Raw genomic sequence first — 139,295 nt, 5'->3', positions numbered from 1 at the left:
AAAGAGATCCCGCAGGTCACCTGGACCCAAACCATGTAGGGCTTTGAAGGTGATAACCAACACTTTATACTTTCTACTTTGCCCGGAAAATAATTGGCAGCCGGTGCAGAGATTTTAAAACTGTTTATTCACTTTTTATAAAAATAAATAAATAGCAGTGGTGTCATTGGTGTGATTCCCCCCTGCTCTGAGTTAGGCCACAACCCAGTTGTGGGTCACAGCCGCCAAGGCAAGGTCCACCCTGGTCCACTCCACAGCCGAGGGATCGTGGTGTGACTTTTCAACTGATCTTTGTCACCTTGGTCTCTCTCTCTCTCTCTTTTAGGGAGAGCTTCAAGAAGCTGGTGTCCCTCAGAAGGAAAAGCCTATGCTCTCGTGCTACTTGTACAGTTGGGGATGTCGCCTCTACCTCTGGGGATCCAAACAATAGAAAACGACGTTTACGGAGGTATGAAAGAAGCTTGATCTCTGCTATGCTGGCTTCTGAAGTAAACCAACGACATTTAAAGATGCAGCTCCCACTGTAGTGGTTCAGCTTGAAGCATCTGCAAATCTCCTCTGTTGTAGCCGTGATGCTAGCAATGCTGTGCCAAGTTCCATGTTGTGTGTGTGGAGCTTGCGCTGCAGGAAGAAATACGAGAGCCACATGTGTCGTAATGGTAACACTTACGCTGGAAAGCCGTCTGTCTCGCCTTCATGTCACTGATACCATCCTGAGGGCTGCTGCTTGGGAGCCTCCTCAAAGCGTTGCAGAGTGAGATGTGAAGGGCAAGGCCTGTTGGGTGCCTTGGAGTGTTCCAGCTCCTTAGCAGCACGTTGATCCGAGGCTGTGCTTTCGTGGGAGTCCAGTGAATATGTACATCCATATGTACACTCATTCCCTAGAACCTCCCCGAAAATTCCCCACCGTCAGTGGGCTGAATCCTCTCAGTAAATGAAAGCTGTTACCAAGCACAATTACAGGGTTTTCCATACTTAACGGGAAAACAGTCCAAAAAACAGCTGTCGTTACCTGAGTTCTGCAACCTTTCTAGACTGGATGGGGAAAGAAGATGCTGCGCTATTTGAAATGCCTGAAATAGCAGTACTGTACTTGAATTCCGCAAGCCTTCTTGTTATGGAGAGGGGCAAAGAACCCACTATCACTGAAAATCCTGCACAGGCCCTGCTCTGGCTTCTGAGATCTTGCCGGGCACAGCCCAGAGACTTCCAAGTCTACCCTTAGCCAGCTTAAGGACTAGAAACTTTCTTTTGAAAATGAGGTTCTCAGAATGCTGAGCGCTGTACTTCTGGAGTGTGTAGAGGTGGGGACAAATAGGGTTGGGTGTGCTCAAATTTCTCCCAACTCTCCGATACAAAATGAGGACGAGGAAATAAAAACTACCTGCTTACCTTCATGGTAGAGTCAGCACTGTCCTGTTATTTAAAATGGTCTGCGAGAAACTCTCCAATTTCCCTGGTGCTCCCAGGGAAATAGACTACTTGCTAAACCATTCTAAAAGCTTTTATTTTCATGAGTTTTGTCTTAGAAGAATGGAAATGGAACATCCCCTTGGAGGACAGACGGGCCCCCACAAAATTTCATTTTTGTATTGGAGCTGTCGTGTTTTTAGGGAATGCAGTTCACCTTAGGTCCTTCAGTTGGCCTCCCCACAGTGTGCATGTTTAAATTCAGCAGTGACTTGAGGCTTCTACACATGACCTGACCCACGGGTCAGTGCTAAGAAGACAGCATTAGAATGCTGGAATGGATTTGGCCTGGATCTCTTTCCTAAACAGGTAAAGGCCAAATGTTTTCAGGCTCTGACCCTTCTGCCTACTCCAGGCTCCGATTCTGCCTCAACTTTCTAACATCTGATTTGGTTGTTTGCTTTGTTTTCCTATTCAATGTAGTTGACCAATGCCTAATCCGTACAGCAACCCATGTGTATAAATTCATTAAAGGCTCGGGTAAACAGTAGTAGAATTACCCTTGGCTCTCTTCTCTGTAGGCTCTCTGTTGTAGCTGTGTTGTTCCTTGTGTCGTTTCTGAACATTTTTGACTGGGCTTCTTGCAGGCATTGCCATGCATCCCGGAAGGATGGCTTCTTGAGTGCCTCTTCTTGGCCATGCCACTGTAAATAGCTTGTTCCAAAATTCCCCATATCGGCCTTGCCCAACTTGGTGCCCTCCAGATGTTTTGGACCACACCCTCAGCATTCCTGACCATTGGCTATGTGGGCTACAGCTGATGGCAGCTGAAGTCCAAAACATCTGGAGGGCACCAAGTTGGGCAAGGCCTTTCTGTTTCACAGAGGTACTTAGAGGTATGAGAGCCAGTGTGGTGTAGTGGCTAAGGTGGTGGACTGGGAGTCGGGAGATCCGAGTTCTAGTCCCCACTCGGCCATGGAAACCCACTGGGTGACTTTGGGCCAGTCACAGACTCTCAGCCCAATCTACCTCACAGGGTTGTTGTTGTGAGGATAGAAATGGAGAGGAGGAGGATTATGTATGCCACCTTGGGTTTCTTGGAGGAAAAAAGGTGGGAAATAAAATAAATAAATAAATAAATAAATAAATAAATAAATAATAATAATGATAATGATGATCCAGAAGCCACAGGCTATGGAAATCCATTGTCCTGGTTCAGGTGACTGCTCTTCCATGAATGGCACCACGCAAATAGTGTGTCTTCCTTTGTCAGCGTCAACTTGCACGCCATGGCCCTTGGCAAGCGCCCCAGGCAGGATGGAGAGAAGGAGGAGGAAGAGAGCCCCCTTTGCAAAGTGTTACAGCTCTGCGCCGACCGCATTGCCAACCGCCCTCCCCAGACGCAATGGAACACGAACAGCAACAACCACAACATTGTGGAAAGCACCATTATGGGGGAGCGTGATGAGACGACAGAGGACAAACATCATGGACATGCAGCAGGTGGTGTTCCTATTCCCGGTGGTCCAGCTCTTTTCTCTCGGGTCCAGCCGGGAAAAGCTAGCCATGGTGGAGAGCAGGGGAGGGCTGTTTTCCATGCATGCTGCCCTTTACACTGACAGTCCTGATTCCAGTGGCCTTTCCCTAAAGAGAGCAGCCTCATGAGGGTTCCAGTGAATTTTCCAACTCGGAGATGGTCTTTTTAAGACTCAACCAGGTTGTATTGACTCATGAGCCAAGCTGCACAGGTCTCGGCACATTCACAGGTCTCTTTCAAAAGGCCAAGTGGGCTCTGCAAGAGGTCACATTGGACTGGCGGCCATCACGGAACGTGCTTTAGGCCACCTGTGACTGGCATGTGCTCCGTGGCTTGTGAACCACCTGGCAATCGGGCAAACGGCCCCTCTGTCATGTTGACTCTGCAGCTACTTCAAATACTTTGGGTTGCTGACACTGTTGGTGTGCCGCTGGAGTGTGTGTGCCTCGTCTTGTGGAGCGATTCAGAGAGCTCAGTTGGAATGGCACGGGCTTGGGAAGCCTATCTGAGTGGGAGAGCCACCCACACAGATTTGCCCACCGGGCCCCACGGAAGCAGCCTGGAAGCCCTTCCAGCCCCTGCACAGCTAACGGGGAAGGGGCACAGCACTTGGGCAAGGGAAGCTGTTGCCCCCTGGGCTTACCTGCAGGACAACAGACCCCAGTTCTTCTTTCAGCAGCTTCTTGAATCATTCTGTGCAGGGCTGGATACCGCGTAGCCCTCCAGAAACTTGGGCCAACAACTCCCATCAGCCCAAGCCAGCATAGCCGATGGTGAGGGATCATGGGAGTTGTAGGCCAAAATATCTGGAGGGCCACAAGTTGGCCGCCTCTGGATTTCCCTGTGGGTTATTGGACTGACTTTTGTCCTTCATTTCCGTCCAAATGCTTCAGGAGACCCGCAAGCAGTTCTTCAGCAGCTCCACAACACCTCGATTGACTCGCCCCTTGGGGATCGTCCCCTCTTCAGAAGCCCAAAGCCTGACCCAAAGGAGCAGGAGGTAGGTGGGGATCACCCAATGAAGTGGATTGCCAAGAGATCCGGAACAGAGACGGGGAAGTGTTTCTTCACACAAGGCATAACTCACGGATGGAGTTGGGTGCCAAAGAATGGGGTGAGAAGCACAAGCCTAGATGGCTTCAACAGGAGATTAGACCCATGAATGGAGGAAGGGGTCTATCAGTGGTTCTTAATCCTGGAAGCTGAATATGGAACCTCCACATTCAGAGGCAGTATACTGCTAAATACCAGCTGCTGGGTAGCAAGACTAGGGGGAGGGTATTGCTCTTGCCACCAGGCCCTGCTTGTAGGCATCATTGAAGCATCTGGTGTGATCACAGCGGAAGGTAGGATGCTGGGTGGGTGGACCGTTGCTCTGATCCAGCGGAGCTGCTCTTAAGCTCTTATCACAAAACACTGTAACGTAAAACAGTGCAAAATGATTGCTTGTCACAAGCAAAATATCGTTAGTGACAATATTTTAGGGCCCCACCCACACAACTGATTTAGTGCAGAGGGGCAGCACACCAGGTTTGTTTGTGACTGATGACACTGTTGCCAATCCGCAGTGACCCTGCAGTTTTGGAAAGTCCTTTTAGTGCATCTTTTTCCCCTTAAAGGCTGCTACCCTGCAGTTCCACTACAGTGTGCCCCAGCCCCCGGGCATTACATCTTGGGCATGCCTATTTCTCTGACCTGGCTGGGACCTGGTCAAGGGGTGGGGCTACTCCCTTCCTTCCCCCTTTTCCTTTCCCCCCCCTGTTGCGATAAGACTGCTTTTCCATTCACAATACCTAGCCTCATTTTTCCATCCACAGTATCACAGTGGTGCCGTTTCAAGCATTCACATTAGTGCAGTAGTGCTGTTTCAGGCATTCACAATAGCATTGTACCTCTTTTCCTATATTTCAGGCATTCACAATAGTGTAATAGCTCCTTTCCCCATTTACTAGCATTTACTGTTTCAAGCATTCACAATAGCGCAGTAGCTCCTTTCCCCTTTCACAGGCTGTAGCCTGTTTTTACCATTCGTGAAGTAAAGGCGATACGGCCGCTCTGCATGTCTGTCATTTAGAAAGACAAACCTATTTGCCATGGAGCAGCGCAAAGGCTGGGAAGAGAATAATCCGTGAGAACTGGATGGTAGCCTCATCTGTTCCCGGACAGCAACCAGTTAGCACACTTTGTTCACTCACATGGCCAAGATGGCTTCCTGCGCTATAAGAGTACCAGCTAAAAGGAATCCCCTTGAAAGCGCTCAGCGGGCAACGAATACACTTATCTCGGACATGGGGCAAGCATTAATGGCTAGTCCTGAATCTGCCAGGGCAGTCGCCTCAAGTTTGCATCGCATGTGTCTTTTTTCAGAGATCGAATTCAGCCGCCGTGAAGGCATTGAGTAAGGCATTGACTATGGCTAGTAACAACAAGATGACCCTTGGTACTGCAATTAAGCTTCGTCCGAAACCTTTGCAGAGAAGGCATCCTTCTAAATCCTACGGCAAAGATGACCTACAGGATGATGTGCAAGCCCGGTCAAACCAGGATTTCGTGCCCACGTAAGTGCTATGTCTCTATTTTTTCTGTGTGATGGGTATTGGGAGAATATGCAAACCTGGTGAGATTCATGGTGGTCTTAAACCATCTCCCGTTCTGGGTTTAATCTAGAACAGCGTGGCTCTTCTTTGATTCCGTTAGTGCTCACTACTCCATTCAAGATCACGTTTGGTGCCCGCATACTTGAGTCAGCTCTGCGACTCCTTCATGTTTCTAACTGAAGATAATAATGTTGTCTGTACTACTATGTTTAACACACTAAAATAAAACCACTTTCAGAGCAATTAGCTAAACCTATCCCCAAATTCACAGGTAAGTTCCTTTTTCAGTGTAATCTCAAACACTTTGCTTATTTCAGGTTTATGGAGATTTGCATCACCTGGTTCTCTGCCATTAATCTAACAGGAAAGGAAAGGAACCTCTCGTGCAAGCACTGAGTCATTACTGACTCTTGGAGGGACGCCCGCTTTCGCTGACGTTTTCTTGGCAGGCCTTATAGCGGGGTGGTTTGCCGTTGCCTTCCCTGGCCGTTATTACCTTTCCCCCAGCTAGCTGGGTACTCATTTTACCGACCTCGGGAGGATGGAAGGCTGATTCGACCCGAGCCGGCTGCCTGAAACCAGCTTCCGCTGGGATCGAACTCAGGCCACGGGGAGAGTTTCAGCTGCAGAAACTGCTGCTTTACCACTCTGTGCCACGCGAGGCTCTATCTAACAGAAGAACCGCTATATTGAAGAGGCTTCTGGCTCAGCTGGCATCCCAGCTCACTCACCACAAGACTGCCACAACACAGTGCAGCGTGAGGATAGGGATTGGAAGCATGTTTTTCCCCCCCAGAAGCAGCTTCGATTCAAGACTCGAGGGCATTTATATGACATCTGTATCACGTGCGAGTGAGATGACCCAAAGTCATTCCCTTGCCTGAAAACCTCTGTAGGAACACTGAGTAGCTGTAAAAGAGGCAGGGGCAGAGGCTGTGCATCAAAACGTCCCCCGTCGCCCCACGACAACTTAGATTTACGGAGGGAATGTGTTTTGATTGGGAAATTGTTTTGGAAATAGCTCCTTGTTGTTGTTGTTTTGTTTTTTCAAAAAAATCCTTTGTATGAAAGTTTTACCACTTTTGAAAGATGACCACAAAGAGGGAGAGAGAGGGAGAATATATCCGTCTATGACCAAAGGTGGAGAAAGGGGTAACATTTTCTTTTGGGGGAAAGAACATCTGTGGGTGAGGCTCAAAGGAGAGCCCAGGAACTCATCAGCCCAGCCCCAGGGCTGACTCGCCACAAGGCCCCTGAGCAGGTCTGCAGCTCTATTAGAGGGGAAAGAAGGAAAGAAGGAAAGAACGCGGTGGTTTTGTGTTCCACAGGAGGTGGGATTTGGGGGTTTGCTTTTTTATGGTCGTTAAAACGAAATTCTAGTCACAAGAGGCCTGAAGCCAAGGATTTGGTGGTTCACTTACTCTGAATCAGCGTGCAGGATTCATCCCTTGAGACCGACCCCACACAGGCCAGGCCACCTCCTCTTCCTGAGCGGGCGCTGCGTGAGGTGTCCGTTCGCTCTGTCCCTGACGTGCAGACACAAGTGCCCTCCTCCCCGTGCACCTCTCCTGCCCCTGGGCTGTGTGAAGTCGCCCCTCATCTCCTTCCTGCCACCCCCTGGCCCTTTGGGTATCTGGACCTCAGCGCCCTCGCAAGAACCCTGTATCCCCAAGCACACGCCTCTTCTGTTCTTCTGAGGCCCCTGTGAGGTCATTCCGTTGGATAAAGGTTCTTCACCCAGGGACGAAGATGCTTCATCTCCCCTTTGTGCAGACTCTCTATCCCCTCAGCTATTCAGCCCCCCAAGCTCCACCAGTGCACATAACTTTGGAATCCTCAACTGCTTTCCTAGCTCCCTAGAAAGAGAATTCACCACTTCCAAAGCAAACCTTTAAAAGAAAGAAAGAAAGAAAATCAGCCCAAACCCCACAGACAGAGTTCTTTTAAATGAATAATAATAATAATAATAATAATAATAATAATAATAATAATAATAATGAGGTTTAACTAGAACTTAAAATCCCTCCCACTAGTCCGTAGAGATGCAAGAACCTCACTTCGGCTCCAACCTCCAAATGACAAAATTAAGTAGCCTACAAAACATGAAGTCAAGAGACGCCTCTCTTCTCTCCCTGCTAGTCTGCCCAAAGGTGGCAGAACCATGGCTTGCTAAAGGAGAACCACGTTACTAAACATACCGCAAGGGAGGATTTTTTCTACTAAATTGAAGAGCGCCACCCGCACTCGCTGCCAACGCCGACTTGCCTCGCTAGTCGCCAGGACCGCTGCCATCTCGCCCTGTGCTGCTGCTCCTACTGCTGCCGCCACCGCTGCAGACTCATCCGTGCTGATGCGGTTGCCGCCGCCACCTTGCCCCACGTTGCTTCTGCAGCAGCTGTGGCCACCGCCACAGCTGCGGCTGCAACTCCCACTGCCACTGCCTTAGCCCACAAGGCTGCTGCTACTGCTGCCATGGCCGCCCACCTGGCCGGCCGGCCAGTGAACCGGTGTTCTCTTGGCACGCGTACACGCGCCCCACCTCCTCCAAAAGTCTGAACTCAGCTAGCTCATCCCGGAAGTCTCCCAAGACTTGAGACTTCTGGGAGAGCGGCAGGGAAGATGACTGCTCCCCCCACCCGTGCCAATCGGGACATATGAAATGGCCTCTTAAGAGCCCCTTTCAGAGGTCCCGATTGGCACAGGTGGGGTGGGGTGGGAGGGTCTTCTTGGCCTCCAGAAAGGGTGTCTAGTCAGACTCACCACTAGTATAGGTGGGAGGCAATCTGGGGGTGCACTGGAAATTGGCTCGCCCTGGCGATGGTTTATGAGTTAAGAGCAGATACTGACAAGGACAGGCTTTGCCACACCTTTATTGTCTTAGCTAACTATACAAAACCAATTGCTTGGACAATGCTGCTATTTCAATGGCTGACAAGGACTTGTTCTGAATTATTTTCATTTCTTTTCTTTCTACCTGTCTCTGTCTTTTAGGTCCCTGTGTAGGATTTGGCAAATTGCTCAGAATAGCAAGTATCAGCGATGGACGTGGCCGGCCTGGTTCTGGTAAGTTATGACCCCCCTCCTGTTTTTATTATTATTTATGAGAAGCCTTTAAAACCTTTTTGCTTTAAACTTATTTAGGCTTAAATAATTCCCTCCCTCTACTCCAGGGACATTTTTAGTATTACTCCATCTTTTAAGTTTCATCCAACACAAAGTGGCACAAGCAATATTCTCCGTCATTCCAATCCTGATCCCACAAAAAAGGACCTTTGCGTGCAGAAGGATCATTAAAAACTGTCAGGGACAAACTTGTTGTGAAAACAGGAGGCAAAGGACACTTAAGCGCCATTTTGTTGACAGCCTCCATCTTTGTCTCTGACCTACTTTGAAACTCTGGCATCGATTGGTCTATATCATTCTCCAGGTTATCTTTTCCTTGGAAAATGTCATTTCTTTCCCCTCTGGAAAGCCTCTTCTTTTTGGCCATTCTTTATTTACGACAAAAAGAGTATTGGTTCTTTATCTGTGCATCCAACAGCTCTTCTTCATCTTTCTGTTTTGTAACCGTTGGATATTTATAAAGAATAACCCTGTCTTTATTACAACGTTCTACCAGTCAGTCCATTCTTTATATGGCAGCTGGAACAAGTTGGGGCATGTCGCAAGACAGTTAGATCTGATACAGAAACTCCTAGTAAATCTTATTTCATCAGGCCTTATTTATACTCAAAACCTTCAAGCATAGAGCCCCTGATACACTGGAGCCTTGTTTGATTTGTACCCTTAGTTACCCCGTTATTCAGCATCGCAAACAAATCAAGCCCTTTTACAGTTGCCACAGTTAGGGCATGACCCAGTTGTGGGTCACAGCCGCCAAGGCAAGATGACTGGTCCACCCTGGTCCGCTCCACGGCCGTGGGATCGTGGTGTGACTTTTCAACTGATCTTTGTCACCTTGGTCTCTCTCTCTCTCTCTCTCTTAGGGAGACATTTAAAAAGCTGGTGTCAAAGAACTTGAACAGCAACAATCCGTGCTCTACTTCATGCTCTAATCCGTGCACAGTTGGTGACGTGGCCTCTACATCTGGGGATCCAAACAATGGAGAAACCCATTTACAGAGGTATGGAAGAAGCATGGTCTCTGCTCTGCTGGCTTCTGAAGTAAACAAGCGACTTTTAAAGATGCAGCTCCAGCTGTAGTGGTTCAGCTTGAAGCATCTGCAAATCTCCTCTGTTGTAGCCGTGGTGCTAGCAATGCTGTGCCAAGTTCCATGTTGTGTGTGTGGAGCTTGCACAGCAGAAAGAAATACGAGAGCCACGTGTGTCGTAATGGTAACGCTTCCACTGGAAAGCCGTCTGTCTTGCCTTCTGTCACTGATACCATCCTGAGGGCTGCTGCTTGGGAGCCTCCTCAAAGCGTTGCAGAGTAAGATGTGAAGGGCAAGGCCTGTTGGGTGCCTTGGAGTGTTCCAGCTCCTTAGCAGCACATTGATCCGAGGCTGTGCTTTCGTGGGAGCCCAGTGAATATGTACAACCACAAGTACACCCATTCCCTAGAATCTCCCCCCAAATTCCCCATTGTGAGTGGGCTGAATCCTCTCAGGGAATGATAGCTGTTACCAAGCATAATTACAGGGTTTTGCATAAGTCATGGGAAAGCAGTCCAAAAGTCAGCTGTGGTTACTTGAATTCTGCAACCTTTCTAGAGTGCAGATGGGGAAAGAAGATACGGCGCTATTTGGAATGCCTGAAATAGCAGTACTGTACTTGAATTCCGCAAGCCTTCTCGTTACGCAGAGGGGCAAAGAATCCACTATCACTAGAAATCCTGCACAGGCCCTGCTCTGGCTTCTGAGATCTTGCCGGGCACGGCCCAGAGACTATCAAGTCTACCCTTAGCCAGCTTAAGGACTAGAAACTTTTTCTTTTGAAAGCAGAGATTCTCCGAGTGCTGAGCGCTGTGCTTCGGAAGCTTGTAGAGTTGGGGGCAGTGAGGAGGCCTTCTGTGATGAGGAGTCCCTACAGCATGACAGTGAGGAGGATGGAGAAGATGTATATCATGTGCATCCAGCAGGTGAAGTTGCGTTCCTATTGCTGGTGATCCAGCTCTTTTCTCTCGTGTCCAGACTGGAAAACCTGGCCATGGTGGAGAGCCGGGGAGGGCTGTTTTCTCTGCATGCTCCTTTTATTATTATTATTATTATTATTATTATTATATTTATTTGTATCCCGCCTTTTGCCCAATGCTGGGCCTCAAGGCGGCCTTACAAAGTTTAAAATATACATGGGGGGGGGGGAGGGAAACAAAACCATAAACAATTAAAAAAAATACACAACAAAATTATAAAACATTAACATAGATGGAGGGCTGGATTACTCTCCAAAGGCCTGCTTGAACAAGAAAGTTTTAGCCTGCTTCCGAAAGCCCATCAAGGAGGAGGCCAGCCTAGCTTCCCCAGGAAGAGAGTTCCAGAGCACCGGAGCAGCCACCGAGAAGGCCCTCTCCCATGTTCCCACCAAGCGTGCCTGTGAAGAAGGTGGGACTAAAAGAAGGGCCTCTCCAGAAGATCTCAAAGTACGGGCAGGCTCATAGGGGAGCCTATCTTTTACACGGAGAGTCCTGATTCAAGTGGCCTTCCCCTAAATAGATAAACCTCATGAGGGTTTCACTGAATTTTACAGCCTTGACCTGCTTTTCTTAATACTCAATTGTGGCGACTCATGATCCAAACAGTGTAGATCTCAGCGCTTCGCAGGTCTTTTTCAAAAGGCCCAGAGGGCTCTGGAAAAGGGCCCCTTGGATTGACGGCCATCATGGAACGTGCTTGTCTGAATCATCCCATCCTGCTTGCCAGTAGAGTATAGTGGGGACCTGCTTTTTGCTGCATCAGGCTTTCTCGGTCTTTGTTGTTCTGGGCAGATTTCTTCTCTCGCAGATTAACGGGGAGAGGGGGAAGGAAGGGCAGAGGGAAATGCATGTAATGGGCCAATCAATCCAGCAAAGAATCCGGAAGCAGAAGGCCCAGTAGAAATCGCAGGATGAAAAGCCTCTGTGTGGAGAAGCCCTAAGGTGCCCCCACTTGCTTCATAAGCTCTTCCTCAAGCCATGTTCACGCTCTTTAGTGTGAAAATGTTGAAGTTCTCTGTGGTTGACTGTTTTGTTAATTTGCGCTATCACTGAATCACTGCATGTGTTTTTGAAGTTCCTGAAAAGAGTGGCCTTCAACCAGGTTTTGGGTCTTTCAGGAATCATTTTAACACGAATTGGATACTATACCATTCCATCCATGGAAGAGCTGGCCCAAATGACAAGCGACCAAGGAGAGTGCATTGTGACCAATTTCACCATTGGCCGGAAAGGTGAGGATGGACCCTGGGTCTGATCCAGCCTGGCAATTCTTATGTTCTTATGTTCTCGTGTATGCTTTAAAGTGGGCTCCTGCATTGAGTAGGGGGTTGGACTCCATGGCTTTATAGGACCCTTCCACTCTACTATTCTATGATTCTAGTTTTGCCTAGTGGTTGCAAAAGATTTACCCCACAGCACCTTAATTTACCTTCACCTTCATTAATTTAAAATTAATGTCTAAAATTACCTAGCTGCACCAGTGCTTATTGAGGTGTAAAAGGCCCTCTGCATGTTCTCAGAAGCACTCTCCTCTTTCATCACTTTGCTTGCTCCAAGGCTGACCTCTGGCACATGCTTACACTACATTTCTAAGACACATGTAGCTGTGTGCGCAGGATGATTTTGGTGTATCGTCGCAGCCATCCAGTTTGGGCTGACCCCGTGCTAATCATCGTCTTCTCTCTAGGCTATGGCTCAATTTACTTCGAAGGCGAAGTCAACCTGACCAACTTGAACCTAGATGAGATTGTGGGCATCTGCAGGAAATACGTTGTCATCTACCCAGATGCCAGATTGGCTCCACCCTTCGGGCAAGGTTTAAATCGGTAATGCAGAGCTCCTGTTGCCGGAAAGTTGGCTTGCGTTCTCCATGACTAAATGTGCGGCCTTCGTGAAGTTTAATTGCAGGTGTATTTGCGTTCCAGGTCTCCAACCCTCTGTTTTTTTAACAGGCGAGCCGAAATTACATTGGATGAATATTGGCCCACTGACAAAACCTCAGGTGGCTTGATAAAGAGCCCAAACCAGCTTGCAAAAATGAAATATGAAAATACCTTAGAGGCCGACTGTCGGAAATGTGGTGTCCAGTTCCTGGAGTACCGGCCCGAAACTGGTTCGTTGGTATTCAAGGTAACCCCCGTTGCTTGTGAATAGATCAAAGGAGCTCCCATGCTGAAGCCCTAGCATCTACTCCTTTTCCTTATGGCCTATAAGATTTTAAAGCAGACTCCAAAAGTGCGGAGGGAGGATCGCTTCCACAGGCTGGTTGCCGTTTTAGTGGATTTGGGCTGATGTCCACAGTAATTCTGGGCTTACAAGCAGTGCCCCTAGCGTCGTGACACCCCACCCCCCGGCTTTGCCTCTTTGGGTGTGCTTCAGCTGGTGAGTTCTCTGCTTCCGTATCCCCACTGTGTGAAGTGCTGGCAGACTGCAGGGCCAGTTTTGAAAACCAGGTTTGCCATTGCCCTGTAGTACCCAGACGGAAGCAGGAGAATGAACAGACGCTCCTGAATGTTTGTGAAGTAAAAATGACACGGCAGCTCTGCATATCTGTCATTTAGAAAGACAACTGTATTGGCCATAGAGCAGCGTGAAGGCTGGGAAGAGAATAATCCCTGAGAAGTTAATAGTAGCCTCATCTGTTCCCTGACAGCAACCAGTTAGCACACTTTGTTCACTCACATGGCCAAGATGGCTTCCTACACTATAAGATTACCAGCTAAAAGGAATCCCCTTGAAAGCGCTCAGCCGGCACCGAACACGCTTATCTCGGACATGGGGCAAGCATTAATGGCTAGTCCTGAATCTGCCAGGGCAGTCGCCTCAAGTTTGCATCGCATGTGTCTTTTTTCAGAGAACGAATTCAGCTGCCGTGAAGGCATTGACTACGGCCACTCACCACAAGATGACCCTTTGCCCTGCAGTCAGACTTCGTCCAAAACCTTTGCAAAGAATGCACCCTTCTAAATCCCGCGACAAAGATGGCCTACAGGAAGTTGTGCAAGCCCGGTCAAACCAGGATTTCGTGCCCAAGTAAGTGCTATGTCTCTATTTTTTCTGTGTGATGGATATTGGGAGAATATGCAAACCTGGTGAGATTCATGGTGGTCTTAAACCATCTCCCGTTCTGGGTTTAATCTAGAACAGCGTGGCTCTTCTTTGATTCCGTTAGTGCTCACTACTCCATTCAAGATCACGTTTGGTGCCCGCATACTTGAGTCAGCTCTGCGACTCCTTGTTCTAAAGGCTTCCCTCAAACTTTGTGAAGGCTGTTTCCATTTTCATCTTTCTAACTGGAGATAATTATGTTGTGTGCAGATGTTGAACAGTTCCATATGGAGCTCTAGTTCTCAACCTCGTACTACCTGAGGCACGCCTTTTGACACCATCTCAAAATGTAAAACACATTGTGTGTGGTTTTTTTTTTTTTACAGATTTTAAAATACCGTCTCTCTCTTTCACTCCTAGAAAAGATCTGATTCCTAGTTGGCTGAACTCTAGGTCCTGCAGTATTGCATTCTGCACTTCTGGCTATTACAGAAATAGGTCAGATCACCAGTCCAGTTGCTAGTCCTCACATGAGCAGACTCAGTGAAGCAATGGAACGAAGATAAGTATGGACTTGCCAAGTTCCCATTGATTCACTGTGTCGACTCCAGTTGGGAGTAGCAATTGGATTTAGGTCATTATCTCCCTTTCAAAAGAGAAACCAATAACAGAATAAGGATGTTTCTCTAATGTACCAGAGTTTGCTACATCCCATACACTAATGTACCCAGGGCCAGGGCCAATCTATTTTGCGCCCTAGGCAGGCACGCTGTTCTGAAGCCGCCCCCCAACCCCAGCGTCCTGGATTCGAAGATGACTGCTCCCCCCACCCGTGCCAATCGGGACATATGAAATGGCCTCTTAAGAGGCCCTTTCAGAGGTCCCGATTGGCACAGGTGGGGTGGGGTGGGAGGGTCTTCTTGGCCTCCATAAAGGGTGTCTATTCAGACTCACCACTAGTATAGGTGGGAGGCAATCTGGGGGTGCACTGGAAATTGGCTAGCCCTGGCGATGGTTTATGAGTTAAGAGCAGATACTGACAAGGACAGGCTTTGCCACACCTTTATTGTCTTAGCTAACTTGAAAAACAAACAGAACTTTTAAGGTTCACAATGGAGGATGAAGGCAACGGCTGGGGGAAGAGCCCTCCCAGTCTGCTTTTAGCACAATGGACGTATTCCTTCAGTTGTCAGGATGTCTTTAGGATGTCTTTAAGCACCACTGTTCTCTCTCCTATCAATTACAGCTGGACTAGATAGGATGGAAGTGGTGAGTCTACTGCATGGGGACATCCAGAGTATTGCATAGTGATATTGGACGCAGTGGTTTCCAATCTTAAGCCTGAGTGGTGGCACCAAACATAAAAGTTTCATTATGCGAATCATCGTATTAGGTGATTTGTGAGAGACTTTCCACCTCCCCACTAAAGGTGAAGATTCAGGAACTCCAGTAACAACTTAGTGTGGAATTCAGGGCTTCTTTAGGGCTTCTCGACATGACCATTTCTTCCCAGAACTGTTCTGCTGTTTCTGCTCCCTCTTTCAGGGAGGGGCCTCTACACTGGCTGGTTTTATCCTGGGTCTTTCCATTTCTTTTCTTTACATGGAGAGGCAGGGCCGGTGCCAGACTATTTTGCGCCCTAGGCAAGGTGAGCTACTTTCACACACACAAACACACACACACACACACACACACACACAATGCCAACTTTGATTTTTAAGAATATATGTTTCCTGGAAAAAATAAGAAGCACAAAACTTGAAACTGCTACATTGATTTTAAAGTGCAAGAAATACGTCATGCCAATTATAGCAAACAAATTGGAAAGGAACGTCTATGGGTCTAAAATGCATTATTTAATAGGAATATCATCTCCAAATCATCCCCCCCAACTCACACGCACACGCACACACGCACTCAGCATCACTCACTCCAAACAAATACACGCATGAACACACACATTCACTCAAAGACCCCATGCACCCCATTCACCCATACATTCTCTCTCTCTCTCTCTCTCTCTCTCTCTCTCTCTCTCTTCCGGGCGCGTTCTGGAAGTCTGAACGTGGAGCCACTCCACCTCCACCTCCACCCCAGTGTCCCTGGCTTTGCTTCAGCTGGGCGGGCGCAGGGCGCCATCTCGCCCGCCCAGGCCCAACTGAATCCTCAGGCCAGGCCGGCTCACAGCCAACACGCGTGAGTGCTGCGCTGGGCCCGGCGCCCCTCTTAGCTTGGCGCTCTAGGTGGCCACCTGAGTGGCCTCTATGGTAGCACCGGCCCTGTGGAGAGGCAGCACCTCTCCTGAGCAGAAATGGTCCTGTGGAGGAGCCAGTCAAAATCAGCCTCTATCAAGTACTGTGATGGTTTCAGGTTGTATCTAGGACTCTCTCGATGGTTGCTAGGATAAAGAAACAAATGCTTGATACACCATTTTTTTAAAAATATTAAATTCAGCTGATACTCAGAACTAAATGCAGACAGATTGCATAGCTTGAACACCAGCTGCACCCCTGCACCCCCATTTCTAAAGCAAAGTGTTCTCCCGTATGTACCTACTCAGACCCTTCAGTCCTCTTCGGAGGCATTTCTAAAAATGCCCCTGACAAAGGAGGCGGGACGGGAGGCTACAAGTGAGGCAGAGGCCTTCCGATTTGGGGAATGGGTTCGCCTGGGACCTACATTGTTATCTTTTTGGCACCAGGCAAAGACATTTCTTTTCTCACAGCCATTTTAGAGTTTAGTTTTTAGATTTTATGGCTAGATTTTAGTTTTATATATTTTAAAAAGATTGATTCCTACACCCTTTGTTTTCTGCATTATATTTTATTCTGTTTGTAATCTGCCCAAAGAACACCTGTTATTGGTCAAATTAAAAATAGAATACATAGGGAGGGCTGGGGGGGGCGGTGGCTCTGGGGGCCCTCCACTGAGGCCCAACACTGCCACGCCCTAGTTCATTCCCCAGGCTGCATCATAGAACTGGAAGGGGCTTTCTAGGCCAGGGCGTTCGACCCACTCCTCAGCGCCAGTGCAGGAATCCCTCTTAGAGCATCGCTGCCAGATGGTGGTCCAGTCTCTGGTTGACTACTCCAGTGATAGGGAGCCCATTGCCTCCCAAGACAGTTGGTTCCCTTCTCTGACTGCTCTAACCAGTAGAGAAATTTCCCTGTTATTCAGCCAGAATCCTTTTTATACTGTATTTCGTAATTGTGTTTTAACCTGTTGGGTGTTTTACTGTGGTTTTAATTTTTGTGAACCGCCCAGAGAGCTTCGGCTATTGGGCGGTATAAAAATATAATAAATAAAATAAATAATAAATAGAATCCGCACTTGGATGACAGAGAACATGTTTTGGCCTCCTTTGTGTGACAATGCTTTAGGTACTTGAAAAGTGCTATCTAACCCTCCTCATCTTTCTCTTCTCAAGGCCAACATACCCAGTTCTTTGAATATTGCCATTCCAATTATGAGCCATCTCACTGGAGGCAGCCCTCACGGGATGACACATGCACAGGTCCCAGCACCAACTGAAGAGGTGGACTCATTCCGTGGCCCACCCCACTCCACCCCCCGAAGCAAGCAGACAGCTCAGAAACGTCTCCAAAGACTTCATTCCCAGCCCTTGGCGACTCACGACATGACTGGAACTCCACCATTGTGGGCCAATCCCTGGAAGTGCCGCTCTCCACGCTCTTGCTGGTTGTGGTGCTAGTAGTGGTAGGAGGCTTCCGGCTCCCAACAGATTCTGGCTCAAACTCAGAGGACAGGATGGGGGTGGGATCATGTGCAGAGTAAATATCACATCCGCACCAGAGGCAAGCCTGCCTTGGAGAGGCATTTTTGGCAGGTCCTAGAGTGATCTGCTGTGAAAGCCTTGCATGAAACAGCTGAACTATGCAGGGGAGGAAGATGGAGCTCAGAGGCGATGTAGCGATGCCAGGGGCAGCTGGGCTCCCACTTACGCACATTTTCTGTGGATTGTAGCTGTGCTGAGATAAGCCAACCACAGATATGTAAAAGCAGAACGAGAACAGCAACAAGAAAGGCCACACCTCTGACTTTGTTATAGCAATTTAATTTAACACGCTTGAGAGCTACAGCCGTTAAATAAAACAAAATTACATGATATCTTTCTGTTGTATCTCCTTGGAAAAAGTGTTATTTCAATTCCCTTGTATCTGAGATGAATTGCTGGGGGAATTTCACGGTTGGCAAATAAGGGCTGAAGGGTGCGCATGTGTAAATGTTGCATGCGCACTGGACTTCAATACTGCGCTGGCCAGAGACAACCTTAATCTGGCGTTGACATTTGGCCAGTGTGTTACTTGCTCTTGGCTTAACAGTAGTTTTAACCACCATACAGTAAAAGGAATTTAAAATGATTTGGGAGAAATGTAACTTTGAGACAGAGGAGTCACGAAGCAATACGATCAGTAAAATTTAACGGAGTTCTACAACAGGATTGTAGTCTCTGTCTTTTAAGACTCCGCTGTTCCGTTCATAACCCGAATAATAAATTTAGTAATAAAGTTTAATGACACAAAAGTTAGACCTAAAAGCAGTGCAAAGTCCTAAGATCACCTTTGCACCTTTGAGACATTCCTCCACTATCAATGTAGGTCAGAAAGCAAAGAACCATTTTATTATTTCACGTGTGTTCTTGCCAATGTGGAAATCCTTCAGAAGCATGTTCACTACGTCGTAGAACTGGTTGTCATAAGCTAGTTTGTAATACACATCGATATCATCACAATAGGTCAACAGCTTCTTCAGGTTTTTTAGAGCCGGTTCATTGCCTGCACGCTGCTTGAACCTGAAAGAGATGGTCATACTGTTAACAGATGTCCTCACCCCCTCTGCTTTCATCCTACGGCCAGCCTCTCCATTAGTTCAACCTAGTGCCGAAAGAATGAGATCTACCCCCTTTCAGTACGTACTCTGAAGGACTTGAAGACATGAAGCCAGTATCCCAATGATACAGAAAACCTGATTTGGGAGAAGTCTCCCCACTGGAGAATTGGGCTTCAAATGGTTCACTTGGTTGCAGAGGACTTACTCCTGGGCCATTTCCTCAAAGGTGCTCGCCTTGAGCAGGCCACGCTGCTTGCACTCCTCCAGGTAGCTGAAGTCCTCCTTTACAATCACTTGCTGATACAGGACTTCAGCCCAGTCCGGAACGAAGTCATAGGCCTCAGCCACGACTGCTGCCTAGCGAGAGATTGGGAGTGGAGAGGGAAGAGATCCCAGTTGGAGCAGGAGCAGGAGCATGCTAGGAGCTGCACGCTGCCCCCTGCCAACAAAAGGACTCTGCCCCCTAAGGCTCTCTGTCCATCGTACTGAGATCCTGACTGCATGTCACATTCACAGCATGAAAAGTAGCCAGGCTCTCAGAAAGAACAAGGGAAGTGTCTGGGCCCACAACAGGACCGAGCTCCAATCAAGCTCTTGCAAGGAAAAATACTCAAGATCCAACAATAGCTGTAAGCTGTTCCCGATGGTGAAAGCTCTCCTGTCCTCTTCGTCACCGGGTAGAACCTGGGCAGGGACATGGCACATTCCAGCAGGCTCTTCTGGCTCAGGTTGATCAGCTTGGTTTTGGGGTTGGTGTTCAGGAAGTGGAGCTGCAGCGTAATGAGCTTTGTCAGCCTCTTGCAGCGCAAGGACTGACGCACACAGAAGTCCTCAAAGAGGAAGGATGAAGAGAAGGAGTCAGGTAAGCAAGGAGGAAGCAGCTGCAGTCACTGCACCTAGCTGCAACAGGACAGCCTTGGTTTGGGTCCAGGCTACCTGCGGGGTCACCTTCACCTGTACAATCCACCTCGCACACTCAGGTTCTCTGGGAAGAATTTCCATCAGCGAGCCAAAATTAGGCTGACATGTATTACCCAGAGGACCTCTTCTGCTTCTCCCAGACTGTGGCATGGCCTGCCGGAGGAGATTCGTCAACTTAACAGTCTTTTAGCATTTAAGAAAGCTATAAAGACGGATCTCAGGCATATCCAGTGGAGTCTTAGGATGTTTTTAGGATGTTTTAACAGTGTATACTATGTTTTTAATCAGTATTTTATACTTACTGTCGTTCCCCACCTTGATCCAAACGGAGAGGCAGGTAAGAGATAAAATTATCATTATTCCCAACCTGTTGCGCTCCAGATCTTTGGACTAACTGTCACCAGCCCCAGCCAGCATGGGCAATGGTCAGAAATGGTCAGTGGGAGCTGTAGTCCAAACCATCTGGACAGCACCAGGTTGGGAAGGCTGCAACAGGGCAACTGGATACATACCGGACACCAGGTTTGGATTTGCATGGGCAGAGCAGACTGTGATTTGGAGCTGCAAATAGGAGGGTTTTTCCCCACCACCAAAGGTGCAGCATGCGAAGCTGAAAGTAACAACGAGGGCCTGAGCTAGTTCTCCCCTTCAGACACAATGGGAGTTCTTCTGCAAATCCTGGATGGAGGGTCACTGACCTTCACTAATGCTAATGCTTTACCGATAGGAATAGTTCTCTGGCGTAGTGGTTTACCATTGCTTGGCTCCGACGGGCCAATTCTACTGTTACTTTCTACTGTTAGTTTTACCCTACCCTGTACCTGTTTGCATTCTCTTCCCCTCCTTATTGTTTTACTATGATTTTATTAGATTGTAAGCCTATGCGGCAGGGTCTTGCTATTTACTGTTTTACTCTGTACAGCACCATGTACATTGATGGTGCTATATAAATAAATAAATAAATAAATAATAATAATAATAATGGGTGAGCCCAGGGTGGCTGTGTGCAAAAGGACTAGGCAGAGCGTAAAGCATGAGCGTATGCCCAGAGGTTCTCGCACCTCTTCGCATCCTGTGTGGGTAGAAAGGCAGCCACAAGAGTCAGTGTTTATGCTCCAGGTCTCCACGCCTTTGCTTGATGCACCTACTCAGGCACACTGGATTTTCTAGAGTCTAAGTGCTAAGCATATACTTAAAGTGGCAGCAAGGCGGAGCTCCTTCGTAACAGAACGTGCCACACCTGAAGAAGCTCTTGATGAAAGCCCTAACCCTCTTTATCGACGCTGCTGAGAGCTATTCCAAGGTAAAATGGAACACTGAATGGGGCTGGATGAAGGTTTAAAATAGTGATGGGAGCCTGTAGCCCTCAGCTCCCATCAGCCCCAGCCAGCATGGGAATAGATGCTGGGAGTGGTAGTCCAACAGGTTTCAATTTAAAGGTGAGCTGTGAAGTGTTTGCTCCATGTGTTCTGTGGTGTGATAGTTCTTGCATCAGATAGGTGAAAAGGGCTGTGTTCTGAAGGCACTCCTCTGGAAAGGAGAGAGCAGGGTGATTGTATGACCACGGTGGGCAGCGATGCCGCCTGCTCTGTGTCAGGGGACCTACTCTGTGTCAGGGGACACACGCTCCCCCACCCCCACCCCCACCCCCTCAAACCCACCCCCACGGCACCTCCTCCTCCTCCACCTGAGATCGAACACCTCAGACATCCCACCGTTTCCAGGTCCGGGTGGCTCCCGCCCGGGGCTCCCCGGGACGAGCGGCAATTTACCCCAAGGCTGGGATTCAATGAGCTTCAGCTGGACATTGGCTGCCGCCTCGTGGTTCTCCGCAATCTCCCGGCACATGCTGAAGCAGAGGGCGATCATGTTGTGCTTCTCGCTGTCTCCTGGGCGGCAGCGCTTGATGTAGTCCAGCAGCGCTGTCTTGAGGGTCCCGCTCTGCCAAAGAGGGAGGGGCGGAGAGTGAAGGCAGCGCGTGGCTTGGGACCTGGCCAGCGCCAATCCTCAGGGCAAGTGAGCTCTGGCGCTGAGCAGAGCCCTCCAACAGCAACGCCAGGCCTCACAGTCGCTTGTGAAGGAGCGTAAAGGTGGCAAGAAAAACCTGCCCTTAAGACGGGGGTGGGGCAACTTGTGGTCCTCCAGCAGATATCCAGGTCTCCAAGTCCTGCCGTCCCTCATCACTGGCTCTGCTGGCTAAGGCGGAGGGAGGGGAACTGTAGGCCAAATACACCTGGAGGGCCAGAGGTTGCCCACCCCTGCCTTCAAGGGTGAGGGCATGGGCAAGTGATGGAGAGTTCGGTAGCACGGGGCAACATGTCGTGGGAATGCAGGGACTGGGGCGGTTATTTTGGAAGAGGGAAACAAGCAGAACAAAGGCACTGGAGGTTCTACAATTTGGAACTCTTGGACTGGGAAGGGTGGATTCTGTTGTTTGTACCCACCGGGTCCAACTTCTTTCTCATTAGCACCTCAAAGTGGTGCTTCTCATGCAGCAAGTCAAAGATGTAGGTCATCTCGTTGTACCTGCCGATGCCAGTGAGAAGTCGAACCTTTGGGGAGAGAAAAGAGCTTGAGCTTCAGAACCCACAAAACGTCACCCCACACGTTGCCGTTGGAGCAGTGCTGTGTCATGACAGCCCCACTCTTCCACTTGGGACAGAGTCCCTGCCTGTGGAATGCCACTGACCAGCCACTTCCCCCATTTCAGTGGGGTTCCAGACACTATGGACACCTCCCAGCTGCAGGCAAGAACTCCCCAGCTGAGAGACTGAGCAACGGAAGAAACGAACGCAAGGCCAGGAGGAAGCAATGGCTGCTCTCTCACCAGACCAGTGGAGAGCCACTCGCTTCCACACACAAGGCCCGACTCCTGGCACTGCTTCTCACGAGAGACACTGCAGGACGCTTGCTGGCGTAAGTCAACGTGCAGCACAACAGAACAAGACCTGTGTCGGAGCACAGGCCACCCTGCACAGGCGCGGGCAGGCGAGCGTCTGCCTTGCCACGGCCTTCCCTGCTCAGTGAGGGAGACAGCGGAGCTCCGGGAATCAGTGGGAGCCACAACAGCCTGCCGCTCTAAAACCCCAAAGACCAGGGGGAGGAAGGGGCACCGCAGCCGCTCAACATCCTCCACGGGGTGCTTTTGGGGCTGCCGCCACCGCCGCCGTCTCTACCTCCCACAAGGCCGTATTCTTCGCTGGGTGCTAAGTGTTCGTCCGTGAGCGTTCGGGCAGCTTGGAGAACGCGAATAATCCCTTCCAGATGACACGTGAGGCTGAAGCAATTATGGGCGAGGATCAGGAGCTCTGTAGCTAAGGGAGGGAGGAATGGGGGCTCCCATCAGTAAGCATTTTGCTTAAAACAGAGTTCTTGTGGCCCAAAAGCCAAAGAGCGGGATTTAAGTCCCTGCCTTGTTACTGTCTGCTGAATGGGACCCCCAGCAGCCAACCTCTCAGCTGTGGGAGACCCAGAGACTCAGTTCCCAGGCTTGAGTCATGAAGGTCAGAGATGGAGACCACCGCTTTCCCCTTCTGGGAATGTTCGCACATTCTCAAAGGGCTCAAGCGGTAAACCTGCACTGCTCCCTAGACACACGTGCAGCCTGGGGAACTGCAGCAGCATGTGAACCGAGGCCTCCACGAATGCAGCTCCTGGCATCGCATTTCCCAGATGTCCACCATGCCAAGAGAGCAAAAGGACAGGACACGAGGTCGCCCCTACAGCACAGTCGTATCTATGTGTACTCGGACATGACGTCCCAGGGACTGCGACGAGATCTGTGGCCAAGTGCGCATGTTTGGGGTAGCCGTCTTAGTCACAAGACCCAAGTCCTCGTAAGCGTGACATTACTGGACGTCCAGAGATAAACACTTACTGCAGGCAAGCTCCTGAAATTTTATCCAATAGCTTCACGCCAACCAGGGTGGGGTCCTGGCACAGTTTGGCCAACTGCAGGAACGCCTCGCTCTCCTCTGCTGGATTTAAGACTTGCTTTTCCCCTGTACAGACAGCAGGCCCAGAATGACATAGCGGCCACAGCACATTCCTCTGCTGAGCACCTGGGCCACGAAGGCAGCCTCTCCTCTCGCAAGTTTAGGAGTTCTTCCCCCATAAGTTGCACGAGCTCTGCCCTTGGCCCAAGAAAGCCATTTAAATGCCACGGCCATGGCAGAAGCAGTGACTTATTATTTTAATTTTTAAAAGTATTTTCATTCTTGTTGTAAGATGCTTTGGGTCTGAGAAAGATGTCCAGTAATAAATAATTGGATGATGGTGGTGGTGATGATGATGTAAAGAGGGTGGGATGGGGTGCAGGCAGTCACAGATCCCTCCTCCTCCTCCCTCCCAATCCCCTTTCCTTTTGTGTCATGTCTTTTAGATTGTAAGCCTGTGGGCAGGGACTGTCAGGAAATACTTTTGTAAGCCGCCATGAGAGCCTTTTTTGGCTGAATGGCGGCATAAAAATGCTTAAATAAATAAATAAACGTGAGCTGACAACGTAACGCAGCATCGAGAAAGGGCCACTACAATGTTTTGGTTGGTATCAAGAGGCACAATGTCAGCCAAACTCCCAGAGTTTGGAGATCAACTGTGTGGAACGGAGCAAACAGACCAACAGCAGTGAGAACCCTCTGCCAGAGATGCTTTAAGGTGGGCTCCTGCATTGAGCAGGGGGTTGGACTTGATGACCTTACAGGCCCCTTCCAACTCGACTATTCTATGGGCCTATGAACTGGAGCCCCCACTCGCCCGTACACACCTTTTCCTTGCAAAGGCGCCAGCACTTCTCGGGTGACTTCCTCAGCCACGAGCTCCGCCACCATCTCTGGCTCCAGCCCCTGGGTGGTGAGGAAGGCCTGGGCCTTCTTGCCCCTGTCTGGCTGCTGGGAGGACAGGATCACCCGAAGCAGCTTCTCAGAATCATGGGCGGAGAGCTCACCGAAGGAACAGCCCAGCTCCTGCAGAGCACCACGGAGAAGGACGGGGGGAGGCCAATCCTGAAGCACCTGCCGCCTGGGAGAACCCCCACCCCACCCTGACCCCATGCCAAACGGACAGGCAAGATGCTCGGGGAAATTCCTATGCTTTCTGGAGAGCCCGCCCCAGGCGGCTCCAAACATGTGTCCAGACATTCCTTGGACCCACACGGACTACAGCACACCTCTTGGATAACAACGTTGTCCACAGGCAACTCTGCAAGTTCTGCCACTCCCCGTGCCACAGAAAAAGCGCGTCTCTCCTGCAGCTGTTCCAGAATTCTTCTGCGCTCATTCTGGAAATTCTCAACAGTGTAACTGCTTAAAATGGCACCATCAATTAAGACAGAAGAATCCTTCAAGGCAGAGCTGAGGGCACTTAGCTTCTTCAAATCTGGCCCAATGTACAAAAGGAGCACAAAAAACAGTAACGAAAAAAGACAGGGCCGTTGCTGAAGACGTGGCGCCATCAGCCCTTCAGAGGCGAGAGCCTTGGGGAAGGAGCAAACGGGGACTCAGAGGTCAGCCGCATCGACCTGCCACCCAGGCCCCTCCTCCTCCTCCTCCTCCTCCTCCTCCTGCTCCTCCTCTGAGCGCCACCCTGGCCAGAAGCACATTGGGCAGCGAGGACAGAGACGGCCACTTCAGTGGCTGTGCCCAAGCAGTGTGGCAACGAGGGACAGGGCCTTTTCGGTGGTGGCCCCCAGACTGTGGAATGATCTCCCTGAGGAGGCTCGCCTGGCACCAACGCTGCTATCTTTCCAGCGCCAGGTTAAGACTTTCCTCTTTGCCCAGGCATATGGCGGCACATCCTAATGACCCACATGTTTAGTTTTAATCGGTTTTTAATGCTTTATGCGTGTATGTACTGTGCTTTAGAGTTTTAAATTTTGTATACTTGTTTTTACCTCAATTTTAGAATTTCTATAAACCGCCCAGAGTGCCCTGGCTATGGGAGCGGTATATAAGTGTAATAAATAAATAAATAAATAAATAAATAAATAAAATGTACCACTGGCATCCATGCTGCTTTCCTTTCAGATGCCAGGTGTAAACCTCTTCACGTACCCAAGAGCTAACTTGCCCAAGTGTGCTCCTTTTCATGTGCCAGTTTATTTAAGCACTTCACTGTTTTAATGCATTCCTAATTTCTAAAAATTTGTAAACCATCTTGGAATCAGTCTAGAGCAAATGTTTTAAACAAATAAACCACGTCAGGCTGATCAGCAACTGGTGGCCCCAGTCCCTTCCCTTCCCCAAGTGATGAACACAGAGGACAGGGACTGCAGAGGTAGAAGGCTTGGCCTTCTGTCGAAAGGCACGGGCCTTTCAATGCACTTGCAAACTACTTACTGCTCTGCCAAATTTCTGTTGGTTTCCTATCCCATTTCTGTGCCACAGATTATTATTATTATTATTATTATTATTATTATTATTATTATTATTATTATTATGTTCTATTACACTTAAAAGGAGCCCAAATTTGGCAGCTAAAGACTTCTTTAACCCTAGCTTGCCTTTAAGGGCCGCCTGAGGCCAGGCACTGAAAACGACACCCTGGCTGAAGTTAAGCTCCAGTTAAAATCCACAAATGTCAATCCAGCGACTAGGCTACGTGGGCAACACCCACCCACAGGAAACACACACACAAAATGGTCCTTGCCGTGAGGAAGAGCAATGTTGGGAGCTGCAAAAAGCTGAAGGCGTTTTCCTAACTCCTCCTGGGTCCTGCATCACTTCCAGGAGACATGAAGCCTGTGACTCCACCCAGGGCCTGGGGAGGATGGGAGGCGGCACATCACGTGTGGCTGGAAGCTGTGGAAAGGCCACCTGGAGTAAGCGAGGCGGGCTGCAGAACACTCCTGCCCACCACCCGGACTTCAGGCCAGGGACATATTGAGGCAACTTGCGCGAACAGCCACCCTCCGCAACAGAGGTTTAGGAAATGAGGAGTTGTACACACCAGGAAAGGTGTGGTGTGTGGGTGTTAACTGTTCTTCATCTGGTGAAATTAAACTCACGATCAAAAGAACACAACTAAGGAAACAGGCTCAGTAGACTTCGGGCCTGTTCAGAGGACATGCGAAGCCACGGTTAGGCTGTCGACCCTCTTGCAGCAAGTGGTGAGTGTGTGTTTAAACCGTGGTTCCATAGCCACCATGGTTAGGAATGGTTCACACAACATGCTAAGCCATGATGTTTACCTCAAAATGCTTAACCACCGTGGTTTAGCATGCCGGCGAAACAGGGTCAATGCCTCTCCCTTTAGGAATCCCTCCGCTGGATCCCAAAGAATAGGATCGTGGCCCATGTTTTACCCCATGTAATGTATGCAGGACCTCCTCCTGGTGGATGTATCTGTCAGGAACAAAGATTGCGCCAATGCACGCCTCTTGTCCTGCCTGCCTCATTCCTCTCCCTAAGCGCAGGACAAACATGCGACTCAGCAGCAGCAGCAGCAGCTTCGCCTAACTGGTTGATTCCCCCCCCCCCCCCATCCCAGACAGGGCTGGAATTGGAGTAACGAAAGGCCTAAGAGGCTAAGAAGAGGAACGGGCCTGTTGCAAAAAATAAATATGATAAAATCAAACCAATTATCTAACATTAACAAATGTATCTGAATCAAACACAAAAATCTTCACCATAAATCATTTACTACACATTTCTTCAAACAAACTTCTATATATGCTTTCTTCTTTCTCCCACTTCCTCATCTTAAACCTTAATAAACCTTTTATAAATTGGACTCATAGTTTGATCACTCAAGGAATATTCTGCCATGTGCCAGATCGCTTGGTTTCTCCTACAGGCTTTCATTCATTGAAGAAGAAAGGGGAAACGGGTGAGGTTCACTCTGGGGTGTCTCTTCTCCCACTGAGAGGCAGCATAGTGTAGTGGTTACAGTGTTAGACTGGGACTAGGGAGAATCAGGTTCAAGTCCGCATTTGGCCATGAAGCTTACAGGGTGGCGCTGGGCCTGGCGCGGACTCTCAGCCTAACCTGCCTCATGGGTGGGATCGGGAGGGGCACCGACAGCGGGGTATCAATGCGACCAATAATTATTTAAAAAGCAACCATCTGTAGTTTCGAGGATCCTCTCACCACAGAAGCCAAATTGTCTTAGAGCGCTGGTAGAATTTAAGAGAGAAGCAGCATGGCACTCAGCCCATCGAACACCTGCAGCTTTCACAACAATATACAAAGCAGAGGCACCAGAATCTGCCTCAGCTGTTAAAGACTTGGGTATTTTTAAAAGCTTCATCAAGTGAATTAAGCTTCTGCTTACTTCTGAAATGCTGGCTTAGAATGCAAGGAGCATGGCTTGGGCTTCGTGGTAGATTTTGTAGTCCATGCACAATTTGTACACCTCCAGCAGCAGCAGCAGAGGGGAATCCTTCATACAGTAAACATACATACCTTCAAGGAAGTTGCTGGTCTGGAGGTCAATTATGACAAATCTGATTTGCTCTGTGTTTAATATCCCTTTGGCTGAACAGAAAAATATTCATAACTTTATTGCTTGTTAGCCAATCAGGCCATTCGCAATATTCAACGAATTTCCAAAGTCACTTTAAGATTTGGCAGTTTAAAATACTTAGGCATTCAGATCACTAAGGAAATCAAACAACTGCGTATGCGCAATTTTGATCCTTTATGGAATGCTCTAAGAAAAGATATGACACTGTGGAAGAAACTTAAATTATCTTGGGTAGGGAGGAATTCAGCCCTGAAAATGACTTTGTTGCCTAAACTGTCTTTTTTATTTCATACCCTGCCAGTAGAGATTCCTGGAAATGAATTCAAACGTTGGCAACAAGCTCTATCCACAGTCAGTGGAGGGGGCAAACGCATCCGGGTCAATCAAGCGACACTATTCCGACCAACTAAACTAGGGGGGGTTGGTGTCCCAAATCTTAGGCTGTACCATGATGCTTTTCAATTGAGGCAACTACTCAAAATAATTAGAAATGAGACAGAAATCCCGTGGGTGTCAATTGAAAGCGCCCCCTGCATCCCTACGATCAGGGCGATCCCATTCCTTCCAACATTGAAAAAACATATTCAAATAATTAATAACCCATTTTTGAAAGCAAATTTAAAGGTATGGGCAAAGTGGGCAAAATGGTTTGCACCATCCCCTTCTCCCCTAACCCCGATTTTAGACCACCCCCGATTCAGAGATCAATTTAAGTACAGACAATTTGCAGGTTGGGAAGAAAAAGGTTTTTTCCATATTCGTGATCTCTTTATACAAGGAAAAATCATATCAATGCAACAATTAGAGGCAAACCTGAGCCCACTCCCTTGTCCCTGGCTCCAAAAACTACAAATAGTCTCTTTTGCAAATGCTCTATATCAATTCCATAACATTCCACGCTCGCTTACTATATTTGAGAAAGCTTGCCTGACTTATTCTAGAAAGGTTAAAGGGGGAGCTTCTGATATATATCACATGATATTGAATTGTTAATTCCCAGATAAGGGAGGGTTAAAAATGATTTGGAAACATGACCTGTGCACCAGTTTCACTGAAGGTGAATGGAAAAGCTTGTGGCAATCAGCACCCTATAAAACAATATCAGCAAAAGTTAAAGAGCTCACTCTGAAAATCACTCACAGGTGGTATATCACCCCTGTTAGACTGCACCATATTAGTGGTAATATATCCCCACTCTGTTGGCGTGGTTGCTCCGTTCCTGGCACTTATATTCATCTTTGGTGGGAATGTCAACAGGTCAAAACTTTTTGGTCGAGGGTTTTCCAAACCATTACAAACATTATTCATGTTGAAGTAGAAACTGACCCAGCACTGGCTCTACTTTCTATTTTTAGGAATGCCAATAGAAAAAGTATTCCCAAAGCCTTGGTCACCCATTTGCTGGTTGCAGCCAGGTGGGAAATTGCCCAATTCTGGAAAAGCGACAGACCTTTTGACCATCAACGCTGGTTTGATAAGATTTGGAAACTAGCTTTAAATGATAAATTGACACAACATAGCAGGTTAGCAAGAGGAGAAATAACATCAGACACATTTGTGGAAAACTGGCTGGACTTTTTCACATTTATTAATATGAATCCTGGCGAACCTAGACCCCCAATGACTCAGGAATCCTTTTGGTCAGAGGTTCTAACTTAACCTGCATCTTTTTCTGTACCAAGTGCTTATTGAAGGAATGAACACCCGTGCTTTTTTATAGTGGTGCTGTGGGAACATTTATATTGTTGTTGAGTGTTTTCTTTTATTATTTATTTATTTATTTATTACATTTCTATACCGCCCAATAGCCGGAGCTCTCTGGGCGGTTCACAAAAATTAAAAACATTCAAAGTATAAAACAACAGTATAAAACCATAATATAAAATACAATATAAAAACTCAACCAGATAAAAACAGCAGCAATGCAAAATTACAAATTTAAAACCATGTTATTTAAAATTTATAGATTGTTAAAATGTTGAGAGAATAAAAAGGTCTTCACCTGGCGTCTAAAACCATAAAATGTAGGTGCCAAGCGAACCTCCTTAGGGAGCTCATTCCACAGCCGGGGTGCCACAGCAGAGAAGGCCCTCCTCCTGGTAGCCACCTGCCTCACTTCCTTTGGCAGAGGCTCACGGAGAAGGACCCCTGAGGATGACCTTAGGGTCCGGGCAAGTACATATGGGAGGAGGCATTCCTTCAGATAACCTGGCCCCAAGCCGTTTAGGGCTTTAAATGTTAATACCAGCACTTTGAATCGGGCCCGGACCTGGACTGGCAGCCAATGAAGCTGGAAAAGGACTGGCGTAATATGGTCTCGTCGGCCAGTCCCTGTTAGTAAGCGTGCTGCCCTGTTTTGCACCAGTTGAAGTTTCCGGACCGTTTTCAAAGGCAGCCCCACGTATAACGCATTGCAGTAATCCAAACGAGAGGTTATCAGAGCATGGATAACCGTAGCTAAGCTATCTCTGTCCAGATAAGGGCGCAGCTATATCAGCCTAAGCTGGTAAAAGGTGCTCTTTGCCACTGAGTTCACCTGTGCCTCAAGTGACAGTTCTGGATCCAAGAGCACCCCCAAACTACGGACCCGATCCTTTAGGGGGAGTGCAACCCCGTCCAGGACAGGGCAAACATCACCTCGCTGGACAGAAGAACCACCCGCTAACAGTACCTCCGTCTTGTCTGGATTGAGTTTCAGTTTATTAGCCCTCATCCAGTCCATTACCATGCCCAGGCACTGGTTCAGAACAGCCACTGCCTCACCTGGGTTTGATGAAAAGGAAATGTAGAGCTGGGTATCATCCGCATATTGATGACACCTCAGTCCACATCTCCGGATAACCTCCCCCAGCGGCTTCATGTATATGTTAAACAGCATAGGGGATAAGATAGAGCCCTGTGGAACCCCGTGGCTTAGGTGCCACGGCACAGAGCAATAATCCCCCAGCACCACCTTCTGGAATCGGCCATCCAAGTAGCAGTGGAACCACTGCAACGCAGTACCTCCAACTCCCAGCTCAGACAACCTATGTGTGTTTATTGTATTTGTCCTTACTTGAAAATCAATAAAAATAGTATTAAAAAAAAGGGAATATAAAATCAATACAATATTAAAATAACCATCGCTGCATCTTAAAATACTCAGCCAGCCACCATTTTCAGTTAACCAGTTATCCAGGCCCCTCCTAGATATGATAAAGCCAGTGACACATGTAGAAAAATGTTCCATGTCCTCTCTTTTCAGGGGAATATCTTGTGTTTGTAGACTCTCGGTCAGCATTTTTACAGGGAAAAAAAATAGAAAAGATTCTGCCAAAATTTATAATCCCATCGGAAAATTCTTCATTCATAACCATTGTAAAAGTTTGGATAGCCTCAGTCAAAGAACGGATTTGTAATGCGTTGATTAGTGGTGTAATTTTATTTTTCATAGGTTCTTGAATTTTAGAGGTTGCTTTCTGTGTAATCGCGAGGGTCTGAACCAATCAGATGCACCTTTGGGTATGACTCAGCCAATTAGGGCCCAGGGATGATATAACAAACACTCTGTACCCTCATTGGCCAAGTCTGCCCTAAAGGCAGTGTCTGATTGGTTCAGATCAGTGCTATTCAAAATGTCTTACAATCCTTTGAAATGTGGTACCGTGGGGCCTGCAGGTTGAGCCACATGGGACTCCCTAGGGCTGCCCAGGTGGGTGCAGAGGAGGAGAAGGAAGATGGCAGCAGCTGCGACAGCAGGCTTAGGGTCAAGGACTGGCCCCTCTGAGCCTCTGGGCACTCAGCAGCAGCTGCCTGCCTAGACCAGGCCTGCTTAAGGCATATAGTAAAATGATTTTAAGTTTTCTACCCAATAATAATAATGATAATTTCAGACACACACACACACAAACACACACACACACACACACACACACACACACACACACACCTATTTAATAAACATTAGCATAGCCGGGAGAATCTGTGCCATCTCAGGAAGCAGGGGAACTGCATTTTCCCACGCCTCTCCTTCCTCTCTCGCCCATTGGGGCTGAAAGGGCCTCTTCTTAACCTCAGGCTTTGCCCTCAAACTCCTTATTGGGGCTGTCCTCACAGGGTTTTATCTGCAGCTTGGCTAATAAATATGAACTCACTTAAATCGAAGGTTGTGTCTGCTGCCCGGAGGGCTTTGGCCACAAGTTCCAGGCCGAGCTGCACGGCTCCCAACACGTGAGTCCCGGTTCACACCTCAACTTCCTCCTTGGGACCAGATATGCCCCCTATGTGCCCAGGGATGCACTGGTCTGACGGGTCATGTCATTTCAATGGGCAGAGGGCACTGAGATCAATTTGAGAGAGGAAGGAGCCGTAGTGTGTGGGTTGAGAGCGGGACTAATAAAGAGGGAGTGAGAGCAGCAATAAGAGCAGAGGAGGGGCATTAAAGAGGGGCTGTGGCTCAGTGGTGGAGCACCTGCTTCCCGTGCAGAAGGAGCCAGGTTGAATTCCTGTCATTTCCAGGAAGGGCAGGAGAAATTCATGCCTTAAACCCTGGAGAGATGCTGCCAGCCAGTGTCAACCATGCTGGGCCAGATGGTCGGATCCAGTATAAGGCAAGTTCTTATGAAAAACAGGGGGAGGCTCTGGAGACAAGATGAGGGAAGGGAAGCCTTCCGACCAGTGGCTCACCCCTATTTGCCCTCTTGTTGCTGTACCCCTCTGGTTACTTGAAGGAGAAGCACTTTTCACATGCTCTGATGGCCTATCTATCCACCCATCCCTCCCTCCCTCCCTCCCAATAGAAGGGAGAGCAGCATGCCAGGGAATCCTGGCTGTTATCTCTGATCTCAGACTGGAGATAACAGGGGGAACCCTCCAGGGGGCTCAATGGGCCAGGGGTTCTGCACTCCTGTGGCTGGAGTGACACCGTGTGTCAAATCTTTTTGAATGTGGAATGAAAAGCAGGAAATAACACTATGAAAGCGGTCTATGGAATGTGGATTTTGCCCCAACAGTTATCAGTCCACTTCAATACTCCTATAAAGCAGTAGTGTAGATCTAGGGTTTTAGAGCCATTACTTATTACTGCTTCTCAGTTACTGTTTGTTCCATTATATAAACCAACACCTGTTCATTCTTTTAAACACCAATGTTCTGGTCCAGCTGGATTAGAAGGTTGGCAACTCTGGCCTGCTTCTAAAATGCAAATGTTGAATCATGGCAATTTCAAATTTGGGGAGGCTGAAAGAGGCATCACTGTGTACTGGATTGCTACCAGTCTGTAAGCCTCCATGGTTCCTATCTTTTAAAACTGTAAGCTGAAAAACTAATGTTGCTAAATATGTTTTTACGGAGGTTTCACATCAAGAAATATTTGCATATGTATAAATTCTCTATGTATAAATATGTATAAATTCCAGGCAGGCGGCTACTAGGAAGAGGGCTTTCTCTGCTGTGGCCCCCCGGTTGTGGAATGAACTCCCCAGAGAGGTTCGCTTGGCACCTACATTGTTTTCCTTCCGTCGCCAACTGAAGACCTTTTTATTTTCTCAGCATTTTAACACCTAATTTAACTTAAATTTAAACTTTGCTGTTTTAATCTGATATTTTAACCTATATTAATTTTGCTGTGTGGTTTTATTCTGGTTGTGCTTTTTATACTGTATTTTGTATTTGTGTTTTAAATTTGTTGATTGTTTTTATGCTCTTCATGGTTTTAATTTTTGTGAACCTCCCAGAGAGCTTAGTCTTTTGGGCGGTATAAAAATGAAATCAATCAATCAATCAATAAATCAATAAATCCTAAACTCCAAACAGAGAGGTGCCAAGGCTCAAGGTTATCTGAAAGTCATTATTATTTCTTCTGCAAGCCCTAATGACTCTTTCCAGACGTTTAGAGTTGCTTGATGGTTGTGGAAATGCAGACGCTTAAAGGAATTCTTCACATGCTCCATTGCATGGGCCTGGAAGCTGAGCCATGACTCAGATGTGTTCTATCCCATCAGGAGCTTTGTGTAAAATATTTAACTTCAGGCTACCACCTCCATATTGCACAGCTGGCGGTTATGTTCACGAATGCTTTCAGAGCACCCAAGAGATATGGTCCTACAGAACATGGATGGAATAGCTAAGTCCTACTGAAGTCAATGGAACCAACTGACAACTAAAATTGCACAGGTTTGCATGTTTATGGAGAAAGATCATACAGCTTGAGATATTCATAATTTAACCCAATGCTGAGTGTGTACCTGGTGTGCTGCCCCTCTGCACTAAATCAGTCGTGTGGGTGGGGCCCTAAAATATTGTCATTAACGATATTTTGCTTGTGACAAGCAATCATTTTGCACTGTTTTACGTTACCGTGTTTTGTGATAAGAGCTTAAGAGCAGCTCCGCTGGATCAGAGTAAAGGTCCATCCACCCAGCATCCTACCTTCTGCTATGATCGCACCAGATGCTTCAATGATGCCTACAAGCAGGGCCTGGTGGCAAGAGCAATACCCTCCCCCTAGTCTTGCTACCCAGCAGCTGGTATTTAGCAGTATACTGCCTCTGAATGTGGAGGTTCCATATTCAGCTTCCAGGATTAAGAACCACTGATAGACCCCCTCCATCCTATCATGGGTCTAATCTCCTGTTGAAGCCATCTAGGCTTGTGCTTCTCACCCCATTCTTTGGCACCCAACTCCATCCGTGAGTTATGCCTTGTGTGAAGAAACACTTCCCCGCCTCTGTTCCAGACCTCTTGGCAATCCTCCAACGGCAAGAAGAGTCTACCTCAAACCTGAATTAAATTTAAAAATTAACCTAGTTTTCTCTCTAATCTATTAAGAGAGGCATTCAAGAGGCAGCTGGACAACCATCTGTCAGGGATGCTTTAGGTTGGATTCCTGCATTGAGCAGGGGGTTGGACTAGATGGCCTTGTAGGCCCCTTCCAACTCTGCTATTCTATGATTCTAAATAGTCTCAAAGTGCAGCCACCAGAGAGTAGACAAAAATTACACACATTGGGTAGTCCCTTGTAAGGCACAAGGAGAGCCCCTTCAAGACACCAAGGCCTTGTAAAACAATTCTAGCAATTCTAATTTTTGCAGTTCTAAAAAGCAGTTTCTAAAATCACAGTTCTAGCAAACATTTAGGCTAAGCAAAACATTTTGCATGCAATATTACTTCAAACACATTGGTGTTACCCAGCACTGGAAACAGAAAACAAGAAAGCATTCATACAGTGAACCGCTATGCTGTACATTGATGGTGCTATATAAATAAATAAATAAATAAATAATGTGTGTATGAACAGACACGTGTCTGCCCACATTCTACACCAGATCAGTTACGTGATGTGCTCTCATTAGACCCGTGTACAAACTCGCACACATTCTAATGAGACTTACACCCACTTCTAAGGAATCTTTTGACATTGTTATTATTATTATTATTATTATTATTATTTATATAGCACCATCAATGTACATGGTGCTGTACAGAGTAAAACAATAAATAGCAAGACCATGCGGCATAGGCTTACATTCTAATAAAATCATAATAAAACAATAAGGAGAGGAAGAGAATGCACCAAACAGGCAGTATAAAAGTCAGAACAAGATCAAGTTTTAAAAGCTTTAGGAAAAAGAAAAGTTTTTAGCTGAGCTTTAAAAGCTGCCATTGTACTTGTAGTTCTCAAATGCTCTGGAAGAGCGTTCCAGGCATAAGGGGCAGCAGAAGAAAATGGACGAAGCCGAGCAAGGGAAGTAGAGACCCTTGGGCAGGTGAGAAACATGGCATCAGAGGAGCGAAGAGCAAGAGCGGGGCAATAGTGCGAAATGAGAGAGAAGAGATAGGAAGGAGCTAGACAGTGAAAAGCTTTGTAGGTCAACAGGAGAAGTTTATATTGGATTCTGAAATGAATTGGAAGCCAATGAAGAGATTTCAGAAGTGGAGTAACATGGTCAGAGCAGCGAGCCAAGAAGATGGCAGCAGAGTGGTGAACAGAAACCAATGGACTGATGTGAGAAGAAGGAAGGCCAGTGAGAAGAAGGTTGCAGTAGTCCAACCGAGAAATAACCAATGCATGAACAAGAGTCTTGGCAGAAGAGACAGACAAAAATGATCTAATCCTGGCAATATTATACAGGAAAAATCGACAGGATTTAGCTACTGCCTCAATAAGAGGAATAAAGGAGAGCGAGGAATCAAATATAAAGCCAAGACTACGAGCTTCCTTGACTGGAGTAAGTGTAACATCATTGACAGTAAGAGAGAATGAGAGATGAGAAGGTTTAGGAGGAAAAACAAGCAATTCAGTCTTTGCCATATTAAGTTTCAAACGATGATGAAGCAACCAAGCTGAGATATCTGAAAGACATGCCGAGACATTGGCCATAGAGCGTCTGTGGCGAAGTAAGGCAATTCTAACTCAAGAAACTTACAGCACTGAAGGGGATAACGCCACAGTGGCACATTTATTGAGGTTGAAACAAATACAAAGGCACAAGCTAGTTTTGGGGAAATTAGCTGAGCATGTAAAGGCTTAGAAGCAGTTTCAAGATTGAAAAATAGACCTTTTGAGACTTAAGAGCATACACAGAGACAGCAGGGGAAAGAGTAGAGGGAATCTAATAATAATACCTCTCCTTGGGCTGCAGCCCTTTCTTGTAGAGCAGAACTGTGGAGCATTGCAACTCTCGGTCTTAGGTGAAGAGGAAAGGAAAGCAGCGAGGCAAAGCATGGCAGCGCTCAAAAAGAAGCAGCTAGCCTCTCCTTCCCCTCCCCCTTTAGGGTGTCTTGGTATGATCTTGTTTAAAGGTCTACTTGCTATGGGAACAAAAGAGGGTGATTTGCGGATGATGGCTGTACTTGATGCAGCTTGGAGTTCAGCAACAGGGCAACATTAGCATGTGTATGACCAGGTAAAATTCTTGCCATCCAGCAGTCATATTCTGCTTGGTTTTACCCCTACCTTTGTCTCTGGGGAAGGCATTTGAAGACGTCTATCAGGAAATGGTTACTCGAGCTAGGCCTTCTGTGAATGCTCGCAGTCTATAGGTGGGGTTATGGGTGACTTCAAAATGGAGTCAGTACTGCTCACAGAAGCTACCTTGTAACAAGGCTAATAGTTTATGCTCTGGTTGTTGTATAATTGTCAACTGCTTCATTTGTTCAGTGGTAGCAGTATGCAGTAAGGTGATGGGGAAACAGTGTTAAATGTTAGGAAAGGTTAGACTATGGTCATCCAGTGAAGGATTTGCAGTCAGAAAAGATATTTGAGGGAAGGGGAGACTGTATCACACATAGGGCTCATCTACACCAAGCAGGATATTCCGCTCTGAAAAAGCGGTATAGAAAATCCAGGCGCCACACTACTGCTTTATAGCAGTATTGAAGTGTACTGACAACTGTTGGGGCCCATGACACATACCATATACCGCTTTCATAACACTTTCATAGTGTTATATCCTGCTTGGTGTAGATGTGTCATGGGCCCCAACAGTTGTCAGTGCTCTTCAGTACCACTATAAAGCAGTAGTGTAGCTCGTGCAGTGCAGTTGAATACCTCTATAAAGTAATAGTGTGGCTCCTGACTTTTATATACCGCTTTCATAGTGGAATACCCTTCTTGGTGTAGCTGAGCACACAGTATAGCAAAAGCTTCAACGTACAGCAAAAGCTACAGAAGTAGGAATGAGTGAACTTAATTTCAGATACATTGAATGTTTCACTTATACTTTATTCCAGTGATTTATTCCAGGCACAGTTACAAAATGGGGGATACTTGGCTCAGCAATACTACAAACGAGAAGGATCTTGAAATTGTTGTAGATCGCAAGCTGAATATGAGCCAACAGTGCGATATGGCTGCAAGAAAGGCAAATACTATTTTGGGCTGCATTAATAGAAGTATAGCTTCCAAATCACGTGAGGTACTGGTTCCTCTCCATTCAGCCCTGGTTAGGCCTCATCTAGAGTATTGTGTCCAGTTCTGGGCTCCACAATTCAAGAAGGATGCAGACAAGCTGGAGCGTGTTCAGAGGAGGGCAACTAGGATGATCAGAGGTCTGGAAACAAAGCCCTATGAAGAGAGACTGAAAGAACCGGGCATGTTTAACCTGGAGAAGAGAAGATTGAGGGGAGACATGATAGCACTCTTCAAATACTTAAAAGGTTGTGACACAGAGGAAGGCCAGGATCTCTTCTCGATCCTCCCAGAGTGCAGGACACAGAATAACGGGCTCAAGTTAAAGGAAGCTAGATTCCATCTGGACATCAGGAGAAACTTCCTGACTGTTAGAGCAGTACGACAATGGAATCAGTTGCCTGGTGAGGTTGTGGGCTCTCTCACACTAGAGGCCTTCAAGAGGCAGCTGCACAACCATCTGTCAAGGATGCTTTAGGGTGGATTCCTGCACTTAGCAGGGGGTTGGATTCGATGGCCTTGTAGGCCCCTTCCAACTCTGCTATTCTATGATTTTAACATTAAGATGTAATGTAGAACAGGTCTGTCTTAATTGTGTGCTGTGAAATTAGACCTGTGACCAAGGCCATATTTGGGTGGGCACGCCCCCTTGGGGGCTGGGCATGCTGGTGAGCACACCCCCTTGGGGGCTGGACATGTTGGTGGGCACGCCCCCTTGGGGGCTGGACATGTTGGTGGGCGCACCCCCATGGGGCGGCCATGTTGTCCTCCTTTTTGGTTTCCAAAATATGGTCACCCTACTTAAGCCAAAAGGGGGCAATACGTGATCTATTGTTTCTCCATGTTGCTGACCTCCGGGTGTGTCCTCCCCCGCTCTCGATGGCCAAAAGGGAAGGGAAAAAGTCCCCCTTTACAGCTCCCAAATGGGACAGCCACTGCCTGGTGCAGATTCAACTCCCACCTTTACTTCCCAGTGATCCAAGTTCTTTATCCCTTACTACAGGGTAGGAGTGTGCTAGCATCAGTGGTCTTGCAGTCCTTGCAGGAAGAACGAAAGAAAGTAAATCATCTCCACATGGCAGAGGGCCTTCTCTGGGGTGGCCCCAAACCTCTGGAACAAACTTGCATCAGGGGTCCACCATGCACCATCCTTGCAGGCTTTCAAGGAGGCCTGAAAACATTTTATTTCACCACAGCCTTCCCATGATGAATACTGTTATTGTTGGTTTTGTTGTTCCTGCTGGTTGTATTGTTGGTTTTGTTGGGTTTTGTTTTTGCTATTTTATTATGATCATATTCTTCTTGATTTTAATATTGTATGTATTTTGTTGTTGTAAGCCACCTTGTGAAGGCCTTTGCCCTGAAAGGCAGCCAAGAAATGTTTTAAATAAAGAAAATCAAGAATTGATTCGCTGAGATCTTTTCTTCTGAAGAGTGGTATAAAAGTGCTGCGAATGAAAAAATGACGCATATTTCAAAGTTCTCAATATGGATCTGACTTTTTTTTAAAAAGAAAATGGAAGATTGAGATTCCCTCTAGAACCAAAAATGCTTAGAACCAGAGTCAAACTCCTTTTAAGTTCCTGGGATGAACACGGTCAGAAGCTGTGCTTCTACGGGACAAGGTTCAAAGTACTGAAAAGTAGGAAGTGTCTCAGCTGATCTCCAGAGGCAGGCAGGACCACCTGGGGGGAAACAGCGTTTCAAGTACCTCCAGCCATTGAATTGCCTCCTTGCCACTGCAGTTGGTATAAAAACCTGGTCCCATGATGTGAACCCCATCAAAATGTTCGGCACCAGCTGATTTATTTATTTATTTATTACATTTTTATACCGCCCAATAGCCGAAGCTCTCTGGGCGGTTCACAAAAATTAAAACCATAATAAAACAACCAACAGGTTAAAAGCACAAATACAAAATACAGTCTAAGCACAACCGGGATAAAACCACGCTGCAAAATTGATATAAGATTAAAATACAGAGTTAGAACAGAAAAAATTAAATTTAAGTTAAAATTAAGTGTTAAAATACTGAGAGAATAAAAAGGCCTTCAGCTGGCGACGAAAAGAGTACAGTGTAGGTGCCAGGCGGACCTCTCTGGGGAGCTCATTCCACAACCGGAGTGCCACAGCGGAGAAAGCCCTCCTCCATGAAATCCTGAGCCAAGTGCTTTCCAAGGCCCACATAGAACATGTTAGAGTAGTCCAGTCATGATGTTCACCATGCACGAAGCATTACGGTGAGGTCCAACTGAACCAGGGATGGGTGCACCATTCCATTCCAGGGGAAAGCACACCTGGCCACAACTATTACCTGACCAGGTATGGTCCAGGAGTATCCCCAAGCTGCTGTCCTGATCTTTCAAGGGTGCACCATTCTATGCTGAGTGCACCGTTCTATGGGTGCAGTACTCCATGCTGAGGAAAAGCACACCTGGCCAACCATCACCTGAGCAGGTATGGTCCAGGAGTATCCACAAGCTGCTGTCCTGATCTTTCAAGGGTGCACCATTCTATGCTGAGTGCACCGTTCTATGGGTGCAGTACTCCATGCTGAGGAAAAGCACACCTGGCCAACCATCACCTGAGCAGGTATGGTCCAGGAGTATCCCCAAGCTGCTGTCCTGATCTTTCAAGGGTGCACCATTCTATGCTGAGTGCACCGTTCTATGGGTGCAGTACTCCATGCTGAGGAAAAGCACACCTGGCCAACCATCACTTGAGCAGGTATGGTCCAGGAGTATCCACAAACTGCTGTCCTGATCTTTCAAGGGGAGGGGAACCTCATCCAGAAGGGGATGACATCCAATCCCTGAACAAATACCAAGTATTTCTTGTCCTTAATTTCCTCTCATTTACCTTCATCCAACCAGGTTGTGATCTGTCAGTGATGCAGTAGTACCCTTAATCTCCTCCACCCACTTGCCCTGAAGTCCAATATGGGCCCCACCTGCTGTGTGAGAACAAACATCTACTGGCCCATGATTGCCATGACGTCCATGAAATCCTGAGCCACACCTAACCCCAGGGCATCGGACTGAACCACCGGAGCCTATAATATTTCCTCAGGCTCTTACTTCTCTCTCTCAGCCGCCCCACCCCATTTGGGTCTCTCTTTCGGGGATGGGTGCTGATCGCCACTGCTGCAAGGTGCTCAGAGAAGTGGACTTCGGAGTTCTGTGTCTCTCAGGGACCCTTTGAGCTGATCTAGAAGTTGATGTGCTCCGGGAGGCAACAAATCCCAGCCATTCCCAGAGCCATGCTACGCCAGGAAACTGCCGAAATGCTTGTCTGTGCAGAGTTTGTAGCTCCGAGGGAGGAAGGGAGCACTTCTGAGGGCACTTCTCAGATCTTATTTTGAATGGCCGTGACTACAGCGAAAGGTCATGAATAGGCAAAGAGGAGGTCCCATTCCCAGCCCCTGTCAGACTCTGGTTGGGTGGGCCCTACTCTGGCAATCTTATAGAACAGCTGAGTACAGGAGCTGCATCACCTCTGGAGAGAACCCCTGTTCTGAGGCTGAAAGCCTCATCCCACGTACACTTTTGTTCTGGTTTACCCTCGAATTAGCTCATTTTGCTTACATAGCATATGAAAACTTGTAAACTTACACCTCTGCTGTAGCGCATTTGGGGAGATCCTTGAGGTTCACTCACACGTGTTCTTATCCCCACCTCACCCCAGATCTTCTTTGTACCTCCTCCTCCTCCTCCTCCTCCTCCCCCTCCCGTTTATTGGTTGTTTGAAGTGTGGACAACTCCTCCTCGGACAACAGGGATTGGGATTTGCTTCTCTTGTTACTGAACACCAAAGCAGAACATTACATAAGACTGAAGTCAACTCTTTTGCATGCTTACTCAGTAAATCAACCCCATTGAGTTCAATGGAATGCATTTGAGCCCCTCGGATTTCAGTCTTAATTTTTGCAATTTTAAAAAGGGGGGGAAAAAACCGGGGTGGGTGTCTGGGGTGGGGGAGCAAAGTGAGGTAGCACGTGATCATCTCAACTCCCAGTGTAGGGAGGAGGAGACTTCAAATGCAGCACCAGGACCTCCAATGGCAGAGGAATTGAGAGGCAAATCACAGTTACTGAGAGGATTAAACCCTCCTTTCCCATGTGGGGGCTCCCAAAAAAACTGGACCCCCCATTGTTAAAAAAGAAAAGAAAAAGGTGGGGAGATGCAGGATTCCCACCCCCACGGAGAACGCTTCCATACTATACATGTAGTGTATTTTTTAAAAGGTAATACACAACAAATTAAAAGTCATAAAATGCTCTTTTTCAAACATGTAATACATTCTAGTCCTTTTTTCAAACTGCATCGATAGCTGTTAAGACCATAACATACAGTCAACTCAAAGAATCTAATTAGTTATGCAGCAAAATCTAGCAACAAGATTAACAATACCCATTACATATACATATTTTGAGCGACCTGTTATAAGAAAACAGACGGGCAAGCTGCAATACTGCAAACACAATTCGCTTGATTAAAAAGCCTCAGCGTTTGTTGTGAGTCCTGCTATCAGAATGAAATTTTTTGGGTGCATATGTGTGTGTGTTTGAACAAGCCCTGATGCATTAGGGAAGGTGCGGGTTGATTTTATAGTGTTCAGCTGAGTCGTGATGGTGTGATTTAACCCTGAATGGTGATCAAAGGGTCAACGGTAAGTTAACAGTGATTAATTGTGTGCAATTAATTCTAAAGTATCATTGAGCCCTCCTGGAGTGAGGGACTTCAGAGATAGAATCCAATAGAGTTCTCTCCTGCTAAGAGTGGCTTCACTTCCTCTAGTTTTTTCAATGGCCCACAACAGGATAGATTCTGGTGAATGTTACTAGCGTAGGGTGACCATATGAAAAGGAGGACAGGGCTCCTGTATCTTTAACAGTTGCATAGAAAAGGGAATTTCAGCAGATATCATTTGTGTATATGGAGAACCTGGTGAAATTTCCTTTTCATCACAGCAATTAAAGGTGCAGGAGTTATGCTAGAGTGACCAGATTTAAAAGCAGGCAGGGCACCTGCAACTTTAACTGTTGTGATGAAGAAGAAATTTCACCAGGTTCCCCATATATACAAATGACACCTGCTGAAATTCCCTTTTCAATGCAACTGTTAAAAATACAGGAGCCCTGTCCTCCTTTCCATATGGTCACCCTATACTAGCGGGGCTTCAATTTTGTTATGTCTCAAATTATAAAGATATTCCCCTATTCTGTCTTCAATTGCCTTGTTGTTTTCCCTAGGTAGAGTTTTGAACAAGGGCAGGCAATGGCATAATCCACTCCTATGGACTGAGAGGTGAGGAAATCTTTTATCTCTACACAACAGGGACACTGATTCAGAAGCAGCCAAAGGACTTCGCTTGAAACTGACAAGACATTTTGGGTGAAACTGACCAGGGGCGGATTGAAAGACTAGCTCTGGTGCAGAAAAAAGTGCTACGAGCCGGAATTCTTTGATTAGAGGCAGTTCAGGCGAACGCTCAAAAAGGAAAAAGGCTCCAGAAAATATTTAACATATAAGAATAAGGTTTCCAGTGTCAGCTCCTGAGGAAGGAGTATTATTAATCCGAAACATCAAACATTCTGGACACAGATGAGAATTTATAAAGATTTAATCACTTTTATTGGCACCAGAGCTAGTCTCTCAATCCGCGCCTGAAACTGACCAGCCTTTGAAGAGACTGTTCCGGACCTGGAGGAACGTGTTCCTTTGCAGTTAAACACACACACAGATCTAAAGAGTCTCCCCCCCCTCACCTTCCATTCTTCCCTGGAGGTCCAGTGTACTTAATTTGTATATATGTGGGTGAGGGTTGCTGCTGCAAATCCCATTGATTTCAATTGCTACACGCTGCCCCTTGAACTATGCTTAGGAAAAGGGCGCAGAAAAAGGGGAAATCATTCCAGCCCCCTTCCCTCTGTTTCTCTCCCCTCCAAGCACAGACCAAGGGGCAGCAGTTCAAATTAGCAGTTGAAATCAATGGGATTTACTTTTGAGTAAAGGACAACCACCTGCCAGGGATGCTTTAGGGTGGATTCCTGCATTGAGCAGGGGGTTGGACTCGATGGCCTTGTAGGCCCCTTGCAACTCTGCTATTCTATGATTCTATATAATCCCCTACTGGGATTTCCAGTACTGGGTAAGTGTCCATTGGATAGGGTGACCCTATGAAAAGGAGGACAGGGCTCCTGTATCTTTAACAGTTGCCTAGAAAAGGGAATGTCAGCAGGTGTCATTCGTATATATGGAGAACCTCTTGATCACAACAGTTAAAGCTGCAGGAGCCCTGCCCTCTTTTAAATCTGGTCAGTCTAGTATAGCTCCTGCATGTTTAACTGTGGTGATGAAGAGGGAATTTCACCAGGTTCTCCATATATACAAATGACACCTGCTGACATTCCCTTTTCTAGGCAACTGTTAAAGATACAGGAGCCCTGTCCTCCTTTCCATACGGTCACACTAGGTGCGTGGAGCACCTGAGTCCTCCAACTGCTCCGCCCCATATCCCGGAAGTCTGTGCATTAGGAGCCCATGCAGTAGCGCCAGCCATTTTTGCGTGGACTAGCACGTAAATGTACGTTTTTACGGGGAAATCCTCCGTTCCTCTAGTGGTTCATGGCCTGTCACGCTCGCGGCCATTTTGAGTGTGTCTGCTGTGCCGGCTAATGCCATCCGCCATGTTGGTGACTCCTCTTTATAGTACAGCTCCAGCGGCCATTTTGAGTGTGTCGGCCATGGGAATGAGCGGGCCAAAGCAAGCGAACGGGACGCATCATCAACAAGCGACATCGATATCATGACACAACAAAGGGAAGAAGTGCCGGGCAATGAGGAAGTAAATGTGAGTTTAACACGCGCCTGTTCAATCAGACGTAACTGCATCAAAATCTTTGCCGACTATGCAAAATGGTGGCCTCTGCAGACGCTTAGGCAAAGCAGCCGTCTGGAGCAGTGAAATTGCCCGCAGTATAGAGCAGCCATGGCAATTTTGGCCACTCTATACTTGAGGCTCTATTATTTCAGCATGTTAACCACAGACATGTGTCAGATGACACTTTTAGCCATGGTTAGTGCTGCTAACCATGTTCCATAATGCCAAGTTTGAAGCATATGGGTTCATCGCCTGATTTTTGGGAGTTTTTAAAAAAGTTTGAGGTTTTTTTAAAAAAATGAAAATATGCTGTCATTTTAAAAGGTAAAGACATGTAGCTTTGCACCATGGTAGGCCCTTAGTAGGGCTTTAGGCATGCCAAGTTAGAAGCATATGGCTTCATCGCCTGATTTTTGGGAGTTTTTTAAAAATCTCAAACCTCGTTGAGGACTAGAAGCTTGAGAAGGAAGTTTCCTAAAAAAGAAATGGAATTACAGACACAGACACAAAAATTAGCACCATGGTAGACCTTCAGTAGGGTTTAGGCATGCCGGGTTTGAAGCCTATGGGTTCAGCCTCTGATTTTTAGGAATTTTTTTTGAGTGAAAGTTTTGGTTTTTATAAAAAAATTAAATACTCTGTCATTTTTAAAGGTGAAGACATGTAACTTGGCAACATGCTAGATCCTTAGCAGGGCTTTAGGTATGCCAGGTTAGAAGCATATGGGTTCATCCCCAGTTTTTTAGGAGTTTTTTTAAATTCTCCAACCTCATTGAGGACTAGAGGCTTAAGAAGTTTCCCCCCAAAGGAAAGGAAATTACTGAAACAAACATAAAAATTAGCACCATGGTAGGTCCTATGTAGGGCGTTAGGCATGCCAAGTTTGAAGCATATGGAGTCATCCCCTGATTTTCAGGATTTTTTTAAAAAATTGAGTTTTTTTAAAAAAATGTTTAAATACGCTGTTATTTTTAGAGGTAAAGACATGTAACTTGGCAACATTGTAGGTCTTTAGTAGGGATTTAGGTATGCCAAGTTTGAAGCATATCGGTTTATCCCCAGATTTTTAGGAGTTCTTTAAAATTCTCAAACCTCATTGAGGACTAGAAGCTTGAGAAGGAAGTTTCCTAAAAAAGAAATGAAATTACAGATACAAACACAAAAATTAGCACCATGGTAGAGCTTCAGTAGGGGTTTAGGCATGCCAGGTTTGAAGCCTATTTGTTCATCCTCTGATTTTTAGGAATTTTTAAAAGTTTGAGTTTTTTAAATTATTTTTTAAAAAATACACTGCCATTTTTAAAGGTACAGACATGTAACTTGGCACTATGGTAGGTCCTAAGTAGAGATTTAGGTATGCTACGTTTGAAGCAGATGGGTTCATCGCCTGATTTTTAGGAGTTCTTTAAAATTCTCAACCCTCATTGAGAACTAGAAGCTTGAAAATTTACCAAAAAAGAAATGAAATTACAGGTACAGGCATAATAATTAGCACCAACGTGGGAGGACTTTGGGGGGCAACAGTCCAAGGATTTGGAACGGACTGACTTGCTCCCTCCATTGCTGGCCAATGGCCGTCTGTGATAGCGGATGGAATTAAGTCACTCATTGTGCCAGTGAAAAGCAACGCAGCCCAGCGTATCCCCCCACCCCATTAATTAAAGGTCGTTGTTGAATGGTGGGCACCAGTACTGGCATCACGCTTTATTTGCACTGAAGTGTTCCTGAAAAGTCCCAACAGAGTGGAAGGGGCAATATTGGTCCCCATAGATAAAATGGGGGGAGACGAGAAAATCCAACTGGCTATAGACTTCGTCTCCTGGATTTATTCTATTCTTTATCCTATTCAATGGATTTGTTGGAAACAGCTGATTCTGACAAGACTAATCCATCTGTCTTAAGACAATATAAGAGGTCTTATGATGAAATGCAAATGACAGGTGTTTAATGATAAATATGTAAATAAGTAAAAAGTAGTAGAATTGTATGAAAAGGAAGATACAGGTTGACATTCAACCAGATTCCTGTTGCAAGGAGTCTTGGGCCCCCTGAAAGAGAAACAAGTGTTGTATAGCATAAGAAACGTGGGCTTCCAGATGCACTTCATCCGCTGAATGAAGTGTCACCCTCAGACAGCAGTTCCTGGACTCACTCATCAGGCAGCTGAATTCCATTCATTCAGGTCTGCATAGGGACTCCTGCAGATATTAACACCATCACCTTAGCAGTGCTGAAGAAATGATCACCAATTACTGTCGCAAAGGGTTGCTGTGCTTGTGATGTTGGGGACTGCATTGAATAATCAATGCAGCACCACTGCACAGCCACCAAGGGGCAAAGAAGACATCTAGACAGCCCCCTAGTTTCCTTCTAGGGCACCTATTGATTTAGACTTTTCCCCCTCTCCCTTATATTCATCTATCATCTATCGCACCAAGGTCAGTTCTTTTGGTTACATTTCCTTCAACGTAGAGTTCCCTGAAATTCTTATAGAAGTGTTGGAATGTGAATTACAGAAAAATTAGCCAATTATTTTGGCAACATCAGGGCTTCTAACAGAAGGATGAAAATTGCAGTATTAAGCCATTAGACCAAACATTCCAAATAATCATGTCAGATATATCGTATAATAGAGACGAGGAATAATCAAAACAATACATTTAGGCAGAAAACCCATTGATCTCTCACAACAAGTGCTTTAAACCTTCCTTTCTATTGCAACTCAAAGGATCCATGGCTAGGATTATGGCTCATGGGTCAGTGGGGGGTGAGGGTGGGGTGGGGTAGAAGGCCCCCTTCACCCCCCTGTGGTTGCCCATGGTGGTCACTGCCTATATCAAAATCCCATCCAGTCCAGAGCCGGATTCTCCACAATGCCGGAGTTCTAGCAGCCGTGGTGACGCAGGATTCCAACCCCGGGAGACCGTTGGTGTCTTGAGAGAGTGTGGAGGATTAGTGTGGGAGTGTGGCGGATTGGTGTGGGAGTGTGGCTGTTTATAGTGTTTCTAGTGCTACCAGCATTTATTGTTCATTTTTCTTTGTAATTTTAAAGTTAAAGTTTAATATTTTGATAGGTTATTAGTTGCGAATTTAATTGTTTAATAGTTTAGCCTTCCCTTCCCTCCCCTCCCTTCCCCCCATCCCAGAGAGCCGACCCCCTTCCCCCTCCCCACACCGTCTTCCACCCACCGCTGCTCACGATGAGCATCATCAACCCAACGTGGCGCAAGGTAAGAAGGGTTCCATCTTGGTGGTTTAAATTTTTTATTTTTTCCCAACAGCATCTAAGCAAACATCCCACATGGTACATACAAACAAGGGTATACATATAACCACTACAATTACACTCAAAACACTTAAGGGTGAGGTTAAAGTATATTTTTCTTTTGCCCTCTTCATGCCAAAAATGCTGATTAATTTCTTCATCACCCTTTATATATCCAATTCAATTTTTCTTATGATCTTATAATTTATTAAAATCTCCTACATTGGATTCACAGAGTTATGCTTCTTTCCTCCCTTTCCCCACATCGCTGTAAGTTTTTCCATCTCTGCAAGTTCCAACATCTTCAACATCAATGCATTCATTTTTGGTGTTATTTCATTTTTCCAGTTCTGTGCGAATAGCAATCTTGCTGCCGTCACCCAATACGAAAACAACATTTCCCCCTTCTCTTTTATTTGTTTGTCCATTACTGCAATTAAGAAAGCTTCTGGTTTCATTTCTTTAATGTTTTTTGGATTAAGGAGGGATTTGAGTCCAAAAGGTCTTGGCTTTTTTACAAGTCCACCAAAGACGATAAAAGGTTCCTTCTTCTTTTTTACATTTCCAACATTTACTTGAAGCCCCTTTAAACATTTTAGCTATTTTTACAGGTGACATATACGATCTGTACATCATCTTATACAAATTCTCTTTAAGATTTGCACATTGTGTAAATTTTAAACCCTTTCCCCACATATTTTCCCATTCTTCCATTAAGATATTATGCCCAATATTTTGTGCCCGTTTTGTCATACAGTCTTTTACTTGTTCATCTTCTGTCTCACATCTTAACAACAATTTAGGGTCCCATCTTGGGAAGTGTCAGCTGGTGACTCTGGAGAGAGAGGGCCAGCGGGGAATCGGGGGCTTTGCTTCTCCCACAGGCACTGGAGGAGATTTCATGGGTTAGGGGGTTCTGCCACAAGTGAAGTCAAAATTGGGGCAGCTTTGCAGGGGGGAAGGCAGGGCACGTCCTGGGGCAAGAGGGAAGAGCCCTATTTCGATGACACCTCTTTCATGCCAGAAGTTAATCGCATGCACCTGGCTGCAGCTCTTTTGCCATCGCTCATATAAAATCACCAAACTTATCTTCGTTTTCTGCAGGAGAGAACGAAGAAATGTACTAAAAGGTGGGCTGTCAACTTATTAAAGATGACACCATTGAGTTGGGATATTTCCTTTCCCCCACAGCTGTACTAGGGACTCCACCGCCTTAATTTCAGAGGTGTTTCACTAGACAGGAGTTATGGGATGCCCACTTATGAAATTAATCTGGGCTACAGAATAAATAGAAGAAGACTCCACACATGTAGCTAGGTCATAATGAACGATTCTTCAATTCAAAAGAGTAAATCGAGCAAGGCCTGCCTTATCTTTCATTCTGGCACCTGCAGATGGAGATGTCCCAAACAGGGGTGGCCTCAATTCATTACGGTTTGGCCCCCTTTTGTGCTCGACTGAAGTCTTGTCAAGTTAGAATTCCAGTGTGCATAATTCTGGACTGCCTTTTTCAAACCACTTTTTCTTTTTGTGGGGATTTGCACCAAATCACACTTGCACAAATAGGCATCACTAATGCACTTTATTAGATCTATGCTAACGGGCATTAGTGTAAATGGGATGAAATTCTTGGACTTCCTTAAAAAAAGTATTGATTTTTTCAATGAGTGGATGATGGAACGAAAGACACCTGACAACATGCAAAACACAGGCAGAAAGACTGAACGAAATGCGTACACCCTGGGCCCAGCAAGTGCAGCCTGAATTACAGGAGTCAGAAGCGCTGCCAAGCCCTCTGTGGTCCACTGGGAACAGGCCAGTCTCCCCCAGGTAGACCACGCTCTGCCGCCCCCCCGTCTTTTCTCAATGCCACAAGTGGGCTGACTTGTGTGATCCACGCTCTTTTCTTTTTTAAAAATGGAATTCCACTTTCACAGAAGTGTGTTTTACACAGATAAAGCTGAAGGCATCTGCCTGATCTCTGAAGCGCTACCCTAATCTGTTAGGCGATGCTGAGTGTGTTGTCTCCCTTCTGCCCGCCCTGGATCTCCCCTAAAACGTCGACACGTTCTCAGTCATCCTGGATTGGATCCACCAGTTGTTGACCTGTTGTCCATCTTTCTCTTGCAGGACCTGGGTGTGACCAGCTACCCAGCAAGGCGGCTGCTGTGGGACTTCATGGTGGCGCAAGAACATCAGTTGCGTGTAAGTCTCCCAAAGCTCTGAACTTTCTTGTAGAGGTGGGAGGAAAAGTCAGGTAGGAAGTCCCAATTCCCAGACCTAGGAAGATGCCCTTACTTTACATGCAACAGGCCATAAAAACAACTAGTCGGTAGGTACATATTCAAAATGAATCTCAGCGGCCCCCCTCAGGAATGGGACCTTCGATGCCTGGAGGAGCCAGGGGAGCAGCTCCAGCCCATTAACTGAACCCATGTCCATAGGTGAGATTCCCTTTTCAGTGCATTTACAAACTTATCCCACAACTGAAAATTCCAAATGTGGACAGGTATAATCTAATGTTTCTGTATCTTTAATAGGTGCATCCCATAGTTGTGGGATAAGTTTGTAAATGCGCCGAGAAGGGAATTTCACCAATGTATGGTAGCAAACATGTATTACCCCCAGCGCAACAGATGAAGGATAAATGAGGGATGAGGAGGAAAGCCTAACACAGAATTTAGGAAAGGCCTACGTTTCCCCACCCCCAACATCTGCAAAGAGCAACTGAGTATTCATTGACAAAAAACATCAGTTTCAAAGTTCAACAGCTTGGGAGACAGAGTGTGCGCCTCCTTAAGCACTACACACACACACACACACACACAAAAGCACACACTTTTGAGAAAACACAGGCAAAAGCTGCAGCAGGAGAATTGTCGTTTTGTTTAGTTACAAAGTATCTTTGCGGGGGTTGATCCAGGCATGGTGAACACAGCTAGGGTGACCATATGGAAAGGAGGACAGGGCTCCTGCATCTTTAATAGTTGTATTGAAAAGGAAATTTCAGCACATGTCGTTTGTATGCATGCAGCCACTGGTGGAATTCCCTCTTCATCACAACAGTTACAGCTGCAGGAGCGCTGTCCTCCTTTGTGTCTGGTCACTCTAGTATAGCGCCTGCAGCTTTAACTGTTGTGATGAAGAGGGAATTCCACCAGTGGCTGCATGCATACACATGGCATGTGCTGAAATTCCCTTTTCTATGGAACTGTTAAAGGTACAGGAGCCCTGTCCTCCTTTCCATATGGTCATCCTAACACAGCGTTCAGAGTGGGAATTTGACTTGCCTTCTTGTGCGATTGCAAATCACACAACGTCTATCGGCGTTTTGTCCACTCACACCCCCTTTTTTGTTTGTCTTTGTGTTTCAGTGTTTGCAAATTGTAAGTGCTAATTGTTTTAGCATCTTAGTTCTCCAAAATCATGTTTCCAGTTTCCTTTTCTTTGCATTTGGACGTATACTTTGCCTAGCCATGGTGAAGAAGTACTATTTGGTTAACTTTAAGATGACACCTTGGTTTGTTGCTTTTTATTAAATTGTATAAAGAAACAGTTTTCTAAGTGTCCACCCCCCACCTCTGCTTCTCGGGCGTGAAAAACGTCCGTAAGAAACTGTTAAAGGTACAGGAGCCCTGTCCTCCTTTTATATAGTCACCCTAGCCATATGGAACGGAGGACAGCGCTCCTGTATCTTTAACAGTTGCATAGAAAAGGGAATTTCAGCAGGTGTCATTTGTTTATATGTAGAACCTGGTGAAATTCCCTCTTCATCACAACAGTTAAAGCTGCAGGAGCTATACTACAGTGACCACATTTAAAAGAGGGCAGGGCTCTGGTCATCCTTTACAAAAAGTCATGAAATTCAAAAAACAAAAACCTACGGTTTATGAAACAACGTTAAGTACGTACACTTTTCCATCAAGCACCAAAACGCGGGGAAATTGGGAGTTAAGGCTCACCAACCTTAACGCCACATCCTCCATAAGGAGGCAGAAAGTCCCAGTGAAATTCTCCTTCTGCCAAAGCAGATAAACCATGAGGACAGGATGGAGATTAGGATATGCAGAGGTGACTGTGGCGTTGTGGAAAATTGATGACGAACAGCTTAGAGCCGCCTACTTCTTTTTTTGTTTAGAGCAGCTCTTCCCCAACCCGGTGCCCTCCAAAGGTGTTGGACTGCAAGGACGGAGCAGGTAAGAACCCCCCTCCCGCCTGGGCCCTCACCTGGACCCGCTGCCGCTGCTGTGCGAACTGCGGCGCTAGCTCTCGGCAAGCCCCCACCCCAGCCCACCCCACTTACCTGCTCCGTCGTCGCCTGGCCCAGGCTTGAAGAGAGCCCCTGGGTCCACCCAGAAGCAAGGCTGCAGGTGTGGCCTTGCTTCCGGGTGCACCAGGGCGCTCGGTTCAAGCCCGGGCCCAGCGACAACAGAGCAGGTAAGTGGGGTGGGGTGGGGGGGGCTTGCCTGGAGCTGCCACCCCAACAGTTCGTGCAGTGGCGGCTCCAGGTAAGGGGCCAGGCAGGAGGGGGGTTGCCTGGAGCTGCCACACTTTGTGCAGTGGTGGCGGCAGGTCCAGGTAAGGGGCCAGGTGGGGAAGGGGGGTTCTTATCTGCTCCGTCGTCGCCTGGCCCAGGCTTGAAGAGAGCCCCTGGGTCCACCCAGAAGCAAGGCTGCAGGTGTGGCCTTGCTTCCGGGTGCACCAGGGCGCTCGGTTCAAGCCCGGGCCCAGCGACAACAGAGCAGGTAAGTGGGGTGGGGTAGGGGGGGGCTTGCCTGGAGCCGCCGCCCTACGTTCCCCATCCTGCTGTCCCAGCATTCCTGACCATAGGACATACTGACTTGCAATGATGGATCGTCGTAGTCCAACACCTTTGGAGGGCACCAGGTTGGGGAAGGGCTGCTCTAAACAAAAAAGAAGAAGTAGGTGGCTCTAAGTTGTTCGTCATCAGTTTTCCACAACCCCACAGTCACAACCCTACTGACCTGTCACTTTTTGTTTGATTGGAGGTACCCCTCCTATTACTACTTGTGTGCTATCTATTGATGTGTTTGTATGTAAATGATTTTCTTTATATTACTCTGTGTATAATATTGTGTTTTAAGGGTTTTTGGTCTTTGGTCTTTGTAAACCACCCACAGAGCCTAGGCTATTGGGGCAGTACAGAAATGGAATGAGAGAATGGGTGAATCAGTGAATATCAAGGGAGGGCCAAGTTAACCTCCTCACTCAGGGGAGAACCGAACTGGGCGACCACAGGCCAGGCTAAGCTAGCTGACTTGGTTAGGCTCTCGCAGCATGACCTACATCACACAGTTGTAAGATATTCACACTTTTAAGGATGAATTGTGGCGGGGAACAGAACCATGGAAGCCCTATTGATCCTCTTCAAGAAAATGTGGGATATCGGTAAATAAATGTCTGCGGTTTTGTCATTCTTTCTGAAGCAGTATGCAGGTTAAATTCATTGTGGATTTCTTTGCCAGGTACTCTTCTCCCTTTCCCTCAGACACTGACATGGTTTGTGTGTTTTTCCTTCACAGAATCCCCATCAGAATCGCCTCACCACAGCAGCAGGCAAGGTTAGTGCCTCTTCCGTCTTCCGTGTTTTGCTGCCAAAGGCTGTTAATGGGAGGACGGCATGGGTTGCAGTTTAAACTTCCTTGGGGAGCAGTAAGAATGGAAAGAGAGAACTCCAGGGCTCTTCTTCCAAAGCCTTTTGTGGGGGTGATCAGGTTTCTTTGTGGGATTGAGAGCATTGCAACATGAGGCTTTTCTTGTGCGCTCTCGATTGGTTACTCAGTTGGTGGTCAAGCCCTTTGGGGACTGGACATGTTGGTGGTCACACCCTCTTGGGCCGGCCATTTGTCCTCCTCTTTGGTTTCCAAAATATGGCCCCCCTATTATTAAGTGACCCCAAAGTTCAACTCCTCACTCAGGGGAGAATGTAACTGGGGGATCATGGGCGAGACGAAACTACTTCACATGTTTAGGCTCAATGAGCAGACCCTACCCCACAGTTGTAACTTACTCACACATTTTAAAGGTAAAATGGGCTGAGGAGAGGGAAGAAAACTGTGGAAGCTCTATTAAACTCCTTCAAGAAAACTTTGCCTATAATAAATAAATACCACCTGACACATTTGTCACAGTTATCATCAGACCTTGCCAGTGTTTGTTTATTTTTGCTTCACAGAACGCATGCCTGGCCAAAGGCCAGCCAACCCCTGTGGTAGTCAAAGTAAGTGTGGCGTCTCCCTGTTCCATGTCTTGCTGCCCTGTGGGGATAGTGGGAAGGCAGCCTGATGCACCCAGTTTATACATTTATATAGTTACGGCTTTACAAATTCTAAATTTAACAGAAGGGTATGGTTCAACGAGCTCTGTCGTTGAATGTGGCCTCTGTTGTGCCAAGAGCATCCAAGAGATGCTTCCTTTTCCTCAGGGGCATTTCCCAACATGTGCAGCTGAATGCAAAGTGAATTCAGCGTAGATTTCATAAAAGTTTGATCTTCTGCCTCCCCTTCAGACACCCTTTTATGGCTCTTTTTGTTTCACAGAAACATGTGGTTTCGAGGTGGCAAAGTCTGCTCGTGGCTGTGGGAAGTGAGGTCAGTGGCCGTTCTGTGTTGTCTGTTTTGCTGCCCGGTGGTGTTATTGGGAGGAGATGGTGAGCTGGGATTTAGATGTCCCTGGGCCCCTGAAAGGATATTGTTGGAAATTCGCAGCGTGTTACGCCTTGCGCTCTTCTTTCATTTTTGTGGCGTATTGGTGAGATTAATACGGTAAGTGGCTGGATGAGGGTGAACAAGCTGAGGTTGAACCCAGGGGAGATGGAGGTGCTGTTGACTGTTGTCTCATCCTTCCCATTGATCTGTTGACTGAGTGATCTGTTGACTGAATTTTTCCAGGAAACATCTGTACCGAGCAGTGCCTGGGAAGAGGCAGTCGCAGAGGCGTTGAAAGCCCTGGACGTAAGTCTCCTACAGATCTGACATTGCTGGTGGACGGCGGAGGGAGGGAGTCAGCGAAGGAGCAAGACCATGGTTGGGGACATTCTAGTGTAGGTTGTTACGGGTGCCTGACTGGGTCCAGGAGTCCAGAGGACTCTCCACTGCCTCTCCACCCACTGGGCCCAGCGTCTTTGGGTGCAACCAGGTCACTAAGAAGCTCACGCAGTGGCATGAGCAGGGGCGGGATTGGTGGTGGCGTGGCAGCTGACTAAGGCAGAGGCGGGCAAGTCTCTCCAGTCATATTCTAGCGCCAGCAGCATCCAAGAGATCCTCCCCCCCCCCACGAGGGACTTTTCCTGAAGATCTACATCAAAATGGGTGGTGAATTCACGGTGGATGTCCGAAATCCCTTTGGATTTAATTATTTCTCTTTTTTGCTTCACAGACTCGCTGGGCTTCCTTAGGAGAGGCTTGGGCCACGGAGGTGACTAGGGAGGTCAGTGGCTCTTCTCTTCTGTCTGTTTTGCTAAAGACAGGAGACAATATATTAATTTCTTATTCATTATGCAGAGTTTTATACTGCTTTCTAATAAAACGATCAAAGTACTTAACATAATAATAGATTTAGAGTAAACTATAATAAAATATTTATTTATTTATTGCATTTTATACTGCCCAATATTTGAAGCTCTCTGGATGGTTTAGAAAAATTAAAACCAAAAAAAGCATTCAAAGTATAAAACAAACAATATAAAAGTATAGTATAAAATAAAATATAAAAACACAACCAGAGAAAACTGAGCAGCAACAGAAATTAATACAGATCTAAAATATAAATTCATAACAGCAAAGTTAAAATTAAGTTAATAGGCTGTTAAAATGCTGAGAGAATAAAAAGGTCTTCACCTGGTGTCTAAAAGAGTACAGTGTAGGTGCCAGGCGAACCTCTTTAGGGAGCTCCTTCCTCAGCCGGGGTGCCACAGCACAGAAGGCCCTGCTCCTCCTGGTAGCCACCTGCCTCACTTCCTTTGGCAGGGGCTCACGGAGAAGGACCCCTGAGGATGATCTTAGTGTTGTGGCAGGTACATATGGGAGGAGGTGTTCCTTCAGACAGCTTGGACCCAAGCTGTTAAGGGCTATGAACGTTAATACCAGCACTTTGAACTGGGCCCGGACCTAGCAGCTGGAAAAGGACTGGCGTGATGTGGTCTCGTTGGCCAGTCCCTGTTAGCAAAGCTGCTGCCCCGTTTTAAACCAGCTGAAGTTTCTGGACACTTTTCCAAGGCAGCCCCATGTATAACACAGATCAGAGGTTATCAGAGCATGGATAACTGTAGCAAGACTATCTCTGTCAAGATGAGGACGCAGTTGGTATATCAGCCTAGGCTGATAAAAGATGCTCCTTGCCACTGAGTTCACCTGTGCCTCAAGTGATAGTTTTGGATCCAAGAGCACCCCCAAACTAGGAACCCAATCCATTAGGGGGGAGTGCAACCCCCTCCAGAACAGAGTGAACACCACCTAGCCGAACAGGTGAACCACCTGCTAACAGTACCTCTGTCTTGTCTGGATTGAGTCTCAGTTTCTTGGCCCTCCTCCAGTCCATTACTGTTGTCAGGCACTGATTCAGAACAGCCACTTCCACCACCTTCTGGAATTGGCCCTCCAAGTAGGAGCAGAGCCACTGCAACACAGTGCCTCCAACTCCCAGCCCAGGCAACCTATCCAGAAGGATACCAAGGTCGATGGTATCAAAGGCCCCTGAAAGGTCCAAGAGAATCAACAGGGTCGCACTCCCCCTGTCCCTCTCCCGGCAAAGGTCATCCCACAGGGCGACCAAGGCAGTTTCCGTTCCAAAATCATAACTGAACAATCAACCTCTAACTGCCTGTGGTTATTTATTTATTTATTTATTTATTTATTTATTTATTTATTACAATTATACCCCGCCCTATATCATTAATATCTCAGAGCAGCGTACAGATAAAAACATACAGTATAAAAACAATAAATATGCACAGTTAAAAACAAATTAAACCATGGTTTAGACTTTGACTGCATTCTGACGTCACAATAACCCACCATGGGTTATTTAAGAGAGTGGATTGATTAACCCTTCGTGGGTTATCGTGTCATCTGTCAGGAGCTTTTTTAGCCCACGATGGCTTATTTGGCCCAAATAATACAACATCAGTTATCGTGTCATGGGGTGGTCACAGTGGGCTACCTTGGGTCGCACTCCGGGTTGTCTGGGAAGAGCGGCCAAAACCGCTCCCACCACTCTCCTCCAGCCGGCAGATCTCTGTTTCCAGTACCCTGTCCCCTCCCCCGACGTTGGCCCTGTGCAACCCCCCCAGGTGTCAAACACCATCTTGGTGGGGAGGCAGCAGCTGCCTGGGGCTGCGATTCGCCCGGTGTGCATCCCTGCCAGTGGTGCTGCGCCTGAAGTTTTGTCCCGCTCCTGCAAGCGTCCCTGGAGTTATAGCCGCCCCCCTTTTTGTGATTTCACTTGCGTGGCTTTGTCAGCATGCAGGATGTTCAATGGGCCTGCTGGGCATCTCTCCTCAGGGAGACGGACTAGGAAGCTGGATTCCCATCCTGCAACCTTCCAAGGGTTTCTTTCAGTGCTCCTCTTCACAATCTTCCTCCGCCCTTCTCTGCCCGCTCCTCCACGTTCTCCGCTATTTTGGAGGCCAAGGCTGCCCCTCCTCCCCATTTCATGCTCTCCACCTTTCCCAGTCCAGCCCTGCTTGATTTCAACCAGCTAGCCTGGGCAGGGAGCCAGGCAGCCTCTCTCCCCCTCTCTCAGGCTCCTCACAGCCAGCACAGATAAGACGTATCGAACCCAGCAAGGTGACAGAGTTGGCCCTCTCCTGAACATCAGGGAAGCATCATGTGATGCAGCCTTCGCCAGGCGGCTGGGGCATGGATTCGGACATCACCAGAACCCAACATGGGTTATTTAAGAGAGGGGGTTAAATAATAATGATAATAATATTAATAATAATTTAATAATATATTTATTTCTTACCCACCCCTCCATTTTGATCGAGGCAGGGAACAACAATAAACGATAAAATACATAATACTCCATTAAAACATAATTTACATTCTTAAAAACATCCTAAAAAACATCGTGCAAACGTTTTAGAAATATCTTAAAATTCCACTCGATAATAATAATAATTCACTGAATTGTTCCAGGAAACATCTGTACCGTGGAATGCCTGGGCCCAGGCAGTGAATGCAGCCCTCCTAACTTTGGAAGTAAGTCTTCTCCAGAGCGAACATGGCTGGTGGATGGTGGAGGGCGGGAGTCAGCGAAGGAGCAAGGCCATGAATGGGGCATGGTAGCATAGGATGTTCTACTTCTGGGGGTGCAACCAGGATCACTGTCTGACAATGTGGGATGAGGGGAATATGTACTCCGGCGTAAGCTGCCTGATATCTGGGTGTTTCCTCCCCTCTCCCTGGTCAAAATGGTTCAGAAAGAAGCTGAGGTAATCCTGGGGTAAATAATAGATTCATAAAAATAGCTTGATGAATGTGTTGGCCAATCAGAATTCCCTGACTTTCCCAAGGGCAGCCCCTCAGGGCAGCCCTCAAGCCAAAGGAACGTAAACGTAGTGGAGCTTGAGTGGTGAAAGGGGGAAGTTATCAATTACGCTATAGCCCAAAATAGAGTTTATGTACTGGTATTTTCACAGGAGTCAGAAACATCATCCGCAACTTCACCTTCTCCTCCACCTCCTGCAACAGCATCTGCTACACCTCCTACAACAACAACAGGGCAACCATCTTCACAGGTAAGATCACCTTCTCCGCCCTCTCCTTTTCCTCCTCCATCATCCACAGCATCTTGAAATGAGAGGCAACAGTGGTTCTGCAGTCAACCCATTGACTCCATTTTTACTGGGAAGCAGGGCCATTCCACCAGCCCTGCTGAAAGACCGGTCCTTCCCTGCACAGTAGAAAGGGAGGTACAAAGATGGGAAATAGCATGTAGGGATAGTCCAAGGGAATGCAGACCACCCGCCTGATGGCATTCTTTCCTTCTATTTAGGCCGAAGGGAACCTCCCCCCAAGCAGAAAGCGGGCATGGAGGAAGAGGAATGCAGCTCCATTGGAGCCGTCAGAGGAAGAGGTAAGGCAATGCATTACACTGCACTCTCTGCTCACAGAGCTATTTGGCTCTTTAAAAACTCACCACATGAGTTGGTGGAAGCCCCTGAGGATGACCCTGGGACCCCAGTGGAATTCGATGCCATTTCAGGGGATGGGGGAGGGAAACTCACAGTGTGGTGTCCTTCTGCGAGAGCTTGTGTTGGTCACTGCCTGTAGAGCCACTGCGACAAAGTGCGTCAAGGGGTTTTGAAGGGACAAGATGCAATGCTGCTGCCCTTTTCAGCAGCCACCCAGCTTCTCCCACAAAATTGAAAAACACATGGAGGCTGAAATTGTGTTGTCCCTTGGGAAGGGGGATTGTTGGCCCCTCAGCCTCCTCTCCCACGGGGGTCCCTAAGAGTCAGAAAACCACGGAGGCCCTCATCAGCCATTACAAACGTCTCTCTCTCTCTCTCACTCACTTTCAGATTAGGAAGCCAAAAAATGAAGGGCCCGAAAGGAAAAGGTTTGGAATTTTCTTTTGCTTCGATGTTTCAGAAATGCTGGTGGGAAATGTGACATTGGGGATGGGGTTTTGTGGTGTGGCACCATGCCCTGGTCATGCATAGAGATGAGTAGGAACTAGGGCTGTGCTCCACTCCGATTCGGATCGTGAATCCGGGGCATAGCGACCCGATCCGTCTTCACCAAAGGCGGATTCGAATCGGGTCAGGGGGAGCTGTGGATGGAGGTGAAACGGTTCACCTCCATCTGGAGCTCCAAACGCAGGTAAGTAAGGGGGAGGGGGGCTCACCTGGCGGCGGCACCGCTGCCACACCCCATAGAAACCACTTGGACTCATTCCTCTAATGTCTCTGTTTTTGCAGGATGAGAATGGAAAGATACTGGTTCTGGTAGTGCTCCTGCCCCCTTTTCCTTCCTTCCTCCCTTTTCCCCTCTCTCTCTCTCTCTCTCTCTCTCTCTCTCTCTCTCTCTCATTTTTCTTTCCTTCTTTTTCATCTCTCTCTTTCTCATTCCCTTTTTCCTTTTTTTCCCTTTTTTAATGAAAAACATTTACAACCTATACAGCATGCATCGCCTGGGAGGGCTGAACCTACCAGAGCCCGGGGTCAGTGGGCACTCGTGTCCTCCCTGCTGCCGCTGCGATCACCCACGCGCAAGCGTGATCGTCCACTCCCTGATGTGGTCCAGGATACTCTGGTCCCTGGAGGGGTCCTCATGTGTTCCACGGGCACCACGCAGATGCCTGCTTCGGCTTTTGGGAGATGCAGTCGGCTGTGGGGCGCCTGCAGAACACACGAGAACTCCTCCAGGAACTGGAGTGTTCTGGACCACGTCAGGGAGTGGGCGATCACGCTTGTGAGTGGGCGGTTGCAGTGGCAGCAGGGAGGACGTGAGTGCCCACTGATCCTGGGCTCTGATAGGCTCAGCTCTCCCAGGCAATGCATGCTGGGAGTTTTATTTATTTATTTTATTTATTTATTTCATTTATTACATTTATATCCTGCCCCATAGCCGAAGCTCTCTGGGCGATATATTATTTATTTATTTATTTATTTATTTATTTATTTATATAGCACCATCAATGTACATTGTGCTGTACAGAGTACAAAATATCTGTACAGATATACAAAAGTCGTAGGCTGTTTCTTCTTTACAGCCTAGAGCTGTGCATTAAAAAGGTGGTTTTCCATCATAAAATGGCAGATCCCTTACGAAATGACCATCGTAATTTGGATTTCAAATTCTGAGGCCCGAGGCTTGCACAGACCTAGTTGTAACTAGGACAGTGTCTCTTTTAAAATTCGGAGGTTTTGCCTCTCATTTGTCAAGGCAGAAATTAAACTGAACCAAAGTACACTCCTCTCCCTTTAGTTTCTACTATCAGCATATAGACAAACAGAAAATGAAGATACAGAAAATCAATTGATATCTTGAGTATACTGAACTAGTTTCCAGATACATTGGTCTTAACCCACAAGGTCCTTTGTATTGACAAGTTCAGCCTCTCCCTGGCCTTGGGATGTCACCTTCAATGGCGCAGGGTAACTGCCTGTTCTCCCGGCTCACCCAATGGGTGTCACTGGATGTTCTAGCTCTGAAGTTACTTCATCAGGAGAGACGCCGAAAGCAGTGGCATGATCTGAAGCAGGGACTGTGGTCCTTTCAGTCTCTCCGGAATAACTGGCATTATTCATGTTTGCCCAGTTAAGGTTCAGCAGCCTTATCCAGTCCTGGCCCATTAGACTAGGTCCTTTCCCTTTCCCTGCAACTAAGGGCAATTGTAAGGTCTCATTCGCATATATCACCTCTATTTATTGATTTATTTATTACATTTGTATACTGCCCCACACCCGAAGCTGTCTGGGCGGTTCACAAAAGTTATAAACAGTAAACACTTAAAAAGGATACAAAATTTGAAAATCATCAGAAACATAAAAACAGCAGTATAAAAACAACAGTATCTATTCAACATGGATACTGCCTCTCACTGGGGCATATTCACCAGTACATGTGTGTATCAACATTTTCTCTAGCCATGTCATACGTGGTGTACACCACATCTGTGCTCTCAGCATTCTCTCCTGCACCTGTAATGTGGTGTATCTGCTTGCTGTTGTGAGCTTCCTGGTCCTTTTTCTGTGTCCTTCTTGTACGAAACATTTTAGCGAAATGGCCTCGATTTAGGCACAACCAGCACTCACTATTCCTGTGGGGGCATGGGTGACCATCAGGTTTCCCTCCACATCGAAAACAGGGACTTCGGCTACCTTTGTGGATTCTGTCTTCCCCGGAGAGCCCTTTTCAGCCAACTTAGGCACAGTAGCAGAGACTATCTGAGCATCTCTGGGGTTGTAGAGACCCTCTGCAAATCGAAAGCCTTCTGAGTTGCCACCTCCACGGCTTGCACAATCTCCAGGGCTTTCTTGAAGTCTAAATTGGATTCTGCCAATAAAGGCCTCTGCATCCTGTCCTCATTGATGCCACAGACAGGGCATTCAAGGTATCTCCAAACTCATAATGCTCTGACAGGCGACACAGGTCTGCCACATAGTCTGCCACAGACATCCCAGGGGAGCGTGAGGGACTGTTAAACTGAAATCGCTGCACCATCTCTCTTTTTTTTTAATCATTTTTTATTATTATTTCATAAACACATGTAGCCTAAAAGTATTACATAAAGCTATAAAAAAGGGAGAAGAAAAGGGGGAGAGAGAAAGGAAAGGAAAACACACATCAAGGTTAAGGTATGTTTTCGGCTCTCTACACATCAAAAATGTGAATTATATGCTCTCTTTGTTCAATACATTTAACATAATAATCAAATTCTTTTCTTTCTTCTAAGTTAACTAAATCTCATACATTGAATCCACAGACAAATACGTTGTTTTTCTATGTCTCTTGCAGAAATCCTATCAGTGGTTTCCATTCCATTCCATTTGTGAAGCGCCCAGAGAGCTTCGGCTATTGGGCGGTATAAAAATAAATAAATAAATTCTGATATAAATGTGGCGGTTGATTGATCCTTCATTATCGCTGTTAGTTTTGCCGTTTCTGCCAACTCGAACATCCTCAATATGCGTTCTTGCATTGTTGGCGTTGTTTCGTCTTCCCACTTCTGTGCATATAATAATCTCCCTGCCGTTGTCATATACAAAAGCAAAGTTCCCCCCTTCTCTTTCAGATGATTGTCCATTAGCCCCAATAGAAAGGCTTCTGGTTTCATTTGTATATTAGTCTTTAATATTTTCTGAATTAAAAGGTGTATTTGCATCCAGAATGCCTTAGCTTTTTTGCAGGTCCACCAAAGGTGATGGAAGGTTCCTTCTTCCTCACATTTCCAACATTTACCCTTATACATTTTGGCCAACTTCTTAGGTAACGTACTGTATGCCATCAATACAGCTTCTTATAAAGATTCTCTTTAACTCTTGAACGTAATGTAAATTTCAAACCCTTTCCCCACATATTCTCCCACTGTTCCACTGAAATGTTATATCCAAAATGTTAAGCCCATTTTATCATACCATCTTTTACCTGCTCATCCTCTGTTTCATACCTTAATCAAAGATTATATACATCTTTGAAATCACATGCTCATCTTTTGTACACAGTGCCATTTCAAACTCAGATTTCGATTGCTCAAACCCACAATTCTTTTTATCTCTTTTAAACCTTTCCATAATTTGTACATACAAAAACCATTGACATATATGACCTTCTTTCAACAACTCCTCCCTTGATTTGAATTTACATTCATCTTTTAACATTTCTAATACATCATTGTATGTTAACTATGTATGCATAGATGACCATTCCCTCCTATGAATAGCCTCCTGGGCAGATACCCAAAGTGGTATTTTCTGGCCGAACCTAGGTTTATATTTATTCCATCCTCTTAGGATAGCACGTCTCACATAATGATTATTAAATTCTATGTTAACTTTAGCTTTGTCATACCACAAATAGCCATGCCATCCATATCTCAATTCATGTCCTTCCAGTTCCAACAGTCTCCTATTTTTCAACAACATCCAATCTTCCATCCACACTAAGCAGCAGGCAGAGAAATATGCCTGGAGGTCTGGTAAACCTAGTCCTCCGCTTTCTTTGGCATCCTGCAATATTTTAATTTTAACTCTTGGTTTTTTGCTTGCCAGATAAATTTAGATACATATCTCTGCCACGGCTTAAATGATACGTCCGAGGTTACATTGGTTATTGTTTGAAACAAAAATAACATTCTCGGCAAATTCATTTAAATTGTTGCAATTCTCCCCAGAATAGACAGTTGGAGCTTTTTCCATCTTTTAAACTTCATTCCACACCTTAACATAGTTATGATGAAATAACATACGATTCATATTTGTTAGTACAATTCCCAAATATTTTACCTTCTTTTCAATTTGGAAGCCTATATTTTCTATCAATTCTGATTGTTCTTGGGAGCTCATATTCTTTGTTAACAACTTTGCCTTTTGCTTGTTAACTTTGAAACCTGCTACTGCCCCAAACGCTTTCAATTTTCTCACCAAGATTTCAATGCCCTTTCAAGGACCTTCCAAGGCAAAAACCAAATCATCCGCAAATGCCCTCAGCTTGTATGACTCTTTTTTTCTCTTTATTCCTCTGATTCGCTCATCTTGTCTGAATATCATGGTTCAGCAGTTCTAACTCCAAAATAAACAATAACGGGGACAGGGGACAACCCTGTCCCGTCCCCCTTTGTATTTCACAGGATTTGGTCACATTTCCATTGATAATTCCTTGCGCTTTCTGAGAGGTATCAATAGATTTCACCCATTTTATGAAGTTTACTCCAAAATCCAGGTCCTCTAGAGTTCTAAATAAAAAGGGCCAATTAAGATTATTAAGCGCTTTCTCTGCATCGAGAAAAATCAAAGCAGCCTGTTTCTCTGGGTGTTTTTCCAAATATTCCACAGCATCTATGACCGTTCTTACATTGTCTCTCAACTGCCTCTTAGGTAAGAAGCCACTTTGATCCTCATGTATGAATTCTTGTAGGACTTCCTTAACTCTTTCTGCCAAAATTGCCATAAATAGCTTATAATCATTATTTAGTAATGATATCGGCCTATAATTCTTGGTCAAGGTCAAGTCCTGTCCTTCTTTCTGTATAAGTGTTCTACAAGCCATCTTCCAAGTACCAGGTATCTCCCCACTACTCAAAATAGAGTTCATTGTAGACTGTAGTGGTTGTAGGAGATCATCCTCAAGGATCTTGTAGTATCAACCTGACAGTCCATCCGGTCCTAGGGATTTCCCCAACTAATCATTCTTTTCGCTGCCACCATCTCAGCTGTTGTTATGGGACCATTCATCATTAATAGTTCTTCCTTTTAAATTTTGGGTAATTTTTGTTTTTCAATGTATTTATCCATTAAATCTGTTGATATATCCTGTCTCTTATATAAATTTGAATAATATTGATGAAAGACGCTTTGTATGGCCGACCGTATCATCTCCATTTTCCTTTATTTTAAATATTGTTCTCTGTTCTCTTTCTTTCTTCAATTTATAAGCCAGGCATTTTCCTGGCTTGTTTGCTGATTCAAAACTTCCTTGTTTCATATAACTTAACTTTTTTCCCATATCCCATATTGTTAACACTGATAATTGTTGTGGAAGCATTTTAATTTGTTGAAGTGCCCTTGTCTTCCCAGACGTTTTCCTTAATTCTTCTTCTCTTTTTTTGATCTCATTCAGAATATTTTGTCTTTTCTCTTCCCTTTTTTCCTTAAGTTGACTATTTTGTTGATCAAAATGTCCTCTCGTAAAGGCCTTACTTGCGTCCCAGACCATTTGGAGATCTGTTCCTTTGTTCAGATTCATTTCAAAACACTCTTTCAATTTTCTTTTACTGATGTCCACCATATCTTTATCTTGCAGCAAAGTTTCATTTAATCTCCATCTAAATGTTTTACCTTTTCTCCTCTAGACCATAGATATAAGATTGTGATCTGAGAAAGATTTAGGTAAGATTTCTATTTTGCCCACTTTTGTGAAAAATTCCTTAGTTTTCAAGGTCATATCTATTCTTGAGAAGGACTTGTGCCTTTCTGAAAAATAGGTCTACTCCTTTGAGTTGCCATTTCTGCATCTCCACAATCTCTGATGGCCTGGGGTTGCGATGATTTGAGACAATCCCAATCAATTCCTCAAATGATTTGTCACTGGGCTGATCAGGAGCTACTAAACTTCTTTTGAGTCCATATGTCTTTGCTCCACAAAGAGTCAGTCAAAAGGCACGCTTCTGGCTATCATCATCAAGGCCATGAGCAATGAAATACTGGGAATGTCTCTCTGCATAGTGTACCCAGGCCTCCTGGTCAGGATCAAACTCCTTCATAAATCCATAAACAGCCATCTTCAGCCACACTGCTCCTCACAATGTGTGAAGAATCAAAGGAGTGATGTATCCTGTTTATCCTTGTCACCAGTGTAATAGAGGTAGCTTACACCGGTAAAAAGAAAGAATAACTGGCTTACTTCTTCGTACATTGCCATTTGGAGTCCATCTCGAAACCACGTCCAGGAAATCAGGCTTGGAGGAAGCTCAGTTCCAACTACTCTAAGACAAACACTTTTGCTACATTGCCCCTAGGTGCCAACACATAACATATATTACAGTTTCCTTTAAGGTGCAAAGATCAATCTTTGGATAGAATTCAGGAACTGAGATGGCTCAGCTACTCCCTCCTTTCCCACATTCTTTCTTGCTGCAAAGAAAATAGTGTGATTTTGCTTTGATTTGCCCATCCATTGGGGGGGGGGGGATAGTCTCTGGAGAAGGTGTAATTCCCAGGGTCCTATATCCCCTTCCGGAGAGCACCATTTCGTAAAGTCTCTTCCAACGCCAGCGATTACAGATGAACGACACTTCTAGTCAGTACTCATGTCCTTGCAAGTTTATTCCCAAGTCCCCATAGATTAATTGGGGTTGTACCTTCTTAGTTGTGACTTCTAGGCTACAAACAGCAACCACATTTTCTTTTCTTTTCTTTCCGCTCCCAGTCTCTTCTGTTGCTTTATTGATGACACTGTTTAATTGAAGAGTGTCATTTCCAAAGGACAGCGGAGTGTTGATCAGAATCCCACCAAGTCCCTTTCCAAGGGCCAGCAGAAGGAGAGCGCAGGTTAATGTGAGGGCCAGAAGGGAAGTTGCAGCTTCTCCTTCATCCGCTCCACATCTCAGGCAGCAGCGTCATTCACAGCAGCTGAGGCCTCAGCCTTGTTCTTGCTCTCCCTGTCTCTCTCCCTGTCCTGCCCTGTCCTTTCCATTACTACTTTTCCGAACAGCACAATAGCTGAAGCTGTTGAGCCATCGAAAACAACAAAGTCCTCTATGGTGAGGAGAGAGGATTTCAGCCATCAAAGGGATGAACCGAGAATACAAACGGAGCCAACCAAATGCTCCCAACCTTTCTTGCATGGTAAACATCGGTCTCACGCCTCTGACGGAGCAAAAACCGAGGCTGCTGCTATGGCGAAAAGAGGTGCAAAGCATGTAAATTCTACTGACTTGACTAACAACCCATTGCACTGAACAAGCTGCAGAGCAAGTTGAACCAAGGAGGACTCTTGCAAACTATTTTGAATCCGTGCACTGATCCTTTGGGCAGAAACCTTGGGATGGTGGAAGACCATGTGACATCCTCCCCTGCTTTGACTGTTCCCAATTGAAAGAGAACGTTTTCCAGGTGCTGAGAAACTCTTGAGGGCTGTGCTATCACAACACCGAGGTGCAAGTCTCTCAGAGATCAGAGGGAGAATAACCCGGAGTCATCCCAGACGTTGCACAAGCTAAGAACTAAAGGAAGTATATCATTAATGGAAGAGGTACACTTTGCATCCTTCTGAAAACCTGGAAGTGATTTCCCGAAATGAGAAAGGATTAGGCTCATTGAACTAAGCAAGTCAGAATAGGATCACTGCTGCCCTGAGAAAACCCCAAACCTTTCTATTCCTCCCAAGACACACACGAGAGGCCCCCAGTGTGTCACATAAGAAGCAGACAATGGATGTGCCCCCCCTCTACCGTGTAGCAGCATCTGGCTCCAAGAAAACAAGAGGGGTTTCTCTCATTCTGGGCAAGAGGGGCCCCTTCCCCCCTCTCCAAAGCCCACAGGTCCTCAAAAGGCACATTTCTCTGCTCACTGGGGCACGTGGGAAGGATATAGTTCTTCTTTGCTCTCTCTCCAGCCCAGACAAGGGCCAGTAGGACTTCCTGAGCAACACCCTGAACAAGCGGGATAAACCTAGGCAGGGTGCAGGGCTCCTTGGAGGGGATTTAAACAGAGTTCTGGTCGAGAAGGAAGACAGAGGGTCAGAGACTCTTCATTCTTCTCACCAAGTTAGAAGCTTCTCCATATATGGTGGAACTGCACCCAGAACTGGTTCCAGAATAGCCACATTCCTCTTCTTCTGGGCAACAGAGTCTAGCATCACCATCAGGTTTTTCTCCATCTCCCTCCTAAGCCCTTTCGTTGCTTCTCATGGCTTGTTAGAGTGTATGCCTGAGGGCAGGGCCTGCCTTAATTTTAAGATCAGGAAGAGAGGTCCTTCTCATTTGCCCACCCGTGGGAGCAATGAGGTGGGTGTCTGGACTTCCACTCGAAAGACTAAGTCCCCAGCTGCCTTGGTTGAGGAGATGAACTGGATGGTCCTGCACTAGGAAGAGCAAATATATGTGGGTGTGTGGGTGCGTTAGGCCATTATGTGTTTGATTTGTAGTTTCACTGCTGATGTTTTGAAGTATTTTAGTGTTATCAGCTAGCCTAGGATGAATGTCCTTCAAGTTGTATTCAGCTCCTTAATTAGGAGTGTTCTAATTGTTTTAAGAATTTAATGGGAGCCTTAAGCAGTTATAAGTTGTGCCAGGAGCTGGAAAGTTTCTGTTCGGGCAGCATCCTGAGTTATTTTACTATTATTTGACATTTGTATGTGAGTGTGTCATTTCATATATCTACATTCTTAGCATATTTTACTTTTTACAATTGGTACATTACCTGTTTTATCTATAGATCTGTTTATTTATTCCCTTCTGGGACCACTGCAGTCCTTTGCCAAACGGAAAACAATCCTCCTTGGTGGAGCCGTTTATATACGTTTTATAAAATGTATCGTTCTGTAGGCTTCATGTATTACAGGAAGGATTGGCAAGAGCCTTGAATTGGGAAGTTGAAATTTATTTTATTTTAGAAAAACCTATTTTTGGATACCTTTTACTTGGATTTTAAGTAGGAATTTTTAATAAATAATATTTTTAAATAGAATACTGCCTTTGTATTTACAGGTCTTAACGCTGCAGTAGGGCCTAGTGATACTTGTGTTGTCTGTATGGTTGATATATGTTTGTATAATTGTGAATGTTCATTTTACCACTGAAGAAGACCATAGGTCAAAACGCGTTTGGTATTAGTAAAGTGTTTGTAGGTAAAGCGAGGTTTTCAATACTACAATATTGTGTTTTTATTGGCCTGATATATACCTTGTATTTGTTTCCATGGACTTGCGACTGGATCGGCTCTGTTAACTTGGAACCCCCCAACCTAGAACCTTTTCCAAACCAGTGCCAAAGTTTTGTGCCGTTTTGTGCTCCAAACCCCGAGTTTTGTGCCACCACCAACAGCTCTGTTTCGATACTTCAAGCGGGGGTTCGTAGTTAGCACACCAAAAAATGAACTTTCTCATAGAACCTATTATTTATTTCATTTCTACACAGCTCAATAGCCAAAGTTCTCTGGGTGGTTCACAAAAATTGCAAGCCACAAGTAAAGCATAAATAAAAATATACTACACAATCATTAATGGCTCTAAGAGAGCTAGAAAACAGTTACAATAAGATACCAGACCCAATAAAACAACTGACAAATGCTCCATCACATGTTATCAGTTGCCTGTGGGTTTTTTCCTAATTCGATTAAGCTTCGATTCCCTAGTAATTATATCGATCAACCTTTTTTTCCTTTTTGCTTTTTTTTTGTTATATTATACATATCCATATAATTGTTGGTTTGATATTTAGTGTTAGGGGATTGTTTGTATTCATTTTCTTTTCTGTAACACTTTAAATAAAATAAAATATATTTTTTAAAAAATCTGGTGTCTGGAGGCTATCTAGAAAGAAAGGGGGGCAGGGTTACCATGTCTGGAGGCTATCTAGAAAGAAAGGGGGGCAGGGTTACCATGTCTGGAGGCTATCTAGAAAGAAAGGGGGCAGGGTTACTATGTCTGGAGGCTATCTAGAAAGAAAGGGGGCAGGGTTCCCATGTCTGGAGGCTATCTAGAAAGAAAGGGGGCAGGGTTCCCATGTCTGGAGGCTATCTAGAAGGAAAGGGGGGCAGGGTTCCCATGTCTGGAGGCTATCTAGAAGGAAAGGGGGGCAGGGTTCCCATGCCTTTCCTTGCTGTGTAGAATTTTACACTCCCAATTGCCCTTCACCATCACTGGGATAGAGACATCCAAGAGACTGAAACTGACTCATGTGCTCAGCGCATTGGCAATGTTATGCTCCTCTGCATGGAATCCGATCACAAGGAAACCTTTTTTTGTGTGTGTGGGGGGGAGACCTCCCCTTCTGGGCACTAATGTACAAAACATCCCTTTACTGTTGGCTAGTATAATCTAGTTAGTACAACACTTCCCTGGATGTGCTCCGGAACTCACTAAGCCCTTCACTACCGCTTTTGGGGTGGGGTTTTAATTCCTATTTTATTTTACAAGGTATTTTGTTAAGGTCTGTGGTTTTTTGGCTTTGGGAAAGAAAAGCCAAAGTGCCTTCCTTGTTACTTTTCCCAAGGTCAGAGCTGAAGGAAGGGGCCCTTGGCAACAGGGCTCAGAAACTCCCCTAGCAGCTGGACAGACTATGGTGGGTCAGGAGGTTCATCCTGACTGGTGGCAGTCTATCAGAAATTCTTTTCTGCTGGGGAACTTAGGTAAAGAAGGGGTCCACCGGGGGGGGGGGGAATCATCCCTCTCCCATCCAAACATACGAAGACCATCAGAGCTCAAGTAGACCGAGTAAAGCTCCACCAAGACCAAAGCCCTCTTATACTCCTTCCTGCCAAGGAGGAGCCAATAGCAAACCTAAGAAGGCTCGGTCAATCCAGAGCCAGAAGGTTCTTCACCACCAGGATGCTGCAGTTATGTGGTTCACCACAAGCAAAAAAATGGTCAGTACAGTTCCTGGAAACCCTCTGAGCATATTCTCTGTTTTGGCATCTGCAAAAGAACCTCTCTGTGGCTGTCACAGAACCCCTGAATGTTGTAGAGATTTCAGGGACATATTCTAGGTGACATTGTCCACATAGGTCAGCACCCTCTCTGAACTGAGAGATGTCAAAGAGCAATACCTAAATTCTCCGTAGCTGTGCATTGTCAAGGACGTTTACTAGAGTCATCAAGCCACCTTTGAGGGTTCCAGAGTAAATAGTTTGGCTTTGGCAAGTCTCCAGAGTCGTCTCCAGTTTCACTGTTGTGCAACATCTATGACTGTGGGGCATGCATCAGTTTGGGTTTAGGAAACCGTAGAAGCAAGATTGTGGCAAGAAACCAGAATGATGCATGTATGAATTTCTCAATCCAGGCTAGAAAACCAGAGGGGCTGGGGAGATCTTGCTCTTCACAGTTGTAGCCTTCCTAAACCCTACTTGTAACTTCAGCTGAACTCCAGATAATTCAGGAACGTAGCACCAGATAAGACCAAAATATTCAGCATTGGGTTAAATTATGAATATCTCAAGCTGTATGATCTTTCTCCATAAACATGCAAACCTGTGCAAGTTTAGTTGTCAGTTGGTTCCATTGACTTCAGTAGGACTTAGCTATTCCATCCATGTTCTGTAGGACCATATCTCTTGGGTGCTCTGAAAGCATTCGTGAACATAACCGCCAGCTGTGCAATATGGAGGTGGTAGCCTGAAGTTAAATATTTTACACAAAGCTCCTGATGGGATAGAACACATCTGAGTCGTGGCTCAGCTTCCAGGCCCATGCAATGGAGCATGTGAAGAATTCCTTTAAGCCTCTGCATTTCCACAACCATCAAGCAACTCTAAACGTCTGGAAAGAGTCATTAGGGCTTGCAGAAGAAATAATAATGACTTTCAGATAACCTTGAGCCTTGGCACCTCTCTGTTTGGAGTTTAGGATTTATTGATTTATTGATTTATTGATTTATTTCATTTTTATACCGCCCAAAAGCCTAAGCTCTCTGGGAGGTTCACAAAAATTAAAACCATGAAGAGCATAAAAACAATCAACAAATTTAAAACACAAATACAAAATACAGTATAAAAAGCACAACCAGAATAAAACCACACAGCAAAATTAATATAGGTTAAAATATCAGATGAAAACAGCAAAGTTTAAATTTAAGTTAAATTAGGTGTTAAAATGCAGAGAAAATAAAAAGGTCTTCAGTTGGCGACGGAAGGAAAACAATGTAGGTGCCAAGCGAACCTCTCTGGGGAGTTCATTCCACAACCGGGGGGCCACAGCAGAGAAAGCCCTCTGCCTAGTAGCCGCCTGCCTGGAATTTATACATATTTATACATAGAGAATTTATACATATGCAAATATTTCTTGATGTGAAACCTCCGTAAAGACATATTTAGCAACATTAGTTTTTCAGCTTACAGTTTTAAAAGATAGGAACCATGGAGGCTTACAGACTGGTAGCAATCCAGTACACAGTGATGCCTCTTTCAGCCTCCCCAAATTTGAAATTGCCATGATTCAACATTTGCATTTTAGAAGCAGGCCAGAGTTGCCAACCTTCTAATCCAGCTGGACCAGAACATTGGTGTTTAAAAGAATGAACAGGTGTTGGTTTATATAATGGAACAAACAGTAACTGAGAAGCAGTAATAAGTAATGGCTCTAAAACCCTAGATCTACACTACTGCTTTATAGGAGTATTGAAGTGGACTGATAACTGTTGGGGCAAAATCCACATTCCATAGACCGCTTTCATAGTGTTATTTCCTGCTTTTCATTCCACATTCAAAAAGATTTGACACACGGTGTCACTCCAGCCACAGGAGTGCAGAACCCCTGGCCCATTGAGCCCCCTGGAGGGTTCCCCCTGTTATCTCCAGTCTGAGATCAGAGATAACAGCCAGGATTCCCTGGCATGCTGCTCTCCCTTCTATTGGGAGGGAGGGAGGGATGGGTGGATAGATAGGCCATCAGAGCATGTGAAAAGTGCTTCTCCTTCAAGTAACCAGAGGGGTACAGCAACAAGAGGGCAAATAGGGGTGAGCCACTGGTCGGAAGGCTTCCCTTCCCTCATCTTGTCTCCAGAGCCTCCCCCTGTTTTTCATAAGAACATAGGAACTTGCCTTATACTGAATCCGACCATCTGGCCCAGCATTGTTGACACTGGCTGGCAGCATCTCTCCAGGGTTTAAGGCATGGATTTCTCCTGCCCTTCCTGGAAATGACAGGAATTCAACCTGGCTCCTTCTGCACGGGAAGCAGGTGCTCCACCACTGAGCCACAGCCCCTCTTTAATGCCACTCCTCTGCTCTTCTTGCTGCTCTCACTCCCTCTTTATTAGTCCCGCTCTCAACCCACACACTACGGCTCCTTCCTCTCTCAAATTGATCTCAGTGCCCTCTGCCCATTGAAATTACATGACCCGTCAGACCAGTGCATCCCTGGGCACATAGGGGGCATATCTGGTCCCAAGGAGGAAGTTGAGGTGTGAACCGAGACTGACGTGTTGGGAGCCGTGCAGCTCGGCCTGGAACTTGTGGCCAAAGCCCTCCGGGCAGCAGACGCAACCTTCGATTTAAGTGAGTTCATATTTATTAGCCAAGCTGCAGATAAAACCCTGTGAAGACAGCCCCAATAAGGAGTTTGAGGGCAAAGCCTGAGGTTAAGAAGAGGCCCTTTCAGCCCCAATGGGCGAGAGAGGAAGGAGAGGCGTGGGAAAATGCAGTTCCCCTGCTTCCTGAGATGGCACAGATTCCCCCGGCTATGCTAATGTTTACTAAATAGGGTGTGTGTGTGTGTGTGTTTGTGTGTGTGTGTGTCTGAAATTATCATTATCATTATTGGGTAGAAAACTTAAATCATTTTACTATATGCCTTAAGCAGGCCTGGTCTAGGCAGGCAGCTGCTGCTGAGTGTCCAGAGGCTCAGAGGGGCCAGTCCTTGACCCTAAGCCTGCTGTCGCAGCTGCTGCCATCTTCCTTCTCCTCCTCTGCACCCACCTGGGCAGCCCTAGGGAGTCCCATGTGGCTCAACCTGCAGGCCCCACGGTACCACATTTCAAAGGATTGTAAGACATTTTGAATAGCACTGATCTGAACCAATCTGTGACCCCTTCCTCATGCTCTCTGACTGAGAGCGGCTGGACACTGTGACCCCATGCTGATGCTCCATGCCTGAGGGAGAGAGGCTGGCCACTGTGACCCCTTGCTGATGCTCACTGCCTGAGGGAGAGGGGCTGGCCACTGTGACCCCTTGCTGATGTTTTCTGCCTGAGGGACAGAGGCTGGCCATTGTGACCTTTTGCTGATGCTCTCTGCCTTAGGGAAAGGGGCTGGCCATTTGCACCCCTTGCTAATGCTCTCTGACTGAGGGAGAGGGGCTGGCCACTGTGATCCCTTGCTGATGCTCTCTGCCTAAGGGAGAGGGGCTGGCCACTGTGACCCTTGCTGATGCTCTATGCCTGAGAGAGAGAGGCTGGCCACTGTGACCCCTTGCTGATGCTCTCTACCTGAGGGAGTGACGCTGGCCATTGTGACCCCATGGTGATGCTCTCTGCCTAAGGGAGAGGGGCTGGCCATTGTGACCCCTTGCTGATGCTCTCTGCCTGAGGGAGAGAGGCTGGCCATTGTGACCCCTTCCTGATGCTCTCTGCCTGAGGGAGTAAGGCTAGCCATTGTGACCCCTTGCTGATGCTCTCTGCCTGAGGGAGTGAGGCTGGACATTGTGACCCCCTGCTGATGCTCTGTGCCTGTGGTAGAGGGGCTGGCCACTGTGACCCCTTGCTGATGCTCTCTGCCTGAGGGAAATGGGCTGGTCATTGTGATCACTTGCTGATGCTCTCTGTCTGAGGGAAAGGGGCTGGCCACAGTGACCCCTTGTTGATGTTCTCTGCCTGAGGGACAGAGGCTGGCCACAGTGACACCTTGCTGATGCTCTCTGTCTGAGGGAAAGGGGCTGGCCACAGTGATCCCTTGCTGATGCTCTCTGCCTGAGGGACAGAGGCTGGCTTCAGTGACCCCTTGCTGATGCTCTCTGTCTGAGGGAAAGGGGCTGGCCACAGTGACCCCTTGCTGAAACTCTCTGCCTGAGGGAAATGGGCTGGCCATTTTGACCCCTTGCTGATGCTCTCTGCCTCAGGGACAGAGGCTGGCCATTGTGACCCCTTGCTGATGCTCTCCGCCTGAGGGACAGAGGCTGGCCACTATGACCCCTTGCTGATGCTCTCTGCCTGAGGGAGGGGTGCTGGCCATTGTGACCCCTTGCTGATGCTCTCTTTTTGAGGGAAAGGAGCTGGCCACAGTGACCCCTTGCTGATACTCTCTGCCTGAGGGAAATGGGCTGGCCATTGTGACCCCTTGCTGATGCTCATTGCCTTAGGGAGTGAGACTGGCCATTGTGACCCCTTGCTGATGCTCTCTGCCTGAAAGAGAGAGGCTGGCCATTGTGAACTCCTCCTGATGCTCTCTGCCTGAGGGAAAGGGGCTGGCCTTTGTGACCCTTTGCTGATGCTCTCTGCCTGAGGTAGTGAGGCTGGCCATTGTGACCCCTTGCTGATGATCTCTGTCTTAGGGAAAGGGGCTGGCCACAGTTACCCCTTGCTGATGCTCTCTGCCTGAGGGAAAGGGGTGGGCCATTGTGACCCCTTGCTGATGCTCTCTTTCTTAGTAAAAGGGGCTGGCCATTGTGACCCCTTTCTGACGCTCATTGCCTGAGGGAGTGAGACTGGCCATTGTGACCACTTGTTGATGCTCTCTACCTGAGGGAGAGAGGCTGGCCATTGTGACCCCTTGCTGATGATCTCTGCCTGAGGGAGAGAGGCTGGCCATTGAGACCCCTTGCTGATGCTCTCTGCTGAGGGAGTGATGCTGGCCAATGTGACCCCCTGCTGTTGCTTTGTGCCTGAGGGAGAGAGGCTGGCCATTGAGACCCCTTGCTGATGCTCTCTGCCTGAGGGAGAGAGGCTGGCCATTGTGACCCCTTGCTAATGCTCTCTGCCTGAGGGAGAGAGGCTGGCCATTGACACCCCTTGCTGATGCTCTCTGCTTGGGGTAGTGAGGCTGGCCACTGTGACCCCTTGCTGATGCTCTCTGCCTGAGGGAGTGAGGCTGGCCATTGTGACCCCATGCTGATGCTCTCTGCCTGAGGGAGAGAGGCTGGCCACTGTGACCCCTTGCTGATGCTCACTGCCTGAGGGAGTGAGGCTGGCCACGGTTACCCCTTGCTGATGCTCTCTGCCTGAGGAAGTGAGGCTGGCCACTGTGACCCCTTGCTGATGCTCTCTGCCTGAGGGAAATGGGCTAGCCATTATGACCCCTTGCTGATGCTCTCTGCCTAAGGGAGAGGGGCGGGCCTCTGTGACCCCTTGCTGATGCTCTATGCCTGAGGGAGTGAGGCTGGCCACTGTGACCCCTTGCTGATGCTCTCTGCCTGAGGGAGAGGTGCTGGCCATTGTGACCCCTTGCTGATGCTCTCTTTTTGACGGAAAGGAGCTGGCCACAGTGACTCCTTGCTGATGCTCTCTGCCTGAGGGAGTGACGCTGGCCATTGTGACCCCTTGCTGATGCTCTCTGCCTGAGGGAGTGACGCTGGCCATTGTGACCCCATGGTGATGCTCTCTGCCTAAGGGAGAGGGGCTGGCCACAGTGACCCCTTGCTGATGCTCTCTGCCTGAGGGAAAGGGGCTGGCCATTGTGACCCCTTGCTGATGCTCTCTTTCTTAGTAAAAGGGGCTGGCCACAGTGACCCCTTGCTGATGTTCCCTTTTTGTGGGAAAGGAACTGGCCGCAGTGACCCCTTGCTGATGCTCTCTGCCTGAGGGAAATGGGCTAGCCATTGTGACCCCTTTCTGACGCTCATTGACTGAGGGAAAGGGGCTGGCCAAAGGGACCCTTTGCTGATGCTCTCTTTTTTAGGGAAAGGAGCTGGCCACAGTGACCCTATGCTGATGCTCTCTGCCTGAGGGACAGAGGCTGGGCATTGTGACCCCTTGCTGATGCTTTCTGCCTGAGGTAGTGAGGCTGGCCACTGTGACCCCTTGCTGATGCTCTCTGCCTGAGGGAGAGGTGCTGGCCATTGTGACCCCTTGCTGATGCTCTCTTTTTGACGGAAAGGAGCTGGCCACAGTGACCCCTTGCTGATACTCTCTGCCTGAGGGAAATGGGCTGGCCATTGTGACCCCTTGCTGATGCTCATTGCCTTAGGGAGTGAGACTGGCCATTGTGTCCACTTGCTGATGCTCTCTGCCTGATGGAGAGAGGCTGGCCATTTTGACCTCTTCCTGATGCTCTCTGCCTGAGGGAAAGGGGCTGGCCATTGTGACCCCTTGCTGATACTCTCTGCCTGAGGGAGATAGGCTGGCCATTGTGACCCCTTGCTGAAGCTCTCTGCCTAAGGGAGAGGGGCTGGCCACTGTGACCCCTTGCTGATGCTCTCTGCCTGAGGGAAAGGGGCTGGCCATTGTGACCCCTTGCTGATGCTCTCTGCCTTAGGGAAAGGGGCTGGCCACAGTGACCCCTTACTGATGCTCTCTTTTTGTGGGAAAGGAGCTGGCCACAGTGACCCCTTGCTGATGCTCTATGCCTGAGAGAGAGAGGCTGGCCATTGTGACCCCTTGCTGATGCTTTCTGCCTGACAAAGTGAGGCTGGCCACTGTGACCCCTTGCTGATGCTCTCTGCCTGAGGGAGTGACGCTGGCCATTGTGACCCCATGGTGATGCTCTCTGCCTAAGGGAGAGGGGCTGGCCACTGTGACCCCTTGCTGATGCTCTCTGCCAGAGGGAGTGAGTCTGGCCATTTAGACCCCTTCCTGATGCTCTCTGCCTGAGGGAGAGAGGCTGGCCATTGTGACCCCTTGCTGATGCTCTCTACCTGAGGGAGTGAGGCTAGCAATTGTGACCCCTTGCTGATGCTCTCTGCCTGAGGGAGTGAGGCTGGACATTGTGACCCCCTGCTGATGCTCTGTGCCTGTGGTAGAGGGGCTGGCCACTGTGACCCCTTGCTGATGCTCTCTGCCTGAGGGAAAGGGGCAGGCCATTGTGACCCCTTGCTGATGCTCTCTGTCTTAGGGAAAGGGGCTGGCCACAGTGACCCCTTGCTGATGCTCTCTGTCTTAGGGAAAGGGGCTGGCCACAGTGACCCCTTACTGATGCTCTCTTTTTGATGGAAAGGAGCTGGCCACAGTGACCCCTTGCTGATACTCTCTTCCTGAGGGAAATGGGCTGGCCATTGTGACCCCTTGCTGATGCTCATTGCCTTACGGAGTGAGACTGGCCATTGTGTCCACTTGCTGATGCTCTCTGCCTGATGGAGAGAGGCTGGCCATTTTGACCTCTTCCTGATGCTCTCTGCCTGAGGGAAAGGGGCTGGCCATTGTGACCCCTTGCTGATACTCTCTGCCTGAGGGAGATAGGCTGGCCATTGTGACCCCTTGCTGAAGCTCTCTGCCTAAGGGAGAGGGGCTGGCCACTGTGACCCCTTGCTGATGCTCTCTGCCTGAGGGAAAGGGGCTGGCCATTGTGACCCCTTGCTGATGCTCACTGTCTTAGGGAAAGGGGCTGGTTACAGTGACCCCTTACTGATGCTCTCTTTTTGTGGGAAAGGAGCTGGCCACAGTGACCCCTTGCTGATGCTCTCTGCCTGAGGGAGTGAGGCTGGCCATTGTGACCCCATGCTGATGCTCTCTGCCTGAGGGAGAGAGGCTGGCCACTGTGACCCCTTGCTGATGCTCACTGCCTGAGGGAGTGAGGCTGGCCACGGTTACCCCTTGCTGATGCTCTCTGCCTGAGGAAGTGAGGCTGGCCACTGTGACCCCTTGCTGATGCTCTCTGCCTGAGGGAAATGGGCTAGCCATTATGACCCCTTGCTGATGCTCTCTGCCTAAGGGAGAGGGGCGGGCCTCTGTGACCCCTTGTTGATGCTCTATGCCTGAGGGAGTGAGTCTGGCCATTTTGACTCCTTGCTGATGCTCTCTGCCTGAGGGAGTGACGCTGGCCATTGTGACCCCTTGCTGATGCTCTCTGCCTGAGGGAGTGACGCTGGCCATTGTGACCCCATGGTGATGTTCTCTGCCTAAGGGAGAGGGGCTGGCCACAGTGACCCCTTGCTGATGCTCTCTGCCTGAGGGAAAGGGGCTGGCCATTGTGAACCCTTGCTGATGCTCTCTTTCTTAGTAAAAGGGGCTGGCCACAGTGACCCCTTGCTGATGCTCTCTTTTTGTGGGAAAGGAGCTGGCCGCAGTGACCCCTTGCTGATGCTCTCTGCCTGAGGGAAATGGGCTAGCCATTGTGACCCCTTTCTGACGCTCATTGCCTGAGGGAAAGGGGCTGGCCAAAGTGACCCCTTGCTGATGCTCTCTTTTTTAGGGAAAGGAGCTGGCCACAGTGACCCTATGCTGATGCTCTCTGCCTGAGGGACAGAGGCTGGGCATTGTGACCCCTTGCTGATGCTTTCTGCCTGAGGTAGTGAGGCTGGCCACTGTGACCCCTTGCTGATGCTCTCTGCCTGAGGGAAATGGGCTAGCCATTATGACCCCTTGCTGATGCTCTCTGCTTAAGGGAGAGGGGCGGGCCTCTGTGACCCCTTGCTGATGCTCTATGCCTGAGGGAGTGAGTCTGGCCATTTTGACTCCTTGCTGATGCTCTCTGCCTGAGGGAGTGACGCTGGCCATTGTGACCCCTTGCTGATGCTCTCTGCCTGAGGGAGTGACGCTGGCCATTGTGACCCCATGGTGATGCTCTCTGCCTAAGGGAGAGGGGCTGGCCACAGTGACCCCTTGCTGATGCTCTCTGCCTGAGGGAAAGGGGCTGGCCATTGTGACCCCTTGCTGATGCTCTCTTTCTTAGTAAAAGGGGCTGGCTACAGTGACCCCTTGCTGATGCTCTCTTTTTGTGGGAAAGGAGCTGGCCGCAGTGACCCCTTGCTGATGCTCTCTGCCTGAGGGAAATGGGCTAGCCATTGTGACCCCTTTCTGACGCTCTTTGCCTGAGGGAAAGGGGCTTGCCAAAGTGACCCCTTGCTGATGCTCTCTTTTTTAGGGAAAGGAGCTGGCCACAGTGACCCTATGCTGATGCTCTCTGCCTGAGGGACAGAGGCAGGGCATTGTGACCCCTTGCTGATGCTTTCTGCCTGAGGTAGTGAGGCTGGCCACTGTGACCCCTTGCTGATGCTCTCTGCCTGAGGGAGAGGTGCTGGCCATTGTGACCCCTTGCTGATGCTCTCTTTTTCACGGAAAGGAGCTGGCCACAGTGACCCCTTGCTGATACTCTCTGCCTGAGGGAAATGGGCTGGCCATTGTGACCCCTTGCTGATGCTCATTGCCTTTGGGAGTGAGACTGGCCATTGTGTCCACTTGCTGATGCTCTCTGCCTGATGGAGAGAGGCTGGCCATTTTGACCTCTTCCTGATGCTCTCTGCCTGAGGGAAAGGGGCTGGCAATTGTGACCCCTTGCTGATACTCTCTGCCTGAGGGAGATAGGCTGGCCATTGTGACCCCTTGCTGAAGCTCTCTGCCTAAGGGAGAGGGGCTGGCCACTGTGACGCCTTGCTGATGCTCTCTGCCTGAGGGAAAGGGGCTGGCCATTGTGACCCCTTGCTGATGCTCTCTGCCTTAGGGAAAGGGGCTGGCCACAGTGACCCCTTACTGATGCTCTCTTTTTGTGGGAAAGGAGCTGGCCACAGTGACCCCTTGCTGATGCTCTATGCCTGAGAGAGAGAGGCTGGCCATTGTGACCCCTTGCTGATGCTTTCTGCCTGACACAGTGAGGCTGGCCACTGTGACCCCTTGCTGATGCTCTCTGCCTGAGGGAGTGACGCTGGCCATTGTGACCCCATGGTGATGCTCTCTGCCTAAGGGAGAGGGGCTGGCCACTGTGACCCCTTCCTGATGCTCTCTGCCTGAGGGAGAGAGGCTGGCCATTGTGACCCCTTGCTGATGCTCTCTACCTGAGGGAGTGAGGCTAGCAATTGTGACCCCTTGCTGATGCTCTCTGCCTGAGGGAGTGAGGCTGGACATTGTGACCCCCTGCTGATGCTCTGTGTCTGTGGTAGAGGGGCTGGCCACTGTGACCCCTTGCTGATGCTCTCTGCCTGAGGGAAATGGGCTCGTCATTATGATAACTTGCTGATGCTCTCTGTCTGAGGGAAAGGGGCTGGCCAAAGTGACCCCATGCTGATGCTCTCTTTTTGAGGGAAAGGAGCTGGCCACAGTGACCCCATGCTGATGATCTCTGCCTGAGGGACTGAGGCTGGCCACAGTAACCCCTTGCTGATGCTCTTTGCCTGAGGGAAAGGGGCTGGCCACAGTGACCCCTTGCTGATGCTCTCTGCCTGAGGGACAGAGGCTGGCCACAGTAACCCCTTGCTGATGCTCTCTGCCTGAGGGAAAGGGGCTGGCCACAGTGATCCCTTGCTGATGCTCTCTGCCTGAGGGACAGAGGCTGGCTTCAGTGACCCCTTGCTGATGCTCTCTGTCTGAGGGAAAGGGGCTGGCCAAAGTGAACCCTTGCTGAAACTCTCTGCCTGAGGGAAATGGGCTGGCCATTTTGACCCCTTGCTGATGCTCTCCGCCTGAGGGACAGAGGCTGGCCATTGTGACCCCTTGCTGATGCTCTCCGCCTGAGGGACAGAGGCTGACCACTGTGACCCCTTGCTGATGCTCTCTTTTTGAGGGAAAGGAGCTGGCCACATTGACCCCTTGCTGATACTCTCTGCCTGAGGGAAATGGGCTGGCCATTGTGACCCCTTGCTGATGCTCTCTGCCTGAGGGAGAGAGGCTGGCCATTGAGACCCCTTGCTGATGCTCTCTGCTTGGGGTAGTGAGGCTGGCCACTGTGACCCCTTGCTGATGCTCTCTGCCTGAGGGAGTGAGGCTGGCCATTGTGACCCCATGCTGATGCTCTCTGCCTAAGGGAGAGGGGCTGGCCACAGTGACCCCTTGCTGATGCTCTCTGCCTGAGGGAAAGGGGCTGGCCATTGTGACCCCTTGCTGATGCTCTCTTTCTTAGTAAAAGGGGCTGGCCACAGTGACCCCTTGCTGATGTTCCCTTTTTGTGGGAAAGGAACTGGCCGCAGTGACCCCTTGCTGATGCTCTCTGCCTGAGGGAAATGGGCTAGCCATTGTGACCCCTTTCTGACGCTCATTGACTGAGGGAAAGGGGCTGGCCAAAGGGACCCCTTGCTGATGCTCTCTTTTTTAGGGAAAGGAGCTGGCCACAGTGACCCTATGCTGATGCTCTCTGCCTGAGGGACAGAGGCTGGGCATTGTGACCCCTTGCTGATTCTTTCTGCCTGAGGTAGTGAGGCTGGCCACTGTGACCCCTTGCTGATGCTCTCTGCCTGAGGGAGAGGTGCTGGCCATTGTGACCCCTTGCTGATGCTCTCTTTTTGACGGAAAGGAGCTGGCCACAGTGACCCCTTGCTGATACTCTCTGCCTGAGGGAAATGGGCTGGCCATTGTGACCCCTTGCTGATGCTCATTGCCTTAGGGAGTGAGACTGGCCATTGTGTCCACTTGCTGATGCTCTCTGCCTGATGGAGAGAGGCTGGCCATTTTGACCTCTTCCTGATGCTCTCTGCCTGAGGGAAAGGGGCTGGCCATTGTGACCACTTGCTGATGCTCTCTTTCTTAGTAAAAGGGGCTGGCCACAGTGACCCCTTGCTGATGTTCCCTTTTTGTGGGAAAGGAACTGGCCGCAGTGACCCCTTGCTGATGCTCTCTGCCTGAGGGAAATGGGCTAGCCATTGTGACCCCTTTCTGACGCTCATTGACTGAGGAAAAGGGGCTGGCCAAAGGGACCCCTTGCTGATGCTCTCTTTTTGAGGGAAAGGAGCTGGCCACAGTGACCCTATGCTGATGCTCTCTGCCTGAGGGACAGAGGCTGGGCATTGTGACCCCTTGCTGATGCTTTCTGCCTGAGGTAGTGAGGCTGGCCACTGTGACCCCTTGCTGATGCTCTCTGCCTGAGGGAGAGGTGCTGGCCATTGTGACCCCTTGCTGATGCTCTCTTTTTGACGGAAAGGAGCTGGCCACAGTGACCCCTTGCTGATACTCTCTGCCTGAGGGAAATGGGCTGGCCATTGTGACCCCTTGCTGATGCTCATTGCCTTAGGGAGTGAGACTGGCCATTGTGTCCACTTGCTGATGCTCTCTGCCTGATGGAGAGAGGCTGGCCATTTTGACCTCTTCCTGATGCTCTCTGCCTGAGGGAAAGGGGCTGGCCATTGTGACCCCTTGCTGATACTCTCTGCCTGAGGGAGATAGGCTGGCCATTGTGACCCCTTGCTGAAGCTCTCTGCCTAAGGGAGAGGGGCTGGCCACTGTGACCCCTTGCTGATGCTCTCTGCCTGAGGGAAAGGGGCTGGCCATTGTGACCCCTTGCTGATGCTCTCTGCCTTAGGGAAAGGGGCTGGCCACAGTGACCCCTTACTGATGCTCTCTTTTTGTGGGAAAGGAGCTGGCCACAGTGACCCCTTGCTGATGCTCTATGCCTGAGAGAGAGAGGCTGGCCATTGTGACCCCTTGCTGATGCTTTCTGCCTGACAAAGTGAGGCTGGCCACTGTGACCCCTTGCTGATGCTCTCTGCCTGAGGGAGTGACGCTGGCCATTGTGACCCCATGGTGATGCTCTCTGCCTAAGGGAGAGGGGCTGGCCACTGTGACCCCTTGCTGATGCTCTCTGCCAGAGGGAGTGAGTCTGGCCATTTAGACCCCTTCCTGATGCTCTCTGCCTGAGGGAGAGAGGCTGGCCATTGTGACCCCTTGCTGATGCTCTCTACCTGAGGGAGTGAGGCTAGCAATTGTGACCCCTTGCTGATGCTCTCTGCCTGAGGGAGTGAGGCTGGACATTGTGACCCCCTGCTGATGCTCTGTGCCTGTGGTAGAGGGGCTGGCCACTGTGACCCCTTGCTGATGCTCTCTGCCTGAGGGAAAGGGGCAGGCCATTGTGACCCCTTGCTGATGCTCTCTGTCTTAGGGAAAGGGGCTGGCCACAGTGACCCCTTGCTGATGCTCTCTGTCTTAGGGAAAGGGGCTGGCCACAGTGACCCCTTACTGATGCTCTCTTTTTGATGGAAAGGAGCTGGCCACAGTGACCCCTTGCTGATACTCTCTTCCTGAGGGAAATGGGCTGGCCATTGTGACCCCTTGCTGATGCTCATTGCCTTACGGAGTGAGACTGGCCATTGTGTCCACTTGCTGATGCTCTCTGCCTGATGGAGAGAGGCTGGCCATTTTGACCTCTTCCTGATGCTCTCTGCCTGAGGGAAAGGGGCTGGCCATTGTGACCCCTTGCTGATACTCTCTGCCTGAGGGAGATAGGCTGGCCATTGTGACCCCTTGCTGAAGCTCTCTGCCTAAGGGAGAGGGGCTGGCCACTGTGACCCCTTGCTGATGCTCTCTGCCTGAGGGAAAGGGGCTGGCCATTGTGACCCCTTGCTGATGCTCACTGTCTTAGGGAAAGGGGCTGGCCACAGTGACCCCTTACTGATGCTCTCTTTTTGTGGGAAAGGAGCTGGCCACAGTGACCCCTTGCTGATGCTCTCTGCCTGAGGGAGTGAGGCTGGCCATTGTGACCCCATGCTGATGCTCTCTGCCTGAGGGAGAGAGGCTGGCCACTGTGACCCCTTGCTGATGCTCACTGCCTGAGGGAGTGAGGCTGGCCACGGTTACCCCTTGCTGATGCTCTCTGCCTGAGGAAGTGAGGCTGGCCACTGTGACCCCTTGCTGATGCTCTCTGCCTGAGGGAAATGGGCTAGCCATTATGACCCCTTGCTGATGCTCTCTGCCTAAGGGAGAGGGGCGGGCCTCTGTGACCCCTTGTTGATGCTCTATGCCTGAGGGAGTGAGTCTGGCCATTTTGACTCCTTGCTGATGCTCTCTGCCTGAGGGAGTGACGCTGGCCATTGTGACCCCTTGCTGATGCTCTCTGCCTGAGGGAGTGACGCTGGCCATTGTGACCCCATGGTGATGTTCTCTGCCTAAGGGAGAGGGGCTGGCCACAGTGACCCCTTGCTGATGCTCTCTGCCTGAGGGAAAGGGGCTGGCCATTGTGAACCCTTGCTGATGCTCTCTTTCTTAGTAAAAGGGGCTGGCCACAGTGACCCCTTGCTGATGCTCTCTTTTTGTGGGAAAGGAGCTGGCCGCAGTGACCCCTTGCTGATGCTCTCTGCCTGAGGGAAATGGGCTAGCCATTGTGACCCCTTTCTGACGCTCATTGCCTGAGGGAAAGGGGCTGGCCAAAGTGACCCCTTGCTGATGCTCTCTTTTTTAGGGAAAGGAGCTGGCCACAGTGACCCTATGCTGATGCTCTCTGCCTGAGGGACAGAGGCTGGGCATTGTGACCCCTTGCTGATGCTTTCTGCCTGAGGTAGTGAGGCTGGCCACTGTGACCCCTTGCTGATGCTCTCTGCCTGAGGGAAATGGGCTAGCCATTATGACCCCTTGCTGATGCTCTCTGCTTAAGGGAGAGGGGCGGGCCTCTGTGACCCCTTGCTGATGCTCTATGCCTGAGGGAGTGAGTCTGGCCATTTTGACTCCTTGCTGATGCTCTCTGCCTGAGGGAGTGACGCTGGCCATTGTGACCCCTTGCTGATGCTCTCTGCCTGAGGGAGTGACGCTGGCCATTGTGACCCCATGGTGATGCTCTCTGCCTAAGGGAGAGGGGCTGGCCACAGTGACCCCTTGCTGATGCTCTCTGCCTGAGGGAAAGGGGCTGGCCATTGTGACCCCTTGCTGATGCTCTCTTTCTTAGTAAAAGGGGCTGGCTACAGTGACCCCTTGCTGATGCTCTCTTTTTGTGGGAAAGGAGCTGGCCGCAGTGACCCCTTGCTGATGCTCTCTGCCTGAGGGAAATGGGCTAGCCATTGTGACCCCTTTCTGACGCTCTTTGCCTGAGGGAAAGGGGCTTGCCAAAGTGACCCCTTGCTGATGCTCTCTTTTTTAGGGAAAGGAGCTGGCCACAGTGACCCTATGCTGATGCTCTCTGCCTGAGGGACAGAGGCAGGGCATTGTGACCCCTTGCTGATGCTTTCTGCCTGAGGTAGTGAGGCTGGCCACTGTGACCCCTTGCTGATGCTCTCTGCCTGAGGGAGAGGTGCTGGCCATTGTGACCCCTTGCTGATGCTCTCTTTTTCACGGAAAGGAGCTGGCCACAGTGACCCCTTGCTGATACTCTCTGCCTGAGGGAAATGGGCTGGCCATTGTGACCCCTTGCTGATGCTCATTGCCTTTGGGAGTGAGACTGGCCATTGTGTCCACTTGCTGATGCTCTCTGCCTGATGGAGAGAGGCTGGCCATTTTGACCTCTTCCTGATGCTCTCTGCCTGAGGGAAAGGGGCTGGCAATTGTGACCCCTTGCTGATACTCTCTGCCTGAGGGAGATAGGCTGGCCATTGTGACCCCTTGCTGAAGCTCTCTGCCTAAGGGAGAGGGGCTGGCCACTGTGACGCCTTGCTGATGCTCTCTGCCTGAGGGAAAGGGGCTGGCCATTGTGACCCCTTGCTGATGCTCTCTGCCTTAGGGAAAGGGGCTGGCCACAGTGACCCCTTACTGATGCTCTCTTTTTGTGGGAAAGGAGCTGGCCACAGTGACCCCTTGCTGATGCTCTATGCCTGAGAGAGAGAGGCTGGCCATTGTGACCCCTTGCTGATGCTTTCTGCCTGACACAGTGAGGCTGGCCACTGTGACCCCTTGCTGATGCTCTCTGCCTGAGGGAGTGACGCTGGCCATTGTGACCCCATGGTGATGCTCTCTGCCTAAGGGAGAGGGGCTGGCCACTGTGACCCCTTCCTGATGCTCTCTGCCTGAGGGAGAGAGGCTGGCCATTGTGACCCCTTGCTGATGCTCTCTACCTGAGGGAGTGAGGCTAGCAATTGTGACCCCTTGCTGATGCTCTCTGCCTGAGGGAGTGAGGCTGGACATTGTGACCCCCTGCTGATGCTCTGTGTCTGTGGTAGAGGGGCTGGCCACTGTGACCCCTTGCTGATGCTCTCTGCCTGAGGGAAATGGGCTCGTCATTATGATAACTTGCTGATGCTCTCTGTCTGAGGGAAAGGGGCTGGCCAAAGTGACCCCATGCTGATGCTCTCTTTTTGAGGGAAAGGAGCTGGCCACAGTGACCCCATGCTGATGATCTCTGCCTGAGGGACTGAGGCTGGCCACAGTAACCCCTTGCTGATGCTCTCTGCCTGAGGGAAAGGGGCTGGCCACAGTGACCCCTTGCTGATGCTCTCTGCCTGAGGGACAGAGGCTGGCCACAGTAACCCCTTGCTGATGCTCTCTGCCTGAGGGAAAGGGGCTGGCCACAGTGATCCCTTGCTGATGCTCTCTGCCTGAGGGACAGAGGCTGGCTTCAGTGACCCCTTGCTGATGCTCTCTGTCTGAGGGAAAGGGGCTGGCCACAGTGACCCCTTGCTGAAACTCTCTGCCTGAGGGAAATGGGCTGGCCATTTTGACCCCTTGCTGATGCTCTCCGCCTGAGGGACAGAGGCTGGCCATTGTGACCCCTTGCTGATGCTCTCCGCCTGAGGGACAGAGGCTGGCCACTGTGACCCCTTGCTGATGCTCTCTTCCTGAGGGAGAGGTGCTGGCCATTGTGACCCCTTGCTGATGCTCTCTTTTTGAGGGAAAGGAGCTGGCCACATTGACCCCTTGCTGATACTCTCTGCCTGAGGGAAATGGGCTGGCCATTGTGACCCCTTGCTGATGCTCTCTGCCTTAGGGAGTGACGCTGGCCATTGTGATTCCTTACTGATGCTCTCTGCCTGACGGAGAGAGGCTGGCCATTGTGAACTCTTCCTGATGCTCTCTGCCTGAGGGAGAGAGGCTGGCCACTGTGACCCCTTGCTGATGCTCTCTGACTGAGGGAGTGACGCTGGCCATTGTGACCCCATGGTGATGCTCTCTGCCTAAGGGAGAGGGGCTGGCCACAGTGACCCCTTGCTGATGCTCTCTGCCTGAGGGAAAGGGGCTCGTCATTATGATAACTTGCTGATGCTCTCTGTCTGAGGGAAAGGGGCTGGCCAAAGTGACCCCATGCTGATGCTCTCTTTTTGAGGGAAAGGAGCTGGCCACAGTGACCCCATGCTGATGATCTCTGCCTGAGGGACTGAGGCTGGCCACAGTAACCCCTTGCTGATGCTCTCTGCCTGAGGGAAAGGGGCTGGCCACAGTGACCCCTTGCTGATGCTCTCTGCCTGAGGGACAGAGGCTGGCCACAGTAACCCCTTGCTGATGCTCTCTGCCTGAGGGAAAGGGGCTGGCCACAGTGATCCCTTGCTGATGCTCTCTGCCTGAGGGACAGAGGCTGGCTTCAGTGACCCCTTGCTGATGCTCTCTGTCTGAGGGAAAGGGGCTGGCCAAAGTGACCCCTTGCTGAAACTCTCTGCCTGAGGGAAATGGGCTGGCCATTTTGACCCCTTGCTGATGCTCTCCGCCTGAGGGACAGAGGCTGGCCATTGTGACCCCTTGCTGATGCTCTCCGCCTGAGGGACAGAGGCTGGCCACTGTGACCCCTTGCTGATGCTCTCTTCCTGAGGGAGAGGTGCTGGCCATTGTGACCTCTTGCTGATGCTCTCTTTTTGAGGGAAAGGAGCTGGCCACATTGACCCCTTGCTGATACTCTCTGCCTGAGGGAAATGGGCTGGCCATTGTGACCCCTTGCTGATGCTCTCTGCCTGAGGGAGAGAGGCTGGCCATTGAGACCCCTTGCTGATGCTCTCTGCTTGGGGTAGTGAGGCTGGCCACTGTGACCCCTTGCTGATGCTCTCTGCCTGAGGGAGTGAGGCTGGCCATTGTGACCCCATGCTGATGCTCTCTGCCTGAGGGAGAGAGGCTGGCCACTGTGACCCCTTGCTGATGCTCACTGCCTGAGGGAGTGAGGCTGGCCACGGTTACCCCTTGCTGATGCTCTCTGCCTGAGGAAGTGAGGCTGGCCACTGTGACCCCTTGCTGATGCTCTCTGCCTGAGGGAAATGGGCTAGCCATTATGACCCCTTGCTGATGCTCTCTGCCTAAGGGAGAGGGGCGGGCCTCTGTGACCCCTTGCTGATGCTCTATGCCTGAGGGAGTGAGGCTGGCCACTGTGACCCCTTGCTGATGCTCTCTGCCTGAGGGAGAGGTGCTGGCCATTGTGACCCCTTGCTGATGCTCTCTTTTTGACGGAAAGGAGCTGGCCACAGTGACTCCTTGCTGATGCTCTCTGCCTGAGGGAGTGACGCTGGCCATTGTGACCCCTTGCTGATGCTCTCTGCCTGAGGGAGTGACGCTGGCCATTGTGACCCCATGGTGATGCTCTCTGCCTAAGGGAGAGGGGCTGGCCACAGTGACCCCTTGCTGATGCTCTCTGCCTGAGGGAAAGGGGCTGGCCATTGTGACCCCTTGCTGATGCTCTCTTTCTTAGTAAAAGGGGCTGGCCACAGTGACCCCTTGCTGATGTTCCCTTTTTGTGGGAAAGGAACTGGCCGCAGTGACCCCTTGCTGATGCTCTCTGCCTGAGGGAAATGGGCTAGCCATTGTGACCCCTTTCTGACGCTCATTGACTGAGGGAAAGGGGCTGGCCAAAGGGACCCCTTGCTGATGCTCTCTTTTTTAGGGAAAGGAGCTGGCCACAGTGACCCTATGCTGATGCTCTCTGCCTGAGGGACAGAGGCTGGGCATTGTGACCCCTTGCTGATGCTTTCTGCCTGAGGTAGTGAGGCTGGCCACTGTGACCCCTTGCTGATGCTCTCTGCCTGAGGGAGAGGTGCTGGCCATTGTGACCCCTTGCTGATGCTCTCTTTTTGACGGAAAGGAGCTGGCCACAGTGACCCCTTGCTGATACTCTCTGCCTGAGGGAAATGGGCTGGCCATTGTGACCCCTTGCTGATGCTCATTGCCTTAGGGAGTGAGACTGGCCATTGTGTCCACTTGCTGATGCTCTCTGCCTGATGGAGAGAGGCTGGCCATTTTGACCTCTTCCTGATGCTCTCTGCCTGAGGGAAAGGGGCTGGCCATTGTGACCCCTTGCTGATACTCTCTGCCTGAGGGAGATAGGCTGGCCATTGTGACCCCTTGCTGAAGCTCTCTGCCTAAGGGAGAGGGGCTGGCCACTGTGACCCCTTGCTGATGCTCTCTGCCTGAGGGAAAGGGGCTGGCCATTGTGACCCCTTGCTGATGCTCTCTGCCTTAGGGAAAGGGGCTGGCCACAGTGACCCCTTACTGATGCTCTCTTTTTGTGGGAAAGGAGCTGGCCACAGTGACCCCTTGCTGATGCTCTATGCCTGAGAGAGAGAGGCTGGCCATTGTGACCCCTTGCTGATGCTTTCTGCCTGACAAAGTGAGGCTGGCCACTGTGACCCCTTGCTGATGCTCTCTGCCTGAGGGAGTGACGCTGGCCATTGTGACCCCATGGTGATGCTCTCTGCCTAAGGGAGAGGGGCTGGCCACTGTGACCCCTTGCTGATGCTCTCTGCCAGAGGGAGTGAGTCTGGCCATTTAGACCCCTTCCTGATGCTCTCTGCCTGAGGGAGAGAGGCTGGCCATTGTGACCCCTTGCTGATGCTCTCTACCTGAGGGAGTGAGGCTAGCAATTGTGACCCCTTGCTGATGCTCTCTGCCTGAGGGAGTGAGGCTGGACATTGTGACCCCCTGCTGATGCTCTGTGCCTGTGGTAGAGGGGCTGGCCACTGTGACCCCTTGCTGATGCTCTCTGCCTGAGGGAAAGGGGCAGGCCATTGTGACCCAATGCTGATGCTCTCTGTCTTAGGGAAAGGGGCTGGCCACAGTGACCCCTTGCTGATGCTCTCTGTCTTAGGGAAAGGGGCTGGCCACAGTGACCCCTTACTGATGCTCTCTTTTTGATGGAAAGGAGCTGGCCACAGTGACCCCTTGCTGATACTCTCTTCCTGAGGGAAATGGGCTGGCCATTGTGACCCCTTGCTGATGCTCATTGCCTTACGGAGTGAGACTGGCCATTGTGTCCACTTGCTGATGCTCTCTGCCTGATGGAGAGAGGCTGGCCATTTTGACCTCTTCCTGATGCTCTCTGCCTGAGGGAAAGGGGCTGGCCATTGTGACCCCTTGCTGATACTCTCTGCCTGAGGGAGATAGGCTGGCCATTGTGACCCCTTGCTGAAGCTCTCTGCCTAAGGGAGAGGGGCTGGCCACTGTGACCCCTTGCTGATGCTCTCTGCCTGAGGGAAAGGGGCTGGCCATTGTGACCCCTTGCCGATGCTCACTGTCTTAGGGAAAGGGGCTGGCCACAGTGACCCCTTACTGATGCTCTCTTTTTGTGGGAAAGGAGCTGGCCACAGTGACCCCTTGCTGATGCTCTCTGCCTGAGGGAGTGAGGCTGGCCATTGTGACCCCATGCTGATGCTCTCTGCCTGAGGGAGAGAGGCTGGCCACTGTGACCCCTTGCTGATGCTCACTGCCTGAGGGAGTGAGGCTGGCCACGGTTACCCCTTGCTGATGCTCTCTGCCTGAGGAAGTGAGGCTGGCCACTGTGACCCCTTGCTGATGCTCTCTGCCTGAGGGAAATGGGCTAGCCATTATGACCCCTTGCTGATGCTCTCTGCCTAAGGGAGAGGGGCGGGCCTCTGTGACCCCTTGTTGATGCTCTATGCCTGAGGGAGTGAGTCTGGCCATTTTGACTCCTTGCTGATGCTCTCTGCCTGAGGGAGTGACGCTGGCCATTGTGACCCCTTGCTGATGCTCTCTGCCTGAGGGAGTGACGCTGGCCATTGTGACCCCATGGTGATGTTCTCTGCCTAAGGGAGAGGGGCTGGCCACAGTGACCCCTTGCTGATGCTCTCTGCCTGAGGGAAAGGGGCTGGCCATTGTGAACCCTTGCTGATGCTCTCTTTCTTAGTAAAAGGGGCTGGCCACAGTGACCCCTTGCTGATGCTCTCTTTTTGTGGGAAAGGAGCTGGCCGCAGTGACCCCTTGCTGATGCTCTCTGCCTGAGGGAAATGGGCTAGCCATTGTGACCCCTTTCTGACGCTCATTGCCTGAGGGAAAGGGGCTGGCCAAAGTGACCCCTTGCTGATGCTCTCTTTTTTAGGGAAAGGAGCTGGCCACAGTGACCCTATGCTGATGCTCTCTGCCTGAGGGACAGAGGCTGGGCATTGTGACCCCTTGCTGATGCTTTCTGCCTGAGGTAGTGAGGCTGGCCACTGTGACCCCTTGCTGATGCTCTCTGCCTGAGGGAAATGGGCTAGCCATTATGACCCCTTGCTGATGCTCTCTGCTTAAGGGAGAGGGGCGGGCCTCTGTGACCCCTTGCTGATGCTCTATGCCTGAGGGAGTGAGTCTGGCCATTTTGACTCCTTGCTGATGCTCTCTGCCTGAGGGAGTGACGCTGGCCATTGTGACCCCTTGCTGATGCTCTCTGCCTGAGGGAGTGACGCTGGCCATTGTGACCCCATGGTGATGCTCTCTGCCTAAGGGAGAGGGGCTGGCCACAGTGACCCCTTGCTGATGCTCTCTGCCTGAGGGAAAGGGGCTGGCCATTGTGACCCCTTGCTGATGCTCTCTTTCTTAGTAAAAGGGGCTGGCTACAGTGACCCCTTGCTGATGCTCTCTTTTTGTGGGAAAGGAGCTGGCCGCAGTGACCCCTTGCTGATGCTCTCTGCCTGAGGGAAATGGGCTAGCCATTGTGACCCCTTTCTGACGCTCTTTGCCTGAGGGAAAGGGGCTTGCCAAAGTGACCCCTTGCTGATGCTCTCTTTTTTAGGGAAAGGAGCTGGCCACAGTGACCCTATGCTGATGCTCTCTGCCTGAGGGACAGAGGCAGGGCATTGTGACCCCTTGCTGATGCTTTCTGCCTGAGGTAGTGAGGCTGGCCACTGTGACCCCTTGCTGATGCTCTCTGCCTGAGGGAGAGGTGCTGGCCATTGTGACCCCTTGCTGATGCTCTCTTTTTCACGGAAAGGAGCTGGCCACAGTGACCCCTTGCTGATACTCTCTGCCTGAGGGAAATGGGCTGGCCATTGTGACCCCTTGCTGATGCTCATTGCCTTTGGGAGTGAGACTGGCCATTGTGTCCACTTGCTGATGCTCTCTGCCTGATGGAGAGAGGCTGGCCATTTTGACCTCTTCCTGATGCTCTCTGCCTGAGGGAAAGGGGCTGGCAATTGTGACCCCTTGCTGATACTCTCTGCCTGAGGGAGATAGGCTGGCCATTGTGACCCCTTGCTGAAGCTCTCTGCCTAAGGGAGAGGGGCTGGCCACTGTGACGCCTTGCTGATGCTCTCTGCCTGAGGGAAAGGGGCTGGCCATTGTGACCCCTTGCTGATGCTCTCTGCCTTAGGGAAAGGGGCTGGCCGCAGTGACCCCTTACTGATGCTCTCTTTTTGTGGGAAAGGAGCTGGCCACAGTGACCCCTTGCTGATGCTCTATGCCTGAGAGAGAGAGGCTGGCCATTGTGACCCCTTGCTGATGCTTTCTGCCTGACACAGTGAGGCTGGCCACTGTGACCCCTTGCTGATGCTCTCTGCCTGAGGGAGTGACGCTGGCCATTGTGACCCCATGGTGATGCTCTCTGCCTAAGGGAGAGGGGCTGGCCACTGTGACCCCTTCCTGATGCTCTCTGCCTGAGGGAGAGAAGCTGGCCATTGTGACCCCTTGCTGATGCTCTCTACCTGAGGGAGTGAGGCTAGCAATTGTGACCCCTTGCTGATGCTCTCTGCCTGAGGGAGTGAGGCTGGACATTGTGACCCCCTGCTGATGCTCTGTGTCTGTGGTAGAGGGGCTGGCCACTGTGACCCCTTGCTGATGCTCTCTGCCTGAGGGAAATGGGCTCGTCATTATGATAACTTGCTGATGCTCTCTGTCTGAGGGAAAGGGGCTGGCCAAAGTGACCCCATGCTGATGCTCTCTTTTTGAGGGAAAGGAGCTGGCCACAGTGACCCCATGCTGATGATCTCTGCCTGAGGGACTGAGGCTGGCCACAGTAACCCCTTGCTGATGCTCTCTGCCTGAGGGAAAGGGGCTGGCCACAGTGACCCCTTGCTGATGCTCTCTGCCTGAGGGACAGAGGCTGGCCACAGTAACCCCTTGCTGATGCTCTCTGCCTGAGGGAAAGGGGCTGGCCACAGTGATCCCTTGCTGATGCTCTCTGCCTGAGGGACAGAGGCTGGCTTCAGTGACCCCTTGCTGATGCTCTCTGTCTGAGGGAAAGGGGCTGGCCACAGTGACCCCTTGCTGAAACTCTCTGCCTGAGGGAAATGGGCTGGCCATTTTGACCCCTTGCTGATGCTCTCCGCCTGAGGGACAGAGGCTGGCCATTGTGACCCCTTGCTGATGCTCTCCGCCTGAGGGACAGAGGCTGGCCACTGTGACCCCTTGCTGATGCTCTCTTCCTGAGGGAGAGGTGCTGGCCATTGTGACCCCTTGCTGATGCTCTCTTTTTGAGGGAAAGGAGCTGGCCACATTGACCCCTTGCTGATACTCTCTGCCTGAGGGAAATGGGCTGGCCATTGTGACCCCTTGCTGATGCTCTCTGCCTTAGGGAGTGACGCTGGCCATTGTGATTCCTTACTGATGCTCTCTGCCTGACGGAGAGAGGCTGGCCATTGTGAACTCTTCCTGATGCTCTCTGCCTGAGGGAGAGAGGCTGGCCACTGTGACACCTTGCTGATGCTCTCTGATTGAGGGAGTGACGCTGGCCATTGTGACCCCATGGTGATGTTCTCTGCCTAAGGGAGAGGGGCTGGCCACAGTGACCCCTTGCTGATGCTCTCTGCCTGAGGGAAAGGGGCTGGCCATTGTGACCCCTTGCTGATGCTCTCTTTCTTAGTAAAAGGGGCTGGCCACAGTGACGCCTTGCTGATGCTCTCTGCCTGAGGGAAATGGGCAAGCTATTTTGACCCCTTTCTGACGCTCATTGCCTGAGGGAAAGGGGCTGGCCAAAGTGACCCCTTGCTGATGCTCTCTTTTTGAGGGAAAGGAGCTGGCCACAGTGACCCTATGCTGATGCTCTCTGCCTGAGGGACAGAGGCTGGGCATTGTGACCCCTTGCTGATGCTTTCTGCCTGAGGTAGTGAGGCTGGCCACTGTGACCCCTTGCTGATGCTCTCTGCCTGAGGGAGGGGTGCTGGCCATTGTGACCCCTTGCTGATGCTCTCTTTTTGACGGAAAGGAGCTGGCCACAGTGACCCCTTGCTGATACTCTCTGCCTGAGGGAAATGGGCTGGCCATTGTGACCCCTTGCTGATGCTCATTGCCTTAGGGAGTGAGACTGGCCATTGTGTCCACTTGCTGATGCTCTCTGCCTGATGGAGAGAGGCTGGCCATTTTGACCTCTTCCTGATGCTCTCTGCCTGAGGGAAAGGGGCTGGCCATTGTGACCCCTTGCTGATGCTCTCTGCCTGAGGGAGATAGGCTGGCCATTGTGACCCCTTGCTGAAGCTCTCTGCCTAAGGGAGAGGGGCTGGCCACTGTGACCCCTTGCTGATGCTCTCTGCCTGAGGGAAATGGGCTGGCCATTGTGACCCCTTTCTGACGCTCATTGCCTGAGGGAGTGAGACTGGCCATTGTGACCCCTTGCTGATGCTCTCTGCCTGAGGGAGTGCGGCTGGCCAATGTGACCCCCTGCTGTTGCTTTGTGCCTGAGGGAAATGGGCTGGCCATTGTGACCCCTTTCTGACGCTCATTGCCTGAGGGAGTGAGACTGGCCATTGTGACCACTTGCTGATGCTCTCTGCCTGAGGGAGAGAGGCTGGCCATTGTGACCCCTTGCTGATGCTCTCTGCCTGAGGGAGTGAGGCTGGCCAATGTGACCCCTGCTGTTGCTTTGTGCCTGAGGGAAATGGGCTGGCCATTGTGACCCCTTTCTGACGCTCATTGCCTTAGGGAGTGAGACTGGCCATTGTGTCCACTTGCTGATGCTCTCTGCCTGATGGAGAGAGGCTGGCCATTGTTACCCCTTGCTGATTCTCTCTGCATGAGGGAGAGGGGCTGGCCACTGTGACCCCTTGCTGATGCTTTCTGCCTGTTGGAAAGCGGCTGGCCATTGTTACCCCCAGCTGATGCTCTCTGCCTGTGGGAGAGGGGCTGGCCATTGTGACCCCTTGCTGATGCTCTATGCCTGAGGGAGTGAGTCTGGCCATTTTGACTCCTTGCTGATGCTCTCTGCCTGAGGGAGTGACGCTGGCCATTGTGACCCCTTGCTGATGCTCTCTGCCTGAGGGAGTGACGCTGGCCATTGTGACCCCATGGTGATGCTCTCTGCCTAAGGGAGAGGGGCTGGCCACAGTGACCCCTTGCTGATGCTCTCTGCCTGAGGGAAAGGGGCTGGCCATTGTGACCCCTGGCTGATGCTCTCTTTCTTAGTAAAAGGGGCTGGCTACAGTGACCCCTTGCTGATGCTCTCTTTTTGTGGGAAAGGAGCTGGCCGCAGTGACCCCTTGCTGATGCTTTCTGCCTGAGGGAAATGGGCTAGCCATTGTGACCCCTTTCTGACGCTCTTTGCCTGAGGGAAAGGGGCTTGCCAAAGTGACCCCTTGCTGATGCTCTCTTTTTTAGGGAAAGGAGCTGGCCACAGTGACCCTATGCTGATGCTCTCTGCCTGAGGGACAGAGGCAGGGCATTGTGACCCCTTGCTGATGCTTTCTGCCTGAGGTAGTGAGGCTGGCCACTGTGACCCCTTGCTGATGCTCTCTGCCTGAGGGAGAGGTGCTGGCCATTGTGACCCCTTGCTGATGCTCTCTTTTTCACGGAAAGGTGCTGGCCACAGTGACCCCTTGCTGATACTCTCTGCCTGAGGGAAATGGGCTGGCCATTGTGACCCCTTGCTGATGCTCATTGCCTTTGGGAGTGAGACTGGCCATTGTGTCCACTTGCTGATGCTCTCTGCCTGATGGAGAGAGGCTGGCCATTTTGACCTCTTCCTGATGCTCTCTGCCTGAGGGAAAGGGGCTGGCAATTGTGACCCCTTGCTGATACTCTCTGCCTGAGGGAGATAGGCTGGCCATTGTGACCCCTTGCTGAAGCTCTCTGCCTAAGGGAGAGGGGCTGGCCACTGTGACGCCTTGCTGATGCTCTCTGCCTGAGGGAAAGGGGCTGGCCATTGTGACCCCTTGCTGATGCTCTCTGCCTTAGGGAAAGGGGCTGGCCACAGTGACCCCTTACTGATGCTCTCTTTTTGTGGGAAAGGAGCTGGCCACAGTGACCCCTTGCTGATGCTCTATGCCTGAGAGAGAGAGGCTGGCCATTGTGACCCCTTGCTGATGCTTTCTGCCTGACAAAGTGAGGCTGGCCACTGTGACCCCTTGCTGATGCTCTCTGCCTGAGGGAGTGACGCTGGCCATTGTGACCCCATGGTGATGCTCTCTGCCTAAGGGAGAGGGGCTGGCCACTGTGACCCCTTCCTGATGCTCTCTGCCTGAGGGAGAGAGGCTGGCCATTGTGACCCCTTGCTGATGCTCTCTACCTGAGGGAGTGAGGCTAGCAATTGTGACCCCTTGCTGATGCTCTCTGCCTGAGGGAGTGAGGCTGGACATTGTGACCCCCTGCTGATGCTCTGTGTCTGTGGTAGAGGGGCTGGCCACTGTGACCCCTTGCTGATGCTCTCTGCCTGAGGGAAATGGGCTCGTCATTATGATAACTTGCTGATGCTCTCTGTCTGAGGGAAAGGGGCTGGCCAAAGTGACCCCATGCTGATGCTCTCTTTTTGAGGGAAAGGAGCTGGCCACAGTGACCCCATGCTGATGATCTCTGCCTGAGGGACTGAGGCTGGCCACAGTAACCCCTTGCTGATGCTCTCTGCCTGAGGGAAAGGGGCTGGCCACAGTGACCCCTTGCTGATGCTCTCTGCCTGAGGGACAGAGGCTGGCCACAGTAACCCCTTGCTGATGCTCTCTGTCTGAGGGAAAGGGGCTGGCCACAGTGACCCCTTGCTGAAACTCTCTGCCTGAGGGAAATGGGCTGGCCATTTTGAACCCTTGCTGATGCTCTCCGCCTGAGGGACAGAGGCTGGCCATTGTGACCCCTTGCTGATGCTCTCCGCCTGAGGGACAGAGGCTGGCCACTGTGACCCCTTGCTGATGCTCTCTTCCTGAGGGAGAGGTGCTGGCCATTGTGACCCCTTGCTGATGCTCTCTTTTTGAGGGAAAGGAGCTGGCCACATTGACCCCTTGCTGATACTCTCTGCCTGAGGGAAATGGGCTGGCCATTGTGACCCCTTGCTGATGCTCTCTGCCTTAGGGAGTGACGCTGGCCATTGTGATTCCTTACTGATGCTCTCTGCCTAAGGAAGAGGGGCTGGCCACTGTCACCCCTTGCTGATGCTTTCTGCCTGACAGAGTGAGGCTGGCCACTGTGACCCCTTGCTGATGCTCTCTGACTGAGGGAGTGACGCTGGCCATTGTGACCCCATGGTGATGCTCTCTGCCTAAGGGAGAGGGGCTGGCCACAGTGACCCCTTGCTGATGCTCTCTGCCTGAGGGAAAGGGGCTGGCCATTGTGACCCCTTGCTGATGCTCTCTTTCTTAGTAAAAGGGGCTGGCCACAGTGACGCCTTGCTGATGCTCTCTGCCTGAGGGAAATGGGCAAGCTATTTTGACCCCTTTCTGACGCTCATTGCCTGAGGGAAAGGGGCTGGCCAAAGTGACCCCTTGCTGATGCTCTCTTTTTGAGGGAAAGGAGCTGGCCACAGTGACCCTATGCTGATGCTCTCTGCCTGAGGGACAGAGGCTGGGCATTGTGACCCCTTGCTGATGCTTTCTGCCTGAGGTAGTGAGGCTGGCCACTGTGACCCCTTGCTGATGCTCTCTGCCTGAGGGAGGGGTGCTGGCCATTGTGACCCCTTGCTGATGCTCTCTTTTTGACGGAAAGGAGCTGGCCACAGTGACCCCTTGCTGATACTCTCTGCCTGAGGGAAATGGGCTGGCCATTGTGACCCCTTGCTGATGCTCATTGCCTTAGGGAGTGAGACTGGCCATTGCGTCCACTTGCTGATGCTCTCTGCCTGATGGAGAGAGGCTGGCCATTTTGACCTCTTCCTGATGCTCTCTGCCTGAGGGAAAGGGGCTGGCCATTGTGACCCCTTGCTGATGCACTCTGCCTGAGGGAGATAGGCTGGCCATTGTGACCCCTTGCTGAAGCTCTCAGCCTAAGGGAGACGGGCTGGCCACAGTGACCCCTTGCTGATGCTCTCTGCCTGAGGGAGAGGTGCTGGCCATTGTGACCCCTTCCTGATGCTCTCTTTTTGACGGAAAGGAGCTGGCCACAGTGACCCCTTGCTGATGCTCTCTGCCTGAGGGAAAGGGGCTGGCCATTGTGACCCCTTGCTGATGCACTCTGCCTGAGGGAGATAGGCTGGCCATTGTGACCCCTTGCTGAAGCTCTCAGCCTAAGGGAGACGGGCTGGCCACAGTGACCCCTTGCTGATGCTCTCTGCCTGAGGGAGAGGTGCTGGCCATTGTGACCCCTTCCTGATGCTCTCTTTTTGACGGAAAGGAGCTGGCCACAGTGACCCCTTGCTGATACTCTCTGCCTGAGGGAAATGGGCTGGCCATTGTGACCCCTTGCTGATGCTCATTGCCTTAGGGAGTGAGACTGGCCATTGTGTCCACTTGCTGATGCTCTCTGCCTGATGGAGAGAGGCTGGCCATTTTGACCTCTTCCTGATGCTCTCTGCCTGAGGGAAAGGGGCTGGCCATTGTGACCCCTTGCTGATGCACTCTGCCTGAGGGAGATAGGCTGGCCATTGTGACCCCTTGCTGAAGCTCTCAGCCTAAGGGAGACGGGCTGGCCACAGTGACCCCTTGCTGATGCTCTCTGCCTGAGGGAGAGGTGCTGGCCATTGTGACCCCTTCCTGATGCTCTCTTTTTGACGGAAAGGAGCTGGCCACAGTGACCCCTTGCTGATGCTCTCTGCCTGAGGGAAATGGGCTGGCCATTGTGACCCCTTGCTGATGCTCATTGCCTTAGGGAGTGAGACTGGCCATTGTGTCCACTTGCTGATGCTCTCTGTCTGATGGAGAGAGGCTGGCCATTTTGACCTCTTCCTGATGCTCTCTGCCTGAGGGAAAGGGGCTGGCCATTGTGACCCCTTGCTGATGCTCTCTGCCTGAGGGAGATAGGCTGGCCATTGTGACCCCTTGCTGAAGCTCTCTGCCTAAGGGAGAGGGGCTGGCCACTGTGACCCCTTGCTGATGCTCTCTGCCTGAGGGAAATGGGCTGGCCATTGTGACCCCTTTCTGACGCTCATTGCCTGAGGGAGTGAGACTGGCCATTGTGACCCCTTGCTGATGCTCTCTGCCTGAGGGAGTGCGGCTGGCCAATGTGACCCCCTGCTGTTGCTTTGTGCCTGAGGGAAATGGGCTGGCCATTGTGACCCCTTTCTGACGCTCATTGCCTGAGGGAGTGAGACTGGCCATTGTGACCACTTGCTGATGCTCTCTGCCTGAGGGAGAGAGGCTGGCCATTGTGACCCCTTGCTGATGCTCTCTGCCTGAGGGAGTGAGGCTGGCCAATGTGACCCCTGCTGTTGCTTTGTGCCTGAGGGAAATGGGCTGGCCATTGTGACCCCTTTCTGACGCTCATTGCCTTAGGGAGTGAGACTGGCCATTGTGTCCACTTGCTGATGCTCTCTGCCTGATGGAGAGAGGCTGGCCATTGTTACCCCTTGCTGATTCTCTCTGCATGAGGGAGAGGGGCTGGCCACTGTGACCCCTTGCTGATGCTTTCTGCCTGTTGGAAAGCGGCTGGCCATTGTTACCCCCAGCTGATGCTCTCTGCCTGTGGGAGAGGGGCTGGCCATTGTGACCCCTTGCTGATGCTCTATGCCTGAGGGAGTGAGTCTGGCCATTTTGACTCCTTGCTGATGCTCTCTGCCTGAGGGAGTGACGCTGGCCATTGTGACCCCTTGCTGATGCTCTCTGCCTGAGGGAGTGACGCTGGCCATTGTGACCCCATGGTGATGCTCTCTGCCTAAGGGAGAGGGGCTGGCCACAGTGACCCCTTGCTGATGCTCTCTGCCTGAGGGAAAGGGGCTGGCCATTGTGACCCCTGGCTGATGCTCTCTTTCTTAGTAAAAGGGGCTGGCTACAGTGACCCCTTGCTGATGCTCTCTTTTTGTGGGAAAGGAGCTGGCCGCAGTGACCCCTTGCTGATGCTTTCTGCCTGAGGGAAATGGGCTAGCCATTGTGACCCCTTTCTGACGCTCTTTGCCTGAGGGAAAGGGGCTTGCCAAAGTGACCCCTTGCTGATGCTCTCTTTTTTAGGGAAAGGAGCTGGCCACAGTGACCCTATGCTGATGCTCTCTGCCTGAGGGACAGAGGCAGGGCATTGTGACCCCTTGCTGATGCTTTCTGCCTGAGGTAGTGAGGCTGGCCACTGTGACCCCTTGCTGATGCTCTCTGCCTGAGGGAGAGGTGCTGGCCATTGTGACCCCTTGCTGATGCTCTCTTTTTCACGGAAAGGTGCTGGCCACAGTGACCCCTTGCTGATACTCTCTGCCTGAGGGAAATGGGCTGGCCATTGTGACCCCTTGCTGATGCTCATTGCCTTTGGGAGTGAGACTGGCCATTGTGTCCACTTGCTGATGCTCTCTGCCTGATGGAGAGAGGCTGGCCATTTTGACCTCTTCCTGATGCTCTCTGCCTGAGGGAAAGGGGCTGGCAATTGTGACCCCTTGCTGATACTCTCTGCCTGAGGGAGATAGGCTGGCCATTGTGACCCCTTGCTGAAGCTCTCTGCCTAAGGGAGAGGGGCTGGCCACTGTGACGCCTTGCTGATGCTCTCTGCCTGAGGGAAAGGGGCTGGCCATTGTGACCCCTTGCTGATGCTCTCTGCCTTAGGGAAAGGGGCTGGCCACAGTGACCCCTTACTGATGCTCTCTTTTTGTGGGAAAGGAGCTGGCCACAGTGACCCCTTGCTGATGCTCTATGCCTGAGAGAGAGAGGCTGGCCATTGTGACCCCTTGCTGATGCTTTCTGCCTGACAAAGTGAGGCTGGCCACTGTGACCCCTTGCTGATGCTCTCTGCCTGAGGGAGTGACGCTGGCCATTGTGACCCCATGGTGATGCTCTCTGCCTAAGGGAGAGGGGCTGGCCACTGTGACCCCTTCCTGATGCTCTCTGCCTGAGGGAGAGAGGCTGGCCATTGTGACCCCTTGCTGATGCTCTCTACCTGAGGGAGTGAGGCTAGCAATTGTGACCCCTTGCTGATGCTCTCTGCCTGAGGGAGTGAGGCTGGACATTGTGACCCCCTGCTGATGCTCTGTGTCTGTGGTAGAGGGGCTGGCCACTGTGACCCCTTGCTGATGCTCTCTGCCTGAGGGAAATGGGCTCGTCATTATGATAACTTGCTGATGCTCTCTGTCTGAGGGAAAGGGGCTGGCCAAAGTGACCCCATGCTGATGCTCTCTTTTTGAGGGAAAGGAGCTGGCCACAGTGACCCCATGCTGATGATCTCTGCCTGAGGGACTGAGGCTGGCCACAGTAACCCCTTGCTGATGCTCTCTGCCTGAGGGAAAGGGGCTGGCCACAGTGACCCCTTGCTGATGCTCTCTGCCTGAGGGACAGAGGCTGGCCACAGTAACCCCTTGCTGATGCTCTCTGTCTGAGGGAAAGGGGCTGGCCACAGTGACCCCTTGCTGAAACTCTCTGCCTGAGGGAAATGGGCTGGCCATTTTGAACCCTTGCTGATGCTCTCCGCCTGAGGGACAGAGGCTGGCCATTGTGACCCCTTGCTGATGCTCTCCGCCTGAGGGACAGAGGCTGGCCACTGTGACCCCTTGCTGATGCTCTCTTCCTGAGGGAGAGGTGCTGGCCATTGTGACCCCTTGCTGATGCTCTCTTTTTGAGGGAAAGGAGCTGGCCACATTGACCCCTTGCTGATACTCTCTGCCTGAGGGAAATGGGCTGGCCATTGTGACCCCTTGCTGATGCTCTCTGCCTTAGGGAGTGACGCTGGCCATTGTGATTCCTTACTGATGCTCTCTGCCTAAGGAAGAGGGGCTGGCCACTGTCACCCCTTGCTGATGCTTTCTGCCTGACAGAGTGAGGCTGGCCACTGTGACCCCTTGCTGATGCTCTCTGACTGAGGGAGTGACGCTGGCCATTGTGACCCCATGGTGATGCTCTCTGCCTAAGGGAGAGGGGCTGGCCACAGTGACCCCTTGCTGATGCTCTCTGCCTGAGGGAAAGGGGCTGGCCATTGTGACCCCTTGCTGATGCTCTCTTTCTTAGTAAAAGGGGCTGGCCACAGTGACGCCTTGCTGATGCTCTCTGCCTGAGGGAAATGGGCAAGCTATTTTGACCCCTTTCTGACGCTCATTGCCTGAGGGAAAGGGGCTGGCCAAAGTGACCCCTTGCTGATGCTCTCTTTTTGAGGGAAAGGAGCTGGCCACAGTGACCCTATGCTGATGCTCTCTGCCTGAGGGACAGAGGCTGGGCATTGTGACCCCTTGCTGATGCTTTCTGCCTGAGGTAGTGAGGCTGGCCACTGTGACCCCTTGCTGATGCTCTCTGCCTGAGGGAGGGGTGCTGGCCATTGTGACCCCTTGCTGATGCTCTCTTTTTGACGGAAAGGAGCTGGCCACAGTGACCCCTTGCTGATACTCTCTGCCTGAGGGAAATGGGCTGGCCATTGTGACCCCTTGCTGATGCTCATTGCCTTAGGGAGTGAGACTGGCCATTGTGTCCACTTGCTGATGCTCTCTGCCTGATGGAGAGAGGCTGGCCATTTTGACCTCTTCCTGATGCTCTCTGCCTGAGGGAAAGGGGCTGGCCATTGTGACCCCTTGCTGATGCACTCTGCCTGAGGGAGATAGGCTGGCCATTGTGACCCCTTGCTGAAGCTCTCAGCCTAAGGGAGACGGGCTGGCCACAGTGACCCCTTGCTGATGCTCTCTGCCTGAGGGAGAGGTGCTGGCCATTGTGACCCCTTCCTGATGCTCTCTTTTTGACGGAAAGGAGCTGGCCACAGTGACCCCTTGCTGATGCTCTCTGCCTGAGGGAAAGGGGCTGGCCATTGTGACCCCTTGCTGATGCACTCTGCCTGAGGGAGATAGGCTGGCCATTGTGACCCCTTGCTGAAGCTCTCAGCCTAAGGGAGACGGGCTGGCCACAGTGACCCCTTGCTGATGCTCTCTGCCTGAGGGAGAGGTGCTGGCCATTGTGACCCCTTGCTGATGCTCTCTTTTTGACGGAAAGGAGCTGGCCACAGTGACCCCTTGCTGATGCTCTCTGCCTGAGGGAAATGGGCTGGCCATTGTGACCCCTTGCTGATGCTCATTGCCTTAGGGAGTGAGACTGGCCATTGTGTCCACTTGCTGATGCTCTCTGTCTGATGGAGAGAGGCTGGCCATTTTGACCTCTTCCTGATGCTCTCTGCCTGAGGGAAAGGGGCTGGCCATTGTGACCCCTTGCTGATGCTCTCTGCCTGAGGGAGAGAGGCTGGCCATTGTGACCCCTTGCTGAAGCTCTCTGCCTAAGGGAGAGGGGCTGGCCACTGTGACCCCTTGCTGATGCTCTCTGCCTGAGGGAAAGGGGCTGGCCATTGTGACCCCTTGCTGATGCTCTCTGTCTTAGGGAAAGGGTCTGGCCACAGTGACCCCTTGCTGATGCTCTCTTTTTGTGGGAAAGGAGCTGGCCACAATGACCCCTTGCTGATGCTCTCTGCCTGAGGGAAATGGGCTGGCCATTGTGACCCCTTTCTGACGCTCATTGCCTGAGGGAGTGAGACTGGCCATTGTGACCCCTTGCTGATGCTCTCTGCCTGAGGGAGTGCGGCTGGCCAATGTGACCCCCTGCTGTTGCTTTGTGCCTGAGGGAAATGGGCTGGCCATTGTGACCCCTTTCTGACGCTCATTGCGTGAGGGAGTGAGACTGGCCATTGTGACCACTTGCTGATGCTCTCTGCCTGAGGGAGAGAGGCTGGCCATTGTGACCCCTTGCTGATGCTCTCTGCCTGAGGGAGTGAGGCTGGCCAATGTGACCCCTGCTGTTGCTTTGTGCCTGAGGGAAATGGGCTGGCCATTGTGACCCCTTTCTGACGCTCATTGCCTTAGGGAGTGAGACTGGCCATTGTGTCCACTTGCTGATGCTCTCTGCCTGATGGAGAGAGGCTGGCCATTGTTACCCCTTGCTGATTCTCTCTGCATGAGGGAGAGGGGCTGGCCACTGTGACCCCTTGCTGATGCTTTCTGCCTGTTGGAAAGCGGCTGGCCATTGTTACCCCCAGCTGATGCTCTCTGCCTGTGGGAGAGGGGCTGGCCATTGTGACCCCTTGCAGATGCTCTCTGCCTGAGGGAGTGAGGCTGGCCATTGTGACCCCCTGCTGATGCTCTTTGCCTGAGGTAGAGGGGCTGGCCACTGTGACCCCTTTGCTGATGCTCTCTGCCTGAGGGAAATGGGCTGGCCATTGTGACCCCTTGCTGATGCCCTCTGCTTGAGAGAGTGACGCTGTCCATTGTGACCCCTTGCTGATGCTGTCTGCCTGAGGGAAATGGGCTGGTCATTATGATAACTTGCTGATGCTCTCTGTCTGAGGGAAAGGGGCTGGCCAAAGTGACCCCATGCTGATGCTCTCTTTTTGAGGTAAAGGAGCTTGCCACAGTGACCCCATGCTGATGATCTCTGCCTGAGGGACTGAGGCTGGCCACAGTAACACCTTGCTGATGCTCTCTGCCTGAGGGAAAGGGGCTGGCCACAGTGACCCCTTGCTGATGCTCTCTGCCTGAGGGACAGAGGCTGGCCACAGTAACCCCTTGCTGATGCTCTCTGCCTGAGGGAAAGGGGCTGGCCACAGTGATCCCTTGCTGATGCTCTCTGCCTGAGGGACAGAGGCTGGCTTCAGTGACCCCTTGCTGATGCTCTCTGTCTGAGGGAAAGGGGCTGGCCACAGTGACCCCTTGCTGAAACTCTCTGCCTGAGGGAAATGGGCTGGCCATTTTGACCCCTTGCTGATGCTCTCCGCCTGAGGGACAGAGGCTGGCCATTGTGACCCCTTGCTGATGCTCTCCGCCTGAGGGACAGAGGCTGGCCACTGTGACCCCTTGCTGATGCTCTCTGCCTTAGGGAGAGGTGCTGGCCATTGTGACCCCTTGCTGATGCTCTCTTTTTGAGGGAAAGGAGCTGGCCACATTGACCCCTTGCTGATACTCTCTGCCTGAGGGAAATGGGCTGGCCATTGTGACCCCTTGCTGATGCTCTCTGCCTTAGGGAGTGACGCTGGCCATTGTGATTCCTTACTGACGCTCTCTGCCTAAGGAATGGGGGCTGGCCACTGTCACCCCTTGCTGATGCTTTCTGCCTGACAGAGTGAGGCTGGCCACTGTGACCCCTTGCTGATGCTCTCTGACTGAGGGAGTGACGCTGGCCATTGTGACAACATGGTGATGCTCTCTGCCTAAGGGAGAGGGGCTGGCCACAGTGACCCCTTGCTGATGCTCTCTGCCTGAGGGAAAGGGACTGGCCATTGTGACCCCTTGCTGATGCTCTCTTTCTTAGTAAAAGGGGCTGGCCACAGTGACCCCTTGCTGATGCTCTCTGCCTGAGGGAAATGGGCAAGCTATTGTGACCCCTTTCTGACGCTCATTGCCTGAGGGACAGGGGCTGGCCAAAGTGACCCCTTGCTGATGCTCTCTTTTTGAGGGAAAGGAGCTGGCCACAGTGACCCTATGCTGATGCTCTCTGCCTGAGGGACAGAGGCTGGGCATTGTGACCCCTTGCTGATGCTTTCTGCCTGAGGTAGTGAGGCTGGCCATTGTGACCCCTTGCTGATGCTCTCTGCCTGAGGGAGGGGTGCTGGCCATTGTGACCCCTTGCTGATGCTCTCTTTTTGACGGAAAGGAGCTGGCCACAGTGACCCCTTGCTGATACTCTCTGCCTGAGGGAAATGGGCTGGCCATTGTGACCCCTTGCTGATGCTCATTGCCTTAGGGAGTGAGACTGGCCATTGTGTCCACTTGCTGATGCTCTCTGCCTGATGGAGATAGGCTGGCCATTTTGACCTCTTCCTGATGCTCTCTGCCTGAGGGAAAGGGGCTGGCCATTGTGACCCCTTGCTGAAGCTCTCAGCCGAAGGGAGACGGGCTGGCCACTGTGACCCCTTGCTGATGCTCTCTGCCTGAGGGAGAGGTGCTGGCCATTGTGACCCCTTGCTGATGCTCTCTGCCTGAGGGAGATAGGCTGGCCATTGTGACCCCTTGATGAAGCTCTCTGCCTAAGGGAGAGGGGCTGGCCACTGTGACCCCTTGCTGATGCTCTCTGCCTGAGGGAAAGGGGCTGGCCATTGTGACCCCTTGCTGATGCTCTCTGTCTTAGGAAAAGGGGCTGGCCACAGTGACCCCTTGCTGATGCTCTCTTTTTGTGGGAAAGGAGCTGGCCACAATGACCCCTTGCTGATGCTCTCTGCCTGAGGGAAATGGGCTGGCCATTGTGACCCCTTTCTGACGCTCATTGCCTGAGGGAGTGAGACTGGCCATTGTGACCCCTTGCTGATGCTCTCTGCCTGAGGGAGAGAGGCTGGCCAATGTGACCCCTGCTGTTGCTTTGTGCCTGGGGGAAATGGGCTGGCCATTGTGACCCCTTTCTGACGCTCATTGCCTTAGGGAGTGAGACTGGCCATTGTGTCCACTTGCTGATGCTCTCTGCCTGATGGAGAGAGGCTGGCCATTGTTACCCCTTGCTGATTCTCTCTGCATGAGGGAGAGGGGCTGGCCACTGTGACCCCTTGCTGATGCTCTCTGCTTAAGGTAGTGAGGCTGGCCACTGTGACCCCTTGCTGATGCTCTCTGCCTGAGGGAGAGGGGCTGGCCATTGTGACCCCCTGCTGATGCTCTTTGCCTGAGGTAGAGGGGCTGGCCACTGTGACCCCTTTGCTGATGCTCTCTGCCTGAGGGAAATGGGCTGGCCATTGTGACCCCTTGCTGATGCCCTCTGCTTGAGAGAGTGACGCTGTCCATTGTGACCCCTTGCTGATGCTCTCTGCTTAAGGTAGTGAGGCTGGCCACTGTGACCCCTTGCTGATGCTCTCTGCCTGAGGGAGAGGGGCTGGCCGTTGTGACCCCCTGCTGATGCTCTCTGCCTGAGGGAGAGAGGCTGGCCATTGAGACCCCTTGCTGATGCTCTCTGCTTAAGGTAGTGAGGCTGGCCACTGTGACCCCTTGCTGATGCTCTCTACCTGAGGGAGTGAGGCTGGCCAATGTGACCCCCTGCTGTTGCTTTGTGCCTGAGGTAGAGGGGCTGGCCACTTTGACCCCTTGCTGTTGCTCTCTGCCTGAGGGAAATTGCTGGCCATTGTGACCCCTTGCTGATGCTCTCTGCCTGAGGGAGACGGGCCGGCCATTGTAACCCCTTGCTGATGCTCTCTGCCTGAGGGAGACGGGCTGGCCACTGTGACCCCTTGCTGATGCTCTCTGCCTGAGGGAAAGGGGCTGGCCATTGTGACCCCTTGCTGATGCTCTCTGCCTGAGGGAGAGGGGCTGGCCACAGTGACCACTTGCTGATGCTCTCCTTTTGTGGGAAAGCAGCTGGCCACTGTGACCCCCTTGCTGATTCTCTCTTCCTGAGGGAGACGGGCTGGCCATTGTAACCCCTTGCTGATGCTCTGTGCCTGAGGGAGAAGGGGCGGGCAACTGTGACCCCTTGCTGATGCTCTCTGCCTGAGGGAGAGGGGCTGGCCATTGTGACCCCTTGCTGATGCTCTCTGCGTGAGGGAAAGGGGCTGGCCATTGTGACCCCTTGCTGATGCTCTCTGTCTTAGGGAAAGGGCTGACCATAGTAACCCCTTGCTGATGCTCTCTTTTTGTGGGAAAGGAGCTGGCCACAGTGACCCCTTGCTGATGCTCTCTGCCTGTAGGAAATGGGTTGGCCATTGTGACCCCTTGCTGATGCTCTCTGCCTGAGGGAGAGAGGCTGGCCACTGTGTCCCCTTGCTGATGCTCCATGCCTGAGGGAGAGGGGCTGGCCATTGTGAGCCCTTGCCTGATGCTCTCTGCCTGAGGGAGTGAGGCTTGCCATTGTGACCCCTTGCTGATGCTCTCTGACTGAGGGAGTGACGCTGGCCATTGTGACCCCATGGTGATGCTCTCTGCCTAAGGGAGAGGGGCTGGCCACAGTGACCCCTTGCTGATGCTCTCTGCCTGAGGGAAAGGGGCTGGCCATTGTGACCCCTTGCTGATGCTCTCTTTCTTAGTAAAAGGGGCTGGCCACAGTGACCCCTTGCTGATGCTCTCTGCCTGAGGGAAATGGGCAAGCTATTGTGACCCCTTTCTGACGCTCATTGCCTGAGGGAAAGGGGCTGGCCAAAGTGACCCCTTGCTGATGCTCTCATTTTGAGGGAAAGGAGATGGCCACAGTGACCCTATGCTGATGCTCTCTGCCTGAGGGACAGAGGCTGGGCATTGTGACCCCTTGCTGATGCTTTCTGCCTGAGGTAGTGAGGCTGGCCACTGTGACCCCTTGCTGATGCTCTCTGCCTGAGGGAGGGGTGCTGGCCATTGTGACCCCTTGCTGATGCTCTCTTTTTGACGGAAAGGAGCTGGCCACAGTGACCCCTTGCTGATACTCTCTGCCTGAGGGAAATGGGCTGGCCATTGTGACCCCTTGCTGATGCTCATTGCCTTAGGGAGTGAGACTGGCCATTGTGTCCACTTGCTGATGCTCTCTGCCTGATGGAGAGAGGCTGGCCATTTTGACCTCTTCCTGATGCTCTCTGCCTGAGGGAAAGGGACTGGCCATTGTGACCCCTTGCTGAAGCTCTCAGCCTAAGGGAGACGGGCTGGCCACTGTGACCCCTTGCTGATGCTCTCTGCCTGAGGGAGAGGTGCTGGCCATTGTGACCCCTTCCTGATGCTCTCTTTTTGACGGAAAGGAGCTGGCCACAGTGACCCCTTGCTGATGCTCTCTGCCTGAGCGAAATGGGCTGGCCATTGTGACCCCTTGCTGATGCTCATTGCCTTAGGGAGTGAGACTGGCCATTGTGTCCACTTGCTGATGCTCTCTGTCTGATGGAGAGAGGCTGGCCATTTTGACCTCTTCCTGATGCTCTCTGCCTGAGGGAAAGGGGCTGGCCATTGTGACCCCTTGCTGATGCTCTCTGCCTCAGGGAGATAAGCTGGCCATTGTGACCCCTTGCTGAAGCTCTCTGCCTAAGGGAGAGGGGCTGGCCACTGTGACCCCTTGCTGATGCTCTCTGCCTGAGGGAAAGGGGCTGGCCACAGTGACCCCTTGCTGATGCTCTCTTTTTGTGGGAAAGGAGCTGGCCACAATGACCCCTTGCTGATGCTCTCTGTCTGAGGGAAATGGGCTGGCCATTGTGACCCCTTTCTGACGCTCATTGCCTGAGGGAGTGAGACTGGCCATTGTGACCCCTTGCTGATGCTCTCTGCCTGAGGGAGTGCGGCTGGCCAATGTGACCCCCTGCTGTTGCTTTGTGCCTGCGGGAAATGGGCTGGCCATTGTGACCCCTTTCTGACGCTCATTGCCTGAGGGAGTGAGACTGGCCATTGTGACCCCTTGCTGATGCTCTCTGCCTGAGGGAGTGCGGCTGGCCAATGTGACCCCCTGCTGTTGCTTTGTGCCTGAGGGAAATGGGCTGGCCATTGTGACCCCTTTCTGACGCTCATTGCCTGAGGGAGTGAGACTGGCCATTGTGACCACTTGCTGATGCTCTCTGCCTGAGGGAGAGAGGCTGGCCATTGTGACCCCTTGCTGATGCTCTCTGCCTGAGGGAGTGAGGCTGGCCAATGTGACCCCCTGCTGTTGCTTTGTGCCTGAGGGAAATGGGCTGGCCATTGTGACCCCTTTCTGACGCTCATTGCCTTAGGGAGTGAGACTGGCCATTGTGTCCACTTGCTGATGCTCTCTGCCTGATGGAGAGAGGCTGGCCATTGTTACCCCTTGCTGATGCTCTCTGCCTGTTGGAAAGCGGCTGGCCATTGTTACCCCCAGCTGATGCTCTCTGCCTGTGGGATAGGGGCTGGCCATTGTGACCCCTTGCAGATGCTCTCTGCATGAGGGAGTGAGGCTGGCCATTGTGACCCCCTGCTGATGCTCTTTGCCTGAGGTAGAGGGGCTGGCCACTGTGACCCCTTTGCTGATGCTCTCTGCCTGAGGGAAATGGGCTGGCCATTGTGACCCTTTGCTGATGCCCTCTGCTTGAGAGAGTGACGCTGTCCATTGTGACGCCTTGCTGATGCTCTCTGCCTGAGGCAGAGAGGCAGGCCAATGTGACCCCTTGCTGATGCTCTCTGCTTAAGGTAGTGAGGCTGGCCACTGTGACCCCTTGCTGATGCTCTCTGCCTGAGGGAGAGGGGCTGGCCGTTGTGACCCCCTGCTGATGCTCTCTGCCTGAGGGAGAGAGGCTGGCCATTGAGACCCCTTGCTGATACTCTCTGCTTAAGGTAGTGAGGCTGGCCACTGTGACCCCTTGCTGATGCTCTCTACCTGAGGGAGTGAGGCTGGCCAATGTGACCCCCTGCTGTTGCTTTGTGCCTGAGGTAGAGGGGCTGGCCACTTTGACCCCTTGCTGTTGCTCTCTGCCTGAGGGAAATTGCTGGCCATTGTGACCCCTTGCTGATGCTCTCTGCCTGAGGGAGACGGGCTGGCCATTGTGACCCCTTGCTGATGCTCTCTGCCTGAGGGAGGGAGGCTGGCCACTGTGACCCCTTGCTGATGCTCTCTGCCTGAGGGAGACGGGCCGGCCATTGTAACCCCTTGCTGATGCTCTCTGCCTGAGGGAGACGGGCTGGCCACTGTGACCCCTTGCTGATGCTCTCTGCCTGAGGGAAAGGGGCTGGCCATTGTGACCCCTTGCTGATGCTCTCTGCCTGAGGGAGAGGGGCTGGCCACAGTGACCACTTGCTGATGCTCTCCTTTTGTGGGAAAGGAGCTGGCCACTGTGACCCCCTTGCTGATTCTCTCTTCCTGAGGGAGACGGGCTGGCCATTGTAACCCCTTGCTGATGCTCTGTGCCTGAGGGAGAAGGGGCGGGCAACTGTGACCCCTTGCTGATGCTCTCTGCCTGAGGGAGAGGGGCTGGCCATTGTGACCCCTTGCTGATGCTCTCTGCGTGAGGGAAAGGGGCTGGCCATTGTGACCCCTTGCTGATGCTCTCTGTCTTATGGAAAGGGCTGACCATAGTAACCCCTTGCTGATGCTCTCTTTTTGTGGGAAAGGAGCTGGCCACAGTGACCCCTTGCTGATGCTCTCTGCCTGTAGGAAATGGGTTGGCCATTGTGACCCCTTGCTGATGCTCTCTGCCTGAGGGAGAGAGGCTGGCCACTGTGTCCCCTTGCTGATGCTCCATGCCTGAGGGAGAGGGTCTGGCCATTGTGAGCCCTTGCCTGATGCTCTCTGCCTGAGGGAGTGAGGCTTGCCATTGTGACCCCTTGCTGATGCTCTCTGCCTGAGGGAGTGAGGTTGGCTATTGTGACCCCTTGCGGTTGCTCTCTGCCTGAGGGAAAGTGGCTAGCCATTGTGACCCCTTGCTCATTCTCCATGACTGAGGGAGAGAGGCTGGCCATTGTGACCCCTTGCTGATGCTCTCTGCCTGAGGGAGTTTGGCTGGCCACTGTGACCCCTTGCTCATTCTCCATGACTGAGGGAGAGAGGCTGGCCATTGTGACCCCTTGCTGATGCTCTCTGCCTGAGGGAGTGACGCTGGCCATTGTGACCCCTTGCTCATTCTCCATGACTGAGGGAGAGAGGCTGGCCATTGTGACCCCTTGCTGATGCTCTCTGCCTGAAGGAGAGCGGCTGGCCACTTTGACCCCTTGCTGATCCTCTCTGCCTGAGGGAGATGCGCTTGCCACTGTGATTCCTTGCTGATGCTTTTTGCCTGAGTGAGATAGGCTGGTCATTGCGACCCGTTGCTGATGCAATCATAGAATCATAGAATCATAGAATAGCAGAGTTTGAAGGGGCCTACAAGGCCATCGAGTCCAACACCCTGCTCAATGCAGGAATCCACCCTAAAGCATCCCTGACAGATGCTTGTCCAGCTGCCTCTTGAAGGCCTCTAGTGTGGGAGAGCACACAACCTCCCTAGGTAACTGATTCCATTGTCGCACTGCTCTAACCATCAGGAAGTTTTTCCTGATGTCCAGCTGGAATATGGCTTCCTTTAACTTGGTCCCGTTATTCCGTGTCCTGCACTCTGGGAGGATCGAGAAGAGATCCTGGCCCTCCTCTGTGTGACAACCTTTTAAGAATTTGAAGAGTGCTCTCATGTCTCCCCTCAATCTTCTCTTCTCCAGGCTAAACATGCCCAGTTCTTTCAGTCTGTCTTCATAGGGCTTTGTTTCCAGACCCCTGATCATCCTGGTTTCCCTCCTCTAAACACGCTCCAGCTTGTCTGCGTCCTTCTTGAAATGTGGAGCCCAGAACTGGATGCAACACTCTAGATGAGGCCTAACCAGGGCCGAATAGAGAGCAACCAGTACCTCACGTGATTTGGAAGCTATACTTCTTTTAATGCAGCCCAAAATAGCATTTGCCTTTCATGAATGAATGAATAGTTTATTTGTTTGTGGCACAAATACCATTACAAAATACAAAGTTGCTAACATCACAACACACATTATTTACAATATTCATAATCTTTAGGGTACAATCCTTTATTATCCGCGGAGACAATCTGTAGATCTTTCTAGGGGTGTTTCGTTTTTCTGCAGCGCCCGCCCTTTGCTATCACACTGGTGACATGCATGTCAAAGTCACAAGAGTAATTTCAGTTATTACATTATAACCTGAAGTGCTAACAGTCAATAACTGGCACTATCAGATAGATGTGATCTCTGATGATAGTTTATACAAGGTTATTAGGTCAAATGGTCCCCCTTACAATCTACGCAGACTGTGTTAAGAAAGTTATTTCTGATTTTTTGGGCTGCAGCAGCAAACTTTGCTACCTTGATTGTGATTGCTTTACTATGGTCCGCCAGCAGATCAAAGATAATGTCTCTTCATTCATGCATTTGCCTTTCTTGCAGCCATATCGCACTGTTGGCTCCTATTCAGCTTGCGATCTACAACAATTCCAAGATCCTTCTCTTTTGTAGTATTGCTGAGCCAAGTATCCCCCATCTTGTAACTGTGCCTTTGGTTTCTATTTCCTAAATGTAGAACTTGGCATTTATCCCTATTAAATTTCATCCTGTTGTTTTCAGCCCAGCACTCCAGCCTATCAAGATCACGTTGAAGTTTGTTTCTGTCTTCCAGGGTATTAGCTATCCCCCCCAATTTTGTGTCATCTGCAAATTTGATCAGTGTTCCCTGCACCTCCTTGTCCAAATCATTAATAAAAATGTTGAAGAGCACTGGGCCCAGGACTGAGCCCTGCGGCACCCCACTCGTTGCCTCTCCCCAGTTTGAGAAGGTTCCATTGATAAGAATCTTTGAGTCCGATTCTGTAGCCAACTGCGAATCCACCTAATAGTTGTTCCATCTAGCCCACTTTTAGCTAGTTTGTTAATCAGAATGTCAAGGGGTACTTTGTCAAAAGCTTTGCTGAAGTCAAGATATATGATGTCCACAGCGTTCCCACGGTCCACAAGGGAGGTTACCTTATCAAAAAATGAGATCAAATTTGTCTGACAGGACTTGTTCTTGACAAATCCATGTTGGCTTCTAGTGATCACCGCATTGATTTCAAGGTGTTTACAGATTGACTTCTTTATAATCTGCTCCAGAATTTTCCCAGGGATGGATGTCAGACTGACTGGTCTGTAGTTCCCAGGTTCCTCCTTTTTACCCTTTTTGAAGATAGGGACAATGTTAGCCCTCCTCCAGTTGTCCGGCACCTCACCCGTCTTCCATGACTTTGCAAGGATAATAGACAAAGGTTCTGAGAGTTCTTCCGCTAGCTCCTTCATTACTCTAGGATGCAGTTCATCGGGCCCTGGAGATTTGAACTAGGGGTGTGCATGGACCCCCGCTCCGCTTCACTTCCAGATCTGCAATTTTCAGATTGGGCCGCTTCGCCCCACCCCCACTCCGCCCATTTCCGCTCCGCTCTGCTCGAAAAAGTAAACAAACAGCTAAAAAAGTAAACAACTTTTTTTCTGTTCAAGTTAGAAACCTCACGTTTGGCACCATGACACCTCATGGACATATACACATGGATGCCAAGTTTCAAGCCAATCCCATCATCTCCTGATTTTTGGGGAATTTTTGAAAATCAGGCACCCCGTTCAGACCCCTTGGGATAGCTCCGTCAATTTGCACGTTAGAAACCTCAAACTCACCACCATGACAGCTTATCCATGTGTCCATATGGACGCCCAGACTCAAGGCAGTCCCATCATCCCCTGATTTTTGGCGCAGCTCTAACCTCTAACGCACCACCCATAACCCTAATTCACACCCCTTTCGATAGCTCCGTCAATTTGCACGTTAGAAACCTCAAACTCAGCACCATGATAGCTTATCCATGTGTCCACATGGACACCAAGTTTCAAGGCAATCCCATCATCCCCTGATTTTGGGGGAATTTTTGAAAATCGGGCACCCCATTCAGACCCCTTGGGATAGCTCCGTCAATTTGCATGTTAGAAATCTCAAACTCGGCACCATGACAGCTTATCCATGTGTCCACATGGACGCCCAGACTCAAGGAAATCCCATCATCCCCTGATTTTTGGCACCCCAAATCAAGTCCCATTCTACAACTACGTCAATTTGCACGTCAGAAACCTATCCTTTGGTCCCATGACAGCTTACCCATGTGTCCACATGGATGCCAAGTTTCAAGGCAATCCCATCATCCCCTGATGTTAGGGGAAGTTTTGAAAATCGGGCACTCCAGTATGTCAGGGATTTAAAGTTGCAATGCAGACAGCTCAATGGGGCCAGTTCAAAGGAAATCCCAACATGCCATGAGATAACCCTAAATCTTCTTCCACATTTCAAAAATGGATTATTGAACTTGATAAAGTCCAAGTGAGCGCAGGAAGGACTTCTCCCCTGAGTCAAAGCAAGACACATACACCATCCCTGCGATGGTGAGGGAGAAGGGAGGGAAGGTGAGAAGGGAGGAAGGCAGGCAGGCAGGCAGGCAGGCAGGCAGCACTAACACATAGCAAACCAACCCGTAAGCGGGCGCAAGGAGCAAGTGAGGCAAAGATGGCTGGTTGTTTCTTTCTAAGCCAGCAGTTACGCATTGAGGGGCACAGAGAAGGAGGACTGGGAGCAAGCGTGCCGGAGGGTGCTGGGCATGAACGGCAAAGCCCATCTCCCAGGCACCAGGTGGGCAGAGAGGCAGGCAGAGCAGGCGAGGAGTCAGTCCTGGCAGATGCCCCACCACAGCAGCACCCCGGGGGAGGCGGGCAGACAGGCAGGCAGGCAGGCAGGCAGGCATGGGTTGGCGGGCCCAGAAAAGCTGGTACCTTGCACAAGTAAGCCATAGATCTGCAGGGGAGTCAGTCCCAGCAGATCCAGCTACCTCACAAGGACAGCTCCCAGGCAGGCGGGCAGGCGCATCGACTGTAGTGGCTGTGCTCAACTCGGCGCACTACAAGACGAGTTGAAGTGAGAGCTCACTTCTCAGATAACTTTAATTGCTCCATATGAGACTGGGGAGAGAAGCTCAACCAGCTGCTGCAACTAATCCTCCTCACCCACATCCTGGAGGACCAAAGCATCCACCGAGAAGTGGCTGTGGTGAAGTCAATGGCTGTCATGAGTTGAAGTGAGAGCTCACTTCTCAGGAAACTTAAACTGTCCCTCTGCACTAAGTGGCTGGGGAGAGAGGCACGGCCAGCTGCACCTCCACCGTAGGGGCTGTGCTCAAGTGTCTGAACTTGAAGTTGAAGTGAGAGCTCACTTCTCAGATACCTTTAATTGCTCCATATGAGACTGGGGAGAGAAGCTCGACCAGCTGCTGCAACTAATCCTCCTCACCCACATCCTGGAGGACCAAAGCATCCACCGAGAAGTGGCTGTGGTGAAGTCAATGGCTGTCATGAGTTGAAGTGAGAGCTCACTTCTCAGGAAACTTAAACTGTCCGTACGCACGAAGTGGCTGTGCTATGGGAGATCGGTCGACTGCTAGAGCTTGGCTCGCGCACATAGGGGAAGTCCATGAGTTGAAGTGACAGCTTGCTTCTCAAAATCACCAGACTGGATCATGAATAGTGCATCTGATCCTTGAGCTCTCCAAAGGGCAACCCGTGGACTGCTGGAGTTAACCTCCCTCAGTTGGGGAGTGAGGCGGGCATGGGCAGGCAGGCAGGCAGGTGGGCATGGGCGGGCAGGCAGGCAGGCAGGTGGGCACAAAGGAGCTGGTACCTTGCACAGGTATGCCATAGATCTCTGGGGGAGTGAGTCCCAGCAGATCCAGCTACCTCACAAGGACGGCTCCAGGGCAGGCGGGCATGGGCAGGCAGGCAGGTGAGCAGGCAGGCAGGCTTGGGCCGGTGGGCACAAAGGAGCTGGTACCTTGCACAAGTATGCCATAGATCTCTGGGGGGGAGAGTCCCAGCAGATCCAGCTACCTCACAAGGACGGCTCCCAGGCAGGCGGGTAGGTGCATCCACTGTAGTGGCTGTGCTCAACTCGGCGCACTACAAGACGCGTTGAAGTGAGAGCTCACTTCTCAGGAAACTTAAACTGTCCCTATGCACTAAGTGGCTGTGATACGGGAGATCGGTGGATTGTTGGAGTACCACCCGCAATTGGGGAAGTCCATGAGTTGAAGTGACAGCTTCTCAAATCACTTTAATTGCTTCAAATGTGACTGGGGAGAGAAGCTCGACCAGCTGCTGCTACGAACTCCACTTCAGGGAAAGGACAATATGAGGAACAGCTAACTGGTGAAGTCAATGACTCTCATGAGTCGAAGTGAGAGCTCACTTCTCAGAAAACATCAGGGAAAGGACAACATGAGGAACAGCTAGGACTTGGACTTGGACTTGAAGTGAGAGGTTGCTTCTCAAAGAGGGGGTTACAGCAGAAGATGGGTGGGACGAGACTGGCGGGGGGAGAGAAGCTCGACCAGCTGCTGCTACTAATCCTCACCCACATCCTGGCAAACCAGAGCATCCACAGGAGTGGCTGTGGTGAAGTCAATGACTCTCATGAGTCGAAGTGAGAGCTCACTTCTCAGGAAACTTAAACTGTCCCTATGCACTAAGTGGCTGTGCTCCGGAAGATCGGTGGATTGTTGGAGTACCACCCGCGATTGGGGAAGTAAATGAACTGAACTGATGGCTTCTCAGATCACTTTAATTGCTCCAAATGAGACTGGGGAGAGAAGCTCGACCAGCTGCTGCTACGAACTCCACTTCAGGGAAAGGACAACATGAGAAACAGCTAACTGGTGAAGTCAATGGCTGTCATGAGTCGAAGTGATTGCTCATTTCTCAGAAGTCCATGACTTGAAGTGAGTGACAGCTTGCTTCTCAAAGAGGGGTTACAGCGGAAGAGGGGTGGGACGAGACCGGGGAGAGAGGCACGGCCAGCTGCGCCTCCACCGTAGGGGCTGTGCTCAAGTGTCTGAACTTGAAGTTGAAGTGAGAGCTCACTTCTCAGATACCTTTAATTGCTCCATATGAGACTGGGGAGAGAAGCTCGACCAGCTGCTGCTACGAACTCCACTTCAGGGAAAGGACAACATGAGGAACAGCTAACTGGTGAAGTCAATGACTCTCATGAGTCGAAGTGAGAGCTCACTTCTCAGAAAACTTAAACTGTCCCTATGCACTAAGTGACTGTGCTACGGGAGATCGGTGGATTGTTGGAGTACCACCCGCAATTGGGGAAGTCCATGAGTTGAAGTGACAGCTTGCTTCTCAAAAAATCACCAGACTGGATCACGAATAGTGCATCTGATCCCTGAGCTCTCCAAAGGGCGACCCGTGGACTGCTGGAGTTAACCTTCCTCAATTGGGGAGTGAGGCGGGCATGGGCAGGCAGGCAGGCAGGCAGGCGGGCATGGGCAGGCAGGCATGGGCTGGTGGGCACAAAGGAGCTGGTACCTTGCACAGGTATGCCATAGATCTCTGGGGGAGTGAGTCCCAGCAGATCCAGCTACCTCACAAGGACGGCTCCAGGGCAGGCGGGCATGGGCAGGCAGGCAGGCGGGCAGGCGGGCAGGCAGACAGGAAGGCGAGCAGGCAGGCAGGCTTGGGCCGGTGGGCACAAAGGAGCTGGTACCTTGCACAAGTATGCCATAGATCTCTGGGGGGGTGAGTCCCAGCAGATCCAGCTACCTCACAAGGACGGCTCCAGGGCAGGCGGGCATGAGCAGGCAGGCAGGCGGGCAGGCAGACAGGCAGGTGAGCAGGCAGGCAGGCTTGGGCCGGTGGGCACAAAGGAGCTGGTACCTTGCACAAGTATGCCATAGATCTCTGGGGGAGTGAGTCCCAGCAGATCCAGCTACCTCACAAGGACGGCTCCAGGGCAGGCGGGCATGGGCAGGCAGCCAGGCAGGCAGGCGGGCAGGCAGGCAGGCAGGCGGGCAGGCAGACAGGCAGGCATGGGCCGGTGGGCACAAAGGAGCTGGTACCTTGCACAGGTATGCCATAGATCTCTGGGGGAGTGAGTCCCAGCAGATCCAGCTACCTCACAAGGATGGCTCCAGGGCAGGCGGGCATGGGCAGGCAGCCAGGCAGGCAGGCGGGCAGGCAGGCAGGCAGGCGGGCAGGCAGACAGGCAGGCATGGGCCGGTGGGCACAAAGGAGCTGGTACCTTGCACAAGTATGCCATAGATCTCGGGGGGGGGGGGTGAGTCCCAGCAGATCCAGCTACCTCACAAGGATGGCTCCAGGGCAGGCAGGCATGGGCAGGCAGGCGGGCAAAAAGGAGCTACTAGTTATTGAAGCAGTTACTTTGAGTATGGAAGATTTATGTGCATGCTTGGAGGATTAACGTTGTTGCTGAGCCCTCCAAAGGGCGACCCGTGGACTGCTGGAGTTTACCTCCCTCAATTGGGGAAGTGAATGAGTTTAAGTGAAAGCTTGCTTCTCAAAGAGGGGTTACAGCAGAAGGGGAAGAGGAAGAGGGGTTGGATGAGACTGAGGAGAGAGAGAGAAGAGAGCATCCACTGTAGTGGCTTTGCTAGTGGCTGTGCTACGGGCGATCGGTGGACTGCTGGAATACCTCCCTCAATTGGGGAAGTGAATGAGTTGAAGTGAAAAGTTGCCTCTCAAAATCACCAGACTGGATCATGAATAGTGCATCTGATCCCTGAGCGACCCGTGGACTGCTGGAGTTTAACCTCCCTCACCCTCAATTGGGGAAGTGAATGAGTTTAAGTGAAAGGTTGCTTCTCAAAATCAGCACACTGATCGAGTCACCCACATCCTGGAGGACCACAGCCTCTATGTAGTGGCTGTGCTGAAGTCAATGACTTCCATGAGTTGAAGTTAAAGGTTGCTTCTCAAAGGCGAGGACTCTCCTGTTTCATTTTCGCAGCAAGACAGGCAGCTGCAGTAACACTCACAACCACACACACAATGACAGCTTTTGCACAGAGGCTCATGAGTTGAAGTGACAGCTTGCTTCTCAAAACCATACTTCTGGATCAGGGAGTACGTCTTCCACTCCAAGGGCACTCCAAAGGGCGACCCGTGGACTGCTGGAGAGAGGCAGCCTGGCTAGTGGTGGTGGTGCCAGGCATTGCCTTGCCCCCTGCTTGCACCTCACCCAAACACGTGCAGTCAATCATGGAGTCTTTTGGAACTGGGTGGAAAACTATCCGGATGAGTTGACTAAGCTGTACCGGACGCCACAGAAATGAAATAAACTCAAGTGCGGTGCTTTGCCCTCACAGTCACACACACACACACACACGGTGACAAACTCTGCCTACAGCTTTTGTAGAGGCTCATGATCCCCACCAGACAGGAAGTATTCTGGGGAACATTCAGCCTGGCAGTGCCTGCTACGTCGTCTACTGTGGTGAACTGAATTGTAGAAGGACTACAGCCTGCCTGCCTGTATGTAAGACGAAGAAGGCATGACCTTACTGAGAGAGACGAATCGAATGATTCAGAGTTGATGTTGTGAACTGAAACACAGCCACTAAATAATAATAATAATAATAATAATAATAATAATAATAAGAAGAAGAAGAAGAAGAAGAAGAAGAAGAAGAAGCCTGCCTGCCTGCCTGAACTGTAGTGTGCCTGCCAACCGAAGGAGGGGTGGAATTAAAGGGAGGGGAGCCTGCCTGTCACTCCCACGAGGGCTTGAGGGTGGGGTATCCCAGCAGGGGCAGATTGCCCTTCAGAAAGACCAGCTGCTCCACCAAGTCCGGCTCCAAGCGAGAGCGGTGAGGGGTCACTATGTCGCCCGCCATAGAGAACACCCTCTCGCTTGGAACACTGGTGGGTGGGCAGCTGAGTCGATCCATGGCCACCCGCGACAGGTCCGGCCAAATCTGAAAGCGGGATGACCAGTAGGCCAGGGGGTCCATGGAGCAGTCCTCCATGGGCTGTGCCAGGTAACGTTGCCCGGCGGTTGCAGCGTCATCCTGGCCGGTGGCTGGGGAGGGTCTCTGCCCAACCACGGTGTGCAGAGCCTCTGCCCAATACCCCTGGCCTGTGCTGCTGCTGGGAGGGATGCAGGTGAGGCTGCTGCTGGTGCTGCTGCTGCGGGGAGGGGTGGCCTGCTCCTCTGCCTCACTCTGCCCCACCCTCTTGGCCCGTGCCGCCCGCACTTCGCCCACCAGCATTTCCACCCAGTGCTGCCTGCTATTTGGCCCACAAAGCCCATCCTTCACATGAGGGTCACACATGGCTGCCAACATGTGGACCCTGTCTATTTGGATGGGCTCCAGCCTCCGCGTCAGGCCGTCCCTCAGCCTAGTCACCGCTTCGCGTACCTCGGGCTCAAAGCGCCTGCCAGTGACGGGATCCCTGTACTCCAGAAACTCACCCATCTGTTTCTGGAGATGCCTGCATACAGGGATCACCTGGCTGAGGAGAGCAGAGCTAGTGCTCAGGGTCTCGGTGGCCTTAAGGAACGGCTTGAGGACCGCCACCAGCTGGGACATGGCGTCCCACTGCTGCTTGCCCAGGGCTGGGTGGACGCCCATGTCCCTGACCCTAAACAAGTCGTGGATGGCACGCTGTTGCTCCACCATCCGCTCCAGCATCAGGTAGGTGGAGTTCCAGCGTGTCACCACATCTTGCACTAGCCTGTGCTGCGGGAGATTCAACTCCTCCTGCTTCTCCCGCAGCAAGCGACTGCCCTTGACACTGTGGTGGAAATGGCCTGCCACCTTTCTGCAGCTCTCCAGGAGGTTACGGATCCCGGACAGGGGACCGAGGTTGGCCTTGCTGCCCATCCCAAGGCCATCCCTCACCACCAGGTTCAACACGTGCGTGATGCAGCGGATGCCCTCGAATCCGCCGCCGCGCACCACCTTCACCATGTTGGCTCCCCCGTCCGTGACCATGAAACCGCGGGTGACCTTCTGCCCAGCTAGCCACCCATCCACCATGCGGTTCATGGCCTCCGTAATCTCTGCTGCCGTGTGGGACTGGTCCATCACTTGCGTGTGGAGGAGGGCCCAGCAGTAGCCCTCCTTGCCAGTCCCTGTAGTGCTGGATGCTTCCTGCCCCACGGCTGCCCACCAGTGTGTCATCAGGGACAGGTAAGCGTGCATTCCGCCCTCGCTGGACCAAATGTCGGAGGTGAAGTGCACCATCCGTGCCTCTGCCTGGCACAGACGACCCAGCACTAACTCCCTGCAGGAACGGTACAGGGAAGGCACCACCCACCTGCTCAGGGTGGTGCAACACGGCAGCTTATAGTATGGCACCACAAGCACCATCAGCCTCTTGAAGCCTGCATTGTCGACGAGGCTGAATGGCTGGTCGTCGAACGCCACCATCTCACCGATGCACGTGGTGATCTGGGTGGGCACTGGAAAACAGCATCTTGTGGGTCCATACTTCCCCCACCCCATTTCCGGCAGGGTTGCCTGCCTAACCCTTGTGGGGATGGGAGATGAAGAGCTGAGAGTGGCAGTGCCAGCAGCAGCCTTCGGCTTTCCCCTGGAACCAGTCGCCTTGCCCGCCTCTTTCCCCAGCAAGACCGACTAGTGCTGCCTCTGAAGATGCATCTTCATGCTGCTGGTTCCATAATGCCCTGTAGATGAACCCCTGCTTAGGCTGAGTTTGCAGTGGCGACAGACAGCAAAGCGGGGATCCACTCCCACCTCAAAGTGGTCCCACACGATGCTTGTCTTTCGCTTCCATGGTGACACCACCAATTGCCCACCTGAGCTCTCTGGTGTTGCCACAGAAACAGGGGTGGCAGCGGAAGAGGTGTGGGATGAGACTGGGGAGAGAGCCTCGGCCTACTGCTGCTCCTCCTCAGCCCCCACATCCTGGAGGACCACCGCCTCCTCCCCCTCCCCCTCCACTGTGCTGAGGACCTCGTCTAGGTCCATCAGCGGGCTCGTGGGCTCAAAGGATAATGAAGGAGATACTCCTCCTCCTCCTCTAATGGCACTGCTGCCACTTGCCTCTTGAAAAGGGGCACTTTTCCCATTCCCACCCTCAAAAAGAGAACGCCGGGCACAAGTTGCAGAAGAGAGTGGCTCTGCCTACTGCTTGTCCTGCTTCTGTTGCCGAGCAGCCAGCCAAGGAATTGCCCGTTTGATTTTCACAGCAGGAGAGGCAGCCTGCTTACTGGTGCCACCCTGACCCTTGCTGCTTTCAACACGCCTGCTCCCTCTTCTCATGATGACTAATATCTACTAGGGATGTGCTCCGCTCCGATTAGGAGCGTAGAAGCAGTAGCGGATTGGCCTGCTCCGCCTTACCCAGAGGCGGAGTAGGAGCGGACCGCGGACCCCCTAGAAGCAAGGCGAAGAGAAGCGACCATTTTTCGGAGCTCCGAGTTCAGTCGGAGCGCTCCGGTCGCCATCTTGAAAACATTTCGCCATAGGATTGCATTGCGGCAAATAATCGCGCATAACTACGTTGTTTTTGAAGCTATCGTTCTGGAAATTCTTGTGCACAGAGAGTCGTGGATGGGGGTCATTTTGAGACCACTCTCACCTCTCTGCGTGCTGTGGTTCACGTGCAATATTTTTTTAAAAATCGGGTCAACCGCGGGGCTCAAACTGCGTTTCGGCTTTTCGCCCATAGGATTGCATTGAGGGAAAGAATCGGGGATAACTGGGGGGGGGTTTAAGCTATCGTTCTGAAAATTCTTGTGCACAGAGAGTCGTGGATGGGGGTCATTTTGAGACCACTCTCAACTTTCTGCGTGCTGTGGTTCACGTGCAATATTTTTTTAAAAATCGGGTCAACCGCAGGGCTCAAACGGCGTTTCGGCTTTTCGCCCATAGGATTGCATTGAGGGAAAGAATCGGGGATAACTGGGGGGGGGTTTAAGCTATCGTTCTGAAAATTCTTGTGCACAGAGAGTCGTGGATGGGGGTCATTTTGAGACCACTCTCAACTTTCTGCGTGCTGTGGTTCACGTGCAATATTTTTTTAAAAATCGGGGTTTGGGTTTTTTTTTTTTATTATTATTATTATTTTGGAAGCGATGACAGGCACATTCAACTCCCAATCCTGATGAGAATTCATCTCCTCAGAAAGCATCCTCCTCCAATCCCAGCGTTGGAGGGGGGACTAAGGCAGACCCACCCTGAGAACTTTCTGTTTTGTGTCTCTTTGTGGGTTGGCGTTCGTGGAGGGAACACTTACTTAGCTAGTGCTCCTGCTTTGGAGATAGATTAATTTAATATAGGTTTAGTTTGGCGCGTGTGTGTGTTTGTTTGCTTCTTTCTGACTTGTAGCTTAGTTTGCCCTGTGTTTTCCCCTTACTTTGATTTAATATAAACTTTATTTTTGAATTTTGGAGTGTGTGGTTGGGTTGGTTGCCCCCCCCTTCCCTGTATTAAAGCCTGACTGTTCTGCTTTTGTGAAAGCTTTCTTTTGAAAGCATACACACACTTTTTGTCCCATTTCCCTACATTTATATTCTTAAACATATTTTATTATATTCTTTCACATAGTCCATTAGTATATATTCTCATACATATTATATTAGTATTCATATTTTGTTCTTCTTATAGTAGTGGTTGGTTCTTTTTCCCCCTCCCCTCTCTTAAATCCTGATTGTGTTTCCTTCTATCTTCTATATACCAAATATACCAAAAAAATTGGATTCTCTTTTTCTTCTCTGTGTAACTTCGACGGAGTGGGCTGCTTTTGTCAAGTTCAACAGGCAGCCACAGATTGAGCATTTTGGGGAAAGCATACGCACACCATTTCCCTATTCTTAAACATATTATTATTATATTCTTTGACATAGTCTTAGTAGTCTATTAGTATACATTCTCATACATATTAGTAGTAGTATTCATATTTTGTTCTTCTTATAGTAGTGGTTGTCCCATTTCTTGTCCCATTTCCCTACATTTATTAGTAATATTCTAAAACATATTATTATATTCTTGTAGATATTCTTAGTAGTATATTCTCATACATATTAGTAGTAGTATATTTTATTGTTCTTGTCCCATTTCCCTACATTTAAACATATTATATTCTTCTTATACATATTCTTAGTAGTACCTTATACATAGTATTAGTAGTATTAATATTTTGTTAGTCATCATGAAAAGAGAAAGCAGGCGTGCTGAAAGCAGCAAGGCTCAGTCTGCCAGCAGGGCTTCCTCTCCTCCTGTGAAACTCAAACGGGCAACTCCTTGGCTGACTGCTCCAAAACAGAAGCAGGACAAGCAGCAGGCAGAGCCACTCTCTTCTGCAACTTGTGCCCGGCGTTCTCTTTTTGAGGGTGGGAATGGGAAAAGTGCCCGTTTGCAAGAGGCACGTGGCAGCAGTGCCATTAGAGGAGGAGGAGTATCCCCAACTCCTTCATTCTCCTTTCAGCCCACGAGCCCGCTGATGGACCTAGACGAGGTCCTCAGCACAGTGGAGGGGGGGGAGGAGGAGGAGGCGGTGGGCCTCCAGGATGTGGGGGCTGAGGAGGAGCAGCAGCAGGCCGAGGCTCTCTCCCCAGTCTCATCCCACACCCCTGTTTCTGTGGCAACACCAGAGAGCTCAGGCGGGCAATTGGTGGTGTCACCACAGAAACGAAAGACAAGCATCGTGTGGGACCACTTTGAGTTGGGAGCGGATCCCCGCTTTGCTGTCTGTCGCCACTGCAAACTCAGCCTAAGCAGGGGTTCATCGACAGGGCATTATGGAACCAGCAGCATGAAGATGCATCTTCATAGGCAGCACCAGGCGATCTTGCTGGGGAAAGAGGCGGGCAAGGCGACTGGTTCCAGGGGAAAGCCGAAGGCTGCTGCTGGCACTGCCACTCTAAGCTCTCCATCTCCCATCCCCACAAGGGTTAGGCAGGCAACCCTGCAGGACATGGGGTGGGGGAAGTATTGACCCACAAGATGGCGTTTTCCAATGCCCACCCAGGGTGCTACTGTGTTGGGGCATCTGCCGGGACTGACTCCTCCCCAATACTAGATCTATGACATGTCACTCTGCCTGCCCCTCTGCTAGCCTGTCCTCCTCGGTGACCGACTCGCTGGGATGGTTTGCGTTTGCAATGCGTGACTAACTGCAATGCTGGCTTAGAAACCAGCCATCACTTCCTTGTGCCCCCAGAAATGCCCGCAGCCTGCCTGCCTGCCTGCCCGCCTCCCCCGGGGTGCTGCTGTGGTGGGGCATCTGCCAGGACTGACTCCTCGCCTACTCTGCCTGCCTCTCTGCCCGCCTGGTGCCTGGTTTGCTCCCAATCGTCCTCCTCTGTGCCCCTCAAGGCGTAACTGCTGGCTTAGAAAGAAACAACCAGCCATCTTTGCCTCACTTTGCGCCCACTTATGGGTTGGTTTGCTATGCGTTAGTGCTCAAGCCATCCTTGCGGCACTACAATGCATGCTGCCTGCCTGCTTTCCATTGATGGTGCTATATAAATAAATAATAATAATAATAATAATTCTCCCCTTCCCGCCTTGCAGCGATGGTGTATGTGTCTTGCTTTGACTCAGGGGAGAAGTCCTTCCTGCGCTCACTTAGACTTTATCAAATTCAATAATCCCTTTTTCAAATGTGCCAGAAGATTTAGGGTTATCTCGTGGCATGTTGGGATTGCCTTGGAACTGGCCCCATTGAGCTGTCTGCAATTGCAACTTTAAATCCCTGACATACTGGAGTGTTCAAATTTCAAAAGTTCCCCTAACATCAGGGGATGATGGGATTGCCTTGAAACTTGGTGTCCATGGGGACACATGGGTAAGCTGTCATGGGACCAAAGGATAGGTTTCTAACGTGCAAATTGACGTAGTTGTAGAATGGGACTTGATTTGGGGTGAGTTAAAAAGTTTAAGCCGCGCCAAAAATCAGGGGATGATGGGATTTGCTTGCAACTTGGCGTGCATGTGGACACATGGATAAGCTCTCCTGGTGCCGAGTTTGAGGTTTCTAACATGCAAATTGACGGAGCTATCCCAAGGGGTGTGAATGGGGTGCCCGATTTTCATAAATTCCCCAAAAATCAGGGGATGATGGGATTGCCTTGAAACTTGGCGTGCATGTGGACACGTGGATAAGCTATCATGGTGCTGAGTTTGAGGTTTCTAACGTGCAAATTGACGTAGTTGTAGAATGGGACAATTTGGGGTGAGTTAAGCCATGCCAAAAATCAGGGGATGATGGGATTTGCTTGCAACTTGGCGTGCATGTGGACACATGGATAAGCTCTCCTGGTGCCGAGTTTGAGGTTTCTAACATGCAAATTGACGGAGCTATCCCAAGGGGTGTGAATGGGGTGCCCGATTTTCATAAATTCCCCAAAAATCAGGGGATGATGGGATTGCCTTGAAACTTGGCGTGCATGTGGACACGTGGATAAGCTATCATGGTGCTGAGTTTGAGGTTTCTAACGTGCAAATTGACGGAGCTATCTAAAGGGGTGTGAATTAGGGTTATGGGAGGTGCGTTAGAGGGTAGAGCCGCGCCAAAAATCAGGGGATGATGGGATTTGCTTGCAACTTGGCGTGCATGTGGACACATGGATAAGCTGCCCTGGTGCCGAGTTTGAGGTTTGTAACATGCAAATTGACGGAGCTATCCCAAGGGGTGTGAATGGGGTGCCCGATTTTCAAAAATTCGCCAAAAATCAGGGGATGATGGGATTGCCTTGAAACTTGGCGTGTGTGTGTATACGCCCATGAGGTGTCATGGTGCCAAACGTGAGGTTTCTAACTTCAACGGAAAAAAAGTTGTTTACTTTTTTAGCTTTCAATGCAAGCCTATGGGGGGGCAAAAACGGAGCTCCGGATCCGATCCGGAGCTCCGAGCGGAGCGGAGCGGAAGTGGGCGGAGCGGGGGCGGGGCGGAGCGACCCGCTCCGAAAAATGGCGGATCTGCAAGTGAAGCGGAGCGGGGGGTCCGTGCACACCCCTAATATCTACTACTACTAATATGTATAAGAAGAATAAAATATTAATACTACTAATAATATGTATAAGAATATACTAATATACTACTAAGAATATGTATAAGAATATAAGAATATGTTTAAGAATATTACTAATAAATGTAGGGAAATGGGACAAGAAGTGTGTGTATGCTTTCCCCAAAATGCTCAATCTGTGGCTGTTGCACTTCATAAAAGCAGTGCACACACAGCACACTCACAGTCCAAGTTACACAGAGAAGAAAAAGAGAATAATTTTTTTTGGCATTTTTTTGTATATAGATAGAAGGAAACACAATCAGGCTTTAAGAGAGGGGAGGGGGGAAACGAACCAACCAAACACTACTACTAATATGTATAAGAAGAATAAAATATTAATACTACTAATAATATGTATGAGAATATACTAATATATACACTACTAAGAATATGTAAAAGAATATAATAATATGTTTAAGAATATTACTAATAAATGTAGGGAAATGGGACAAGAAGTGTGTGTATGTTTTCAAAAAAAAGCTTTCACCTTAAGCAGAAGGAAGATCAAACACAAACAGGCTTTAAGAGAGGTGAGGGGGGGGACAACCAACCAAACAAACACACACTCCAAAATTTAAAAATAAAGTTTATATTAAATCAAAGTAAGGGAAAAACACAGGGCAAACTAAGCAAAAAGTCAGAAAGAAGCAAACAAACACGCGCCAAGCTAAAATCCTAATCTATCTCCAAAGTACACAGCAGCAGCTAGCTAAGTAGACCCTCTCCCAACGAACGCAAAACCCACAAGACGCTGAGAGCTCTCTGACTGTGAGGGTGACTCTGGCTTAGTCCCCGCCTCAAACGCTGGGATTGGAGGATGATGCTTCATGAGGTGATCAATTCTCATCAGGATTGGGAGTTGAATGTGCCTGTCATCGCTTCAAATAAACCCCGCTGCGCCGCAGCCGGTTTACCCTACCGTTTGTATTGTAAATGTACCTGATTTTTTAAAAAAATATAGCACGCGACCCGCACGACTCAGAGAGCTGAGAGTAGTCTCAAAATGACCCCCATCCAGACTCTCTGAGCACAAGAATTTTCAGAACGATAGCTTCAAAAACAACCCAGTTATCCGCGATTATTTTCCGCAATGCAATCCTATGGGCGAAATGTTTCAAGATGGCGATCGGAGCGGTCCACCTGAAAGAGGAGCTCCAAAAAATGGGCGCTTCTCTTCGCCTTGCTTCTAGGGGTCCGCGGTCCGCTTCTACTCCGCCTCTGGGCAAGGCGGAGCAGGCCAATTCGCTACTGCTTCTACGCTTCTAATCGGAGCGGAGCACATGCCTAAAAATAACCAACCAAAGCATAAAACAGGAAGTGCAGAGCAGACCCACACGGACTACAGCGCACCTCTTGGGTAACAACGTTGTCCACAGGCAACTCTGCAAGTTCTGCCACTCCCCGTGCCACGGAAAAAGCGTGTCTCTCCTGCAGCTGTTCCAGAATTCTTCTGCGCTCATTCTGGAAATTCTCAACAGTGTAACTGCTTAAAATGGCACGATCAATTAAGACAGAAGAATCCTTCAAGGCAGAGCTGAGGGCACTTAGCTTCTTCAAATCTGGCCCAATGTACAAAAGGAGCACAAAAAACAGTAACGAAAAAAGACAGGGCCGCTGCTGAAGACGTGGCGCCATCAGCCCTTCAGAGGCGAGAGCCTTGGGGAAGGAGCAAACGGGGACTCAGAGGTCGGCCGCATCGACCTGCCACCCAGGCCCCTCCTCCTCCTGCTCCTCCTCTGAGCCCCACCCTGGCCAGAAGCACATTGGGCAGCGAGGACAGAGACAGCCACTTCAGTGGCTGTGCCCAAGCAGTGTGGCAACGAGGGACAGGGCCTTTTCGGTGGTGGCCCCCAGACTGTGGAATGATCTCCCTGATGAGGCTCGCCTGGCACCAATGCTGCTATCTTTCCAGCGCCAGGTTAAGACTTTCCTCTTTGCCCAGGCATATGGTGGCACATCCTAATGACCCACATGTTTAGTTTTAATCGGTTTTTAATGCTTTATGTGTGTATGTACTGTGCTTTAGAGTTTTAAATTTTGTATACTTGTTTTTACCTCAATTTTAGAATTTCTATAAACCGCCCAGAGTGCCCTGGCTATGGGAGCGGTATATAAGTGTAATAAATAAATAAATAAATAAATAAATAAATAAATAAATAAAATGTACCACTGGCATCCATGCTGCTTTCCTTTCAGATGCCAGGTGTAAACCTCTTCACGTACCCAAGAGCTAACTTGCCCAAGTGTGCTCCTTTTCATGTGCCAGTTTATTTAAGCACTTCACTGTTTTAATGCATTCCTAATTTCTAAAAATTTGTAAACCATCTTGGAATCAGTCTAGAGCAAATGTTTTAAACAAATAAACCACGTCAGGCTGATCAGCAACTGGTGGCCCCAGTCCCTTCCCTTCCCCAAGTGATGAACACAGAGGACAGGGACTGCAGAGGTAGAAGGCTTGGCCTTATATCGAAAGGCACGGGCCTTTCAATGCACTTGCAAACTACTTACTGCTCTGCCAAATTTCTGTTGGTTTCCTATCCCATTTCTGTGCCACAGTCTGTTATGATGATGATGGTGATGATGATGTTCTATTACACTTAAAAGGAGCCCAAATTTGGCAGCTAAAGACTTCTTTAACCCCAGCTTGCCTTTAAGGGCCGCCTGAGGCCAGGCACTGAAAACGACACCCTGGCTGAAGTTAAGCTCCAGTTAAAATCCACAAATGTCAATCCAGCGACTAGGCTACGTGGGCAACACCCACCCACAGGAAACACACACACAAAATGGTCCTTGCCGTGAGGAAGAGCAATGTTGGTAGCTGCAAAAAGCTGAAGGAGTTTTCCTAACTCGTCCTGGGTCCTGCATTGCGGCAGCATCACTTCCAGGAGACATGAAGCCTGTGACTCCACCCAGGGCCTGGGGAGGATGGGAGGCGGCACATCATGTGTGGCTGGAAGCTGTGGAAAGACCACCTGAAGTAAGCGAGGTGGGCTGCAGAACACTCCTGCCCACCACCCGGACTTCAGGCCAGGGACATATTTAGGCAACTTGTGCGAACAGCCACCCTCAGCAACAGAGGTTTAGGAAATTAGGGGCTTTGCTAGACCTACCAGGTGTTCCGTCGTTGAGGAGCGGTGAAAGCGGATTTTCCCATTCAGCCGTGACGCCTCATGCTCCACACCTGCCTTCGATTTGTGGCGGAAGTTTGCGCTGGTTGTGCTGCTGCTGCCGCGAGCCCGGTTGCGCAGCCACACCGGCCTGATTGCCGCGGCTTTTTTTTTCCGCTCGCTGCACGGTTTGCGCACGTCCGAAAGACCGCAAACTTGCGCAGCCGTCAGCGATGCCGCCACTGGCCCCGGCGGCAGCAGCGGCGGCGGCAGCGGCGGCAGTGCCAGTGCCAGCTGAAGTGCTGCTGCTGCTGTTGAGGGTCAACATTGATGCGCTCACTTCCTGATGGGGTCGTGGCGGGTGTCATATGACCCGAGGTCAATCGTCTGCATGGGAACTCTGTGCCTACATCTCCCATCATGCCTTTGAGGTGTCGGCGGCGATGACCGCCTCTGTGCCCTGTGCCCCATCCCAAGGAGCCAACCCACATCTGGCCGTAGCCATGGCAGCAGCCCACAAACAGCTCTGCCCTCTGCCAGCCTGGTACCCACACTAACAGGCAGCGTACAGCACCGCCATTATGCGGCCACGGTAGCTGCCCACCGCAAGGAGTCACCAGCCACTTTTCCGGTCCTCCGGTCCTGCGCAAACTGTCACTGGGGGAGTAAAAAAAAAAAGCCGCTCCGCCGCGCTGCCCCAGCTGGCGGACTGCGCGCAAATGGCGGAGGCGGCTTGACCGAAGCCGCTGACCACTCCCCCTTAGCACGCCTTTTCCTGCCCAGTGCGGACCGCAGTGACCTCACATCCTCCCACACGTACTCCGAATTACCGCGGGACGCCAGGAAAAGGCGCACTAGAACTCACTTTTTTAAAGTCGGGAGAAAGAGGCTTCACCGCAGGATAACGGCGGATCCTCGTGAACGTCATCTGGAAGCCTCGGCGTGACTGCGGAAGGTAACACGCGCTACAGCCTCGTCTAGTAACGCCCTAGGAGTTGTACACACCAGGAAAGGTGTGGTGTGTGGGTGTTAACTGTTCTTCATCTGGTAAAATTAAACTCACGATCAAAAGAACACAACTAAGGAAACAGGCTCAGTAGACTTCGGGCCTGTTCAGAGGACATGCGAAGCCACGGTTAGGCCGTCGACCCTCTTGCAGCAAGTGGTGAGTGCGTGTTTAAACCGTGGTTCCATAGCCACCATGGTTAGGAATGGTTCACACAACATGCTAAGCCATGATGTTTACCTCAAAATGCTTAACCACCGTGGTTTAGCATGCCGGCGAAACAGGGTCAATGCCTCTCCCTTTAGGAATCCCTCCGCTGGATCCCAAAGAATAGGATCGTGGCCCATGTTTTACCCCATGTAATGTATGCAGGACCTCCTCCTGGTGGATGTATCTGTCAGGAACAAAGATTGCGCCAATGCACGCCTCTTGTCCTGCCTGCCTCATTCCTCTCCCTAAGCGCAGGACAAACATGCGACTCAGCAGCAGCAGCAGCAGCTTCGCCTAACTGGTTGATTCTCTCCCCCCCCCCCCATCCCAGACAGGGCTGGAATTAGAGTAACAAAAGGCCTAAGAGGCTAAGAAGAGGAACGGGCCTGTTGCAAAAAATAAATATGATAAAATCAAACCAATTATCTAACATTAACAAATGTATCTGAATCAAACACAAAAATCTTCACCATAAATCATTTACTACACATTTCTTCAAACAAACTTTTATATATGCTTTCTTCTTTCTCCCACTTCCTCATCTTAAACCTTAATAAACCTTTTATAAATTGGACTCATAGTTTGATCACTCAAGGAATATTCTGCCATGTGCCAGATCGCTTGGTTTCTCCTACAGGCTTTCATTCATTGAAGAAGAAAGGGGAAACGGGTGAGGTTCACTCTGGGGTGTCTCTTCTCCCACTGAGAGGCAGCATAGTGTAGTGGTTACAGTGTTAGACTGGGACTAGGGAGAATCAGGTTCAAGTCCGCATTTGGCCATGAAGCTTACAGGGTGGCGCTGGGCCTGGCGCGGACTCTCAGCCTAACCTGCCTCATGGGTGGGATCGGGAGGGGCACCGACAGCGGGGTATCAATGCGACCAATAATTATTTAAAAAGCAACCATCTGTAGTTTCGAGGATCTTCTCACCACAGAAGCCAAATTGTCTTAGAGCGCTGGTAGAATTTAAGAGAGAAGCAGCATGGCACTCAGCCCATCGAACACCTGCAGCTTTCACAACAATATACAAAGCAGAGGCACCAGAATCTGCCTCCGCTGTTAAAGACTTGGGTGTTTTTGAAAGCTTCATCAAGTGAATTAAGCTTCTGCTTACTTCTGAAATGCTGGCTTGGAATGCAAGGAGCCTGGCTTGGGCTTCGTGGTAGTTTTTGAAGTCCATGCACAATTTGTACACCTCCAGCAGCAGCAGCAGAGGGGAATCCTTCATACAGTAAACATACATACTAGGGATGTGCTCCGCTTCTAATCGGACCGGAGAAGCAGGAGCGGAGCGGGGGGCTTCACCTGCCCTTAAGGCGGAGGCGAAGAGGATTGCGGGGCCGGCGGAGCGTGGCAAAGAGGATCGAGGTGAAGGCGGATCCTTTGCCTCAATCCGGAGCTCCGCCGGAAAGGTAAGTGGGGTTTACCAGGCCCTGCCACTGTAGCCCATGCGGCGACGGCGGCAGGGCCCGGTAAGCCCCCTCCCACCCTCCTCTCCCTTACCTGCCTCCGTCGGCGGTCCGTCGGCATCTTCAATTGAGCCCGCGGCCCAGACTTCCTGGTGGAACCGCGGGCTCAATTGAAGACGCCGATGGACCGCCGACGGAGGCAGGTAAGGCCCCCCTCTCCCTTGATCCCTTACTGGGCTCTGCCGCTGGGACTGCCTTGAGTCTCGGTGTGCATATGTATCCCTGGACAAGCTATCATGGTGGCGAGTTTGAGGTTTCTAAAGTGCAAATTGACAGAGCTATCAAAAGGGGTGTTAATGGGGAGCCCGGTTTTCATAAATTCCCCAAAAATCAGGGGATGATGGGACTGCCTTGAGTCTGGGCATGCATGTGTATCCCTGGACAAACTTTCATGGTGGCGAGTTTGAGGTTTCTAAAGTGCAAATTGACAGAGCTATGGAAAGGGGTGTGAATGGGGTGCCCGGTTTTCATAAATTCCCCAAAAATCAGGGGATGATGGGACTGCCTTGAGTCTGGGCATGCATGTGTATCCCTGGACAAACTTTCATGGTGGCGAGTTTGAGGTTTCTAAAGTGCAAATTGACAGAGCTATCGAAAGGGGTGTGAATGGGGTGCCCGGTTTTCATAAATTCCCCAAAAATCAGGGGATGATGGGATTGCCTTGAGTCTTGGTGTGCGTTTGTATCCCTGGACAAGCTATCATGGTGGCGAGTTTGAGATTTTTAACGTGCAAATTGACGGAGCTATGGAAAGGGGTGTGAATGGGGTGCCTGGTTTTCATAAATTCCCCAAAAATCAGGGGATGATGGGATTGCCTTGGCGTGCATGTGAGGTGTGCATGTGAGGTGTCATGGTGCCAAACTTGAGGTTTCTAACTTTAACAGAAAAAAAGTTGTATACTTTTTTATCTTAATGCAAGCCTATGGGGGGGGGGGGGGAAACGGAGCTCCGATCCAGATCCGGAGCTCCGAGCGGAGCGGAGCGGACATAGGCGGAGCGGGGGTGGGGTGGAGCGGCCCGTTCCGCAAATCGCGGATCTGGAAGAGAAGCGGAGCGGGGGGGTCCGTGCACACCCCTAGTTATTTTCCATCTCTAACCAAAGTAGAATTGGAAAGTGGCATAGAGACGTTACCTGCTTTATGCAGAGAGACACTTAACTTGTGTCCTCAGTTTCCATGTCGTTAAGATTTCCTTTGGTTCTCGTTGTTGAGAAGGGATTGAGAAATGTTTTAACCGGTCTTTTGCAGGTGCTCCAAAATATACACCTCTTGAAACAGATTGGCCATTGGTATCAAAAGCGGACGAGGATCGAGTTCTGGAAAAAGTGTCACGAAAGCTACGTGAGAAAGGCCATCTCTCACCCAGCAGCCTCTGCTTTCTTCTTGGCTCAGGCGGACGTTTTGTCCTCTGAGTCCTTGGGCGATGAGAGAGCATCGAGGGTCCTTGAGAGGCAACTTTTGCTTACCTTGGCTGGACACTGGCTAGCTAAAAGTGACCCAATTCCACTCGATGAGCTTGAGCATATTGAAAGAGAAATTTGGCTTTGCCGCATCACACAACAGACTCTGAGCCAGGGCACGGGGCAGGTCAAGCAGAGATTCTCTCACCAGATTTCCATGAGTGGCGAACTGTCCTTTGACTCCTTAGCCAAGGAGTTCTCCTTTTCTAAGCTAGCTGCTTTAAATGTGCCCAAGTACTTGCAGCTTGAGAGTTTGCCTTCCCAAGATGCACTGCACGCCATGCTTTCTGAGGCCGAATTGGAATCGCTGAGTTTGCTAATCGGGCACCTTCTGGATGAGGGCAGTGAGCACGAGGCCAGCCGCGTTTGCCGGTATTTTAACTTCTACAGTAGAGACGTCTCCTTGGTCTTGCACTGCAGAGCGCTGGCTTCTGGAGAAACCCCTCAAAGCTGGTTTCACCCAGATATCCAAGCTGTCCTTGCAGCGCAAGAAAAAGAGGAAAGCAAGGGCAAGAGAAACGGAGCAGAGGGCTCTCAGAAGAAACGACTGCAGAGCAGTGAGCAGCTGTAGCCCAGGGATGTCGGAGTCCCACCAGGTGTCCCTCTCGGAGTTCTGCACACCCCTCCTTCGCAACGTATTCCTTTCTGCCAGCCATTGTGTGGGGGAGGATCAGTGTTGTTCTATCACAGAGCAGTTGGGTGTGATGGGTTGTTGCCACCGGCCATTCTTAGAAATGTTTCCATCATAGAACTCCAGTTCAGAGTTTGTAATTCAGACTTTTCAGAATTGGTGTGATCTTTGTTTCTTCAGGAATGGCTAGAGAGAAATGGGCGGGGTGGGGGGCACTTGACAATTGAAGATCTCTGAGCATTTTAGATCCTCCCTTGCTTTGAAGCTCATTAGCATTGTCCAACCTTCAGTTGGTTCTTTCTGTAAATTGTGACCTGCAATTCCTGCAGGATTTGTCTTGATTCATCAGTCTTCTGGACGTGGTTGTTCCTTGCTTCCTGAAGTCTTGCATTTATTTTCAGCCTCCAGCCTAGAGTGGCGGTCTTTGGTGGAGGCGATGTGCCCACCCCAGGAGGTTGTAGGTAGCCTGCAGGCTCTCATTGCAGAGTGTGTACATGGGCGGAACTACTGCAGGCAGGTCCTCTGCCTGTATGACCTGTCCAAGGAATGTCTGGACACATGTTTGGAGCCGCCTGGGGCGGGCGCTCCAGAAAGCATAGGAATTTCCCCGAGCATCTTGCCTGTCCGTTTGGCATGGGGTCAGGGTGGGGTGGGGGTTCTCCCAGGCGGCAGGTGCTTCAGGATTGGCCTCCCCCGTCCTTCTCCGTGGTGCTCTGCAGGAGCTGGGCTGTTCCTTCGGTGAGATCTCCGCCCATGATTCTGAGAAGCTGCTTCGGGTGATCCTGTCCTCCCAGCAGCCAGACAGGGGCAAGAAGGCCCAGGCCTTCCTCACCACCCAGGGGCTGGAGCCAGAGATGGTGGCAGAGCTCGTGGCTGAGGAAGTCACCCGAGAAGTGCTGGCGCCTTTGCAAGGAAGAGGTGTGTATGGGCGAGTGGGGGCTCCAGTTCATAGGCCCATAGAATAGTCGAGTTGGAAGGGGCCTGTAAGGTCATCAAGTCCAACCCCCTGCTCAATGCAGGAGCCCACCTTAAAGCATCTCTGGCAGAGGGTTCTCACTGCTGTTGGTCTGTTTGCTCCGTTCCAGGCAGTTGATTGCCAAACTCTGGGAGTCTGGCTGACGTTGTGCCTCTTGATACCAACCAAAACATTGTAGTGGCCCTTTTTCGATGCTGCGTTACGTTGTCAGCTCACGTTCAGGCTGCCATCCACTGTGACTGCCTGCACCCCATCCCACCCTCTTTACATCATCATCACCACCACCATCATCCAATTATTTATTACTGGACATCTTTCTCAGACCCAAAGCATCTTACAACAAGAATGAAAATACTTTTAAAAATTAAAATAATAAGTCACTGCTTCTGCCATGGCCGTGGCATTTAAATGGCTTTCTTGGGCCAAGGGCAGAGCTCGTGCAACTTATGGGGGAAGAACTCCTAAACTTGCGAGAGGAGAGGCTGCCTTCGTGGCCCAGGTGCTCAGCGGAGGAATGTGCTGTGGCCGCTATGTCATTCTGGGTCTGCTGTCTGTACAGGGGAAAAGCAAGTCTTAAATCCAGCAGAGGAGAGCGAGGCGTTCCTGCAGTTGGCCAAACTGTGCCAGGACCCCACCCTGGTTGGCGTGAAGCTATTGGATAAAATTTCATCTGTCCCTCACGGGGAGCTTGCCTGCAGTAAGTGTTTATCTCTGGACGTCCAGTAATGTCACGCTTACGAGGACTTGGGTCTTGTGACTAAGACGGCTACCCCAAACATGCGCACTTGGCCACAGATCTCGTCGCAGTCCCTGGGACGTCATGTCCGAGTACACATAGATACGACTGTGCTGTAGGAGCGACCTCGTGTCCTGTCCTTTTGCTCTCTTGGCATGGTGGACATCTGGGAAATGCGATGCCAGGAGCTGCATTCGTGGAGGCCTCGGTTCACATGCTGCTGCAGTTCCCCAGGCTGCACGTGTGTCTAGGGAGCAGTGCAGGTTTACCGCTTGAGCCCTTTGAGAATGTGCGAACATTCCCAGAAGGGGAAAGCGGTGGTCTCCATCTCTGACCTTCATGACTCAAGCCTGGGAACTGGGTCTCTGGGTCTCCCACAGCTGAGAGGTTGGCTGCTGGGGGTCCCATTCAGCAGACAGTAACAAGGCAGGGACTTAAATCCCGCTCTTTGGCTTTTGGGCCACAAGAACTCTGTTTTAAGCAAAATGCTTACTGATGGGAGCCCCCATTCCTCCCTCCCTTAGCTACAGAGCTCCTGATCCTCGCCCATAATTGCTTCAGCCTCACGTGTCATATGGAAGGGATTATTCGCGTTCTCCAAGCTGCCCGAACGCTCACGGACGAACACTTAGCACCCAGCGAAGAATACGGCCTTGTGGGAGGTAGAGACGGCGGCGGTGGCGGCAGCCCCAAAAGCACCCCGTGGAGGATGTTGAGCGGCTGCGGTGCCCCTTCCTCCCCCTGGTCTTTGGGGTTTTAGAGCGGCAGGCTGTTGTGGCTCCCACTGATTCCCGGAGCTCCGCTGTCTCCCTCACTGAGCAGGGAAGGCCGTGGCAAGGCAGACGCTCGCCTGCCCGCGCCTGTGCAGGGTGGCCTGTGCTCCGACACAGGTCTTGTTCTGTTGTGCTGCACGTTGACTTACGCCAGCAAGCGTCCTGCAGTGTCTCTCGTGAGAAGCAGTGCCAGGAGTCGGGCCTTGTGTGTGGAAGCGAGTGGCTCTCCACTGGTCTGGTGAGAGAGCAGCCATTGCTTCCTCCTGGCCTTGCGTTCGTTTCTTCCGTTGCTCAGTCTCTCAGCTGGGGAGTTCTTGCCTGCAGCTGGGAGGTGTCCATAGTGTCTGGAACCCCACTGAAATGGGGGAAGTGGCTGGTCAGTGGCATTCCACAGGCAGGGACTCTGTCCCAAGTGGAAGAGTGGGGCTGTCATGACACAGCACTGCTCCAACGGCAACGTGTGGGGTGACGTTTTGTGGGTTCTGAAGCTCAAGCTCTTTTCTCTCCCCAAAGGTTCGACTTCTCACTGGCATCGGCAGGTACAACGAGATGACCTACATCTTTGACTTGCTGCATGAGAAGCACCACTTTGAGGTGCTAATGAGAAAGAAGTTGGACCCGGTGGGTACAAACAACAGAATCCACCCTTCCCAGTCCAAGAGTTCCAAATTGTAGAACCTCCAGTGCCTTTGTTCTGCTTGTTTCCCTCTTCCAAAATAACCGCCCCAGTCCCTGCATTCCCACGACA

General features: G+C 50.4%; 1 protein-coding gene and 1 pseudogene across 1 annotated transcript in view; one reads left to right on the top strand and one right to left on the bottom strand.

Moving 5' to 3' along the window:
• Positions 1-17,782: 17,782 nt before the first annotated feature.
• On the bottom strand, positions 17,783-122,109 carry LOC134409713 (spatacsin-like; annotated as a pseudogene).
• A 13,038-nt stretch (positions 122,110-135,147) lies between these two features.
• LOC134409712 (spatacsin-like) overlaps positions 135,148-139,295 on the top strand; it is a 7,038-nt gene continuing 2,890 nt past the window's right edge. The window contains exons 1-6 of the mRNA XM_063142602.1: positions 135,148-135,988; positions 136,464-136,604; positions 136,780-136,980; positions 137,598-137,735; positions 138,299-138,429; positions 139,061-139,168. Of these exons, the coding sequence (XP_062998672.1) occupies positions 135,148-135,988; positions 136,464-136,604; positions 136,780-136,980; positions 137,598-137,735; positions 138,299-138,429; positions 139,061-139,168 (1,560 nt within the window). The remainder of the gene's footprint in view (positions 135,989-136,463; positions 136,605-136,779; positions 136,981-137,597; positions 137,736-138,298; positions 138,430-139,060; positions 139,169-139,295) is intronic.

Source organism: Elgaria multicarinata, chromosome 16, assembly GCF_023053635.1.
Source record: "Elgaria multicarinata webbii isolate HBS135686 ecotype San Diego chromosome 16, rElgMul1.1.pri, whole genome shotgun sequence".
NCBI lineage: Eukaryota > Metazoa > Chordata > Lepidosauria > Squamata > Anguidae > Elgaria > Elgaria multicarinata.
Note: the sequence above shows the minus strand (reverse complement) of the source record. Positions and strands in the feature narration are given on the sequence as shown.